Consider the following 134,168-nt stretch of genomic DNA (forward strand, 5'->3'; position numbering starts at 1 on the left):
TTTGCCATCAAAATGGGTGTTTGTTCTTTCCGTCTTCAGATGGCACATTTTCTCAGTTTAAATATTTTATGTTTTCTATATTCTATTGTGAATAAACTATGGTTTTATGAGATTTGCCATTAAAAAATGGGTTATTCTGAGTCAATATCTGTGCCAATACTCTGTGTCAACTTTTGAGCACCACAGTAGGTCTCCTTTAACTAACCCCCTGTTTATATGGTCAAGTCAGTATATTCAAACATAAGACCTTCCATATGTCAGAGCATATTTTCCAGATCTCACATACATGACTCATTCTATAAACTCTCATTCTATTTCTAGTTTGCAAAATAAATAAATATGACTAAAATGAATTAATGAGGTCAATTACACAGTGAATCTGTCACAGACTAGAAAAGAAGATTAATTCCTACAACACAAGAGTACACAAATCAACAACAGAGATACTATTTTTTAAAGTGTCTTTTATTGTTGTCCACAGGTTGTAATTACAAAGGTAAAGGCATGCACACGTTTTAACCCCAATCAAACCTCAGCCCAGTATGAATCCAAGAATTCAAAAGTTTGATGCCATGTATGGACTGTGTGTAAATCTCTATATTGTCTTACTAACTCAACAGAAAAAGTGAAATATCAATGTGATTCATATCAGAAGAGTGAAAACATTCATTTGTCCAACATTACTCAAGTCTGTTCTCACTTTTTTTTTTGCCATGTATTAGTTCACTGACACCCTTTAAACATCAAACTAAATCTTTCAGAGCCCAGAAGTAATCAGTCACCTTCAAAAAGCACTCCTGACGAAAATCCACATAAAAATAGTCTAGCCGTGTGTCACTGTTTGTGCACCATGAGCTTGTTTTTTTTCACACTACAATTCCTTATTAAAGCTAGAACCAAAACACTGCCAACATGCATCTGAGCTGAGTCTTTCAAACTTAACAGAGTGATAAAGAAGATGAACTGCCTTTTTTTTTCTTATGGTAACTAGCTCCAAAGCTGCACACAGCATACCACACCGGACTGGTATACCCTCCCTCACACCCATCCACCTTTCCCACCTTCCCTCCATCCACCTGCAGGCTGCTGACCTCAGCAGTTGAGAGAACAGGGTAACTAGTGGCATCAGATGTTTGCAAAGCCAAAAATGTCTTATTGCACTGTGCTCAGTTTTTACTTCTCTTGCTCAACAACCTTCGACTCGGTCATATACTTGTCAATCAGATGTAGGGGCACTCCACGTTGCATGAGTTCATAGAAGGTGAAGCCTCCTAAAGGACAGGGAGAAAAACTCGCTTAGAATATTGCTGAGGCACAGAGACATATGTGGAGAGTGAAAAACAGAGAGGGGAAGATGAAGGAGAAAAGCTGAAGGGCAATAGGGTGAGCAGAGAAAAGCAAATAAAACTCAATGGAGAGAACCACAAGCTCTAAAGAGGGAAAGAGGGTGGTCAGGATGGCTTCTGTATGCAATGCCGACCCAGTTTGTCCCAGTTCCATAGTATATACTAACTGTCTTTGTATGTCTTTCTGCACAGTATACAAGAGTTTAAAGGCATGCTATCATTACAGTAGCTAACAGGCTAGCAATAAAAGCATACTGCATTCTAATAATGATCACTAAACACAAAATACAGGTGATTGGAATTTCATCCATTTATTTGGTAATTTGTAGTGAAGCAAATTATTAATTAGAGCAAATATGGACTATGCAGGACTTTTAGTACATGCATTTTTAAATGAAGGGATCTGTGGCACAAGATGCAAAGTCACTGACTTCACCTAGGTGTACAAAATTTGATCTAAAAGTTTCTCCCAAATGCTCAATACCACTTGAAAAATATTACATGAAAGTCTGGCTCCTTGGAAGCAAAATATAAAGAAAATACAGGTGGCTCAAGACTTTTGCACAGCACTGTATGTGACATAAAATAGGGACAAGCACAATAGTTCTGCTTTGATATTACTAAAGCAATCAACTAATAACACACTTAAATACAGCACTGAAAATTGAGACGAGTATTTTGTCACTTTCACCACGTGAACGCAGTGTAAACCCTGCATATTTGCTCAGTATTAGTGCATAGTATGGAACTGGGCCACAGCATACAAGCACAAGCACAGCTGATTCCACAACATGTTTCGATTCAGGTCTGCAATCTTTGCCAAAAAATTAATAAATAATGTCTCCAGTCATCTGCAACAAGCAAAAACCTACAAAATACAGTATATATAATTTCTGCTGCTTTTATGCATACACCACTCGTCAGGCAGGTCCAAACATAAAATATAGTTTAGTATGTTTTCTTTGGTGTTTGATGTTGTTCAGCCACAGTCAATGCCTTCATAGCATAGAGCTTCTCAGTCCCTTCAGATAATGCACTTGATATCTCAGCAAAGGTTAGAAGATTTGCAAACCTTTTACTCACTTAATTTCTGCTACGGGTTACAATAAAGAGAGTCTCACAATATCACGCCAACAATCAATTCAAATATTCAAAACTGAGCTATTAAAAATCAGCCAGGTACAGCAATCCAGGTTAAAAAAAAAAACCTGGCAAAAGCCGTCATGCAAATGTGACATGTTCTGTTGGTTCTTCTCTCAAGGGGAAGAACAACTGCTAGAGACCCACAAGCTGAGAAAAGCGAGGTTGCACAGGCTTGAAGATGCATAATGAATGACATAAGCTTCATATGCCAAAACCATATGAAAGCTTACCTTATATGAGAACATACATTCACAATTCTTGAGTTTGGACTAGGAGGGAGAAGAGAAGAGAAGAGAAGAGGGGTTAAAATGTTTACATGGAGTTATATGTGCACCAGGGAAAACAGCTGAGTTATTACTGAACTCTTTTATATGAGGAGTTAACCGTGGAGCATAAAGAAGACACTGGAATCTGTGGAGCATATTTTAAGATGGAGACATTGAATAATACAAACACAAAAACATCACATGTTACATATGTTATTGCCTCCTGTGGTGTGACTGGTGCTGAGGTGGTGTGCTGTGATGATGAAGAGGATGGCTGGATGGACTGGACTGAATAGAGAGAGGTGTGACAACACAAGGGATAAATGTCTGCATGTTGTGGTGATGGAAAAGTGTCACCAGATATTATGTACACTGGACACACATGAAATGATTATTATTTATATATTCTCTCAAAATGGAATCCATAGACCAGTTGCACCAGGTGTTCGTAAGTTTAAGTGTAGTTAGTCAATAAGTGCAGATTTACACGTCACTTTATCAAAGTGGATTGCACAAAACAAAATAAATCTTATGCAGACAAAACTGATAAAGCTGACGTCTGACATGACACCTAAACTTTAAAATGTTATACCAATAATGGTAAATGACCCAGTTGCTTGGCTTGCAAAGTGTTGGCAAGCTAGATGTGTTCATAAATTAGCAGTTACTGGCAAATAGCACATTTGCCTACAAAGTTCCTTGGTTCAGCCCCATGCACAGAAGGAGACATAATGCACTTTGGGGTTGTATCAGGAAAAGCAATTCATGTATAATATCTGCCAAATTAAACATACTGTGGATAGCCTTTGTGGATAAGGGAGCAGCTGAAAGTATCTATTTGGAAAAGTTCACCAATCTGTGACTGTTTGGAAACAGGTGTTGGGAAAAGGCCTCCAGTCCTTATAAAGTCAATGGGAAATTGACCTGTGAAAACACTTTCCTGTTTGAAATGAACCATTAAGTCTCAGCGATTCATTTTAATCATATTAAATGAATGAATGAAAAATTATTTCAAGTTTGTAAGTTTTGGTCATACAGTGTTTATCCAGGTTATGCTCATTGACTAAAAAACTTGTGACTGACCAGTTTTTAGGTCAAGCTTGTGTCGTTTCACAGTCAGATCCACCCCACCTCATCACATCTGGTTTCTAAACACTGAGATTGTGACTCTGAAAACAAGAGGCTTCAAAACAGGACTTAAGAAACCAGTGGGTGATGTCACATTCATCTTTTATATCGTCTGTGGTATTTATATTACTATGTGTCTTCAATACTTATAAGGTGCCTTTCTATTTACGTGAGCATTTAAAGAACTTCGAGTTTGACTGCAAGTGTCATTCACCCAAAAATGACCCGCTCGACCTCCTGAGCCACATGCTGCCCTAAAACAGCAACTACCATCCACATGGAACAGGGGAATAGGATTAACATGACACAAGGGAAGACAGGAGGACAAGATGGGTGAATATACAGTAGATAGATATAAAGAGAGACAAGACTGACACAAACTGGGAACAGAAAATGGAATTGACTAAATAAACCTAAGGTCATTTGGAACTAAACCTAAGAACTGACTGTATGAATAAGAAACCAATAAAGATCCTAATAAAAGCATTAGAAGAGAAAAAAATCTTGTAAGAATCCAAAGTGATTTCCCTTTTTCAGGCACTGCGACCATGTAGTTTGTCTTTTACAGCATCGAGCTCTCCCAGACACCATGCATGACCAACTTACACATTACTCAAGTCTAACACATTTGATAAGTTTTAATTGTGCAACCCATCTTTGTAAATCACCAGGAACTAGTTGCTAGGAGCCTGATGAAGACTTTACCATGAATTTACGAATAGCTGGTGCAACACAGTACAGATACTTACATGTCCACCGCCTATATCGTCCCTTTGCTGAACTGCACACACAGTTCAAACACTAGCGTACCCAGGTCGAGTTGGTTTCCCAAAGTCTCTCTGCCTCTGTACGTTCAGTGATGATTGTGATCATAAATTCGTTAATAGCTTCTGTTTGCATTAAAGAAGCACATATCTTAAAAGAACATTAAAAAATACAACAAAAACATTTGGGAAACCAGACTCAGATGAACACAGGCACCCAAGGAGGAGGCCGGGGGTCATATCAAGGTCCGCACTGACCTTTGACCTCCAGTTTGCAGTCCACTTGAGCCTCTCCTAGTTCATTGATGGCCTTGCAGGTGTACATTCCACCATCATAGGGGCTGGGCTTCCTGATCTCCAGAGTGCAGACTCCTTGGCTGCTAAACATACGGTAGCGCGGATCGTCAATGATGGTTATCTTATTCTTCATCCAGATCACTTTGGGCTGCACATAGATACAGAAACATCAGCAAAGGACTCTACTGATAGGACCACTTTTACTTTTAGTTCTTCCACTTACCCTTGGGTTGGCACGCACGCTGCAGTTAAGAGTAGTGTTGTAGCCGGCCACGGCGAAAGTGTTGATAAGTGGCTGTGTGAACTTCGGCGCCTCCTTGAAGTCGTGGTCATTGTACTCTTGTGTTTTCATCTGCAAGCCTGTGGGGGTAAGGGTAAAGGAATGGGGTTGTGCATGATACTGGCTCTGAGCGGTATCATGTGGGGTATTCCCTATGTGATGAGGGAAAGACAGTATTTTTTTATTTATCATCAGCTGAGACTGAGACACCATTGAAGGGCCTGTCAGTCATACACCGAACCCTTGGAGTTTCACAAGTGAGGCTGTGAATCAGGCTCACTTTAGGGTGGAAAACATCACTGACAGTACCTTTCGGATAAGAGCTGTAAAAAAACCCAAAACAGTAACAACAACTTTATATCGGCATGTAAGTAAAACATGATTTCTTCCAGAGTTTCAGCTTTGGAAGCTTTTTCCTCCATCTGAAATTAGAAGATTTGGTTTTTCACAGTAAATATTTTGATCTTACTCTCAGCTACACTCTCATAAACACACAGTCAGCTGTACCTTCTTTGACGATGAGAGCACTCTTTTTGGTTTGGGTGGCGGTTTCACTCAGGCCACACATATTCTCAGAGAAGATCCTGAAGAAGTACTCGTTCCCAACTACCAGTTCTGTGATGGTAATACAGTTGCGATGGTAGTGCTCAATGCACGTGAACCATTCCTAAAAAGAGTAAAGCATGTGAGCTGAACACTCTGGAGATATAGCGTATCTAGAATGGTTTTCGCAGTATGAGACTATCTTCTACCATTGTCTTTTTGTCTGCTTTTTGAATGGTGTAGCCTGTTATTGGGGCGTTCCCATTGTCCTTTGGAGGAGTCCAGACCAGAGCTACATTTCCACCCCAAACATCTTCAATATTCACACACTGAGGAGGTCCAGGTAGATCTAAAAATAGGAGAAAAAGGAATATAATCTCATAATATAGACATTCCTTATAAAGCTCCACTCTGATGTCGATGAGCACTTCTATCTTTCGTATGATCTTATAGTGATTTTGCTCACTCACCTACAATCTGTATGTCAAGTATGGCTGTGTCCACATGGTTTTCAACCTGCACTGTCATGTCATACTTCCCAGAGTGGCTGCGCTCTGCTTTGCGGATGAAGATGATGCTGTCACAGTCTGTGTTACGGATGCTAACTTGCGAAGGCTCTATAGGGATGCCATCCTTCAGCCAGGTGACCTTCGGTCGGGGTTTGCCCTGCACACAAATAGCAATATGAGCTCAGTATTTTGTTGAAGAGATGTGCAACATCAGTATAACTGGCATATTTACCATAAATGGCACCACGAGGTTGACTGTTTCTCCAACTTTGCGAGTGTAAGTCTGCTTCAAGTGCCGTGGGACGCGGATCTTGGGTGGTTCTGAGGAGCAGTTGCACCAAAACGTGTGTTATAAAGGAACGTTTTATGATATCTTTTATGTCAGTATTAATTTAATTTGTTGCAGTGTTACAGCAGAACATATATAATGAACTTTAAAGAGCTCACCAACAACCTCTTTAACCAGGATAGCATGCTGCAGGGTACGTGGAGCGCTAGCTCCAGCTGCATTGACGGCTTTGACACGAACTAAAATTTTACACCCTGGACTCAGACCGGTGATGGTGTACCTGGTTTTCTCTGTCAGCTCCTTGTTGGATATTACCCAATCATTAGCTGTAAGGAAAAAAAATACAGTCATGGTGAAAAATACAATTTAAACTGGTTTCATGTCTGACTGCTTGTGTGTATGTTTTGTGAGTTAGAAGAAACAAGCTAAAAAACTTGAAGAAGTGCTTAATAAAACTGGTTTTACAGATTGGTTACATGCTACAGCGGGTCTAATTTTTTTTCTCAGCCACATCCAGTGCACTATTGTAAGTCTGGTGAATTATACTTTATACTACTTTATTATGTATTTATTATGTATTTAAAAACTACTGGCTGTTATCCTTCGGCTTCAGATTTCACTTTTACAATATTAACAGTATAGTTTCTTCTAAAGCTATTAAATAATGGTGTTTGGAATCTTAGAGATGATTGTGCACGAAAATCCCAGTAGATCAGCAGTTTCTGAAAAACTCAGACCAGCCAGTCAGGTACCAACAACCATCCTACCTTCAAAGTTACTTAAATCACCTTTCTTCTCCATTTTGATGCTCAGTTTGAACTTCAGCAGGTCATATTGACCATGCCTACATGCCTAAATGCATTGCATTGCTGTCATGTGATTGGCTCATTAGATATTCTAGTGCAGGAACAATTATACCTAATGAAGTGGCCGAGCATGCATACACAGTAACTTGGGATTTACTCTTTGTGTATATTTTCTGTATGTGTATAAATTGTAGGGTCTTACTATCATGTAGTTCGTTAGTCAAGTGGAATCTAACTCACTTCCTTCTACGCAATACTCCACTAAGTATCCGTCCAGCCCAGCAGCTCCAATGGTTTCAGGTGGACGCCACTTTACGGTCACAGTGGTGTCAGTAACATCATCCACGACCAGCATGGTGGGTTCACTGGTAACAGCTGTGTGGAGATAAAGGTTTTCATCACTTGGGTTTAAACAGTGAATGTGAACAAGATGAGAAAACATCCATTTTGGCAAGTCATAAACACGTGACCAAGGCGCCTCTCACTTTAGCTGGTATGCCATCAGTCTCCCTGTCAGATCTCATTAGCCCCTGCTCTTGCTATCTATTCTTGTATTCTGAATCACATTTAACTCCTGCTGAACCCTCTAACAGACCTGAGCTCCTAAACCTCTAATCCACAGACGATTTGGCAGCCATTATAAAGACATATTTAATATCCTCTAAAGCTCTTGCGTGTCCAGTGGAGGTCACAGTCAAAATGCTTGGGATAGTGGGTATGAGGGGGAACAGCTGTGTCGCTGGGGTACCAAGGGCAGATCAGACACGTGCTATCACAGGACCCCACTTTAAAATTTTCCCATTATAATAAAGCCTTATGTAAGAGTGTATTATTCTTCCTTAAATAGAATTTTTGTAGATCATAGGTCATAGGTCAGGGTTTGTGGTGCTAAGAAATGTTTGGGGGACTCACCGAGAGGAGTAAAGGCTTTGGAAGGTTCACTGGGTTTGGACACACCGATGGCGTTGACTGCAAAGATCCGCACTTCATACGGCACTCCTTCAATCATCTTCTTGGGTTCAAATGTAGTCTCCTTGATCAGGTCAAAGTTCAGTCTCATCCATCTGGAGCTCTGCTTCTTTTTTCTCTCAACGTAATAGCCTTTAGAGGGCAGGCAGAAAGTTTGTTATTTAACACCAACACATGCATGTAAAGCTTGGTAACAAGTGTGCTGCAAGGTTTACCTAATATTGGCGAGCCTCCATCGTATTTTGGAGGTTCCCATGTCATAGAACACCAATCACCACCCACCTCTGGAACCAAGGGAGCTTCAGGAGGGTCGGGGATATCTGAAGACAACACATGATTCAAAAATGATTCAAAAAGCAAGTTAAGAATTGTGTATTTTATATTTTGTTTGAAAGGTGCTGCACTGTCTTACCAACAACCTTGATTTTGACACTTGCTGTGGCTTCACCAGCCTCGTTCTGCAGGACTATCTTGTAGTTTCCTGTGTCCTCCCGCTCAGTGACCTCAATTGTCAGACTCGTATGGTCGCTGTATGTCTCAGCGTGGACGCGGTGACCTGACTCGAGAATCACCTGAAGTAAAAGAGATTAAAGGCAAAAGAGACAGAAGATCTCGTGAGTACCGTATGAGGACACAAAAACAGATTTTTTTGTTCACAAATTAGTCTTTCTATGAAAAAAATTAAATTTACATAATAACTCTAAATGTGATATTCACTCACATGGTACTAACTAGCTACCAAGCAGGTTAGAACAAACGTTAAAAGCTCAATCACAAGAAGGTGAAAATAAGATGGTAACCTGCTTGCAGCTAGAAAAAAAGAAAATCGGTGGTTGCACTGAATTTTTTCACATTTAGTGACAGATTGCAAGTAGCTGCAGTGACTGCTTTCGCAAAGGTCAATTCTGGGAGGCAACCTGTCTCCAAATAATTACAGTCCAACAAAGTCAGCAATCACGCTTGGATAGATTAGAGGTGTGTAAATAACCAAAAATAACCAAAATAAACCAAAATTATAAATGTGGAGAGATTGACAGCACTTTGCAATCAGTCTGACTCAGTCTGCACCAACGACTCAAAGTGTCTTTGTAATAGGGGACTTGACTCAGCTGGCTGCCTTCTGGTTGTATTCCTATATAAAAGCAATGTTATCGAGTACCTCTGTCATTTGGCAGTTACATTTCTGTCCTGCAGCAACTATTTGTGGAGGTATTTCTGGTTCAGATCTCTGAGGTTCTGGCTGAACTCTGAATGCAAATAGTTAATGTGAATTTCTGCAGACAGCAAGAGATCTGAAGTTTTTTCATCACTGTTAATCCGTGTATGACCATAAATGGATTACATATAATTGTCAAGCTGACCCCATTCAATCTCAACCTGATAGCAGACTGACTCCATCATATTGCCATTTTATCACCATCTTGGCATGCCAATGTCACTTTCAGAAAGCCAGCTGACTACAAGTGGCTACAAGCATTTCAAACACAACAAGATTGCAAGTTCATTGCACATGGTGACAATAATTTGTCATGCCTCAGTGTCCAATGGCAGTTTTGCCTAGTGTTGCTCTAGCACAGTACACATGCATATAACCATAGATATATGCATATTTCATTCTTTATTAAAAAAATAATAATACGGTTATCATCGGTAATAGTGTATCACAACACCTATGTTCCTTTTAACAGACAAAATGTCCACTACAGTGTCAGTTCTGACCAAATAACATAAGGATGATACCTGAATATAATGAATGAAACAAATTAATATAGTCATGAGTAATATAGCCATTTTTTAATGATTCAAAGTGCATAAACAATACGGTTACTACAGACAGAGCAGTTTTGAGTTGGGCTAAGGCGCTGTTGTTTTTTGTGTTGGTAGTGGGGTGAGTACAGAATCAAAGGGCCTCACCCTTTCACCCTTCATCCACACCACTCTGGGTGCTGGTTCTCCACTGATTGGGATCTCTAAGCGGAGTTTATTTCCTGCCACGACAGTTACAGTGTTGTCTGGAAAGTTCAAGCTGTCCAAGTGTACCCTCGGAGGGTCTGCAGAAAATCAAATGAGGTCATTAGAAAGAGAGAAAGCATAAAGAAGGAGAAAAAGGAGAAAAAAAGCTCCAGTCCAGTGAAGCTAAGTTTTTGTACCAATGATGTGGATTTTGGCAGAAAGGCTCTGTGAATACCCCTCAGGTACGAAAGTGTAATCTCCTGCATCGTGAAGGGAGCTGGCTGCAATTTCAAGTCGATGGACTCTGAAAAAACAGAAATGTGTGAGACAAGCATTTAATAAAAACAGCTTTGATTGAATAGAGTTCCATAGCAAGGTCATACTTATTTCTGTGTATGATGTTGATGCGATCGCTGGGTTGGATCAGCTGTCCATTCCTGTACCAGCGGCCTGGGACGTTTCCTGGGTAAATCTCACAGTGCAACTTGATGGGCTGACCCAGCAGTACCGTCATGTCCTGCAGGTCCTGGTACACCTTCAGTGGTTTCACTAAGTAAAGTATAGAGGAAGGCCAGGATAGAAGCTGTTTCTTTAAGAAAGCGTGCAAGCAGTAGAAAGAATTTAAATACAGAGAAGATGCTTCATACAGTCAACTTGTATATGAGCCTCAGAGGTGCCACCAGAGGCCATGATGGAGTATGTCCCAGTATCGTCTCGTGAGGCGTCATCAATCACCAAAAAGTGTTTAGTTCCCTCACACTTAACTCGATATCTCGATCGCACCCCTGTTGGAACCTCAACACCATTCTTCAACCTGAAAGAGCATTTGAAATGGTCACACACCAACAAAGAAGCAAGTTCCCTTTACATCGCGCAAGTGGAAATGCTCTTACCTTCACTATTATAAGGAGCTGTGAGTGCTACAGTTGATGGATTACACCAAAAGTTTATATAATCTCTGATCATGATCATTTAATATCTTTTTCATGACTGCATTTCTTTCACAGAGATGATTCACCACTATCCTTCTGGGTGTTAATAATGGTTGGGCAGCTCTTCACACAGTTTTAGTAGTTTTATTAATTTCCATAGAGGTTTTCTTTTCTTGGTGCAGGGCAATAACCCGACACTTCTGAAATGGAAATTACTCACTGCATCAGCTGCCCTTCCTGACACACTCCCAAAGGGATTTGTGTCTTCCTCCAGGACTGAACCAGGGATCTCTTGTTTGTTAGCCAAAACCACTACATTAGGGAGCCACTTACTCAATGCATCAGTTAGGGTTAAATAACATGTTGCTAGCCATGGCCTATTTATGACTGCAGTAATTATCTCTAACTACCTTCTAATAAAATAATAGTTATGTCAGCTAAGTTAAGTCAGACAGTGACTTTTTTTTGGGGGCCAGACAGTATATCTGCACATTACCCCTCTGATTACTATTTTTTTTGTAATACAAACACTTTTTAGGTTCAAATCATATTTTACCATACACTTAGTTTGAGTCACAAAGGAGCTTTTAATTTAAACTTTTTAATGATTCTCTTGTTTGTTTATAGCATAAGTCGCAATCATGTGTTATTATGTTAGTCATAGCATGTTTAAATGCTTCATGTTTATTCTTACCATTTGACTTGAGCACCTTCCTCTGACACTTCACACTCCAGCTCAATCCTCTCGTTCACTGTGGTCTTCACAGGCTCAAGACCTTTAACTATCTTAACTGGTAACTCTGTTGGACAAGAGGGAAGAAAACTAAATGATTGGCTCCTTAAGCCAACAATTCTTCATGGCTGTTTTAAAAAGGTTAAAGGTTTAATCACGTTACCTTTGACAAAAAGCTCTGTGCTACATTTCTCATCTCCTGCGACTACCGAATAGGCTGCGTCATCATTGGCGGAGCAGTTGTTGATGACCATAATCCTTTGTGTGCCCTTATGCTCAAAAATATACCTAAACAGGAAGTGCATTAATTAGATTGCGCATCATACAGTGGTCCCAAGATAAGAATGTATATTATTTCAAATTGGTGATTACAGAAAATAAACACTATTAGGAAAATCAAATGTACAGTAGCTCTAAAATGTAATTGTGATCTTTCAGTCAACATGCTTTAAAAATGCTGCACAAACCCAGAAGTGAAAATACATACAGAAAGGTGAGGCTCACAACAAAACTGTGACATGGAGAAGGGAGAGTGGATGAATGGACTTACTTCCTTTGACTTAAGGTCACCAGTGGAGCCAGAATGGGGCCGGAGCACAGGAAGTGCAGAGCAAGTGATTATGGCAGACAGGAAGGAGCACCATGATATGACAGACAAACAACAAACACAAAGAGACATCATGCCTGGAGGGGTACAGCAACAATGTTACAAGAAAGAGGATCAAATGGGAGAAAGTCTTTGGAGAAGGGAGACCTGGAGACCAAACCCAGAAAACAGCAATATCCTCCCAGATGGCTTTAACTTTAGATGGCTTTGAACAGAATTAGCTTAATACTGCTCACCTATAAAGAATCTATAATCTCAAGAGGCCTTGTCTTTTGAAAAAAAAATATGCACGTCTTTATCCATTTACATGCCATTTGCAGGCTGATAACATGAAATAAAAGCTAAATTCAATCTCTTCTTCTGTCTCTTTGCTGTGCTTTGAAATCAAAAATATCTAGTGTGGCAAAAACATTGCTCTGACTCTGCTCTTAATGCACTGCTGCAAGATACGTTATATGATATAGACTGTTAAAAGAATGAAACCAGTACAAACATATTTTTGTGCACTGGAGGAAGCTGAAAAAACCCTCCTATCCTTTCAAAAACATTATAGTTAGAAAAACAAATGTATTCAGCCTTAATACGAAGATTCTTGTTGAAAAAGATGATTTTTGGTAATACTTTGTGATCCAGTATCTATTAAAACTGTTCCAAAACCAGACTTTGTTAAAGACCTGTGAAGGAGGTACCACCTTTTTCCTGTATAGAGGAGGACATATACAGCAATTAATGGCAATTACAGACAGCATATGAAATCATACTCTACATGTACACCCAAATGTAGCTCTGAATTCTTAAAAATGCTAAAACGTTTGTTTGATATTCGAGCCACATTAGAGTTGAGACTGTTACAGTGTGCTGGAGGTCAGCTGGCAATGGTTCACAGTGCAGTGGACTAAACTGGCTGCAGATATGTTGCATTGTTATATTTCAAGATGTCTTACTATGCTACTGTTGACTGTTGATGTATTTCTTTTGGGGTTATTTGTACCAGTGTTTGTGTGGAGTAATGTGCAATGAAACATGTGAACCATTGTGCTTTAGGCTGGTGACAGAATGAAAACATTTACCAGAGGACTGGTAAAGGAAGGAATCGGCACAAATAAAGTGCATTTCTTAATACATAAAATGCATTTTATTTGCGCAGTGCTCAACCCAAGAGGACAAAGAACTGAACAATAAGGAAAAAGGTCGTTACATACTTGGGCGAGGGCCTGATTTCCTGTCCGTTCTTGTACCACTTCAGTTCAACTGTGGGGTCAGCCAGGTCCACCACTAAGCGGATCTTTCCACCTTTATCCACCTGATATGCAGGTTCCAGCTTCTTTGCAAAAGCTTTGAAAAGACAAAACTTAAGTCAAAGCAGGATAAAAAAAAAAAAAAAAAAAAACACCACAAAGACCTTAATGTCTGAAAAGAAATAAATATTAATATGCACTGATTTATCTACCTTCCAGCTTCTTCTCCTCTTTAGGCATCTTTTTCAGCCTCTTCAGCAGACCCCTCAGGTCTGTGATGCCGTACATAAAGGCAATCTTTTCATACTGATCTGGCCGGGCGTTCTTCAGGATCTCCCACACATCCACCTCTGGAGTGTCATCCTGCTGTTTGTGCTCCCTAGCGGTGCCGAATATGAAGGAACGATGTGAGGGCAGGATTTATTGGCTGGTGTTTGCAACATGTCCTGAGGAATCACTCAATGACCTCATACTGATGTAGTCAGGAGATTTAATTAAATATAGCAGTCACTGGGAAGTTTTCCTCTGTTTCTGGTTTAAGCATGCTACAATATTTCTCTGCAGAGCATTCTTCAGGACATGTCACACAAAGGGATGGGCGTGGTGAGCTGTCTAGTTGTGTGCTCACATTGGCTCTGAAGTTACTTGTTAACAGGGTAGCAGCGCAGTTAATACAAAACACAGAGGTGTTCTTTAACTTGTGGAAGGTTAACTGCGTCTGTGTGTTTTTCATGTGTTTAACCACTTTAGAATTACTTAGATAGAATCTTGAAACACAAATACAGATCACAGATAACTACAGCTACAGCTACAACTACAGATAACTATTTAGATCATAATGATAATCCTAATATCAGGATGGCCTGCCTTAAGAGCTGGGACACAGACCAGTAGCTCCAACACTCCTGGCTTGAGCCTAGCTGGGGGCCTCTGTTGCACGTCTCTTTCTCTTGTTTTAGTAGTTATACTCAGTTTATATATTTGTCTTCATTTTTTTCATCTATATATTGTTTTATTTGGCCAGTTTGGGGGGTAGAAGCAATGGCGACGTCTGCTTTATTTTGAATATAGTTCTCAAACCACTAAAAACTGTGCAACATCTGTTTATAGCAATTGTGACACAGAAACCCACAAACCTAGTTGTGAGCAATTTAATGCAGAGACTTTTTGTCTTTCTACTGTCTGCATCTGCAGACGAAAGGCTAAACAGGATTGTAGCTCAGCTGGACGGGACTCCATTGTCGTTTATATCTATTCATTAAAAAGCCTTTTGTTGATGGACACCTTCCTCATGCAAAGGGATTTGGTTGAATTGTTCCTGGATGAAACAGTGTACATTTGTTTCTGAGTCTCTAGTAATTTTCTGCAGTCATTAAATCATCATTAGATCACTAACTTTAATGACTGAGGGTTGTTTCATGGTGCAAAAAAAGGATATTTACATAGTGTATTTATCAGTTAATTACATTAATATCCAGGTACATTATTTTATGCCTAAGCTAGCTAAGACTTGAAAAGAGCTCCTTGTTGCGAGCCATCTTGCCCCAAAAAGTTTTAACTGTCTTGATTGCGAATAAATAAATAATAAGACTTTCTAACTTGCTTTCATAGTTTATAGCATGCTTTGAAGGATGAAGATTAACAATTAAATAAGGATTAAAGAGGAGGCTTCTTTAAAGAGTAAGGGGAGAAGCTTTTTTTTATCAGGATTAAAACACAAGAGCAGTTATAGATCAATTAGAAGGGTTGTTTTTTTCTTTGACAGATGCTTGCTCATTGAATGCTTAACAGCTTTGTGCAATTTGTTGATATGAAGGATGCATGCATTTAGGGGAAACCTGCAACAAAGATTGTCATATAGCTCTTGATATGGCCCATCCCTTTGTTTGCTGGTCGGTTGGTTTGATCACATCACAGATGCTCCGACAATGTTAGATGATGCATAGAGACAAACTGTCTCTATGCAGAAGGAGTGTTAGAGTTATGGGATTAAGGTTAATAAACATGTCGTTCTGGACATGAGTGTATTCATTAGTGTTAAATAGAGAACATTCAATCAGCCTTTTCTTTCATTGACATTTTTCCCAAATGTCTGAAAGCTTGGAGCTGAGTTGAGTAAGATACAATCATATTCTCTACATGTGTTTCACATTCGTTTATTTTCAAGCAATTATGAAGACGCCGAAATAAACATGGTGGTGCTTGCCTTATATTTCTAGACTGAAATAAATGACAATGTAGTGATAACACTATTTTACAGCTTCATTTCTCCATGGCCCACTAGCACTTCATTAATGATCCAAAATGGCGCTCTTTGCCTCATAAAGATGCGACTTGATTTCACAGCTTGATGAAGACAAGTCACCTCAGTGTCAATGCTGCAAGACCCATTTCCATCATTGCTGAGTGCTGGTGGGGCATTTAGGAATGCTGCCTTCAAATGAAGTGTTACCGTACTACAGGAGGCCAACACTCTTGCTCGTCCAATACCTAGAGCTACATGTCATGCTGGGGACTCTACAGGATTACAGTACTCACCCGCAGTAAGGTCTAATCGTTTTAATACCTATGGTTTTCGTTCTACTAACCTCTGATTTCTGAATGTATAGGGGAGAAGAAGAGACAGGCCCAAAATAAATATATAATTTTGTCAGTGAGCAGTGTCACTGACTAGGTCTTGTACTCACACTCTGCAATGTATTTCAAATATGCATCATGGTGTTTATTTTGAACCACTGGAGTAGCTTTGCTATTGCACAGAGGTTTTCAAGCTGTAAGGCACACCTCCCACTGGAGGAGGTTACTGTGACTAAACTCTAAGTGTTATACAGGGTGGGCCATTTATATGGATACACCGTATTGGCATTTGTTATGGGTCTGTAATGGTCAATCCACTAATATATGCAAACTCTTAATTTGAAATATTTTTAACACTGATATATGAATATTGTTTTTATTCATAATTTTCCAAATTTACAGTTTTATATATAAGGCAATAAGCAAATAAATTTATATTAAAACACAATATTATTTGTCATTAAGATGCCAAAGTACAGTTACATTTACTTGCATTTCTGAACATAAAATTAATTTTGAACATTAATTTCTGAAGTCCAGCTCAAATCTGGGTAGAAAAACATAAATTCCTAGTTAAAAGTTTGTTATTTGTCTAAAAAATAACATAATTTTAAATTTTAAAAGAAGTTTTTGAAAGAATTCTAAAATACTTGTGGTCTATGTGGCCTTTTTTAAGGACTGTATGTAGCTATCTGTCACCCATTTAAATATGTTTGCATTTGCATTTTTAGCATTTTACTGCATTTTACTGATAAGAAACATTTTGCTCACTGGTTAAATCTTACTAACTGTGTTAATAACTGCCAAAAGATATGCTTCAGTTCTTTTAGTTAAATTCTTAATTAATTTGTCTGTATATTGATTAGCATCCACACAGTCTGCAGACACACTTTGGTGAATAAACTTGCTACTGTTTGCTACTGTTAGTTATAACTAAGCTAATCTTTCCGACCAAATATGATAATTTTTAGGTGCAAAAAGCAAGACTGCAAGCTTCATGATGCTAAACTGACAGCGACGATGCCCATCTTTTATTATATTTTATACAATATTGAAAATATTGTAGTGTTTTAGTATGAAGATGAAAAGTGGGCACAGCTAAAATTGTCTAGGAGAGGGGCCCGCGGATTTTGAAAACCCCTGTTATAGCTTCTTTGATGATCTGAAGAAATGTGCTTTCCACTCATACAGTAACTGTGTACAAATTAAATTTACAAATGATGTGAAAGAAGAAGAGAAAAGAAGCAAATCCAGAGAAGGGGCTTAAAAATACTAAAAAAAAAACCCAAAATCCACTCAGTATTAGGTTGTGACTCTCACCTATGTTTTAGAAGACCACTAAAGTCAAGCTCTCCTGCATCTTCTTGTCCTTCACTGCTGTTGTTAACAAGAAGAGATTAATAGAGATTTAATCAGTGCTGAAAAAGCTAGAAGCACTAAAAACAACGGTAAAAGAGCATCACAAAGCAAAAGCTCTGATCTCAATCGATACATTAGCTCCAAGCTAACTCACGATTGGTGCTTACACAGAGACCTTTTTGTGTCTTTTTCCAGATAAAAGCTTGAAACAAGGTGATTTGTGTAAAACACATCCAGAGCTGTCCCGGGCAACATTGCCACAATGTTAAAGTACCGTTATTGAAGTACAACATTGTGATTATGCAATGCAAGAGGGATGCTTTGAGTTGCTTTCCAGTCACATTGTTTGGAGGGAGAATCAATGTGCAAGAGTTGGCCTTTAATTGCACAGTGAGTGAGCTGGTTGATTTGTAATTACCTTGCAGAAAGGTAAATGACATTATTACAACCATCTTGTCACACTTACATCTCATACAGAGACATTACTTGATGGAGCGGTGTTCAGTGTGCCTAAATGAATGGCACTTTTTCTTATCTTCATTTTTTCAGGTGTCTTTATTAGTATGTATAGAATATTAGAGATCCTATAATAGAAAAATGCCTTGTTTTGAAAAGAAAACATAGAAATTCTGTTAAATTCTGAGTCCATAAGGGTTCCTGCTGACTCATTCATAAAGGTCTTTTTATTACCTTCTCTTGAAAGCGGATCGAATGTCAATATTCTGTGAGCCCGTTTCAGCTTCTGTAAAACAGTATCAGCACATAGTATGCAGGATTTTTGTTTGTGCCTGGGTTTTTTTTTGTTCTAAAGTATTTTAACGGTGTGACAAACCTTTAACTTCCAAGTCAAAAGAACAGCTATCAAACTTGTCCTTGTAGTTGACCTCGCACCTGTAGTTCCCAGCATAGTTATCTTTGGCCTTGATGATGTGCATCTCAAATGTGTGGACCTGATAAAAGTTTGTATAAGAGTATTGTTATCACAAAATGTGCTTCCATACCTTCTAAAGAAGGTGAGGGTACATGGGTACCTTTGTGACTCGGTCAAAGGTCTCTTTTAGCTGTAGATGTTTTCCTGTCTTGCTGGCCAGATCCATCCATTTCCCTTTAAACCACTTGACAGTTGGTTTGCGCAGAAGATCTTTGGCCTCCACTTTGGCAACAAAGGTGATGTCACCACCTTCGGACAGAAAAGTTCGATATGATTACAGAGAAAGCGTAATTGGGTACCAGCGAATACTAACATAAAAAAGCATTCAGTCACAGAAACACAAATATATTGTATACGAGTACAGATGCAGAGACTGTTTTAACTTAGATATCAGTGTCGCAGTGAGTGTTGCAGTGGTCTCTCTGCTCTCTATGTGTGAGTACACTTTTTTCGTTAATGGATGCATTTAAAAAAAAAAAGTGTACTGGCACTACTGGTGTAACACTAAAATGACAAACTAAAAATTAATTAACATATCTGTTAACACTCTGTGGGAGGCGCTGGTTGCTGGGTGTGTGCATTTTCAAGTCACTGCTGCAATCTGCTAGCAATCACAAGGACATTTTTGGTGCACCACCCTCTTTGCAGCCAGTTTCACCCAGCAACCACTCGCCATACATAAGTTTTTCATGTCAGACCGGAAGTTGCACCCAGTTTCAGGCCTGAGCAACTGAGGGATAAGAACATTTCCAACTTAGTGGTGTCTCTACTTATGCTTATTCAGCAAAAGCATTTAACATTATAAGTCAAAGTTAGCATTACCCAAAGAGCCACAACAGTGATCTGAAATAAGGCTGAAATAAAGAAAGATATCTTGGCTCTTCTAAATCCTTTGCCTACTGCATCTGTCAGATGGATACAGTTTTCCTTTTTGCAGGTTTCCCTGTGAAGTCCCTCCTCAGATCTTCTTTCTTCTTCATTCTATTACTCACCCACAGTGACAGTACCACTTTGGGGGCTCTCGATCAGCAGGGTGGAGAGCGGTGGGTTGTCAACTGGCTTTTCCAGTTCGTCTGGTGCCTGACCCTCTCCCAGAGACCACACTGGTCAGTGAGAAAAAGAATCACATACGTGAAACACAGCTCTCCTCTGCCACAGGCTACAAATAGTACAGTAAGGAGTCTTAGCACCCACCTTTTACTTCTCATCTGAAATTTTTACTTTTACCAGTCCAGAGGTACAAAGACAGACAGAAAGACTAACAGACACACATCACTTCCAGCACTCACGCCTCACACAGCAGCAGGATCTCAGCTTGCAACATGGAAAGCATGAAAGATATGCAAATAGAACAAGCAGCACCTAACGTTTTATTATTATCATTATTATTATTAAAGAAAAACTGGGTTTATAAATTCTTCATTGTCTGGATACTGCAGTCTTCTTTGGATCCTGGAGGTACGAATGAAGATAATGCTGTTGCCATATGATTGTGATTCACCTCTGTTGGGCACTGTGTTAATACTTTACGAAACTTCACCTTGGACAAAATCTTGTTAGCTTTTCTCTGAAAATCTTAAACCTTCTGAATGAAAATGAAAAAGATATAATTCTCTGAAGCCCACTTCATGCCCTTTATGGTTATGGAGGACACAAAGAGTTGGGGAGGCTTCAAGAAAGCATCTTTTTCATGTTTCGCGCAATATTCTTGAAACAAATGAAACCGAACGAAGGTTCTCTTGAAGTGTAAGGCTACCACTTTATTACCTGAGTCCTTTCTCCCCATGGCTGGCACAGGGACGCTATCATCTAAACAAAGACAGAGAGAAATTTACAGCATATTGTAAGAAATAGTACTGTAAAGTCCACTGAAGCAAGCACACACTCAGAAAACGATGACAAGCAGTTAAAGGTATGCAAGCAGTGAGGAATTCTGAATCAAAGGTCAGAGTTTAAAGAATATGCGTGCAGTGCTTCTTTTTGGTTTTTTGTATCAAACTATATTGTGAACGCTGTTCAAAAGTTATGTTAGCAAGGGGGGTTTGAATATTTTGACTTTCTTCTGCTAAAAGGCTAACTTCTAAACACACAAAATGCCTAGAGATAAACATGTCTCCAACATGTTTTCCACACTCAGCCACTGAATGATTCTGATTTAAAATAAGCTACTTGGTCAAAGATCTAAAATGGTGGGATCTTACTAGGCAGCTCAACTGAGAGTTTCTTGGTTGAACTGGAATCCTCTGTGGAAAAAAAAACAGAGTTATATTCGAAATTAATCACTATAAATATAACTACTGCCGGTGGTTTGATGACTGTTGTGGCTACAACAGTGTGGGCTGGACATTTAAAGATTTAGGGAAGCTGCTTTGCTTTTTTATTCAGAAGTTGCATTTGTGTCCTGCTGCTTCCAGCAAAAACAGACTCCAAACATACACTATATTGCCAAAAGTATTTCCTCACCTATCCAAGTCATTGAATTCAGGTGTTCCAATCAATTTTATGGCCACAGGTCTATAAAATCAAGCACCTAGGCACGCAGACTACTTCTACAAACATGTGAACTCTCCGGAGCTCAGTGAATTCCAGCGTGGTGCCATGATAGGATGCCACCTGTGCAGCAAGCCCGGTTGTGAAATTTCCTCACTACTAAATATATCACAGTCAACTGTTAGTGGTAGGTCGCCAACTCTCTGCAGAGCCAGTTGCAACAGATCTCCTAACATAATATGGCCTTCAGATTTAGGTCATGATGAGTGCCTAGAGAGCTTCATGAGATGGGTTTCCACGGCGAGCAGCTGCACGAAAGCCGTTCATCACAAAGTGCAATGTAAAGCGTCAGATGCAGCGGTGTAAATGCACAAATGCACTTCAGAAATTCCCATAAACACACTCCTAAACCAAATGTATATATAATATATATTAAACCCTATGGATTAAGAATTGGATCTCACTCAAGTTCATATGCTTGTGAAGGAAAAAGAACAAATACTTTTCGCAATAAAGTGAAGCAGGAGAACTGGAAGAGGTGTCGAGGAAAAAAAGGGAAAAGCAGCAATTTTAACATTTTGCTCATTAGGGGTAGAACTCTTTGATTGCACCTTTTATAACTAATATGTTGTTAACCGAGATGACTTACTGCCTGGGGGAATTTATCTCATTCATTTGACATAGAAATACTAAATATGCTTTTTTAGTACAGCAGAAATCGCAGGTTGAGTGTTTGCACAGCTCCTTTTAACCCAAATCGTATGTTCACATAAATAAAACTGATATCAGGATCATAACTAACTGAAAACATAATAAAGAAAAATTAAGAAAAAAACAACAACAACAAAAACAAAAACAAGGAGCCTATACACATCTGTATATGTGGTATAATGTATGACAGCTGAATTAACACTTGAAGGCATAAGTGGCATGCACATTTGCATTACAATAGTGATTTATTTGGTGTATATTTTGCATGATACGTGCATATAAAATATCATTACGACATCCATCTTTAGTTATCTTAGAGAAATAAAGGTTGAAGTGCAGGTAGAAATTATGCAATGCAAGTTTGCAAGTAGAAATCACACATTTTCTACATGTATGTCAACAAGCATAGACATACATCTGAAGTTTACAGATGTGACACATCAGTATTAAATATTTATATCATTTAGATTGTAAAGGGTACCTTTGTCAATGCCTAAACCAGACTTAAAAACATGTACTTATAAAGCTGTAAAGCACATTAGACACCAGAGAATTACAGTTTTGGTCAAACACCCATCATAGGCAAGAACATCCTGGTAATTTAGGATATTTAATGGTTTCTCTGAACATTTTTTTCAGGGGTGGGATGATTATACAGCATACATCTTTGTTGAATTAAAAAGAGAAGAACAGGGTGCACAAGTTTAAATTTACTTTTGAATTTCTCTAGTACACATGGGGTCGTTTGCAGAGCCACAACTCAAGTTGGGATCATAAACAACTGCAGATTCCAAGATCACCATTTCAAGCTATTGTACATAAGTACAAGTAGCTGATTGAGCTACTTGGCCACAAAAACAAGAGGTATGTTTGACAGAGTAAATGAGAAGCTTTCAAACCTAAGCATACTGTACAACCTTTCAAGCATGGTGGTGGTAGCATCATGCTCTGGGGCTGCCAGTCGTACTCATGTATTGCAAAAAGTCAGTGATATAATGAAGAAAGACTACTTCCAAATTCTTCAACTTCACTTCACTTGATCACAATTGGCTATTGCAATGGGGCAACAATCCCAAACACACATAAAAACTGGTTTTGAAATGGATAAAGTTAGCTAGCTATAAGCTTCCGGAATGGCCTTACCAAAGCCTTTGTGACCTATGCTTAAAAACAATCAACTAGCAATTCTGCCAAGAAAAGTAGTCAAATATCCAAATTGAATTAAGCCAGAAGGGGACGTATGTATATATTTTAGCTTGGTTTTTTGTTGTTGTTTTTTTTTTTTTTACCCTGTGAGAATACGATGAAATCAAAATTAAATTCAACCTTTTGTAACTAATTATTGTTTTTTAAAGTCATTAAAGATTCCACCCTGGAAAAAAAATCAAAACATTAAAATCCCCAAATTACCAAGATATTCATGCCCATGATGAGTGTATGTAAACTTCTGACCACCACTGTAGGAAGATTTTATTATTTCACTTTGTAGTTCTTAAATTCCTTCCTGTACAGGAGCAATAATTAAACTCCACAATTTTCTACCTAACACTGCTATTCCTTCAACCATCTTGCTAAAGTGCTTGAAATATTTTGGGAGCACTTGTTATGATTAATTCGATTGCTTTATGGCAACCATAAGGAACTTGAAAAGGTCTGTTATTGGTACCAACCTGGATGAGGTGTTGGGGATGGGGTAGTGGCTGCAGGTTTAGCATCATCTGGAATAAAGGTTGTCATTGACAAATAGACCCACTTATCAAAAGACTCAAGGTCAATCACTGGCAGGTCAACTTTGACATAAAAGCACCAGGCCAAGAAGGCCAATGACCACATGCGAGACAACTGTGTCATGCAATTCTTGGACAGAATGAATGAAAAAGTTGTTTGATGAATTGGTTTGTGCAAAACAAAACCCTCTAACTGCTGTACTGTAGAGTGAAACAGTGTGAGGTCATAGCTGTGTGGGCAATCAAGAGTTTGTGTGTATTGCCGTATGATTCTTAGTCTGGCGTAACAAAAGCACAAGCAGACTAGCGTCAAAGTGCGTGTACACACACACACACAAACTGGTATATCAGATAAAATTCAGCCTCGAAGCAGCACATAGTGGTAAAAAAAGCTCATGGCTAAGCCAAGTAGCTCCATCTTTCCTCTACATAAAGAAAAATAATCCAAGGAAAGCGGCCTGTTTGTCAGTGCTTTAATGTTCGTATGTTTTTGCCTTGTTGTTTATGGATTATAAAGAACTAAGTTTGATGATTCACCTTGCAAATAAACTGCATCACTTTCATTTTGCCATTTCTCAACCTAATCAGTACTTTATCTTTTTATATAACTCTTTGGATCTGAAAACTCATAAATTTTGTTGTTGTTTTTTCTTTGAAGTTTTCATGCAATCAAAGTTAGGGTTGCACTGTTTAGGAAACAAGTGAGAAGTCAGTGCATGATGCCAATCAATCAGAGTGAAGTCCAATGTTGACTTAGCAAAGTAATCTATTATCTTTTTATTGATAGTAAAAATATTTTTAAAGTTATGTTAAAAAAAAAAAAAGTTGCCTTAAAGGTTGCTTTTGCCATGCTGCAGTGCAGTTGTAATGTGCAACTGAAAAGACTATTTCAGTGCTCAGTGCGTTTGCTTTGATCAGCTGGAGGGGTAAAACATGCACTTTCACTGAGAGACATGGGATTGTTTCACATTAAGGAAGCATACTTACCAGGTGGTGGGGGAGAGCAAGTGCCCTCTTCCTTTAAAGTAGAGTTAGCGGACTCTGCTTGCTCTTTTACCCCAACCCCACCAGGCTGTGGTTGGATTGAGCCATTCACGGCGGGACACGGCTCCTGAGCCACCACAGCCTGTACTGGCTCAGGCTCTGTGGATTCTGGTTTCTTCCCATCAGTCTCTACTGGTTCTTTCCCCTCTGCTACTGCCTCTGTACAGCAGACAAAGCGCCAGGCTGGAGCAGCAAGCATTGAGCACAAACACACGAAGCCTCACAAGACAATGCTTGCTCAAATGAGGTGAGTATAAATAGCTAATGACCAGATAGACTGAAATTGGCGATATTTGAGGCAGGAAGATGAGTCTAAAGCTTAAGTAATATGTATGATGTAAGACCTCAGCAAACACTTTCACTTTTAAATATTGGTTAGCATAGCAAGATGTTTATTTTGTAAACTGTGGCTCAATTTAGGATGAAATAGATGACAAAGCAGGGTATGCTTTAGGGTTAGCAGGTCCTTCTCAGTCATCCCTCACTTACTTGTTCAGTGTTTAGTTTTTCCTGCTGAGTAGATTTTGTTTTATCCCACTTTTTCCTCAATTAATATAGGATACTCTATGGACTGGTATTGTTAGCTCTGTTAGCTTAGTTTTATTGCATAGTCTGGGTAAAATCCAAAACTGCATTAGGTGGTGCTTCATTTTTATAGTATTTGAAGATGAACAAGAGAACCAAATGACAGCAAAGATCACCAAAGCAGTTGCATTTTTCTTGAGGATCACTGAAATACTTGCATCTAATATCCATCCATCTAATAGTGTTCAGGTCATATTATTACAAAGGACAAGTGTCAGCCTCATACTGGTGCTTTAACAGAAATCACCAGAATCAATAGGATTGTCCTTTTAGCAGAATGAATGTGGCAAGTAATTCAATGCATCACTGAAATATTTCATCTGGAGCTAAAGAAGTGACCTGACAGACTGAAAGAAAACCACCAGTAATAGAGCAGTGCTTTAAAGTCCAAAAATTCATCTCCTATTAAAGGAGTCTAGTGGTAGTCTGGCGTTTTATCAAAAATCTCAGTGAAGAAGCTATCTGGTCATTGCATATCTATACTGTAAAGTGATCAAGGAGGCAGGGATTTACTAACTCAGTAAATCGGGACAGTTGGCCGTTGACTGGAGCCAACAGAGTCAGTAAAGCCCAGGATCTGTAATCCCTCATAGACCTCCTGTTTGATAACATATACAGTTGAGTACAAAAACAGCCACAGCATGACTTAGTAACAGCTCCATGAATCAAGGCACGTGCATCTAGAGCAGTGCAGGCATGTGGATGTGTGCACGGTGAGTGGGGTGGTTTGCTGCAGCTAAACTAACTTCTTGTGTGAACATTGTGTGCTGAGTGATCATACCTCCACAAGAACAGTGCAGTTTCAGGCCTCGCACAGTGAATTAAAAAAAATAAAATCGTGATGGCACACACCAAACGAACACGTGATGTGAGTGTGACCAACAAAGAGTGCGAAACATTCTGGGGCAAGTGAAGAGGGAGGCATCAGGGTTATACCCACCTGGGGGTGGAGATACCTCCAGGGAAATCTCAGGTGGGGGTGGGGCACCGCTACTTTCTGGGGCAACACTTTCTGAGCATGTGACAAATATAGTTGTGGATGGAACAGCTGCTTTTGATAAGCAATAAAGCTTCAGCATCTGCAGTGCCTCTCTCGCTTTCACACACACACACACACACACACACACACACACACACACACACACACACACACACACACACACACACACACACACACAAACAAACAGACACACACTCACACGGACAGAGACACACAGCTATATCCACCCACCTGCCTGCAAGTATGCATACTTTATCACAAAACATCATAATTTTCCAGAACATCCTCCTAGACTCATCAGTAAGCTCTCTGACTGAAAATGTGCTGTTAATATGTCAACACTTGAGGCTGTGTAAAGGTCGTTCATGTTGAAATGCACATTAATACACATTAATAAACACACCGGTTGGAAGTGTCGTGCTTCGTCAGGCAATGTCGTGCATTCATTATATTCCTCAGTAACTGTTAGATCCTCTCATTTCAGAGAATGCGTGCTCGAAGGGATTACACAGTAAACTGACAGGAATGCACGTTACTGTTACAGCTATAAAACTACTGGTACTCTAGCTTTGCCCTGTGTAGCTTCCACATCTGAACACTAGGATGAGTGTTGGGCACTGAGACACTATTTTATATTGTGCTACAATAATGGGATTATAACGACTTAATGATATTCATCGTTAACAACTACTATATAAAAAAATTAATTTAATAATGTCTGTTTTGTTTTTTCACTGCGTAATAGTCAGAGTTCTCAACCCAGAGTGTGAAATACTGCCACATAATCAGAAGCCACTGGTGTCTGGGCTTTGGATGGCAATTTGAATTTGGACAGCAGCTGAATGAAGGTTCACAGTGGCAGAAAGCACAAGTTAGTCGACCACTTAAGGGCTCTCATGTTCGCCTTATTTGATGTGACACAAACACTGGTTGCTAGAGAAATATGTGTATTCCCTGACTGGTTGGCAAGTGGTTTCTGTCGGTTGCTGGCTGTCACCGTCACTGAGAGAATTGTGACGCCAAATGGAAATGGAGACGGTTCATAGTAAACGTTGTGGCTCAGCACTGCAGCCGGCATGTTTCAAAAGGCTCAACTTTTACTCTGAAAGGGAACCTTCTTCATTTCCAGTTACCATCACACATACAGCTCAGAGTGTTTGTAGACAAGTCCATCATTTCCATTCAAATTACGACCACAATAATATGTTAGCAACCATGGCAAGTGTTACCATGGCAGCAAGCAATAGCAAAATCATACAAATGAAAAACTATGACATGTATGACTCAAATTTAAGTGTTTCACTTTAAATTCAAGTCGACTTCTTTAAATACCAAATGTGGACTTTTTGATGTCCTTTCAGAAGGCACGAGATAAAACAGATGAAAAGTGGTGTTTAGGGACACTAAATAATGCTGGGAAATTTGTGTTGTGAGACAGGATTGTATAACTCAGTCTTTTTATGGATTTTTAAAATTAGACCCCTCTGTTTTTTAGCTAAATGATGACAGTAATCATAACCCTTACTTGGTACAGTGCACTTAATCCTCATAGGAGTAGGTCTGACTATTCTGGGGATGCCTGCAGGGGTCAGGCCAGGTGGATACTGTTAAAGTGGGATGACCTGGATCTTCTGTTTTTTTATTGATTCTTTTGTGTTGCCTCTATAGAGGACTTCAAGGACAGCCTGACAGAAAGTTGGTAGTGAAGAAGCTCAATGTGTATCCTTATTAGTAGAATAAGTGGTTGCAAAACTTTAGAGTACAGGATGACCAATGTCACACAATTGACCTGTTTTGCCAATAATCATTATTGAAACAACACCTTGTGCATTTAACTTCTGTGAAAGTGGGCAGTATTTGACATCCTGGAAATCAGAACACGCCAAATGACAAAAAGAGCAGACTCCTTGTATTTTCATCTTATTTACATATTATAAGTCTCCTTATGTCATATGAAGTGCTGCTATACGTTTTCAGTAATGCTGATGTTGACCTGGTTGTGATGTAGTCTTTTTACTTCTACATGTGTTAAATACAGAAAATTTCTGGGAATAATATTTTACTTGGACCCTAAAAAGCTGAGCTCTCCCGCCCTCCGACTGAGCTGGAGCATTAAGATGTTGAAGCTCCAAGGTCGCCGGCAAAAAGCCAATAACACGCCAGCAGCTTGCTCACATGGGATGGCAGAGGCGTCAGCTGAATCAACAGTGAGGGATCAGCTGGCTGACGAGAGGAATGTCAGAGATGCTGACAGCCTGGTCATTGCTACAGATCTCTCTGAAGCACAGCAGCATATCCATACTGCCGACTATTGGCTCCACATTTACACTCCTATGCGGCAGTGTTTGCACATTCACGCCAGGTTCAGGACTGTGATCATTATATTACATGTGTAGACCTGTTCAGCTTTGTGGCTGTACAACAAGTGAAAACAAGGGTTGCTGTTTGATGTCAGCAGAGGTATTTTCAGAAATTGCATATTTGTGCAAATTTTGAGCGACTTTAAAAAAAATTTGTGTATTGTGGAACTCTAATCTGCTGTGAGGTGATAGGAAGATAAGATGTGCACTCACCCTCTGGCTGACCATTTGGTGTTTCATCTGCAGGAAGAAAAAGAAAACACACAACTATGAAACATGACAACAGAATTACTTCCACTATTACTTGTTTTTTTAGTTTGAGCACACTGATTTTACATATTACATATGTACATATTTCCGATCATTCAAGCAAATTTTAATATTAGGCAAAAAGATATCATGAGTAAATACAAAATGCATGTTTTTAAATGATGTTCCCCTCTCATTAAATCATGAATCAACTTTGAGAAACCGCATTTTTTGGAAAGCTTAGTTCAATTTCTTTAGCTACACCCAAATCTGATAGCTATTGAATCAAGAAATCACTTAAATAAAACCTATTTGACAAAGTGAAGTAGGTTAAAAGAAAAAGCAACACATCATCCTGGGATCTAAAGAACCTCAAGAACATATGCAAAAGAAGTCATTGACATCCATGAGTCTGAAAAGGGATACAAAGCCATTTCTAAGGCTTTAGGACTATAGTGAACCACAGTGACAGCTGTTATCCACACTGAAAAAACTCGAAACAGCAGGGAACCTTCCCAGAAGTGGCCAGCTGACCAAAATTACTCTAAGAGTGCATCAGTGGCTCATTCAGGAGGTCACAAAAGACCCCAGAACAACATCCAAAGAACTGCTGACCTCACTTGCCTCAATTAAGGTCAGAGTTCATGATCCAGCAGTAAGACAAAGACTGGGCAAGGAGATAACCACTGGGGAACAAAAGATCAGGCTCATCTCACATTTGCCAAAAAACACCTCAATAATCCCAAAGACTTTGGGAAAAGTCCTGTTATACCTTTAATAAAACTAACGTCATACCAACAGTCAAACAAATCTACCACTTCTTAATGACTCAAACAAAAAGAAGGTTTTGAAGTGGACTAGTCAAATTCCTGCTTTAAATCATATTGAGATCCTTTGATATTAGTTTAAATAGGCTGTTCATGGTGGAAAATCCTCAGGTGTGGCTGAATTAAAACAATTCCGCAAGATGAGTGGGGAAAAATTCTTCCAGTGATGTGAAAGACTCACTTCCAGTGATCACAAATACCTATTTGGTTTGAATATCCTTTAAAAGAAGAATTTAAAAACGGATTTTGTAATTGCTCAGGTTATCTTAGTACAATATTACAATTTGTTTGATTATCTGAAACGTATGTGTGAGAAAGAAAAAAAACAACAGTGTCCAAAAATCTTAGAAATCACAAAAGGGACAAATACTTTTTCACAGCACTGTAGCCAATTTGCACCTCCACAAAACTGTATCCACAAATAGAGGCTATAAAAATCAAATGTGGAACCTGCAGGAACTGTTTGTGAGAAAAAAAGATAACATGGAGATATTTGAACAAAGACTTGGTAATCTTCTCTCTTCCAATGACACACACCAGTTGTTTCAACTGTCTTCTGCTCACATTGATCATCACTATTTATGAAAACATAAACAGAGCAGTAGCATGGAGCACTCTGTAGGCTAACCCCTGCTGCCCTCTTCTGCAGGTCCTTTCAGGGTCACAGGCATCTATCTCATTTATCATGTTTGACGGGTGGTCTTATCACCGGGAACTGAGGGCTGCTGTCTGCAAATAGGCAGCAAGGGAAACCTCCAAAGCTTAAACATGAAGCCAGTGCAAAGTAAGTAAGTAAGTGTAGAAATAACAAAAACTGTGGTTCCTCTAGGATCCACGTGAGGGAGGATCCATATGGGAGGCAGTCCCCATACACTCCTGTGTCAAAATGTCCAACTTTACAGCATTAAAAGGCATTTTTAAAGACTGGTACTAAAATATTTTTGGCTTTTGTGGATAAAGTCCTCCTTTAAAACAAATCTGAGAGGGGTGAATTTAATTTTATAACTCAACCACATTGAAAATTGAGTAATGGGTGTGCTCATAGTCTGCAAGGCCTCATCCACTATTCCAGCATTTAAATGGACTTAATCAGTGCTTGTGTGATGTTGGTGCCTCTTGGAGCATTTACCTGGATTATCTGATTGAGACTATGGTAGGCTGTTAACAACAGACCATCTGTGAAGTTTGAGCTTCGGTTTTGGTGAGTATTTTATTTGTCTGTTTCTGAGCACTAATTAGCTAATATCACTCCAAGCGTTGCAAACACACAGTTTATAGGTAGCTAATAAATTAGCACTCCACGCTTTCATCCAAGAAAATGGCTACTAAAAAAATGCTAACCTTTAAACTTCAACATGCTGAGTCCAAAACATGTGAGTGATGCCATGCTGGTTAAAGCTATCTTTTATACAGTCTATGCTAGCCAGTAGCATCTGAATGAAGGCAATGAATGCTAAAAACAGACCGAAGTTAGCAAAACAAAGCACATTTAAGTGCAGCATATTGTCATATCTGTGGCTCGAAATGTCATCAGTTATGCTGTAGAGTTAAGAATATCGTCGGCGCTTGGATGAAGTTGACAGTTAGGGTACATAATGCCCAACATTTCATAGTCTTGTATAGGAACTGGTCCACTGCTGTTATGTGTCCATACATTTGTGTATGCTTTTTAACATTATAGGTTTACAAAATTTACATTTTTTCAGCTAAGTACATTGAAATTTACTCCTGCAGAAATCTTGGGCAGATACTTAATGCCCCAAATAATTGAAAACAACAGTTAAATACATGGTAACATTTTACAATATCTACACACATAAAGGTAAACCATGTAAGAATTCTAAATGTAAATATATATATATATATATATATATATATATATATATATAAAAGTTTATTAGAGGGTTTTTTGGTACTAAAACACCTTGGATTCAAGAAAAATGTGAGATGTGGAGATTGTTTAAACCTGTTATTACAGCCATAAAAATGTATATTTAAAAAAGTGAACTTAGTACTTCATATTCATGACATTAAATGTCAGTGGGTGAACATATGGGAATCCCAAGGGTGGAATATTGTTGAAATGTCTGTATCCCTGTAAGAAAACTTTCCTTCCTCCGTGTATTGTCCCATCTTGTCACTGCCACCTGTTTGAAGCCCATCAGTGAAAACTGTAACCCTAATTCCTTGTGCAGCATGTCTACTGACATATATACATTTTCTTGCGTTGCCACTTAGCTTCTGATATCCCTCCATTTGTAATGATTCCCTCTTAGCATTCCTTGTCAAAATTAGCCACAGTCCTGTCTCACTCCAAAACAATGTGTTGCTGGCCCGTGTGCCAGAATCCTGCAGGGTCACATCATGTACCCAAGAGCGAGCCTTGCTCTCTGTCTCATCACCGTAGAGATAATGAGAGTGGAGAAAGGTTTTGTTTTACCTCTGAGGACTCTCAGTGCAGCTGACGGAGCTGCAGGTATTTTCAGCTGTCGCCGCTGCTGGCGTGCAGACAGAAGGGCTCATATGTGTATGGAAGCCAAACGGCCAGAGGCTTCATTTTTCCTAATATAGACCCCGATTGCTCTGATAAGACACTAAAGCTAAAGCTAATATAACCAGACCCTTTCTGGTGCTTTAGTTTTTCTATTCACTTTGACTTGTTTCTAGTGTGCTTTGATAACAACTACACTGAAGGACCCTTTAGGAATCAGCACTTGAGTGGCAGTTAGTTGCTGACAGGTTTCCCCTGTGTATTTCATCATGGGCTTGATTTGCTAGGTGGTATTCAGTAACACAAGTATTTGAGGATAAAGCCCAGGGGAGTGTTGGACCTTAGTGACAATAAATATCACGAGGTAAAAACGTGGCCTTTACTACCTCTGAAATTTTGTGACAGTTCATGAGGATCGCTGGGCACAGATTTGGAGATTTAATAGGGAGCTGCCTGACCTCTGAGTGATCCATCCTGAGCACAGGGTGGCAGGGAGGTGTCTGTTTTGGCGTGGAGGAGGGGCAGTGAAAGGAGATGGCAGTGAACAAGGGATGGGGATTAAAAGTGTGCTCATTCTGAACTATTCCAGGGACAAGAATCCTGCTCCCTAGAGATCCAGGGACAACTCAACCACTCCGTCATCTCTGGTTGGGACTTTTTAAAGGCTTGAGAGCCGGGTGTCTAAAACAACAGCCCCTACCCTCCTCCTCTTCAGCTGTTCAGACTCATTTAAAGAACAATACTTTTCCGCCCTTATTTATCTGCTGCTTGGGGCTGTGCAGCTATTTATGGGTAGTGTTTGTAGCAGACAGGAATCTGCTGCCTTTAATTCACCACAGCCTTGATTCCCGAGGGATCATGGATGGTCATGGCACCAGATGAACTCTGTAAGGACAGGTATTGATTGTCACATCACTTCGCACATCACACTCTCTTAACCGCAAACGACGCAAATAGAAAGGGAGCTAAATTTGTACTGTAAGGTACTGTTAGGGTTTTGTAGCTTGCAGATTGTCAAGTTAATCCTTTAATCCAGTATTTATAATGCTTTACGATCTAAAAGGCAAAGCTTGCTTGATGTACGACAACCCTCAGTCCTTTCAAACACCTAAGACAAATTTTAATGGAAGGTAAATCAAATACAGAGATGTATTTGTTTACAAAGAGATGTGCAAACAATGCACAGCAGTCCAAGAGCTGGTATGGTCACACCAATCCTCTTCTAGAGAATCACAGATTTTGAAAGTTCGATTATCTGTAATTCGGAAGCCATCCAAAAGCTGAATAAAACATTTGATTTCCTCTACATGGGCATGTCTGGGTCAACAACAGATGCTACCCAGAGAGCTGAGCTAATGGGTAGAGTGGGAGTAATTCCATAAGGTAATGACAGACACAAGTGGATTAAAAGGGAATGTTGATGGACATGATGGTACAGATGAGTGACAATCAAGTGTGAAAGAAAGATCCAACATGAGGGCGCGACAGGGGATGGTGAAGCTGCAGTTGAACAAAAACTCAATTGGAAGATATCTACAATCAAGATGTTATTTATCCTTACACGGTTCAACCCTCGCACTTTTTATCCAGCTTGCATCATCCCTCAGGGGTAGTTTTTTCCTGTGCCTTAGCACTCATCATTCCTTTCCTCTCCTGTGCTTCACCATCGTGTCTTTCGCCAGTCAAATCAATCTAAACCGATCCAGTATGCCAAGCTTTGCAATAATACTATCTGTTTGTACGCCTCAAATCTTCTCTTGTACCAAGGATGGTAGAAACACGCACGCATCAGTAATACAATACCACTTTCAAAGTCACTTTGAGGATTCCTATGAACAAGCTGGCAGGCAAGCCAGAGTGATGGAGCTCCTCACAGCCAGTAACAACAAACTGTGCTGCCCTCAATCAAACAAATAAAAAAAGCAGAACCACATTGTAAACCTTTAACTGTTGCAAATTCTCAGCATTTGTACTTTTTAAAACAATTAAAACATAAACTGCAACAGGTGGTTGGACCCCAGCTGCATGCTGGCAACATACTGTTAAAACTCCTACCTTTCTTTGTTGGCTCTGGCATCTTGAGCTGCGTCCCAAAGAAGCTACCAAGGAGTCAAAAGATGCAGGTAGGATTCTTGTGTGAGGCGTGGGAGCCTCCTCAGTCCAGGAGGGACAGATAGGTGCTGATGGTGAGCAGGACAATAGTGAATAAAAACCCTCAGAGACCCCTTGCAGCAGAGTGATGGGAGATAAAGAGGGCACAGGGATACGGTTTGGAAAAGTCAGTGGGGAGAAGAGGGGGACCGATAACAGATCAAGGAGGGACAGGCTTTTAGGCCTTATATAGAGATGTGGCATGCTCCTCCTCTCTGTAGTTGACAATGCAGCTCCATCCTATACCTACTGTAACATTATTGTCCCCTAGCCCCATGCGATGCCATGAATTACAAGTGCATCAGGATGTTAAATTCACAACACTTTTAACTTGACTGATTCTCAAAGTTTGCATCAGTGTTTACAGCATATTTTGGGTGGTGTTTTAGAGTAGTAACATTATAAAAAATCATTGTTTGAGCATTTAAACACACAGATGGATTGTTTAAGATTTGTTTGTTTTTGTAGAAAGCTGTGCTTACAAAGGCTTAAACTTTGTATTTAGTGGAGAGTATTTTCAGTAGCAGATATTGTTTACTAGCTCGTATTTAAAGCTGCAGCGTGATATATGTGGGATCGACCTAAAAATAGACCGCACACATAGATTGTGATCAAATAAATATGTCGCTGTGGTGCTGTACAGTACATTCAGCTACATGTGGAATTATGGAAATTCCAGATTTTGGATTTTTCCAAAATATCAACATTAGATTGACTAATTAGTCTTGAAATTATTTACTGTAGCCTTTATTATTTATCTTACTTTGCAATATCATTACTACTAAGATTGCTTCCGCGGTAGATCACTGGCAAAACAGGGGGTGGGATATAAAAGGAAAAGGTGTCGTCATTGTTAACAGGCCCGAGGCTGATGTAATACTCTCCGACAATCCTGGGTTATGCTCACATGATATACGACATATTCAGAGAATGTATGGATTCGTTATTCAAAAAAAAGAAAAAGCTTAGAGTTGACAAGCAGGGGCTCAATGCCAGGTGCCAGATATCAGCTTAATCCAAGGGGAATGCTGTCCAAGAACAGCAGGCTTTCCGACCTGGCAAATAAATAGTGGGGAGATGCCTGGGCACTGGTTATACGGCCTATACTTAGAAAGCTGTCATAAACCTTGACATTTGACATGTGTATCTGACATGAAAAGAGGGTTTCATTGAGATTTATGTAACTGAAAGGGTTGCTTTGGTCCTAATTAATCTTTTTAGCACGTCAAACTCAAGTGATAAATCAAACGTAGTCTTTAATAAGGTCGTGAAGACTAAATAACAAGGTTGAAAGCTGATGGATTTACGAGCGCCAACACACTGAAGCGTCTTCACATGTACAGTGTCACTCTCCTGCTACTAACAAATATCACGAGCATGTTGGGGATCTCTCTCGTATGGAAATGGATGGCCCAACTGCACAGTCAAGGCAAGGCTGAGCTCTATTTTGGGGCTGTGGAGCAGGAATGCAGCTTAAAGCATTATGAAGAAAATGTGGCATCACTGCCCAGACAGTCACAGCTTATAGCAAAGCTCTTTTTAAATGAGCAGCAACAAAATTAGACCCATACTGCAAACCAAAGCAAATTATCATCCTGTGATTAGGAAGCATTCAATTTATCATACACTCCTGCCTTAAATGCCTATTTTCATAGTTCACTTTGTGGCCTTTCTTGGTAACAGACAACCATAGCTCAGTTAGCCCATTTATAACTGAAAGTGGGCTCCAGCAGTAAATACTAGGCTTAGGGAAGTATCATGTGGGCTACAAAGAGAACAAAACCATTTGGAGTTGCCTGTGAGGGACGAGACTTCTCATCACAGAGGAGGGTAAGCCGTGAGGTCACATCACACAAATGAAGTTTAATGGAAGCTGGAGGCGTTGAAAAGGGCTACACTGACACCCTCTGGCTTCTAGCAGCCATCAAATCCATCACATGAGGAAAAACACAAGTGCAAATGCACATTTCTGTAGATTGAGAAAGACAAAGGCAACTTTGTTTCCAGGAGAACGTGTGACTAAAAACTACAGTTTTTCCTGTAAAATACTCACAACCAAAAGTGTATTTTGGATAGATGTATTTTTAGGACATATGCAGACATGCTTGCAGAAGAAATTATATTTAGTAAGGAATAATTACAAACTATCTGCTTATGTAAAGACCTTACCCACACGTGGATTTGAAATTTCAGGACTTCAGTGGTCAACGAACGGGACTTAATTCACATTTCTCTCCCTCTGTTGGTTATTTTGTATTCTAGATCGTATACAGATATTGAGGAGTGGGGATTCACCTGAAACCTGAGCAGAGTTAATTAACTGCACCTGTGTGCATATGCTCCGGGCTTGAACTGTGATACTCAATTACATTGTTAGATTACAGACAGTTAGGATAACAGTGCGTTTTCCATGCTAAATCAATGCTGTAGCTGGGCATCAAGTATAATGTCCAGTTATGAAATATATAGCTGTCTTGCAAAGTGGGGCATTTACACGCTGAATAAATAACATAAAAAAATAAACATCAAATAGCCCACCTCTGTGTGGCTTTTTTACCACATCACATAGTTTAAAATCTCAAGTGTGAAAACTTATAAAAGGTTTTTACCGCATTTTTATTAAATACCGTACTGTGCAAAAGTTTCAAGACACCCCTCCTTTCTTTGTATTTTGCTTCCATGCAGCCAGACTTTCTTGTGTTTTTTAAGTGGTCTTAAGTATCATTTCTCCAGGCTTTCTGAAAGTTTTTCACTCATTTTTAGTCCAGTCCTTGTACCTGACCACTTTCAGAGTAACATTTTTGTTTGTTAAGCTACTTAAGACTACTAAAAAAGGCCTTAAACCTAACACCTAACTCAAGGGATGAACCAGTATTGGGTCTACACATAACAGAAAATTAACAATGGGTCAATTTTAAGTTCTGTCTTTATGAACTTTGTGACTCGCAGTTGCATGTGCATTGCAAAAACACATAATTTCTTTAGTTCAACCTACAAAAAGTGCTAAAGGTAACAGTGAAGGTAAAAGTGCTAAAGGTTTGACAGGCATAAAAGGTGATTCCCAGATAGCTTTCAGCCAAAAACTTGGCATGTCTCAGCATGCTATGTAGCATGTTCTTAAAAAACTGAGGAAACTGGATAAGTGGACTGCAAAAAAGAAGAAATGGCAGGCCTTAAAAAAAATAACAGGTGAAAATTATCTCAAAGTTATTTCCTTAAGAAATAGGAAAAAATCCAGAAATACCCTGACACAGGACCTGAGAGATATATCTAGTCTTTCAGCTGATTCATTCAATACTTCCTGAAGCCGCATCAGAAACATGCAAATATTATGTGGACCTGTTCTTTATAAAATCTTCAAATGAGCTTCAAATGTGTAATTAGGTGTACGGTGAGTGATTTCAGCTGTTTGTGGCACACGGATTGGAAAACTTCGATGTTTATGTAAAAGTTTTCCAAAAAATATTTTTTTAAATGGAGGTAGTCCGGCAGAAAGTCAAAAGCGAAAACATTATTTGTATGTATGCATTTTATCTCAGCCCTGATAAAGTCTCTGGAAATTTGCATTAAAAAACATTAATAAGCACATCTTTGTTTGAACACTTGCACCGTTCTTGCCTCCATAAACCAGAATAACCAGATTTTGAATAAATTCATTTCTGCATTGAAGCCTTTGACTGTCCATCAATTATATTCTACCTCACAGATGCAAAAAAAAAAGCTCCACAGCAGTTCGATTGGGACATTTACTAATAAAAAAGTTTAAAAGTCAAACTCCATAAAGATAGAAACAGTAACAGTAAAATATTTCTTTATTCTTTTGATATTTACACCACAAGCCATCAATAGTACAATATCTAAGTAATAATGGAAAAATGTAGGAAATGAAAGTTGAGATTAACAGACTTTATAAACAGGAAAAAAAGAGCACAGTTCACTTCACATGATATGAGCTACAGAAAATTGAGCCTGCATTACAAATCTCGATGACATTTCTGCAGCAACATCAGGGTGTCTCGGCTAAACTGATAGGTGAGCTTCTTCTTCACCTTGAAGATCTCTCCAGACCGGGCGTAGTTTCTAAGCGCCCTGGACATCTTCTGGTAGGTCATGGGTCTCTTGTTGCCTTTTCTCTGTCCCCACAGTGCAGCCACCTGGTCCTTATTCCTGGAGGAAAAGCGGAAAACACCGGCGGCAGCTGGCACCCAGGACAAACAGTGGGCCATGTTTGGATTCTCCAGCATCTCAAAAAGGAAGTGAAAGAGTCGCACCCTTTTACCTGCAGCCATTATGCAAACAGTAAGTGGCCTGTATGATGAAGGTGGATTTAAAGAAAGACTTATCGAAAATCATGGCAGCTGTGCCAAAACAGTTACTACAGATTACAGTTAATCGTTTCCTCAATTGTCGCATATTCCCAGAAAATCTCTTCAGTGATGGGATGCCATTTAGTGGAGAGGCTAAAGCTGTAAACAGTATGATTATCTGATAGATATGTAAAAACAGCTATTGTGGTAAGCGATGCACAGCTCCATTGTTTTTTACGGTAAAGGGAAGGTCTCTTATTTGCTCTCTTGGTATTATTTCCCTCATGCTGATAGCAACAGAGACAATAACAGTATCCAGTGACCAAAAAAAGCAGAACTCACCACTCCTCCCTACTGCGGCCGGGTGTTTGGTTGATTTTCTTGTTGTCGCGAAGCTTGGCACTGACCCACGCTCAGACAGTGTTGCTGTTGTGTTTTGGCCGAGTCCTGCTGGAGCATCTTGTGCAAGAAAGGGCTGGAGTGCAGGTTTGATGTTCTTCAATTAGGGAAAAAAGATGAAGAAAAGAAAAGAAGAGAAACAGAATTTCCAATTGCAGAGTGCTTACCAGCCTTTAAATAAGTGAGAGAAAACAAGTGCTAAAATACAAAATATTGATGCATACAGGTGGCTCATAGTATGCCCAGAGTTGCTTGCATGTTTCGTCTGCAGGTACATTTCTTTCCTCCATAGCCGTCCAACGCACCTTGTCTGTCAGAAAAAGCAGAAAATTACTTAGAAGCTGTAGTCAAATAAAATCTGAGAATAATTAGTAGATTTCCATTTTCTGCTTACCATTTTCTGCATTGTTTTGTCTGTGATACTCCTCGAGGAACTCTAATATAACCTCCAAATCAGACTGAGTCTCCTGGAAAAAATTCTGATAGATGTAAATAATATAAAACCAGCCTTGAATATGTCAGAATTGAAAAGATGTTGCAAGAAATTCTGAAGACTTCTCTTTACCATCACTGATAAGGTTGATTCGAATGCAGTACAGTCCTTGCAGAATGGGAGAATTACACACAACTGACACTGAGACACTCAAGTTCGGGGACTCTTATTATACCCCCCACGGGAGCGGGCTTTCTGCATACATAAAACCAAACGTTTTCTAACCTGGGCTCGCAGGAACAATGACCACCATCCCACAAAGCCCCCGACACAAGCACCAGTCAACCCATCAACAAAGCCTCCCAGCACTGACCACATCCTCCCCGCTGAACCAGATAAGACCTGGCCTGGAGGCAGCTTCTACACAATGCTCTCGATTCAGGAAAACACACACTTGCTGACACATTTTTCCTCACAGGATGTGTCTTAATTTCATATTTTGTGTGCCTGTTGTAATATTTCACTGCATTGCAGACGGTGCCAAATCTTTCAACATGTTTTTTAAAAATATATTTTTGCATGATAATAGCAGCGTGTAGCTTTATTTTATTTTTTTTTATTTTTTTTTTGGACAGATGTTGAATCATTGAAAGATGATGATATTTTCAACTCAGCAAAACTGAACAATACTGAGAAAATTATTTAATCCTTACCAATTAAATTATTATATCTTAGTATTTATGGATAAAGAGTAGTGCAACCATGTAAAATATTTTCCACTTAATATTTACATGTCATGTAAAAATGATCATTAGAATTTTAAACATTATTACCTCTTTTTATTAGTATATCAAACATGCTACAGTATAATTTATATGTTTGGTGGTAAATCTTGAATAATCTAGTGGTGATATGATGGTAATTATGAAGGCTGTAAACTAATCAAATTAAAATATAGTTTGAAAACATTTAACTAAATTCCACGTTTTCATTTTTTGCTATATTAGAATTTTAAAATAAGATTTTATATTTTCTTGTTTTATTCTGTGACTTTATGTCTGTAAAAAAAAGTTTAAAGTTTTTACTTATTTACTTCAGGCTCTATAAAGAGCTACAGTCAATCTTTCTTTTTAAAGAAACATTAGCCAGCTACAGGTTCCTGTCAACATTAATTGAACTGAATTTGATTTAATTTTGATTTATTTGGACATTTAAAAATGTATACAACAGTGTTGTTGAATGATTACAGTGACATAAAAACAATCCAAACGGCAAAAAGAAAACTGGAGCATATTAAAGTAAAACAATATGCTAAATGCATGAGCTCCACATAGGTTTAAAAAAAAAAAGAGAGTAAAAGAGGCACTACAGATGCTAACAGATTTGTAATCATGAATTTCAGTTCACTGATTGCTAATACGATTTTTTTAGATATTAGCAATAAAAGAAATACAAGTATACAAATTAAAATTTCTAGTTACATCCGTGATTTTAACTGATGGCTTTGGATCATCTATCATTTTAGCTTTACCCCGTCTTTAAAAGTACGTGCCTGTATCATCGAACTAAAGTGTTGCTAAAGCAATACAGTTGAAGTTTATTTTGTTATAAATTACAAAATGAGAATATTAAAGTCTTAAAGTATTTACAAGTAATATACAGTGAAATCTCCTTCATATACTACTAAAAACAACTAAAATAAAGTACACAAACACTTCTAAATAACAGCATACAGAATAAATTTACAAAGTCTGTTACTTTTTCTCACCCAAATTCTCAAATAATGACATGCTTTGAATAAATAGGGATCCAGAGAGAAAACCTCTAAGGAAAACCACATTATATTTTGGTTCTGTGAGGTTAATTTTACTCTCAACTTTTGTTTGTGAAATGCAGACGTGCTGCCTTGAAGTCAATCTGGTAAACAAACAGTATGTTAAATAATCCACACAGTACTGGTTACAACTGCCAGAAAATGTGTATGTTGTTCAGTAAAGGTATTGAAATAAAAAAAAATTAAAAAAATGTATATGTTTTTTGTAAATGAATACATTTTACAACCAGGATCCAGAATGTAACGAAAATATGTGAGTCTTTGAAAACCTTGACATCCTGAGAGCTCTCCGCCACCTCAGAGTTTGGTGTGTGAGGTGAAGCTTGCGGCCAGGTCGTAGTCTTCATGTGGCTGATAGTGAGCGTACCAGCTGTGCCAGTCCGCCGCCGCAGAGCCGCAGTAGCTCTGCTCGGACGGATTGTGCTGCTGGGTGTGGGCCTCCTCCTGTGGAGGGTGACGGGGCAGGTGCATGGGCACGTGTGCAGAGCCGAGCCTGTGCAGGATGTCTGGGTTAAACTGGTAGGTGAGTTTGCGGCGGACTTTGATGATCTCCCCAGTACGGCTGTAGTTTCTCAGAGCTCTTGCCATTTTCTGATAGGTCATAGTCTTGCGGTTGCCCTTACGCTGGCCCCAGCACTCGGCCAGCTTCTCCTTGTTTTTGGAGATGAAGTGGAAGGTGCCGCTGCCGCTGTCTGTCCACTGGATTGAGTCGCCCATGTTGGGGTCATTCAGAGCCTCATGCAGGTATTCATAAAGTCTGAGCTTCTTCCGACCTGAGGAGACGGACAACAGTGTCGTTTCAGTTTTGATTGCACAAAAAAGTGTGACAACAACTAATTTTCAGGTGTTTTTAAAACACTGATCACCTTTGCCATTCCTTTGTGGTGGTAAGATGGAGTAAAAATGTGGGGATTCATTTTGCACTGAGTGACTCAACGAGACATCGGGGATGACCTGAGGCCAAGACTGCTGCTGTAATAGACACATTTCATATAAATATCCAGATTTCTATATTCTCGGTTCTCAAACTTATCAATGCTTTGCACTTACAGCCATGTCATTCCAGTCATAAACAGGAGTTGGGACTTCAGACTGGTGTGTGACGAGGCAACAGGAGATCTGACACTGCAGTGATTGGTGATGACTTCCCAGATTCTCGTAATATGAATAATCTGAAAAGACAATTTCAACTTTAGTACATCAAAAATCATGTAAAACTGTAAGAATAAAGACTAATTGTGTTTTTACCTCACCACAAAGAAAAACCCCAAATAAAAACAATTCAATCAATCTAACAGATACGTAAAGTTCACCTGAATCGTAGTATGAATTGTTCGAATGCTGCTGAATCACATCGATTGCATCCTGAAAGTGCTGATTGATGTCACTGTCCAAAGATGTCTGAAATACAAATCCGCCTCATTTTATACAAAATAATATAAAGAAGCTAAATAATAATAAAGCATGAAATGCATTTAATATTTATTTAAAAATCGAAACAGTTAGCATTTATTCTAACTCACCAATTTGTATGTGTTTCCCTCACTTGAGGCCATTTCTGTCCCTACCAGTGAGCGCTGCTACACTAGTGCAGGTGCACACTTTGGACAGGTATATATATGTAGGAGACCTCCAATACCCGTTTGCCGTTCAGCCACATAATAGAAAGAGAGGCCGGTCAATTTAAATGTTTTAATGTACCGCACTTCTTCTTTTTTGGAAGCACAGACCAGATAGACTTCTGAGCATCACTTTCTCTCTCTCTCTAATCACGCAGATCACAATCTACCAAGAACAAAAACCTCTTTTATTGCGCGCTCCAACCAGGGATAACACCAATTCTCAGCCTTACCTAAGAATTTGCATACTGGGCGAGATGTTACTAACATATCTATAATCTGGGCTGTCCAGTTATTCGCTTTTTGGAAGAATGAAATATGAGTCAGTGGAGCTGCAGGAAATTTTCCATTGTGGCTTTCGTCTTCTGCAGATAAACGAATTAAAATTTTCCTAAAAAGTTAGAAGATATTACAATAAATTCACAGAACGCTTAAAGAACAAAAAAGTGGATTTTAACATCTTCCACTTTAACTTTCACATCCACTGTAGCGTCATTTTTCGATCATTTATTTAGCCAATTTAAAGTTTACTAATGCAACTTTAATCTGAAATTCTATCGCTATGCTGCACAAAAAGTGCAATCCTAGAATTTCTGATGCATTAAACAAAAAACATTAAGTTAAAATCAGAAAGAAAAGCACTAAAAACAGTCATTATTATTTCTGTACAATAAACATGATCATTAAAGAGAAACAGCTGGCACAGTTTACAGTTATGTACTCATTAATAGAAGAAAACAAGCTTCATATTCAGGTGTACAGGGACTCGCTGTGGAGCTGAAGCCAAATAAAAAAGCCACAAGCATATAAATTTCCAATCGAGCAGAATGCTTTTAATGCAGCTTCAGATAAACGTGACTGTAAAGGTTAATGGTTAATAATGCGATCAGTGTTGAAGTAAGCCTGAGTCTTTTTCTTTCTTCTTTTTTTCCGCTCCACAGAGCTAACCCCCCTGTTCAAATAAACATTGGCTTTTTGAGAAGTTCTTTTTCACAGGCGTGGAGTTTTAAATATCAACTGACTAGTTCCTGAAGTTCCCCTTTCAGCTCAGTTAAAGTTTGCTGGCAGTCAGGCCTGAGTGCACAGCTGGAGACGTCATGGAAACAAAGATGTGGACATGCAGAGATTATAACTTATGTTAGCTTCACTCAGATGATGTGATTTGCATTTTAATTCTAAGATGTTTTTACTCTTTAACGCATTTTTCCCCCAGTAAAAAAACACCACCCTATTACAGTTAATTATCCGTGTGTGTGTGTGTGTGTGTGTGTGTGTGTGTGTGTGTGTGTGTGTGTGAACAAGCATGCAAATGTCAGTGTGAGTGCGTGGCACATGTGTGTGTTTCCTGCCTGTGCAACAGGCTGATAAAAACAAAGAACCACAAACCTTGTCCCCGCTCCCACTTTGTCTTTCCCTGCTTCCATTCAGGGTGAAACTCCATAAATTAAAGACCACAACCTGTCGGGGTGCAGCCGAGGCCTGACAGCTGTGTGCTGGTTGTGGCACTGTGTGGGATGAGGAGCTTGCTCCATTAAGTTGCTCGTCTAGCTTTTTCATCACTGGTATAGCCTGTATTATTATATCAACACTGGTAATTGGTCTTTCTTTATCTCTAAAGAGGTCAGTTACTGCACTCACTAACAACAGGGAAGTAGCATGGGCTGCTTTTTGAAACCATGGTGGCTATTGTGTTACTCTCATTTTACCCTAGCCTGATTAGGGTTATTAGCACCAGGGTTGCTAATAACTGCAGTAGTAGATGGTCTGGACTAAAATTGCTCAACACATTCCCCAGAGAACAATGTGGAACAATTTTGTTTGTCCCTTGATTTTTTTTTAATCGTCTAATCATAAGATCAAAACTGTCCGGTCTATTATTATGCTTAAATACATGCAAATAATGCTGGCATGTTATCACGCTGAACCATAAACAGTTTAAACAATAGATGTACCTACAGCACTGTGCGAATCTCTTCAGCTAACTCTCATTTCTCTGTATATTTTTTCCAAGCAGTCAGACTTTCTTTTAAGGTTTTTACACCTAACTGAAAAAACCTTAGCAAAGAACCAATTTTAAAATGTATCTTTAGGCACTTTGTTACCAGCAGCTTGCTGTGAATCTATGAAGAATTCCAGATGCAACACAGTTTGACAGGCTTAAAATATTATCTTTGTGTCAATAGAGCCATTAGCTAAACACTTGCCCTATCTCATCATCATGTATCATCATCATGAAAAAACAGCACTTGTATCCGCACTGTAACATTTGTATTTGTATTTGAAGAACAGAGCTGACACAGGGAGAGAGATGGATCTGACCTTTCAGCTGATACATCTACAAAATAAGATCTGTAAAACAAGGTGGAAGCTCTGTCATGGTTTGGGATTGCAACATAATCTGGAAAGCCTCTGTTTAGCAACAGCTTCATATTTCAAAATGACAATGATCCCAAATATGCTGCCATTACAGTAAAGTCTCATTCATGGATTGGCCTCCTCAGTCTAGATCTCAATATTATTAAAGCAGTGTGGGATCATCTTGACAGAGAATGGAACAAAAAGCATCCAACATCCAAAGAAGAGCTTCGAATAACCTTCAAGAAGCCTGGAGAACAGTTCCTGAAAGCTACTTAAAGAAATCAGAAGAAAGCTGACTAAGAGAGTTAAAGCTGTGTTGAACTCTGTTAGGCAAAGGCGGTCGCACCTTATATTAATTTTCCAGCTGGTTAGAATTGTAAAAATTCTGTTATTCGACATATGACTGCACGCTTCATTAAATCACTGCAGAGTACTGCAAACACCAGTGTTAGAAGTAAGTTCTCCAGACTGTCCATTAAGCCAAAACACAGCACCTTCTCTATATAGTCATCTGCCAGGTATCATCATTATCATTATTATTATTATTATTATTATTATTATTATTATTACTTAGTCTATATTCTGCCTGTATTCTTTTATATAGTTTTCTTGTGTTCTTTATCAACTAGTCTATTATATCCATATATAGCATTTTTTCTTGTTTTATACCTGTGCATATATGCCGTTATGCTCTGTTCCATACATTTGTATATTTAGATCGTTATTCATGAGAATTGTGAGATACTAATATGGTGCTAATGACACAATAATACTGTAAATAACTAATTAAATAATTGTTCTTCTTTTACTTTTTACAGATTAATCTGTGTGCATTTTTAATGTTCCCTTTATATATTGTGAATTCTTCTAGCTACAATAATCCTGAAAATTTGCAACAGTTTAAATATTTATGCCACTACTCTCTGTTCTTTCTCAAATAGCTAAAAGCACTCCACCACAATCTGTTCTATTCTGTTCTACAGAACAAAATCACTCCACAGTGACAGTGTAAGCAACAGCTTACCTGTGTAAATGAAAGAAAGAAAAAATATTTATTACATACTAAACTGAATGAAATTTTTCAGTTTTATGATGCAAACCTTTTTCTTAATGTGACGCCGGTTTTATAGATATTTTGCTCCCATTTTAGGATATTCAGAAATCATCTATCTGATCAAACTGTTTTACCATATATTTATCGTTGTGCAGTTGCAGTTAACGGTGGATTTTATTGTTGTGTTGGGTGTGTTTTTGGATGGAAGAGTGTGAAAGACATACAAAGGCAGGGAGAGGGAGATGGAGGTTTGATTGTGAAGGTGTTGCAGTATGTTTTCAGGCAGAGCAGAGCTAGGCTGCAGCTGTATCTCTCCAAACAAAGAAGCACTTTCCTTCCCCTTCTCAATTCAATAGCTGCGTGCATGTTTGCACCAGTGTGGGAACGGCAGGTTAACCACAACACAGTCAGTACCATTGTTCTTCTTTATTTACTGGCACTCGATGAAAATCAAGAAGTGGTAAAGCCAGGCATGCATAATTATACTATTAGACTGAAAGCTGCTGTGACCGCAGAGTTGTAATTATTATCTATGCACTGCGATCATGTTTGTATAATGGGTGACACATTAGCAGACAGACAAAGCTCGTTCTGAGACTTTTAGTCTTTTAGTGTTAAAGTTTAAACAGGGTTCATGTTTTTTTTTGTTTCTTGTTTTTTGACAGGCACCTTTACCTTTTCGCTCATTATGGTTTAGATAAAACTCTTTAAGACTTAATATCATGTCGATTTTACATGTCTAAGCACAAAACATCACACCTCTATGCTACTGACAGTCTGTTCTTTGAATTAATGTGGAATAAAATGTCATGAATAAACATCAATATCTCCTCACATGAGGCTGGTAGTTGTGTCGTGGCTTATTTTCTAAAGGTCTGCATCGGTGCGAACAGGCCAGCAGACGGCAGAATAGAGCATTAAATTAAATACATAAGGAGAACTGGAAAACTTCTAACTCTCTTTTTGTTTGTTGATCCAGCACTTAAGAGGTTTAACGTTTTAAACGTCATAGATATTTTCTTTGAGGGTCAAAAGATCAAAACTGGGATAAAATTATAAATATTATATTATATTTTATTGCTGTACATACATACATACAAACATACATACATACGCTCTTCTCTGAGCCCTTGGTATTTCTCAAGCTTCTCGTGTTCCTTCTTGCTGTCATTCGGAACTGCTACCTCTATCACTACGGCCGTCTTCTTCTGTTTGTCTACCACCACTTTGTCCGGCCACCACCATTTTGTCCGTCTGAAGTCTTAGCTCGGTCATTCTCCGCCACCCTTGGGGGCGTCTCCCATTTTGACCTCGGGACTTCCAGGCCAGCCACTTCCTCTATTTGCCGTTGGTACATTCTCCTGCCTGTACTTCTTCAAGCAGCTGGCCAAGGCTGTGAGTTCTTGCTTGGCTGTTTCCAAGGCCTCAGGTATGGACAGCTTGCTGTACTTCATAGGGACTTTCTTTGTCGCACCTTTCTGCAGCTCTGATAGGTGGCTAACCTCCCTGCGTGCTACCTTGATCTTGGCCTCTAGCCTCCTTCTCCATGGAGGGTGCTGCTCCTTGTGGCTATTCAACTTGTAGCTAAGCAATTCACTGATCACTGCTGCTATGGTGTAAATCAGCTTGTTAGTCTTGGTAATGGTGGCGGTAGGTATCGTCCATAGCACTGCATTCATATCATCTAGTAGACCTTCTGATGGTACTTCATGTAGTCTTGGTAACCAGCTATGCTTGGTACCCTAACTCGGGTCATGACATCTCCCCCCCTTACCTGTCGTCCTGCCTCCCCCGAGCCGTAGCATGTGTGTTGTGATATATATATAAAAACACCCAGCACGCCCCTGCGGGCGGTCTATCCTTCAAGCTCGGGTCCTCTACCAGAGGCCTGGGAGCTTGAGGGTCCTGCGCAGTATCTTAGCTGTTCCCAGGACTGCGCTCTTCTGGACAGAGATCTCCGATGTTGTTCCCGGGATCTGCTGGAGCCACTCGCCTAGCTTGGGAGTCACCGCACCTAGTGCTCCGATTACCACGGGGACCACCGTTACCTTCACCCTCCACATCCTCTCGAGCTCTTCTCTGAGCCCTTGGTATTTCTCCAGCTTCTCGTGTTCCTTCTTCCTGATATTGCTGTCATTCGAACCGCTATATCGATCACTACAGCCGCCTCTTCTTCTGTTTGTCTACCACCACTATGTCCGGTTGGTTAGCCACCACCATTTTGTCCGTCTGCATCTGGAAGTCCCACAGGATCTTAGCTCGGTCATTCTCCACCACCCTTGGGGGCATCTCCCATTTTGACCTCGGGACTTCCAGGTTATACTCGGCACAGATGTTCCTGTACACTATGCCGGCCACTTGGTTATGGCGTTCCATGTATGCCCTGCCTGCTAGCATCTTGTACCCTGCTGTTATGTGCTGGATTGTCTCAGGGGCATCTTTACACAGCCTGCACCTGGGGTCTTGCCTGGTGTGATAGACCCCAGCCTCTATGGATCTTGTACTCAGAGCTTGTTCTTGTGCTGCCATGATTAGTGCCTCTGTGCTGTCTTTCAGTCCAGCTTTGTCCAGCCACTGGTAGGATTTCTGGATATCAGCCACCTCCTCTATCTGCCGGTGGTACATACCGTGCAGGGGCCTGTCCTTCCATGATGGTTCCTCGCCTTCCTCCTCTTTCTTGGGTTTCTGCTGCCTGAGGTATTCACTGAGCACGCTGTCAGTTGGGGCCATCTTCGTGATGTATTCGTGGATGTTTCTTGTCTCATCCTGGACTGTGGTGCTGACACTCACCAGTCCCCGGCCCCTTCCTTCCGCTTAGCGTACAGCCTCAGGGTGCTGGACTTGGGGTGAAACCCTCCATGCATGGTCAGGAGCTTTCTTGTCTTGATGTCAGTGGCTTCTATCTCCTCCTTTGGCCAGCCTATTACCCCAGCAGGGTACCTGATCACGGGCAGGGCGTAGGTGTTGATGGCCCGGATCTTGTTCTTACCGTTCAGCTGACTCCTCAGGACTTGCCTGACCCTCTGCAGGTACTTGGTGGTTGCAGCTTTCCTAGCGGCCTCTTCATGGTTCCCATTCGCTTGCGGGATCCCCAGGTACTTGTAACTGTCCTCTATGTCTGCAATGTTGCCTTCTGGTAGTTCAATCCCCTCAGTTCTGACTACCTTCCCTCTCTTTGTTACCATCCGACTACACTTCTCCAGTCCGAACGACATTCCAATGTTATTGCTGTATATCCTGGTAGTGTGTATCAGTGAATCGATGTCTCGTTCACTCTTGGCATACAGCTTGATGTCATCCATGTACAGGATATATAAAAAAAATATATATATGTATATATATATATATATATATGTATATATATATATATATATATATGATGTATAATATATATGCCTTTAAAGTTTTTGCATTGCCTCTGTGTGCACAGATTATAACAAACCTTCATGACTCCAAAGGCCAGTTCGACTTTGCAGCAACAGTTGAAGGGATGCTCTCTCATCCTCTCTGTTTCCTTTAACTCTGTTTATCTAGTTATCGACAAACACACAGAAACACCTGGTGCCGAACAAAGGTTTAACCTTGCATGTTAGCTATTCGTTAGCTATTCGTTTGTGAAAGTGTAAAGGTTATGATGCATCTCAAATACCTTAATAGTATACAAGTCACAGGGCTGTGCAAAAGTATTGAGGACCCCCGCTTTTCTTTATAGTTTATTTCCATCTAACTTATATTTTTTAAGTGGTCTTGAGTTCTTCAGGTTTTCTGAAAATCTTTGGACACTGGTTGTTTTCTCATTCATTCATTTTCCGTCCAGTCCTTGTACGTGACTATTTTCAGACATTGTTTTTTGTTTGTTAAGCGACTTAACACTAACATATAAATCTAACTAAAGGGATGAACCAGTGGTGTGTCTACACATAACAGACAACTTTGCAAAGAACTAATTTTAAATTGTAGCTTTAGGCATTTTGTTAGAAACAGTTTGTCACAGAAACACAGAATCTGTTTCCAGTTTTTTAGTTGAATCTTATGAAAAAATTCCAATTATATCGTCTATTTGTGCACTAACAAGGTGATTCTTGTTATACTTGGTATATCTCAGCACGGTGTGCAGTTTCTCCTTAAAACATTTAAGGAAACTGGACAAGTGGAGGACCAAAAAACAAGTGGCAGGTATAAAAAAACCTCCAAATCTACGTAAATGAACTTTATGACTAAATTGTCACAATTCAAGAAGCCTGGGGAACCATCCTGAGGACAACTTAAAGAAATTACAAAAATAGGATTCAAGATGTACTGAAGAATAAAGGTGGTCATGCCAAATATAGACTTTGAAGCTGGTTAGCGTTGTGCAAACTGTTAGAATTGCTGTATATCCTGTATTTCTGTGTGTGCCTGCGCATGTTTCAGTTAATCGTAAGCATCATATAAAGTAAATTTGTGGTGGCAAACTTTTCCCAGCGCTTTAGAGAATCAAAAACTGTTTAAAATACCTGAAGTGAACATGATGAAGTCTGTGAAGGTTCTCAGTCATCCAGGTTATCGTAGTCTAAGGCGCTTGGAAAGAAAAGCGGCTGGACCGGAAGAGTCCAGACGCTTCAATACAGCTTGAATGGCACTCATATACATTATACATTATATTATTGGACCAGTGCATTACTTACACATTACTAGTTAGTATATTAGTAGCTAAAGCTTTAAAATAAATAATACGGAGTCCAAATGCAATATTTGCACACAAAATTATCAGAGTAACAGCCGGAAATAGTGATATTTAGACACAACGAATCTGTTTTCCTAATGGTCGTATCCATGCTCTCGTTCAGTGGTGTTGGGGATTAAAATATTATCAGTACTCTACATGGACTGTTCTGGTGGGGAGTACTGGTGGTGTGGGTGTGATCATAACCTGCCTTCAATCTAGACATATGCCTGGACAGAGCGATACATGGCGTGCAGGCACATGCAGAAACATAAGTAAGAGGACTTTGACTGCAGGTTTTCCAGATGTTGTGCAGAAAAACTTTTATGGCAAAAAAGTTTGTGAGATGCTGATGCAGTTTTGGGCTTTTAGTCCAATCGCTGCTGCCCCTGTACTCTGAAACTTTCCATTTAGTGTGTAATGTTTATGATAATGTGCTTTTCAGTGTTGCTAAAACACTGACAGTGTTGCTAAAGCACTGACAGTACCATTTACAGAGGAAGTGGCATTTCGTCTAATATGGTGAAGTAATGACACACACGCACAAAGAAACCCTTCAAGTATGGGGAAGTTTAAAATTGCACTTAAAGTGATTTGTGTATTTCAGGTTACATTTTATTGGATACATTTCCTCGGAGATCAAACAGAAAAACAAAGGCCACAAGCTCTGCTGTGAGCTGAGGTAGCACAAAACGAATTAAAAAACATCAAATCAGTGTGTCTAATTAGCAAACAGCGTTAGAGAGTAAAATCCATTGCTTGGATAGTGATGTGGTGGAATATTTAGTTTGGAATAGATTTAAAAACAAGAGAAAAAATGTGCTGAAAGGTGGTTTGGGGGATTCAGAGAGAGGTTTTCTACTTTCTACAGTACACCACTGCACTATATGCCACCACTCCCACAATTGCTACTAATGCAGCGCCTCCATAAAGCAGCTCGGTGGAGCTCAGAGGTTTGGTCTTGGGAGCAGTTGGCCGTGGCTGCAGCTTCTCTGCAGGCTCCTTAACTGAATGTTTATCCACGTCTGTGAGGGGGATCTGTGAAAACTGTTGTTGCTCGACACTTGCTGCTGGAGGCTCCGGTGCCATCGGTGCTAGAATAGAAGGAGGGTGGAGGCCCTGAATGGAATACAGCTCCTCTACTTCAGATGTCGTGGTTGAAGGGACTGGGGTGGATGTTGTGGAGGGGGGGTCGAGCTTAACAATAGGCAGAGGAGGCAGGGCCATCGGGGGAACCACGTGCCTGAACTCTCCTGGCTCACGCTCCACATAAGGCTCCTCTGCTGACACCAGGAGCTCCTGAGTTTCTGGGGCCTGGAGGTCCTGCTCCTCTTCCCTGAGTGCCACCAGCTCCCTCTCCCCACCCAACACGCTTAACATACTTGTTTGCATTTCCTCATCTTCTTCCTCCTCTTCCTCCGCTCGCTTCCCTTTCTTCTCTGCCTCCTCAAGCATCTCAGCCTCGTCCTGCTCCAGGTGGACCATGTCAGAGTTGGAGGAGTGGTTCTCCTCCCCTGTCAGAAGTGCCCCATCACTGCTGTCGAGGCTCTTGGTGTCCTCTGGGTCTACATCGCCCATTGTGGACCAGGACTCTGCCAGCAGGCTCTCACTCTGCCACCGTGCAGGAGTTTCTACCTGAGTCAGCAGTGCAGCAGAAGCAGGGCTGAGGGTCTCTCTGCCTCCGCCATCCCCCCTGGTGGGCTCGAGTGGGGCCTTTCCCTCCAGAATGAAGGCTGGCTGCAGAAGGGACAGAGAAGATCGCAGGTGGGACAAAGTTTCAGGTGGACTCACCAAAATATCACACCAGGGTCAAAATTTTGTATAAACATGGAAAGAGGGATATTTTGTATCTTTTATATTATTTATATATATACATTCTATATATATAAAGTATATATATACTTTGGGCCCCAAAGTACCAACTGAGAATCATTTATAATAACAGCCTGAGTATTGATGGTAATCATGTCCAACCCATTACACCCGCAGTATACCCATCTTCTGATGGGTGCTTCCAGCAGGCTTAGATACCATGTTACAAGGTTCAAATGATCTCAAGCAGGTTTCTGGATCATCCAATCACAAGATCTCAATCCAATCGAGCACTGCTGGGATGTGGTGGAACAGGAGATCCACGTCATGGAGGTGCAGCCAACAAATCTGCAGCAACTGTGCGATGCTATCATGTTAATATGGAGCAGATTTGGTGAGGAGTGTTTACAGCACTTAGTTAAATCTGTGCCACAAAGAATTAAGTTAGCTCTGAAAACAGGCTCCCACAAGGTGTACCTAATAAAGTGGATGGTGAGTATATGATGCATTGAAAATAAAACCAGACTTAAAAGAAGTGCATTGAAATCACATGTTAATCACTGATAGGGTCTCTTCTTCAGAAGTGTATTTACCTTCAAGTACATTTTGCTTAAGAAACTTTTGTGTTTTAATAAAACCGTAAATCCAGCACAACCTTTGTGTCTACACTATTTGTCTTAAGTTGTAATTCCTACGTTTATTCAGCTCTACTTGTTCTGAATATGCCAAAGTCATACTCGAGATCAAGACAGTAATTTTTTCTTTTTGAGTTGTAAACAAGTCATGAAGGTACTAATGTTAGACATAACTTTATTTTCTTCACTTCAAAGGACAAAAATACCTCCACTTCTAGGTCTGTGATGCAAAATGTTACCAAGTGGACTGTGCTGATTACATGTTACCTCAGTTATTTTCAGATTAGCACCTCGTGTCTCAGCTTAAATCATAAAATTTGTGCTCACTCTTCTGGATGCCTTTATTTAGAATTTAGAATCACAATTCCTCCACTGTGTGCACCCTTGAAAGTCAGTGTGGTGGTAGTATGATAAAGGACACCTACAGAGACTACAGTGCATGCTGCTACAGGCCAGAAAAGCACAGACTGCTCCAAGTGGGTCCCACTTTTTTGAAAACACAGCCTCATGCCTTCACAAAGACACGTAGTTACTGATACCCTGCAGCACAGCCACAGAATCCCCTCATGACAGCTACTGTTACAGATTTTACATGTCTGTGCTCTCATTGACATGAGTGAGGGTTGTGATTGGAAAAAGTTGCTCACTAGCTTGTCGTTATTACAGCAGTCTGTGGCTATCTATAGCCTCGACCTGCATATCTTACTATGTTTAGAAACTGTATACATCTCCATCTGTCACCCGAGAGTGGCAGCTCTTTTAGTGATTTCACATGGCATGAGAATAGGGCGAGAGTAGTGACACGAAATGGAAATGATTATGTCACAGTTTCAGCAGTCTACCTCTAAATTTAAAGGAAATGTTAATATATAATCATATGAAATCTGAATTTTGGAGAAAATATTCATTTTTGATGATGGTTAGCACTGTTGTGTATGCATGCATTCAGCCCAAATGTGCCTCATAGTCTGAAGGTGACCCTCCCGTTCCCAGCTCAGCTTCGGCTGCACAGATTTGTCACCCTCATGCCAGTCCCAGAATAGATATTTTCAGCACTTCTGTCTGATGTTGTATCACGTTTACAACATGTGGCCTGTCTGCGTGTCTCTCTGATTTCAGAACATACCTCTTAATGAGCCTCTAACAGTCTCTCTACACCTGGAAAATTTGTTACATTAGTACTTAACTCAATATTACATGTTGCGGATCGCTGTAGAGAAAAACAAATAGAGGTAATTAGCGATGCAGAAGTTAAAATTAGATTTAGTTTTTGTGGAAAAGCTGAGGAATTTCCTTCAGTTGATATCTTTACAAAGGAGGCCTACCAAATGTCATGTTTATTATACCGTAATATGTCTTCAATAAGGAAATTGTCTAGTGGTTCAGCTGAGTGATATTTGGTGTTGTTGTCTCATTGTTTTTCTCAGTCATGAGCTGGTAAAACGTATCTCCCACAGTACAAGAAATAAAATTATAAGATAAGATAAGATAAGATAAGATAAGATAAGGAATGTATCAATCCTGAGGGAAATTCTTGTGCATTTTACAAGCTTAGTTCAATAACAATAGAACTAAGAGCAGAAACACAAACAGTGTGAAGTCACAGAGAGTAAAAATAAACATAAATGCAAGTATGATCATTATTAATAAGGTTAAAACTACTTGCAAATGCAAACAGTGATATTGTAGTAATAATCCTCCTATCTGGTAAAGATCATTTGTTGTATTTAAAGATTTGCATTGCTTCACTGTTGCTGCTTTAAACACACATACCTGCAGTTCAAAAACAAGACACTGTTTCTTTCGTGTTGCCTCACAGAGGAAAGGCCTTCCTGTCTGTTATGCAACAGCTTGTAACTTTTTTGTGCAATAAAACCTCTGAATGGGTAAAAACAATAGAAGCCTTTTAGGGTATGGACAAACTTTTCCATTTCAGAGTAGTAGCCTCACTGTTGATGTATTTCTTGAAAGCATTTATTAGGTTTTGGGGACTAAAATCCTTTATGTTGGGCTGGACTGTCTTTGTTGTTCTCATGGGCAATCTGCTTAATTCCATAAAATGAATTAAAAAAATAAAATTCATTACACACATTGGTTTTAATCATAACAAAAGCTACAGTGAGCTTTAAAAGCATTAGAAGCCAACCGGTTTATTGTTAAAGTGTGTCTTTGTAATAACAAGACCAGCAGCTTGTTTTGTAAAAAAACACCCCAGCAGCTCTCAAATATCTATTTGACTTGGCTCTCCTCTGGAAACAACACCTCTTCTTCGCTAGATGGGGTCAAAAGTCTGTAGAAGGAAGGTTGTGAAGGGCTCGTCGGAATGGCCTTTGTTCCTTCGTTTGGTCCAACTTGATAAACGTGGGCAAAATCATTCAAGCTGGTGCCAATGGCAAAGCTTACCAGTCTTTTTTATTAACCATGCTGAGGCTGCCAAAACCAACAAAACACTGCAAAAGTTAGAGTCAGAACTAAAGAACAAAAAAAAGAATAAAAAGTTCCAAGAGTGAGCTTTCAAACCCTCAACTCCACCCCTTCCTTAGAGAGCAAACGCCATCCAGACGTCCTAGTTGCCATATTTCCTCAAACAGACATTGTGGCTCTGTGGGCCTGTGCAGCCTTAGAGTTGACCACACAAAAATTTTAAGCCCTACATGCACACAAACAGACAGCAAGGCTCATTTGTGTCCTTACTTGCTGCTGTGTGCTCCACCTTTCCTTACTGTCCTACTTAAGTAATTGGATTCCCATTGATCCTATCCTAACTCTAACAGACTTGTGATAAAGCAAATGCTCAGGGAGATTTAGAGCACTCTTTCTGTGCTAATGCGCAATGGGGGCAGAGTGATATTGCATATTCACAAAAGGTCAGCTTTCAATGTCAAAGTTGAAGAGTGAGCCGATAAGACACACCTCCTGTCCATTTCTCGGTCTTGTATTTGTCCTTCCTGCAATCATCCTTCTAACGCTCACAGCATTAAAAGACGCACTCGGCCCCCGAAATCAAATCACAGTCTTAATTCATAGCACAGTACTCCTTCACGTTTGATCCTGTAGAGGAGTCCAAGATTTATTTTCTGCAAGTTTAAAAAAACAAGAGAGAGAGAGAAAGATCCAAGCATACCTGTGTCCTCTCGATGAGCTGCTAGATGAGAGATCAAAGTGTGATGTGCATTCAGACACAAAGCCACAAATCAACAGATAGGCAGACATGCATGCTGGAACTGGCACAGGAATAACAAGGTAGGCAAGCTGTGCAAAAGTCTCTCTCCCCCTCCCTCTCCTTGTCTAGCTCTCTCTCTCTTTTTTCTCTCTCTCTCTGAGCCACCCTACTTCCCAAATCCATCACATAAGAGCTGGCTGGAGAGGAGTCAGCAGTGACTTCACTGTGAAGCAGGATAAATGTTGTAAGTCAGCTGACTCTGAATTAATCAAAGTGTGAATCTTCGTGTTTGCGGTCTCTAAAGGTTGGCAGATGTTAGCGTGAGTAGCATGTCGCTTAGGTCAACAGTCTGTGGACTTTTTATGTTCACTGTCCAAACAGCAGATTATCAGACAGCTCACAGTGTGCACAGCAGGAGCACAGAATGGAAAATGCACGTCAGATGGGGAGAAGAGCCATTTTTAAACCAGAACTTTCCAACTTCTAGTTCCCCCTGCTGGCAAGACACTTCATAAAAGAAGGAGCAACTGCACCACCATGTTTTATTTATTTATCTGCCTTGCGCTTATTCTTTTTAACTGTATATGCCACTCTGCACTCTCAATTACCCCATGGGGATAAATACAGTTATCTAAATCTAAAAACTATAGTTTTACATTTTAAAATGGCACTCAAGCTTTGTATTTATAATTATCTTGTTTCATCCTCTCATTTCTTCTGCTTTCTCTCTGCTGTTAAACATTTATTATAAAACTTGTCACAAGGCTCTATACAAAGAAAGCAAAATGCCACAATAAAGTCTTAATTTTATTCTACAGAGGTATGGTTGAGTTGGTTTGGAAATACGATGTTAAAGTTGGAAGTGCCAGGCAGGGAGAAAAGAGAATCCAGTGAAAGAGTAAACAAAGCGGGTTGGTATGGCACGGGATAATGCCAACAAAGAAGACCACAATTAAATCCTAATACGTACACACTACCAGTCAAAAGTATGCCAACTCTTGGAATTCTCTTAATGAGCTTCATGAGATAGTCACCTGAGATGGTTTTCCAACAGTCTTGAAGGAGTTCCCAGAGATGCTGAGCACTTGGTGGCACTTTTGCCTTCCCTCTGCGGTCCATCTCACCCCAAACCATCTCGACTGGGTTTAAGTCAGTTGACTGTGGAGGCCAGGTCATCTGGTGCAGCACTCCATCACTCTCCTTCTTGGTCAAATAGCCCTTATGTCACACAGTGGGAATTTGTATTTGTCTTTTATAATTGGTTTTATTCTGATTTTAGTGTTTATTTATGAGTGTAGTTTTTATTTGCATGATTTTATTCTGTTTGTTTTCCATGTTTTTATATGACATTGTTTTAATCCACTGTGGACTGGCTGGGCATGGGGCAAATTGGCTGATAGCGATCACCTGCTGAGGCATGGGTGTGTCCCGAGGTGGCCTATCAACTGTTTAAAGGACCTATTAAAAGTGAGCTGGCTGAGCACTAATGGAGAGAGGCCCCACATATGAAGAAGAATGCGTGAAGGCCAGTGTGGAAAAGTGGGATGGCTCATTTGGAGATGGACCGGTCCCAACAGCAGGAACATTGACAGTAGGGCAGTGGTACACCTCTGCCTGCATTTGTGAGTAGTGTCTCCACTGTTGTTCACCAGGTGCAGCCGTGTTGGGAGAGGGTCACCATGGCCAGCTTCCGGGACGATGGTTCTGGCCAGTATTTGTTTACTTAAAGGGTGAACCCACGAGGTGAGCCGCGGTAGCATCGAGCGACAAACTCCAGTGCAGAGTGTGAGCTGGGCTGGGATGTGACGAGCTAACTTGGGGGACAAGACGGGGATAGGAGGCTTCTCCTTGTCTGCCTGGGGCGAGGCTGGCGTGGTCCCCGCTCCGGAAGAGGAATTTGTCCTGCTCATGAACACATAAGGAACATTCATCCTGGGTTGTGGGTCAGTTGCATCATGGGACTGGGTGGGATTTTAATGCATGAAGAAAATTGTTGTCATATTAGGCAGTTTTGTTGCAACACGTGATGGTTTTTGGGACTGCACTTGGGGACAGATTCAAAGTTTTAGCAGTTTTCCAAACTGACTGACCTCCAGTTCTTAAAGTAACAATGGACTGTCATTTGTTTTCTGTTTTTAACTTTGATTCTTGCCATAATATGAACTCAATCAACTAACAGTTTTCAAATAGTGTTGCCAGCTGTGTGCCAACCTGACTTCTGTCCCAACCCCATTAAAAAGGCAAGAAATTCCACAAATGAACCCTGACAAGGCACACCTGTGAAGTAAAAACCATTTCAGGTGACTATATCGTGAATTTATTGAGAAGGCCAAGGGTTTGCAGCACTGTCAACAAAGCAAATGGTGGCTACTTAGAGGAATCTCTACAAAGCATATTTAGCGTTATTTATCTTTTTTTCTTTGCTACATTGTTCCATATATCTTGCTTTATAGATTTGATGTCTTTGGTATGTATCTACAGTGTAGAAAGTAGTAAAAATAAAGAAATGAGAAGGTTTGTCCAAACTTTTGACTGGTAGTGTATATTAGAAAACATAACTCCTATTTTGGGATATTGAAGATGCCATATTGTGATTATAGATACAAATAGAGCTCATATAAAGACTATATGATTTGTGTTTTCTTACATGCCTCAAGGAATATAAAGGCATTTACTTTTTCTCATTTCAGCATAGACAAATACAGTTATAGTAATCCAGTAATATTGTAGAAATAAACAACTCTAAATAACCTTTTCATATAATTTAAAATAGCTGTAGTAGCAGGCTAGTAAAATTAAAAACAAAAGCAACCCGAATACAGATAAGAACTTTATCCCGAGAAAATCGTAAGGGAAACTACTATTAACACAGTAAATGTAGTAAAACAACTACAAAAAAATTATGAAATACATAAACATTATTATATGAATAAAATATAACAAATATAACATTTTAATTGTTACATCAACTCAACCTTAAAAAAATACTTCAAAACATGTTTTCTGTTTTTAAAAAAAAAAAAAAAACTGCAGCAATAGATTATTATTAAGAGATAATGTACAAATATAAATATATTTATACTTTCTAATTTAAAAACTAATTTAAGTTATAGTTACGTTTATACTTCACTGTGTCCGTGACACGTTGAAAACTGAGTAAACAGCCACTTGTTTTCACTCGTCTCGCTCCTTCCTCGCACTTGACGGCCTCTTCCGCCGGAAGTAAACATCACGTGACTCTGAAAATCAGCTGATCCTCCGTAGACATCTTTACGAGTCACGACTGCGGCGATTAATTCAAACAGTCTCCTCTGTGATTCTCGGGTACATAAATGCTGCTTTAAAGCTTAAATGTTGGGGTTAATTTTATTTTCTGAGTAATTGCGGTCTCTGTTTTCATTTAGCGGTTTTTATTATTCGTGATTTTTTAATTCTTACTTTCTCCGGCAGGCCCAGGCGGATCTTTGACAACTGCAGCCATGGCGCTGAGCGATGCCGACGTACAGAAGCAGGTAATGAACCGTTTTCACCTACATAAAGACACCATTTTACCGCTTGTTTTCATTTGTTAAAGAAGCGGCTCGTTAGCCTGTTACAAACCTGAGAAATGCGTTCAGTCGCTGTAGGATTTACAGGAAGTCGGTGTGTCAAAGGAGAATGACATTGAGAGAGCTGCAGTAGGGTTAGCACTGAATTAAACACAAACGGCACCTAGAGGCAAATATTTGGGGTTCTTTAAGGGGTGCTTTTTTACATAAGATTGACACTTGGACCCAAATAAGCAGCTGTTTCTGCAGCTGGGACTTAAGGATGTGATACTGAGGGTCATGCATCTCTGCATGATCACATGATGAACACATGCCAGGACCTAAGGAGGAACTTGGAGTGAGTGAGCCACCGTGTTCTCACTGGAAATCTCCTCAAATATGGAAAATAAGTCTAATAAAAAGTTCCCACTGTACACTGTCATGACCAGGTATTTCTATATTAGTTGGCTGTTTGACACACATTAATAATATATTTAATTTTCAACAAATCTCAATATTAGCTACTTTTGCTGTTGTTTAAATAGTTTTGAAACGGCAATTAAAGTGGCAATAGAGCAGTTTATACACAAAACAATATTTATTGTTTATTTTTAAATCAATGTAATGACGGGTTAACAAATAAGTTTTTCTATGTGATACTCATGATACTCATTTTATTTGGTGTCAAGAAATATGATAACACATTCTCAAGGCCAACGTTTTCCCGTGCATCATGGGGCACCAAGTCATGAAGCAAAAGTGATAATTATGTGGCTCAGCGGTCATCATAGTAACATGTTGGATCTTGTGGCAGGGAAATTCCCCAGTTCTTAATCCCATCGAGGAATAATTCCTAAAAGGCAGGAGGACGAGCGGGACTTTGAGCTCTGATAAGGCAAGAATGGCTCATTGTCAATCAGAAGGGTCAACACTGTAAATACTGACACTGTCCAATATGAAATGCTCATGAGTGTCCCTCACTTCCTGCTTTCAGGTTACATCGAATAATACATGAAGTTCATTATCTGAATTAATAGAGTTGCTGAACAGTGAGCCAGTGGTTTAAAATTATAGTTCTAATTTCCTCATTCAGATCCATCCCTCGCTCATCACCAGTTTCTTTGCACAGTTGGTAAAATGACGATATGAAACAAAATGCACAGAAACATTTCTCACTGAGGTGATGGAAACAGCCCTGCTTAATCTCATCTTTACTACCTCAGTAAAGATTTTAAGACTTCCTCTCTACCCTTAATGATGAATTTTGATACCTCAGTACATATCTGTAAGGATGTGATTTGAAAACCATTAGAATAGTTTCTGGGTTTATCTAAGAGTAACTGCATAGGAAGAGACCACCCTCACTAACTCCTGATGCACACCCAGTCATTTTGTATGTAAGGAGGCCCGAAATAAGACAGAAACCACTCAGGTCAGGAAAGAGAAACGAGGTATCCCTAACAGGATTCAAAGGAGGAAAATATAAGAAATTGCTGACATTTTGCTTCATATACATTGAAAAATAACAAAACTCACTGCTATCCTGAACTATTTGTTAGACTTTTTTTTTTTTTTTTTTGAAGGTGTCTTTTTCCTATCTCAAACCAGAGATGACACACCTCACACAGTAAAATGTACTTATTTTTATGGGATATCTTGATGTTTACCAGACTAATGCTTTGCTATCGTTTTACCAAAAGTTCAAGGACGAGTTTCATTTCCAGTGTATTGCATTAGAAAGGAACGTCACGTCGTCAACGTTTAATGTGAAATAAGCTAAGCATATTTGTCATGAGGGTCTGTGAAGGCTCTGAAAATATCTTCAGATCAACAAAGATCAGATCTAATGTTGTTTAAAGATTAACGTGTATTAGATTTTCCAAAAATCGGATTTGGAGCGAAGTGCAAATAAAAATCAAAGAAGCTGTTGCTATGGGATCTAAATTTTATGTTTTTTAAAACAGCACAGGCTTGTTTTTAGTCATGTTTTGTTCCCATCCACAGATTAAGCACATGATGGCCTTCATCGAGCAGGAGGCAAACGAGAAGGCGGAGGAAATTGATGCAAAGGTATGAAAACACATACACATCACCACACAGTGCTGTACACAGATATCAGGCTGGATAGATTTTGTCATTATTAGTGAGTCAAAGCTGAGGAAAGAAAGGGAATGGGAACATGTGGACAGACATTAAAGGTTACCTGTAACTTCAAGTTCATTAATGACATGAAGATAATGTTTAGAAGCATCAGGCCTCCCGGCCCCCATCAGACTGTGTGTCATTACATAGATTTATTTAATTGTTTTGTCTTAAGAGGGGCACAAGAAAAGCAACATACCAGCTAATATATGCAATCAATTATTTTTAAAAACGCAACGTCCATCAGCAGACAGTGCATATAGAGCGACTGGGGGCGAGTTTGATTTGTGACAGAAAGATAGCAGCGAGAGTGAAATGTGGTAGAGCTGCTGTGATGTGTGATTTGGAGACAAATCCTTTAGCACAACAAAGGACAGTTTGGAGGTGGCAGAGATGAACATGCTAAGAGACTGATATTTTAAGAGTGACAACAAGGCGCAAGATTAGAACTCAGTACATCAGAAGGACAGCTCAGGGTGAGTGTTTTGGAGACAAGGTTAGAGAGGCAAGGCTGAGATGGTTTGAATGTGACAAAGGAGGATGGTGGAAAAGGGCGGATGATGGGAGAAGTCCAAAGTAGAAGAATGTCCATCCATCCATGTTCTGCTGCTTTCCAGGCCCATAGATGCTCTCCTCAGCCACGCTTTCTTCCAGCCCACATTACTTGTGGTGTTGGTTTGGGTTTTTCCCCCCCCCTCAACCCATCTGTAAGGGAGAACTGAGAGACCCATTGGAAGAAGCTCATTTCCACAGTTTGTAACTGCGAACTTGTATTTTCAGTCGCTACCAGAGCTCATGACCATACAGGCCACTAGCTGAGGGTAGAAACGTGAACAGAATGGGAAATCGACAGCATTGTCACAACAGTCATCTTTACTGTGACATTCTTCCAACTCCTCCACCGACCCTGAGTGGGTTCTCCACCTTTTTCCGGATGAGAGCTATGACCCCAGGCTAGGAGGTTCCTGCTGTAAACCACTTCAGTGCAAGCTGGGGGTCACCTCAGGGGTGATCAGTGCAGCCCTTGTAGACTCCAACACCAGTCAATCACCATTAGGTGGTGCTGATGCTGCATGCTTGCATTATAAGATGATATGAATTGCTGTCATTGTGTCGCATATGATGGTCCACAAGTTCCAGCAGCCTCAGGCACTATTTTACCACAGCAAGGAAAGCTGGGTGTGTGTGTGGGGGGGTGGGGGGTGGTAACCTTCGTTGTTTAGTGAGGTTCCCAAAATATTTTCATGTTGTTCTTACATTATTAGGCAAGGCAAGTTTATTTATATAGCACAATTCAACAGCAAGGTGATTCAAAGTGCTTTACAGAGACATTAAAAAACAAAAACGAATAAAAAGCATGATTTAAAATGGAAAAAAAGAAAAGAAAGGAACAGTAGATAAAATCACTAGTTACAATGTAAGTTTTGAAATTTAAGCTTAAAAGTAAAACAGTGCGGATTTGGTGCTTTATTCAAATACAGGTGAGTCTTCAACCTGGATTTAAATAAACTGAGTGTTTCAGCTGATCTGAGGCTTTCTGGGAGTTTGTTCTAGATTTATGGAGCATAAAAGCTGAATGCAGTTTCTCCATGTCTGGTTCTGACTCTGGGAACTAATAAAAAACAGGATCCAGATGACCTGAGGGATCTGGAAGGTTCATACTGGGTCAGGAGGTCACTGATGTATTTTGGTCCTAAACCATTCAGAGCTTTATAGACCAGCATCAGAACTTTTAGAATTAGAGTAAAATATTCTTTTTAAATGTCATTCTTTATGTGAAAAAGATTTGTTTGGCATGAATTCCTCTGAGTTGTGCGTGTCTCCTCCTGCAGGCAGAAGAAGAGTTCAACATTGAGAAGGGCCGCCTGGTCCAGACCCAGAGGCTGAAGATAATGGAGTACTATGAGAAGAAAGAGAAGCAGATTGAGCAACAGAAGAAAATGTGAGTCGTGGCGAGACATCACAGGACACATCATGCCCATCCCTTCTTTCCTTCCTCCTTTTAATCTGCCTTTTTAAGAACAAAGAAACGGCTGTAATGTGACAGAGTTTCTGTAATTTTATTTAGCCACTTCACCCGACAGTACCTCCTCTGTGACCTGCCTCAAACAGTGTGCAGGGTTAAGAAAAGAGCAAACACAGTCTCACTTTGGGATATAAGCAGGACCAATGTGTGTGTTATTTGTCTGCTTAACAGTCAGATGTCTAACCTGATGAACCAGGCTCGACTGAAGGTGCTGAAGGCCCGTGATGATATGATCTCGGTAAGTCTCTGTCATCAGTTTTTATATATACGAAAGATGGGCTGGTTAAATATCACAGCTGAGGGTGCAAACAGAAGAGATCAGGTGTTTTTTGTACCCTCAGGAAATGCTGAATGAAGCTCGCCAGCGGCTCGCTAACATTGCAAAAGACCCGGCCAGGTATTCAACTCTGATCGATGGACTGATCTTACAGGTTGGTTTATACTCCGAGGCCTGCCCGGTAACATCCCACTGACCAATGAAATTTACTCTGTAAAACAAGTTCCCTCTGTACTAAAAGGTTTTAGCTATTTTAGAGCAGCAGGATCCCCATGTGTGTCCCAGAATGTGAGAGGGGGGCTCTGACCCTACCATAATAACTCCACTACACAGGGATACAGACACTCTCAGTATAAAGTCCAAATGTTTTTTCCCTCTGGAGAGAAAAATAAAACTTTTAATGACATATTAAGTTGATTTCACAGAGTATTCAGCTTTTTGTTGTTGGTGGTGTTGTTGTTGTTGTTTTTTGTTTGCTTAAATTCAATAATATCAGCAGTTATTAAATAAAAACGGGCCTAACACAGCTACTTAGTTACTGTATATCTCGTAGTTGCATCAGTTATTTTTGGACAGATTGCCTGCCACTGCAATGCATGTGGATCCTTTTAATTATTGTCCTTGTGACTTCATATTTATGTAATGAGTCACTTCAGCTAATTTATCATAAAATAAATAGATAAATAAAAGACAATGATTTAGCATCTCCTTCCTCTGATTCCAGCAGTGCAGAAAGCTGAGATGATACCTGAAGAGGTGATCTTGTAGAGAAGACCAGCCAGACTTTATGATCATATCAATCTTGTCTGGCCAATTAGATAAGCGAATTATATTCCGTTTAGTAAATATGCGGTGGTATTTCACTAATACAATGGATGTGGATGCAATTAGGTTGTGTTCCTCTGGATAACCTCCTGAGAACGCTCCTCCAGTTTAATTTGTTCTGTAAAAACAGCCCAAACTCACTGGACCTTCCCCTCTTGTTAAATCCCATTGTGAGCTACCATACCAGTTTATTAGGTACACTGTCTAAACACAGAACTATTTATAAAGCATTCATGTAGCCTCTAGGTATTAATAAGCCAGTGTGGAAGTGCCTTAAATCTACTTTCTTTCTGAAGACCACCAGGGGGCGACTCTTCTGGTTGCAAAAAGAAGTCTGATTGTATAGATGTTTATGGGAAAATGAACCTATTTACTTAAATTACGAGCTTAGTAATCCTGTTTCTAGTGAAGTTCTGGACCAAATTGATGAATTTAAGTCTTACAGCATGGTGGTTACAGCCATCTTGAATATCAGTCTCTGGGTTAGATAAAAGTGTAATCAAACAGTTTTGCAGTAAATCGAGCTTTGTGAATGTAATAATACTCTTTGCTAAAACAGTTTTAGACTGATATAGATTCAACTGTCTGGTAATTCTGAGGATTTACATTGTGTTGATCGTAAACTGTATTGTATGATGCTGAAAGGTTTTTATGATATAAAAAAATGTTTGACAAATATTTAACTGTCATTCTGTGCAGATATTTAAAAGCTAAAATAACATAATAACCGTCTCTCATCAGGGGTTTTACCAGCTGCTGGAGCCCAAAGTGACCATTCGCTGTCGTAAACAGGACATACCGCTGGTGCAGGTGAGTAAAACAGAAGGTGTATCTTTACCCTTTTTACCCTGCAGTGCAGTATCATGTGACCTGCTGTGGGCAGTGTGTGGGGAAAACCCAGTTTCAAAGTTATCATGTTTAATGATACATGTTCAGTGACTGAAAGGAAATTTTGTGCTGACCCAGTTGTTTGTATCAGATGAAATCTCATCCCAAACTTCCTTGTACCCTTCAGGCATCCATCCAGAAGAACATTCCCATATATAAAGCAGCCGTGAAGAACAACCTTGAGGTCCGCATTGACCAGGATAACTTCCTCTCCCCTGACGTGTAAGCAGAATCACATTTGAAAGACAAACCAGTGATCACTAAGGGGAAGTTCTCTTGAAAATTTAGCCACTTCTTAATTTGAGATCAAAATTTCCAAATTTTTCTGCATGCAGGTCTGGAGGTATTGAGATCTATAATGGAGACGGGAAGATCAAGGTGTCCAACACTCTGGAGAGCAGACTGGACCTCATGGCTCAGCAGGTAGGAAATGCACATCTTATCATTTTATCTTTCTTGTTTCACACATTGTAAATACACTAGTCTACTCTAACTGCAAATTATTCTGTTTACATATAACAAACTTACATTTTAAATCAGTCACACTGGTGGGATGGTGTTAAATTCTTAAAATGTACACAACATAGAAAAAGTAAAAAAGTATTCTTAACATGCATTTGAAAAAAATGACTTTGCTTTAATACCAGACTTCATTTTTCACTGCAATATTTTTTTTCTGTTTATGTTTTAAACTTTAAAAAGACAGACAATGCTTGTGTTTGAAGAAATTTATGAGGCTTTTAATAAATAAGCATTACCTACTTTGAGACATGTCACTATATTTACCAATATAAAGATAAGATAAGATAGATAATTCTTTATTGTCATTGCACAGTCATACATAGTACAGTAGTACAATGAAATTGGAAAAACTGTCCTACGTTGGCACTACATATAACACAACACGACACGATATGACACATCACAACGCAACACAAACAACACAACACAGTATATTAACTTAGAAATAAAAAAGAAGAATAAGTGTTATGTGTATTGCACACTGTTATTATTGCACATTAATTATTATTGCACCTTGTTATAAATATAAATATTATTATTGTTATTGTTTTAAACATTGTTACCTCCCCCTAAAAAAAAAGTCCAGGCAGGTAGCCAATCAGGTCAGCTATTTGCATTGATTAGGGCTATTGCCCTGTTGTAAAAGCTGTCCTTGAGTCTGTTTGTTCGGGACCTCAGCAGCCTGAACCTCCTGCCAGACGGCAGCAGCTTAAACACCCGATGTCCTGGGTGTGTACAGTCTCGTGGGATGCTGCGTGCCCTCTTGAGACAGCGAGTGCTGTACAGGTCCTTCAGGGAGGGAAGAGGATGTCCAATGATTTTTGGGCCATATTGATGACCCTCTGGAGTGCCTTTCTGTGTGCTGTGGTGCAGCTGGAGAACCATACACCGATGCAATATGTCAGCACACTTTCAATGGAGCAGCGGTAGAAGACGGTCAGCAGCTCCTTCTTCAGGTCCATTTTTCTGAGGATTCTCAGAAAGTGGAGACGCTGTTGGGCCTTCTTTAAAACCGCAGAGGTGTTAGAGCTCCATTGGAGGTCTGTGTCTATGTGCACACCCAGAAACTTGAAACTGGAGACCCTTTCCACGCACTCCCCGTTGATGCTGACAGGCTGCAGCTCAGACTTCCTCCTTCTGAAGTCAATTACCAGTTCTTTTGTCTTGGTGGTATTGAGGTCCAGGTTGTTATCTACACACCAATCTGACAGCCTCTGAACTTCAGCTCTGTACGCCGTCTCATCTCCCCCTGAGATGAGCCCCACCACGGTGGTATCATCTGCAAACTTGATGACTGCGTTGTCTGGGTGGGTACTAACACAGTCATGTGTGTACAGAGTGTACAGTAGGGGACTCAGTACACAGCCTTGTGGAGAGCCGGTGTTGAGGCTGAGGGCTGAGGAAAGATGAGGCCCCACTCTAACTCTCTGTACACGGTCTGACAGGAAGTCTCTGATCCAGCGGCAGGTGGTAGAAGGAAGTCCGATTTCCAGCAGTTTAACTATTAGTCTGTCCGGGAGTATCGTATTGAAAGCAGAGCTAAAGTCAACAAAGAGCAGCCTGGCGTAACAGCCCTGCACTTCCAGGTGAGAGATGGTGGTGTGGAGCGTTGTAGCAATGGCATCTTCAGTTGATCTGTTAGCTCTGTATGCGAACTGGAGTGGGTCGAGTGTGGGTGGCAGGCAGGACATGATGTGACGTCGGACCAGTTTCTCAAAGCACTTCATTATAACAGGTGTTAGAGCAACTGGTTGGTAGTCATTGAGGCTGCTAATGTTAGTACGCTTTGGCAGTGGGACAATTGTGGCTGACTTTAGGCACGGCGGGATGCAGGACTGGGACAGTGAAGTGTTGAAGATCTTAGTGCAGACCCCAGCCAGCTGGTCTGCACACTCTTTTAGGACCTTTGCAGTTACCCCATCTGGTCCGGCGGCCTTCCTGGGGTTCACTGCCCTCAGTGTGCGCCTCACCTCATATTCCTGCACTATGAGGCTTGGGCTGCTGCTGCTGTCCGATGTTTTTGCTGCTGCTGCCTCTGGTCCCTTCACCTCAAAGCGTGCGAAGAAGTGGTTCAGCTCCTCCGCAAGCTCCGCATTGCCCTCAGTCAATGTGGTATTGCAAGGTTTGTAGTTGGTTAAGTGCTGAACTCCTTGCCATACCTGTCGTGAGTTGTTGGTGCTGAAGTGGTCTTCGATCCTTCTCTTGTACGCTGCCTTGGCTTCTCTGATGCCTCTTTTCAACTCAGATCTGGCTGCACTGTACTGCACACCATCACCGGATCTAAAAGCGGCATCACGTTGCTTCAGCAGGACCTGGACCTCTTTAGTCATCCAGGGTTTCTAGTTGGAATACACCCGGAGACGTTTGTCCACAGTAACACTGTTGACACAGAAGTTAATATATGAGAGCACTGATGTTGTGTGCTCTTCGAGGTCCTGATGTTCAAACACGCTCCAGTCCGTGTTTTCAAAACAGTCCTGCAGGGTATGAAAAGGGTATGAAGATGGTCACCATCTTGTTGTAGGCTAATTTTTCATTTTAAAGTTAATATCAGTGTGTTTAAAAGAGGTGAGCGTTTTTGGTTTTTTTTCTTTTTTCTAAAAATCAGTGAAACTACACTGTAGTCACAGGAAATGGTCATGCACTTCATCCAGTAATATGCTAAATAAAAACAGAGTAAAAAGAAGTGACTTTATGCTATTAACTGTAAATAAAACGGGAAAACGATACGTTTTGTAGTATTTCTTTTTCATTAGTATTCCACATTTACAGAGGTGGAAGAGAACAGAGTCATGGCAGATGGTGTATTAGCAGAATATTCCATATATTCTATATTCAGTTTTAGTGATTTGCCTAATCAGCTTGTTAGGTGACAGAAAATTTTAGGATTGTGCAAAAGTCTTGAGCCACCCATTTTTCTTTAGCTCCTTGAAAGCAAAATATAAAGTTCTCCAGGCTTTCTGAAGTTCTGTCAAAGCTTTTCTTTGGACATTGGAAGCTTTTTCACTCATTTTCAGTCCTGCACCTGACAATTTCTTTCTTTCTTTCTTTCTGTATATATTTTTTTTTTTTTTTTTTTTTTTTTTTTTTTTTTTTTTTTGTTAAGCCACTTAACAAGAACCTATGAATCACACATAAAAAGGATGCCTAACCCAAGGGAAGAACCAGTGTTGTCTGCATATAACAGATAAACTATATAGTCCCAAATAACAGTTGTCTCAAGGTGCTTATTATTAAGAAAGGAAAACTGAGAAGAGGTTGAGTTATGCCAAATTACTCAAGAGCTGGACTGAAAGTCCAGTGGCAACAGGTCTTATGGATGTGAATCCAAATTTAAAATTTTTGGTTTAAACTGTATCGAATATGTCTGGAGGAGGTCGGGAGAGAAGTACAACAGTGAGTGTCTACAGCCATCTGTAAAGCACAATGGAAGGTTCTGTCAGTGGTGTTGGAGTTCTATTTAAAATTGATGCAATTATGAATGCAGAAAAATAGAATCAGATTTTGATCCACCATCCAGTACCATCTGAAAGCATCTGACTGACAACAGCTTCATTTTTCTGCGTGACACTGATCCTAAACACACACAGCAAAAACAAACCTGGATAGAGAAGCACACAGTGGAACACTTTCAGTCATGGATCAGACTCCACAGAGTCCAGACCTCGACATTATTAAAGCAGTGTGGGATCATCTTAACAGCCAACATCCAGAAAAGAGCTTTAAATGTCCTTTAAGAGGCCTGGAGAACTGTTCCTGAAGACTGCTTTAAAGAGTTCAGGCTGTGAAGAAGAATAAAGGTTGTCACACCAAATACTTACTTGCAAGTTTATTGTACAAACTCTGTTCCTTATTTACTGTATTTCCACCTATTTTTCCATTTTTCTGGTCAATATGAAGAAATTAGGAGGGACTCAAGATTTTTGCATAGTACTGTAGTTACTTCTAGCTTTACTTTCTCAAATATGTGAGGAGTAAACTGAACATCTTCTCATTAGATGTTTGGTCATTCAATAAAAATGTAAATATCTCCTCTCGGGTTTTTGGTTTTATAAAGAAAGTTACTCTGAGATGATGGTTGATGGCTTATCCTGTCACTCTGTTTGCAGATGATGCCTGAAATCCGAGTGGCTCTCTTCGGTGCCAACCCAAACCGCAAGTTTATGGACTGAGAACCTCTGCTGTACGAGAGAGAGAGAGGAACACTCCTTTTAATTTTTTATTTTGTCATATAAAAGACGTCATTCCTTTATGTCTGTGAAATTTCTGACGCAAAAAAGATGTTGTTGTGTGATGTATTGCTGTATTTTTTCCGTGCATTAAGGGACATGATAGATGCTGCAACTCAACATTACAGATGTGTACAGCTGTAAGCACTGGTTTGCTCTGCTGCTCCCATTCATGGGCCTCAGTTTACACTGATCAGTCAGGGAAGACGGGATGGGGTGACTGGCTGGATGTTAAACAAGTTGTCCTCTAACTGGATTAGTTTCATGACAAACATAGCATCTGTGTCACGGTTTTCCCAGTTTCATTACCCTCTGCACCACATTATGGGTTGCATGGAGCATTGTGTTGCTAATGGGTGTCTGCTCCAGCCAATCACACACATATATATACATATATATATACATATATATATACATATACATATATAGGCGCACGCGCACACACAAATGGAATCCATAGAAACAAAACTGAAGGTTGGATATGATCTTAGAGTTAATTTATTCATGTTACATCAACTGTACCATATCCTCCTGTCATGAATTAAAGGAGTGGCTGATATCCTTCCAGAGGGTGCCCTGTATGTATATGAGGTTTCCAGATTAAATTATATGTATGTGTGTGTGTGGTGGTTGTTTGTTTTGATTTCTCATCCTTTTTCTTTTTGTTTTTTGATTGTCTCAAATTCAAAATGTTTTATTGTGGGAATATATATAAAGTATAAAATCTGAACCATTAGTATTTCCTCTCTTCTTTTTGACTCGCACATTGTTCTCGCAGCTGAATGATCTCCAGTCTTTCCCATTTATTTTGCAACACTGGCCATTCATGCTTCATTCATTAGTTTATCACATGGTATTAGTCAGACAAAAATGTCCCAATTATCCGGTCGCTCCGAGTATTTTTCCTGACATTCAAGAGTTTCTTGTGGAAAACAAGCCGAGCATTTAAGGAGACTGTGGAGAGAGACACAAGACGCTGCTTCTTGCTGTTCCTGTAAGTATGTTCTTTTTAAAAAGGAGTTAGATTTGCTTTTTATGATTTTTCTTCATTTGTCACTTCCTGAGAGCTGTGTTCTACTTTCGTTACCTCTTAAGCGTAATAAATTTGATCCAGAAAGTAAAACGGTTACGTTAAAATGTCGAATTTGTTCTTCTGGATACAGCGTTCTCGGCTTCGGGATTAAAAGAATAAATTTTCTGGGATTTCCTTACCTGGATTATTAAGGATGTCTCAAAATAAATCAGTTGAGTGCGGCTACAGCCTAGAATCTGTCAGCACTGTGTCAGCATGTTATAATCCTAAAGACCCTGTAACAAGCTTTAAATTTATTCAGTTACTATTAAAGCTACAAAACCTTCTCCTTCAATGCCAGTATTCGTGTCTTTCATGGACTATCTTCTCATTTCCAGGACCAAATACAGCCTGCTCCTTTCAAGAGTGAGAACATGTTGTTCTAGTAGGGACACAGCACCCTCCGGTGGCACACAAGGACATGGTGATCTCATTCCTCTGGGCTGTGGTCACTTATGTGCCCCTTCTGTGGTTTGTGAGGGTAACTGAAGGGATGCCTGACCCCGCTCAGAGGGACCTGCTGATGCGTCAGGAGGCATCCAGGCAAACGGGTGGACGAGTGGTGCTGACAGCGGCCGAGCAGAAGCTGGACGCTTACCTCCACCGATTGAAGGAGCAAGAGATGTCTGCCACACCTTTTCCTCCCGCTTTGCATTTCTTCAAAGCAAAACCTCTTATTGAGAAGAGCCCGGTCTTCAAACTGCTGCAAAAGATGCCCAAAGGTGATGTTAAAGCTTTGGTTGGCCTACTGCATCAGTCCACCAGAAACAGATGCAGGAGCTTAGAAGGTCAAGGGGACCCGACCAAATCTAATGCTGTTATTGTTTATTTTGGCAGTTAAAGGTCATGGTCATTGTGACCTCAGGTTAATCCTAAATGTGGCCTGAAGGATAAAGTGATTAGATTTTGGCAGACAAAGAATAAAAGGTAAAGCTACAGGAACTTCAGAAAATGAGTAAAAACAATAAGTCATTATGTGATTAAACTTTGGTGGAGGCTGTCTCAGCACAAATTTCATTATTTCAGCACTGCAGCAATTCTCAAAAGTCATATTTCTGGTCTCCTTTACGTCACAGCTGCGCAGCACGCCCAGGCTGGATTTTACCTAGGCTTTCTTTAATAGCTTTCTCTGATATTTCATATACTGTAGTGTGCTGTAAAAGCTGTGTGTATTAGCAACGGAAAGAACAAAATATGATTTGGGGAAAAAATTAATAAGAGGAATGCAGATGTGGTGCTTGATGTCTAATCCACTAGATGTTTTCAGAAAAGCAAAGATGAGCAGACTGACAAATATCAAACAAAATCACTAGAAACTGTGAGGTTGTTTAGTTTTTCTTAGATTTATCAGGTGTGGAAGGCCTTTTAATATTCCTGCACCCTGGGGCCTGTCTTACAAGTCATTCATGATTACTTTCAGTGTTTGTCTTTGAGGTTATATCTGGCTGTTTGGGTGACAGGCGCAGCCCTCCACATCCACAGCTCCTCTCTGGTCAGTGTTGAGTGGCTGGTGAAGAACATCACCTACAGACCTAACTGCTACATCTGCTTCACTTGGGACAACTCGGTCCGCTTCCAGTTCTCAGCTCGCCAGCCCTTCCCACGCTGGGACTGCTTCTACTGGCAGCTGCTCGAGACCTTGAGAGCCAAAATAGGAGATCCTACTGGCTTTGATAACAGGTTAGGTAACATCTAACTCTCACCTGAACATGTAAAGTCAAGCTGTAGTGGGAAACCTTAACACTGAAAGGTCGTTTTTGGGTGGTTTACAGTTTAATGCAGCACCTCACTCTGTTCACCGAGGATCCAGATGGTCAATACCCAAGCCAAGACGTTGTGTGGGGGAAATTTGAGAAAGCCTTCATCGCATCTGCGGGCTTAGTCACCCATGCTCCAGTCCTGAAGGATTATTTTTATAAAGGCCTAGAGGAGCTTCACCGCGACAACATCCTGTATCTGGAACTGAGGAGCGGCCTCTCAAGGGTTTGTTTGTTTGTTTACACCTGATCCTTGTAGCGTCAGCCTGTGCTAAACAGCTACATCAGTGGCAGCGGTATATCTGACATTTCTACATTTCTAACTGAAACCTTTCTGTGTTGCAGACATACGAGCTCGATGGAACTATTCACGATAAGTTCTGGACTCTGAAAACATTTCAAGAAGTTACAAAGAAATTTATAGGAGACCATCCAGACTTTCTCGGGGCTCGTATCATAATTTCTGTCCACAGGTAAAATATGTCAAAGAGAGGGCTTCTCTAAAATTACGCTCCATTTTAAGTGACGACTGAGGCTCTCTAAGCACTGCACAAATTATTAGCTTCATTATTATAATACTGTGGAAAAGTTCACTGTGTGTGCCTTTTCTGTGTCCTGTTTTCCTTCCTTCACCCCCAATCTGGGCGGCCCGTCCCTGAGCCTGGTCCTGCCAGAGGTATCTTCCTGTTAAAGAGTTTTTCCTTCCTATTGTCACCAAGTTTTTGCTCATAGAGGCTCATTTGATTGTTGGGGGTTTCGCTGTATTATTTTAGGGTCTTTATCTTACAAAATAAAGCACCTTGAGGCAGGCTGTTGTCATTTGGTGCTAGATAAATAAAAGTGAATTGAACTGAATAAAGGGATAAACCTCTGCTGACTGTAATATTATGTTCAGTATTGTAAAACCTTTATCCTGCTAGAACTGTTGAAGCTGGGTTAAGAAAAGAGGTGACGATCAGTGAGCAGCAGTATGACTTCATCCTGAGAAAGAGCACTACGGACGCTTTGAGTGTTGATGCAGAAAAGCAGGCTGAAGGTCAGACGGCGCTTTACTGTTTCTTTGTGCGTTTAGAGAAAGCAGATGATGAGTGCCAAGCGAGGAACTGTGACACTGTATGAGGAACTCAAGAGTGACAGATATTCAAGGTTGGGGTGTGATTGCATTGGGGATGTGCTCTGAACCCCTTCTTGTTTGCAGTGGTGAAGGACAGGTTGATGTGAGGTCAGGCATGTTTCCAGATGGCATTGTGGTCTGTTTTGATAGTAGGGAACAGTTTGAAGAGACCCTGGAGAGGTGCAGGTATGCACTGCAAAGAAGAAGAATGAAAATCAGTGAGACGGATGGAAGATGAACAAGGCACAGAGGTAGTGATGGCGAGGCTGTGATGGCTTGGACATGTGCAGAGGAGGGGCAGTGGATATATTAGACAAAGGATGTTGAACTTGGAGTTGCCAGGCCAGTAGCTGGTGTGAAAAAAGAAGATGCTAAGGCAAATTTACAGACCTGGACTCTTAAACTGTAGTGGCATGCTGTTGGATTACATGCAAAAAATTATCAAAAGTGCAGGGTTTTTAGGTCCACAGTGATGTAGTTGGATGGCTCATTTCTTCTTTAGCCCAGAGGATGCCGCATTTGTGATTTTCAAAAAAAGCTCAGATTATTCAGACTGCAGGACAGTTTTTACACCCCTTCACTCCATCTAAAAGGCATGGGCTCAAAGAAGGCAGCAGTGTTTATGGATGTTGTTCATAAATGTTTTCTTTTTGTTGTATCATAGACTTTTGGATCAGTGGAAGCAGTGATGAGTTTTGTTGGTACACTACCCCCAGAGAGACGAGGATAGGCTTCAAGTCTTATCCGTTGTATACAGAGATTTCTCTGGATTCTCTGAATCTTATAATAATATTTACACAATTTTGATTTTTTTTTTTCAACTGGAATATTTCATCATTTAGTCTTTCACAAAGTGGTGAACACCTCCCCTTCCCTTTTTAACTTGTGAGAAAAGGAGCTATGAGTATTTTTAGAGACAGTTATGCTACTAATTACTCTCATGAGTTGTGAGACAGCACACTAGCTTTTTATGTGTATATATTTTACTATTATGTAACTTGTCCAGGGTTTTTTTTCTGACCGTGTCTCAATTTAAAAAAAAAAACATGTGGAATGAAGTTCCAAACGAGCTTTTATTTTGCAACATATTGTTTTTGTTTTGTTTTGTTTTGTTTTTTCTTAACACTATGTGTTTTTATTTTTACCTGTCTTCAGTTAAATGTAAAGAATTCAGTGATTTTCAAGTAACTCCACTGGAAATGTAGTTTTACTTAAGTAGTTTCATTTTCAAAAGTATCAGAAGTACTTATTAGATAATAGCCTTGTAACCAATGTATGTGCCTCCAACCACTTCCAACCGCTGGCAGCACATTTTCACAGATCTTCTTTTCAGTCACCAAACTCATGTTAAATAAAAAGGGGACAAGATGTCGGATCTTCAACATCTACTTTAAGTCTAACTGTGTTCCAGTTTGGAAAATAATTAAATGATAATTCAATATATTATCTCAAATCATTCGGCTTCCTGTTTTCTTGCAAAGGAAGCAGCCGCAAAGTCCAGTTATTAACAGGACAGTCCATTCATTTGATAAATCAAAACACATGAAAAAGGGGCGTATAATGATTTCTGCAGCTGTGATGGAGTTCTGTTAAATCCTGATGTCGTGTTACTCCGACAGAAAGCACGTTACAATTTGGGGATGTAAAGTTTGGGAGCAATCTGAAGTCACTGAGACAAGTTTGATAGCATGACTGATATCCTAACATCTGTGAAGTTCATTTTGAGTTTATTTTTTTTAGCTTTGCAGGCAGCAGACTGAAATATACATATTAAACTTTGTACAGATACTCAGGGGCTCCAAAAGGATTAAACCTGATGCCTGATTTGGTGATACCCTGACTTTTTTTTTTTCAATATAGCACCAACTGCCACAAAATTTGATTAAGACATTCATTTTTAGGTCAGGTTTTACTGTAAAGTAACCATTTAATTCAATCTTAAAATGTGCATGTGTCTTAATTTTACTGGTTTAGATTCAGCATGTGCCTCAAAGTACCACTAGAGTAAGTGGCTATGACCCTCTACTTGTAAGTTCCCCATTTATTTCCCAAACAGTTCTGTTAGGAAAACCTGCGCTTAAATGCTAATAAGGTTTATCACCTGTTTTCAACATTGGAGACTGATTTTTCTCAGGCAGGCATCTTGACTACTAAATCTTGATGTAAAATTAAACATTTTGTTGTTTGTGAGTCTTAGAAAGTACTGTCATCTATGTCTGTTGTTCCTTTCTTCAGAGCTTTGAGTATATCTGAGGTCAAAGCTGCTGTAAAAGAGGCCATTCAGCTGCAAAAGGACTTCCCAGATGTCGTTGCAGGATTTGACATGGTAAGAAGTGACCCGTGGACTTCAGCCTCAACTGCTTATAAGCTCTGAGTCTGCAGATCATTTATCTGCTTATTGGGGACCATGTGGTGTGGCGTTTACATGTCTGTGTGACTTTTCTGCTCTTCTTGTGTTGTGCCTACAATCCTAAGAAACGCAAGTTAACTCCTAATTCACCTTAGATGTGAGCATGAATGGCTTTCTGTCTCTCTTCATATGACTGACTGTCAGCTCGTACAGGGTGTACCCTAGTGTCGCATTACTAGTTAACCTTATGGTTTGCAGGTTGGACGGGAGGACAGTGGGAAGAGTCTTTGGTTCTTCAGAGAGGCCCTCTCTCTGCCAGCTGAACTTGGTGTCAGATTGCCGTACTTCTTTCATGCAGGGGAGACAGGTGGGTGGATCAAAAAGCATAAAGCTCATTATACCATGAGTAATTCTCAGAAGATTTGAAAAACTCTTTTAAAATTTAATGTATGCTGTATTTGTGTGCATGTGTATAGATGACGAAGGCACAGACACGGATCAAAATATTCTTGATGCCCTTCTATTCAACACCACGCGCATTGGGCACGGCTACGCTTTAGCGCACCATCCGCTTGCCAAAGAACTTTCTAGGAAAAGAAATGTGGCTGTGGAGCTTTGTCCCATCTCAAACCAGGTAAGATCATTTACTACTATTTAGTATAGATGACACGACCTCCGACCCACATCTTGACTGTGTTGCGCTGAATACCTTTAAAGTCATCAGAGCAGAAGACGTTGCTGTGATGTGTAGCTTCTTCATGATGTAGGATTAACACTCTATAAAACAATCTAACTTTAAGAAGAGAGCACCTTTAATGTTATGGGCAATGCAAGGTGATATACCTGTAGAGTGCTGTGAAAAAGTATTTACCCCCTTTTTGCATATTTGTCACACTTTTAAATATTAGGCAAAAATAACCTAAGTAAATACTAAATATCTTTTCAATGATGATTTCATTCATTAAGAGAAAAGTTATCCAATTGCCCTGAAACATAATAACTTGTTGTGTCTCCTTTGGCAGCAAGAACTGCAATCAAGTGTTTGCGATAACTGACAATAAGTGTTTTTACATGGCTGTGGAGGAATGTTGGCCCACTCTTCTTTGCAGAATTGCTTTAATTCAGCCACACTGGAGGGTTTATGATCATGCCAAAGCCCCTCAATCGTATTAAGTCCGGACTTTGACTAGGCCACTCCAAATCCTTCACATTGTTTTTTTTTTTTTTTTTGTCTTTGTTGACATTTAGACGTGGACTTGCTGGTTTTCTCCTTGGAAGTCTCCCATGGATGCACAGTCTCTTTATTAGTGTGACCTGACCTTAAATGAGGAGAGTGAGGCCTGCAGTTCTTTAGATGTTGCTCTGGGTTCTTTTGTGGCCTCCAGGATGAGTCATCAGTGTGGTCTTTGGTAGTAGTTTTGTAGCACTTTCTTAAATATCGTTAAAAACAACTCAACTCATACGTAGGTTGATAAACTTTTCAAGTCAAGAACAAATGTAAAACTAAGAAAAATGTTAACTTGTCATAAAAATGTTTAATTTAGAAATGATATCTTGCTACCAAAGACAAAAGTTAATACCGGTGTCAAACGTTAAGCCTGATTAAATTGAAATTTAAACTGCAACCACTAAAAGTCAGCTGGTACAATAGCAAGAAATGTTGATTAAATCAATATAATTTAAAATTGTAAGATTATCTAAATCTAGCAGGTGTTTTAGAAGAAGCTTAAAGATTGAATGCCTAAAAGTCAGGAATTGATGACTCATTTTAAATAAAAGTGAAACAGAAATATACACGTCACGTTAATGACCTGTTAGCACTGCCATCATAAAATACACACAGTATGTACATGTGTTTATGCATAACTTACCTGAGTTTGTTTCACCTCTGACGTGCAGGTGCTGAAGCTGGTTTCAGACCTCAGGAACCACCCTGCCACTGTGCTGATGTCAGAGGGTCACCCGATGGTCATCAGTGCCGATGACCCGTCCCTGTTTGGCACCACAGGCCTCTCCTATGACTTCTATCAAGCATTCGTGGGCATCGGAGGGCTGAAAGCAAACCTGGGCACGCTCAAAGAACTGGCTGCAAACTCCATCACGTCAGAATAATTTCACTTTATTTCTTTCATTCATGTTTTAGCATTAAGCCTTCAAAGAAAACAAGATGGCCTCAAAATGAGGTGGCCAACAGCTGATGCCAGTTTTTATCACACTATCTTTGAATGAACATGAATTAAATTATACAAATCAATAAATTTCAGCCCAACATACACTCAATATTTCTTACCCTTCAATAAACATGAAGCAACAGTTCTCGGGAATGCAATGGAAATATATCAAGTCAAAGGTTTATTTATTTTAATAAAGTAAATTAGATTCCATTAAATTTAACATTTTCCTTAGAAAATGTAGCTATAATTAGTTAAAGTCAGCATTACGAGCATACCTGTTTATGAGTGCTCGAGGATGACTAAACTCATGCTCATGTCTCCGGCTATCAGAAACAGTATCCTGTAATATGATGTTCGGCACAATGCTAATACATAGAGTCACTGATGTTTAGTAAAATGAGAGCCAAGTGTTCAGACAATGTCCTTGTTTATTTGTCAGTACAACAAATAATGTTCATGTTCGTGTTGGAATTGCATTTTTGAAGCAACTTTTAAATCTCTCCAAGCTGATTCTCACATTAAAAAAAAACATGAACATTTGTATTAATATTAAGAAAGCCTTTGATTTTAAGCTTTTAAGCCCAGTTGCAATATGTTTCTTCTCATCAAATGTTTCTTCTTTTTCCTACAGGTACAGCTCACTCCCAGCTCATCTGAAGGATTCAGGTCGTGCCATGTGGCAGAAAAAGTGGGACGCCTTCATCTCTGCCAATTTATAACTGCCAAGTGATATTAGATCCTGACTGACTTGAATGACTGAATGTTTGTAGTATCACTAAGGTAAATATTCATAGGCCTTTAGCAGACTTTATTTAAAAAAAGATCAAGGCTATTGGAGTCTCTGTTAACAGTAAGACTAAGTGTTTGACGGCATTGGCAGGTTGGTACTGTAAGTGTCTTAGTAGCTTTTTCGGCCCTGGAGCAATCACAAAGAAGCTTTACAAGAGACCAGCTCACAGGGAGGTTTGGTCAAGTTTGTCATGCACAGCTAGTCTTTTGGCTTCATAATACCAAACATGCACAGAGCAACTGTTCACAAGGAAATTTCTGTATTCAAAACAAACAAGAAAAATGATTCTTTGTAGTTCACGCACATACATACGTACAGACATATATACATCTAATGTAACTACAAAAAATAGAAGAAAAAATGTTTCACTTTCCTTTTCAGTGACTCTCTTCAGAAACCTCGTTTATTTTTTAAATAATGATGTAACGAAAGACAACTCTAGATCTTTCTTTGACACGAGGTTCACTTTTTGTGCAATAACAGCTCATTATCTTCTGAGACCTGCCCAGCAGTCTCTTAGTGGTCTTTGATGAGATTTTGTATATTCCAGCTCTGACCGGTGCACTGCTGGACAATGAGTTTGTAAAAGCCATCGTCATCCTTCGCAATTTCTAGACATCGCTTTGTTTTTCTGTTCTGGATGGGTCCTCCCTGCAAATAAACACATTTTATTGTCTCCTTTTCTTCTCCAGACATTAGTGACTGGCTTCCATGTGACCTCAGATTTAGCTGATTTTTTTCTTTTTTAATTTATACAATAACATCACCATATTTAGCGAGGCTGTAGCTCAGCAGGGTGGTGGTTCGAGCAATGGTTGCTCCAGTCTGCATGCCAAAGTATCCTTAGGGAAGGTACAGAACCAACCCCTAGTTGCTCTCGGATACATCCATCAGTGTGAATGTTAGATAGAAAGCACTTAAGCATAGAAAAGGTGCTGTGTGACTGGGTGAATGAGGGATGTTGTATAAAGTATTTTGAGTGCTCAGGTAGAGTAGAAAAGTGCTACATAAACACAAGGATATTTGCCTTGTAAATTTACCTTCATGCTTTGAAAGTTGTCTGCAGTACAGGCCCTCAAAGTATAATACTTGGTTGAAATTAGGGTTTTTTTCCCCCAACATTTATGAGCTTTCGTAAGTATATCCGATAGCCAACTAAGATTTTCAGGACTGAAAAACACATTTAAGATAAGTTAACAGACTACCATCAAATTAATTTTATATCCACTCCAAAAACTTCTCTATTGATCATCAGTATCATTGAATATGATGATCCATACATCCACCTGACTGGATGTATGGATGTGTCTGCTCCGAGACACCCAGACCTCTCTGCCCTGAGGCCTCCTCCATTTAATCTACTATAATCTCGTGATATTTAGTTTGAACCCAACAAAGAATTTAGATGCCTCACAGCAATGTAGGCATTCTTAATCAATATTTCATAGACTTGTTTTATTTCTCAGAGAGTGAATGTTTTTTTTGTTTGTTTGTTTGTTTGTTTTTTAAATGTGTTTGGGTGCAGCTGAGCACCATAATGAACAGGATTAATAAAGTTTCATGAAATGAAAATGAATGTAATATTGAAGAAAAAAAGTCAACGAGTTTGAAGCTTTTCTGGCTCAAGATTCATCATGATTCACAGGTGAATGTGTTAAAAAAAAACAAAAAAAAACTGCAAACCATCACCTACTAGGTGATCAAGTTTCATTAGTTGAGCTTATGCCTCAGGGTGGCATAAGCTCAACAGTCCTTTGTCTGGATGAGCTTAAAGGACAAAAAAATCAGCTGATTCAGAGTGGGTTGGGTGACAACTTCCCTCAGGTTTGACTGATTCTATATTTAAAAACTGAAATATTTACCTGTTTAAAATCCCACAGCATGTGAAAGTCTTTCTGTTTGGCTATTTTGCAGTCATACAGCACCGGGTAGACTCCACTGAAAGGGTCCACCAGACAGCGGTTGCTGTTGTACTTATGAGATTTGATCCCGCCAATGTAGAGTTGTCCATCAGAGCGATAAAAACAGTGCTAAACCAAAGAACAACAATTACCTACAAAAACAAAATCACCACCTGTTTGCAAACATTGAATCTCTAAACATACTTGAGGTGAATAGAAGTGGCATCCATACAAGATGGGTGTGTTTCCTGGCATCGGGCCTTGGTCAACACAGAGTTCTGGCTTCAGATCATTTATCATCTGCCAACAAAAGCATAAATAAACTGGAGCAGCTTTCATTAGAAAGAACACAACGTATCCAGCAGACAAATCCGGACACTAGTATAGGCAAAAGTTAAAGAAACCAGGTGCAGAAACACATTTTAGTTAACTGATATAAAAATAAAAAAGATGCAAACTGAAACGACATTATGAGTTTGCAAAACTAACAAAAAGTATTTGTCAGTGAGGCCAAATTCACCAACCAAACAAGGATTAAGAAGCAAATTATAACATGAAGTATTGTGTTTGTATTGTAATACCTTTTCCAAACTACAATAAAATAAAAATACTCCCAACACTGTATTTTTTAAGTAAATGAGTAAAACGACTCTGGAACAAAAACAAAACTAACTTTAAATTAATTTTCAATTAGAAAAAGGTGGGAAAGGGGAGTTTTGTAATACTGCGATGCCACTGTGCCAAGATTCAGTGCAATTAAATATTGGCAGAAGCACCACCAAGAGGGAGTTCCTTGAGAGCATTCATGGAAAGTTTGCTTTACAGATGCTCTCACTATGAAACACACCCTGCATAAAAACAAAGTAAGAGTACATAATATTCTCCAGTGAATGAATCTATTGTAACTGTGAGACATCTTGATGTATCCCCATGAAAGTCTTCAAATAAAAAAATAATATGATAAGCGTAAAAAAAACAAAAGTTGCTTAAAGGTTCTTTGCTGCTGGTGACGGCTGCCCATGTTGTGTGCTGATCTTCATCGTGTAATAGGGACTAACATGTGTGAATTTTAACTTGCTGCATCATCTTGTAAGCATTTTATGCCACATATGACTCCTTAGAGGCCAGCGCATAAGCCTCAGTCATTTTATAAAGCCAACAAAGCTGACCTGACAAGGCAGAGAAGCTTACCTTGCATCATCCTCAATTAAATATTAACTAAACATTAACTTTGTACTGTTAAATAATTTATTTATGGCTAAAAATACCACCATAGATCATAATTACTAGTGTGCTGGAACTATTTTAGACTATCCATGTAGCATTTTCATTGCTATGAAATTAGTATTATTAGCAAGCGACCTCAATCACAGACTGTATAAAAAAAAGATGGATTTAGCTTCTGAGTCTGAAAACTGGCTCCTTCACTCTGTGACCTCAGTAAACACGTTTATGGTCTCAGTCACAAGTTTCAAGTCCTGTTTACTTTACTGTTACCACCCTAACACAAAGATGGCGATAACAAAACTGCTCACATCGAGGTTTTATAACAGAACCTCGCAACCATCACAATAACTACATCCATTTTTTATATACAGTCTAGGGAAATAAACGTAAAGGTATGACAAAGAGTTTGTATTTTAACTACTTTTGACTTCTATTGTCAAATTTGGCCACATATTTGATGGACTCCATAATACAACCCTGGAGAGGACATGTCTCTCCAGCTGAGACAAACCAGCGAAAACAAATGTGTTAACCACTACACTATTGGAGGCCCAGCTAACCTCAACCACTCACGACAGTATGTTGAACAGTCTATCACTAGCAAAATAGCTAAAAGAAGACAGTCGAGGTCAGTTCTTTTGCTACAATCCAACATAGCAAGTAAGTGGCTAAATTTGACTCACAAATATTGTTATCTGTTTTTTTTTTTGTCAATATGGCAAGTTTTTGTTGGAGTATCTAAGCTAACTTTAGCCATTTTGGTAACAAATGATGTTATAGGGCAGCCTTGAAGCCTGTGATTTATGAGAATAAATATCACATAAATCACACCAATTTGTTTTTGCAGAGAATCCATCATACAACCTTTACATTTTAAAAAAAAAAAAAAAAAAGTCCACATGTAGGACATTGGAGGCAACCTCAGAACTTGGGGAAGATCACATTTTGAAATTTTTAAAGCTGTAATACAATTATCGTCAAAAAAAAAAAAAACCCCTTAAAAAGCATCAAAACATTCTACAGAGAGGCCCTTTAAATATAATTAATGAGAATTTAAGAGTTAAAAAGACTTTATGGTCACACTTTAATATCTAACCTCTCATATGTATTCAGACAAAACAGTTATTTTTGACTTACAGCTCCATAACTGAGCAAGTTATCCAGGGGGTCCAGCATCGGGTAAACATTATCTAAATACCACTTAAAGGGCTTACAATTAAGCCTCTCCCTGAGCTTCTTTCTCTCCGACACATCCCCGATGTCTATCCCATGGTTCTGTAGGAAAAACAATAGGACCACAGAGACATGTTTGAGTGTTTGCACTATTACTCAACCTGCAGAGCACATATCTGTGCAATTTGAATCTTAAATCTAACTCGGGAGGTGCCTTCTCTTCTAACCTCAAGGGGAAGGTTCCAAGCAATGTTGACATTGTATTTGTATTCATCCAGCCACACCTCTGCTACCCTCAGTGCATTACGCTTCATCATGACACTCAAGTCTGGGAGGTAAGGCTTTACTGCTCGTTCAATGTGGGCAATTTTAGAGCAAGGCACAACTTCAATGCTTCCTCCACACAGCCACACCTGTGAAAACATATAAAAGTAGGTTTGGAGGCTTTTAATGCAACCAATATAAAAAGATTACCCATTAAACCAGATCACAAATGTAACCAAATAAAGTCTGTTTAGTCACAAATTTCAAACATGGAGTCAATAATAAATTTATTTGTATAAGACTTTAGATCCAAGTGGTATTATTGCAAAGTGGAAGCATTTAGGAACCATAACGTTGCACACCACATGAAGCCACAGAGCGTGGTTGCAAAAAGGAGCGTGTAAAGACACGTATGGTGGGTCTAAATAAAAGATAGGTAGACTAACATATTTCAAATCAAACCATTGCACATCGTCTTCAGCAGGACTTGATCAGTCAGTTTACTTACCCGGATGCCCAGCTCCACATTTTCCCCACCGTATATTTTCATTCCACCATCAAGGCTTCCAATCTCTCCGAAGAACTGGCGATCAGCTACAAGTATCCCCATGACTGAGGGGCTCCTGGTGACACCGTTTAACAAAGGAAAAATTGAACAAGCAAAAAAATCTTACCACACCGCACTCTAACTAAGACAGCAAAGCAAACCTAATTATAAAGAATTATGACCGCAATGCCTGAAACACCAAAGCAACCAAGGATTTAAAAAACAACAACAAAAAACAAAAAAACAAATGGGTCAACAATGTGTCATCAAGGCTGCTTTCATTCTAGCAGCAAAAACCTTAAATCTGATTTTTGTGCAACCTATAGACACCCACATGGGTGCTGTGTTACACTCCGCAGATTGCTTAATGTGAAAGATTTTGTCTGCAACTATCCTTGATATTTGTTTTGGCAACACTGGCTCCATGTGTACAGTCTTCATAGCTTTCTAAGCCGTGGTTCAGCGGAGAGTCTGAAACGTCCACACTGTGTTGTCCTGACATGCTGGGAGTTCATGCGTAAAATGTGATGTCTTTAAATGTGACTCTTACTTGCCAGGCAGCGTCTCATCATTCAGGGCATACCACTCAGGTCTGAAGGACTCATACATGCACCACAGTGCCCAGTCAAAGCCATGAGATGCACTATTGTAGGGACTCAGTGTCAGGTCATCGTATTTGACTTTGTCAAAAACAGGCGTCAGTATCACAGTCCGGTCCTCCTTAATCCGAGCTAGTAAAGGCTCTGCCCTAGACACACGCAAACAGTTTTAAAAGAAACATGAGGGCCAATTACAGGATTATCACAACAGCTCTGAAAAGAGTCACTCAGATCTTAAACCAACCATTGGACGTGGACTTCTATGTGAGCGTCCAAGATGGCAATCACCTCTCCCTCAGCCACCTTCCAGCCCGACAGTCTGGCCTGGGTGAGGCCGAGCTGCTCAGAGTGCCGCACTTTCTTCACCAGGCCTGGACGCTCCTCGTGGATAAAGCTGATGTATTCATCCAGCTTCTCCATTAAGTCCTCTGCAGAAAATAAAGAACCGTTTCAGCAATCTGAGCTGCAGATTAAATCTACTCATACCTCTAACAATCAATCTTTTTTTCTGATCGTTAATAAAAACGATTCAAAGGACTGTTTCACAAATCAGCTGATAGATCTGACACTTTTTCTCTCCCTTGAATTTAAAACAAGAATTTAATTTGCCATACTCATAGTAATTCAAAAATAACATACAGAGTACTATCCCTGTAAAAGTCACTCTGCCACTCTGAGTACTCTACACACGTGGTCGTGTTTATTTAGGATTACAAGTTCTTTTGTCAGTGGACAGCGACATCGCAATTACACATTACACTCCCTGATATATGTTTTCAGTTCCAACCCATAAACGCAAGCAACTGTTTCCCATTTCAGTGCAAGTTTTGCTACTCAAACCTCATCTCATATTTTATACTGCTGTCTTTTATTGCCTGTAATAAAAGGATGTAGTTTCTGCCATCATTTGCAGTATAAACTAAAGCTGCTGTGAGCGCCTTCCTTTCACGCTTGGTTTCAGATTTGTCAGATATCTGAGTACCGTCCCTGTGTACATAGGATATCCACCACAGTCTGAAAATGATATGAAAATTATTTGGAAGCAGGCTGACTCACCATTGCTGCTGTGATCGTCCACCAGGATGATTTCTTGCAGCAGCCGAGCTGGTGTCTTGTCCACGATGCTGCATATGGCTCTTTTAATGACTGAAAGAGCTTCATCCAAATAGATTAACACAACACTGATGGTCGGCAGATCCTTCGGATAATTTTTCACAGCACACCTGTGAGCAGAAAAATAGCAGGCAGCCTGAAGAAGTAATAAATTAAATGTTTTTGAGTTGAAATTGTATCCTTTAGTGCCCACTCCACATCCCAAAGTTCTCTACTGGATTGACATCTGGCGACTGTGGAGGCCATTTCAGTACAGTGAACTTATTTTCATGTTCAAGAAACCAGCATACATGATCTGAGCTTTCCGGGATGGTGTGTTATGCTGCTGGAAGCAGCCATCAGAAGATGGGTATGCTGTGATCATGGAGAGATGGACAAGGTCAGCATCAATAATGAAGTTGCCTCTGTTGTTTAAATTTTAATAATGTTGATGCAAGGCATACTTTCTTGCTCTTGATGCCAAATTCATTCAAATATTGTCTTCTGGTGTTGTAGCCCATCTGTCTCAAGGTTCAACATGCTCTGCTTTCAAAGATGCTCTTATCTTATTTATCATATTAGATACTTTGGTTGTAGCAAGCTGTTATTTGAGTTACGGTTTCCTTCCTTTCCACTCAAAATAGCCTCACCTTTTACCCAAACAAGGGATTTTCTCCCAGATAATTGGCGCTCACTGGGTATTTTCTCTTTTTCTGACCATTCTCTGAAAACCCAAGAGCTTTCTTCCTCGGGGTCAAGATTAATTTCAGAAGATCATCTTGACCGTGTATACATGCCTTAATGACTGACCAATTACATATCTGCGTTAGCAATCATGTACCTAACAATGTTGCCATTAAGTGTGTCTATGTACTAAATTCACATGCATTCATGCTAAGACAATAAAGACAATAAAATGTAATTGTCACTGATCGACCTCAGAAACACACAAGCAGCTCGGTGTGTGTTTTTTGATTTCCTTTCGGATTCGTGTGTTGCACTCACCTTGGAGGCCTGGTGTCGGGAATCTCTCTGTTGAGGGGCAGCCTGTCACTGAGGAAGGCGTTGTATCCATATCTCTGAAACAACTGCTCGGCTTCCTTCTGCTCCTCCTCTGACAGATCGTCACCCCAATTCTTGAACAGATCAGAGTTGGGGTACAGCTTCCTCACCCTCTTCCTCTTGTCCTTCACCTCTTCCTTCCTGCCAGGTGCCGTTTCCCTCTTTTCAAGTTTATTCATCAAACTCACTGCGGACAGAAATGACCACATAGTGTTTGCATTGTCCATCTCATTTGTTTATTGTCTGTGAAAACCGAGTCAGGAACAGTCAGGTAAGAGCAATTTGGTACTTTTAGCAATGTTAACTTGAAAAGCTCCAATAAGTGAGTAGTGAAGCAGGCGGGTCTTTTTAATGTTCAAGCATAAAAACCAAATGTATCCAATGGGAGTTGTGGTTTTACACTTTAAACAAAAAATCTTAAGGGCCCCTACATAAAAAACAAAACAGCTGACATTTTATTTAAAAAATAATTGTTACTTTAATTGTTTCGTTTTGGAAATTTTCATGTGTAGCAGATGAGAAACACCTCAGATGAACAGATCTAGCCTTCATTGTTTCTTCACTGAACTCTAAATACAGACTTTACACATAAGCAGCTGCCAAACTGAGACTTTAACTCACGCAGCCTGTTGATGTCTGTTTCCATCTTTTCCATCCTCTTGACGATTCCCTGGCCCCTAATGGAGTCATTGTAATGGGCCCTCTGCAATCTCTCAGAATGAGTGTGGACCTCCTTCTTAATAGAGCTGAGGTATAACAATGCGAAGGCCACAATGAGGACCATAAGCAAAGCTTTCATCCAGCTGGATCTCATCCTGGTGCTCCTGTGTATGCTAGGTACACTCCTCTACTTCACAGTGAAAAGAGGTGGAGAAAACATTTCCTCTGCCTTTTACTTCAGGTGTGCTCTCCCTTCTGTGACTCCCCACCCCTTGCTCAAAGCATGAGAATAGCTGTAATCTGATATCCTGAAATTTACATCATATTCAAAGAGTGTGCTGGAGACATGCATTATTTTCCACTCTGCTGTCTCTTCTTTACATTACACCTGAGGTGCAGGTGTGTACTATTAACTGCACTTACCTAGGAGGGTAGAAAAAGAGGAGGAGTCTGCAGGTGAGGGGAACAGGACTGAAAGAGTAGTACTGAATTGCTTGTGGCACTGCAACACTATAGTCCAGCCTGTTTAGTAAAAACACATCGAAAAGGTCAGTATTTAGTCTGTTTGGCAGCCCATTTTCACCACTGAAAGGAAAACACACAAACACTTTTTGCCATCAATAATTAGAAATTTCAGGTTATTATAGCAAAAACATTCAACTTACTAATTAAAATTTCAGAAAAAATAACTCAAAATTGAGAAATTTTGACACATCAATGGCAAAAAAGATCCCATGTTTATCCTTTTTCTCCAGTGGTGAAAACAAGCTTCCACAGGTCTGGGTCAGATTTTGGAGGGGGGGGTAGGATTTGAGTAATCCGTGTCGTGTTTCACCTGTATCCTGTTATGCCTCTGGCTTGCCGCTGCAAGTTATATGGAAGAAAATACCAAAAAGCCAACTAATAAATGAATAAAAAAAATCAAAAGAGCAAGTTAGGAATCTAAGGAGTTACAATTTCTTTATGTGTGACTATGATTTATCCAACAATGTCAAAAAATATCACATCCAATAAGAAAAAAAGGGGATATTTTCTTATGTGTCATTAAAACAGGCTGACTGTGAGAGGAAGCCACGTGTGCTTGCAGATAACCCATGAAAACACAGGGAGAAGATGTAGTCTCCACACAAAGACCGCAGACTGGATTCAAACCCAGGACCTTCTTGTTGTGAGATAACCACCTATCAAATAACTATTAGCATGATTAAAAAAATACACATTGCAATCACAAGTGGTGTCTTGTGTTATGATGACTGGAGGCAAACAAGATTCAGTTTGAGCTTTAATTTAAATCAAGGCTCATTTTCTTAAAATTCATAGTAGCGTATTGTACTTTCATTTCTTTACTTCTTTGTGTATTAACATTGGTTCACAAGCTACTGTCCAGAAACATCTCCTATCCATCAACTGTCAAACTAATTATACTACTGTGCAAACATCTTGAGCCACCTCTCATTTCTGTATATTTTGCCTCCAAGGAGCCAGACCTTCTTGTAATTTTTTTACAGTGGTCTTGAGCAGTAGTTCTCAAGGCTTTCTGAAAGCATGCTACATTTCTTTCTTTGGACATTGGCTGCTTTTTCATTCATTTTAACTGCGTTGCAGATTTTGTTCATACACTTGTGCACCTGACTTGCTTCATCTCCACATACTGCTTCTTTTTATTTTTGGTTTAGTTTCCATCGTCAAAACTGCCACACACAAGAGAAGACAAATTATTGTTGTCACAATATTACAACTGTGCCTTTGAATTCCTGGTATTCAAACTTAAGCCAATACTGCTTCTGTTTGGTTGATATCCTGTATGTCAAAGACTTCTTAATATATTTGGTAAACATTGAACAAGGAAGGTCAGGACAATCATCCTGTGCATAGACTATTGAGGTGTTAAGTTTATCCACCTTTGTGTATTCACTTTTCAGCCATAATTCTCAGAGTTCCAGAGGCACTGACACGTGACTGTTTGTTATGGCCTTTGCAGGCCTGCACATTGCATGAGTGTGTGTTGCCTCGCTGTTGAGCTCAGCTGCCAGTCATTTTCCCGAAGGAGCCAGTGTTCACCTGGCCCCACTCGGGAATCAGCCACCAAAGTATAAGGGTTGGGTCAATTAGTAGAGCTATAGTGTTGTGCTTTGTTTCAGGGTTAAACCTTGAGATAAGTGTTGTTTTTTATGCTTTTTAGTTTGCTGGCAGCAAAATAGTTATCCTCTTTCTGTGGGGACATTTGTAACAATGATGCATGTGTACAGACAATTATCAACCAGCACATTTGTGAGTGGATGGCAGAGGATGAGGATAAAATACACAGTTTGGGATAAACAGTCATGTGAAAACATACAGTAGTACAATCTTATTTATTCCAAAGTAAGTAAGAGGGAAAGTAGAAGCCAGGAGCTGCTAATCAAATGCACTTAAGTCATCATTCTCAAATGTAAGCACCTCTATAAAAGATGAGGTTTTGGAAGTTTGCTGATCCAGCAGCCTGTAAAGCAATAAAGTACTTTCTTTTTATGCATCTAGTGAAACAAAATAACCACGAATGGAATTAAGGAATTACAAACAACACTTCAATCATAATGCAGGCAGTGTCTGTCGTAAATATATGACATCAATTTTCAAAAGATATTCCAGCTTGATGTAACCATAAATAATACAGTGGCACTAACTTGTAATGATGCATGACTGATGCACTGGCTTTGTTAGAGGACTATGTAAAAGGTTATGAGGCGCTCTGTCAGCCATTTTTGGCTAAATGTGTTTTTATTATGGTTCCTGTGCAGTTTTAGAAAAAAAGTTAACAAGTGTGGAAAGGTAGCACACCCAGGTAACCAGTTTTTCTATGTTTATTTAAATGTATGTACAAGATTTACAGTGTTCACACACTAGAGCAAAAATGTGTTTTGAGTGGAGGTAACATGACACAATTCAGGACCAAAAAAAAATGACACAACTCAGACATGAACTCACACTTTCAGAATTTAACCTCAAATAGCATCCAGGGGTAAGAGGGTGAAGACCCTCTCAGTAACGCGCATTTTGTATCACACTAATAGAAATTAATATTTAGAAGTCTTTGCCTAAAAATAACTGAAAACTTTAAAAACACAACATGACCTGACCTCTGACAGCAGGTCAGTTCAGTCAGTGGCTTGCAACACTAGGGTGCAAAGGTTTGACTCGAACGAGGCGGGAGAGCCCGAGCCGCAGACCCTGACCCGGAGACTTCACTGCTGGAGTCTGGGACGTGGAGGGACTTTTTCCAATTTGAGCTGGGAGGAAAAAACACAAATAAATTGATAAATATGTTAAATTGAGTTAATTTTACAGGAACATGTTCCAGCTGTGCTGCTGTTCAGTCATTCAGTACCTGGTGGGTTCCACTTGGGCATTTTTCCCGCTGCTGGGCTCAGAGAGGCTGCAGGCTTCGATGTGCAGACTGTGGAGGATGACGCGGGTCTTTTAGAGGCAGGTTTGGCTGTTGGAGGTGTTGTCACTGGGGTAGAAGCTGCTGTGAGAGGGAACAGCGCTCATTCAAATGTGAAATTATGACTTGCAGACAAAAGCTGATGATCCTCATGGGCGTACCTGCTGCTTGCGATTTAGGCTTTGATGGTTTCGATGGTTGCTTTTCTTTTTTAGAAGCAAGAGTCTGTTTGGTTTTTTCACTCTTTGTTGCTTTTTCTTTCTTTTTAGTCTTGCTTGCTTTCTTTATTGTGAACTCCTCATCTTCGCTCTCAGATGGTTCACTGAAATCTTCATCGCTTTCTGAATCTGCAAAAGCATTATTTTTACTTTAAAGACACAAAAACAAAGAGTAAAAAATGCTCAATAGCTACTTAAAAAGCTATGGCAGAGTAACCTGGTGTCAGTTTGGGTTGATAGTCATCATCATCATCACCATCCTTGTTTTTCAGCTCCTCAGTAGCTTTGGAGGCAGCCTTTCTCTGCCTGGCAGGAGCAGGCGACCCTTTCTCTGATGTGATTTTGTCCAAACCTGAAGAAAACCCATAATGATATTAAACAGAGGGAAGGAAATTAAATCTCCAACTACATAAATGAATAAACCTGCTGGACTTTACCCATAACTGCACCATCCACACTGCAGTTGGACAGGAGCAGAAAAGCTGGATCTGTGTTTTCATCTACTGGAAATTTGACATCTCCTGGATAAATTTATGAGGAAATTAAGCCAACAGCCTTTTAATCACATGAAATTTAATGATCCTTTTAAAGAACAAATCATACCTTTACTGACAGGAGACTGGTCCTTCACTTCCTCTACATTATTGAGCATGGAAAGCGTGATGGCTGCTTCGAGATCCCTCTCATACAGCTTTTCGTCCAGTGGCTTTCTGCACAAATGAATCAAGATTCAATCCATGTTAGAGATTTTCACCTATGAGCATTTCTAATGAATAAAACTGATAAAAATGTAAAAGAAAAGACTACTTTTCGGTGACATTTTTTTAAATTTAACTCAGCATAATCAACATTTTGTTTTGATTTAGCGATTATCCCCACTGATTAGCCAGTCATCATTTTATCAATGACTTTGAATGGCTTTACTATTCAACCACCTTGATGAGTTAAAGCATCACAGCGAGGCTTTAACCCAAACATTTATCCGCAGTCTGCAGTATATTCTTTAAAAGTGACTGCTTACCTTCAAGCTGACTGCACACCCAGTGCAGCTCTCGCTCTACACTAACAGTGATGAAATCAAAGTTATAATTTCCACTGCTTATCTCCTAAGCTTAGCTACTCATCTCAACAAAATATGAACTCATTTTGAAAATCTATTAATGCACTGGTGCTAGACCCAAGTATTACTTTTGGACTGGTATTTCTTTACATATCATATCTATACCTACAACAAAAGACCAAAAATCTGTGAGTTTAATCCTTTTAATCATCATGTGGTGCAATATTGTCATCACTAGGGCCACAATGACTGAGATTAAAATAAGAAAATGTTCAAATTCATTAGTGAATGTGGACAGTCACCTCAAATCGCCTTGAGGTGACTGTTGTTGTGATTTGGCGCTATATAAATAAAACTGAATTGAATTGAATTTCAAACCACAAGACCAGTGTTTCCCAAAGTGTGGCCTGCAGCCCCCTGGTGGGCCTTGAAGGTAGTGCAGGTGAGCCACAAGAATCTGACCTAAATACTACGTTATTCTTAAATGTTGGGCCCATTTTGGATCTTGGATGCATCTTATAGTTCATTGGTAGTGAGCAAAAACTATACTAGTGTCAGCAGCTGTAACTTCAGAGGATCAACTAAAAGGAAACACTGCACTGCACACATTTACAGTACTGTGCGTGTGTCTATTTGTTAAGATATTTGCCTACTGACAGTAACCAATGCAAATGAACTCCTATACATGACCACTTCATGCTGCTCAAGGTGGATGACACTGTGCATCAACCAAATGCTGACGAGTTGAGAAGTGTGCCAAAACAGGGAAAGGAGCGACAAAGGAACACAAAAAAAGAAAAGCAAAGGTACAAGATGAAAAGTAAAGACAGTGGCTGCAGTGGACACTTGATTATTTTTAATGCTCGGCTTCACTTCAGCTCTTTTGTGCTTTAGAACTACATTCTTAGCGGATGGCGGATGAACCTAGGGCAGCACAAGCAAGAGTAACCCACAGAGTGGTGGCACCACTGCCCCCTGCAGGTAGATAGGTAACCTGTAGCTGCCTATGGATAGCTAACGGACTGAAACATAACTTCCCCACATTGCAGGACATACACAAGTGGTGCGCCCTCTGCTGGAAACAAACTAAACAGCAGTAAAACTGGTAACATTTATTCACAGCAGGTTTCATGAGCCCTCTAGCCTGATTGTCACAGCCAGTGTCAGATTAACTCGCCACCTACCTGTTCTTCTGGCTCGATTGTGAGGTGGCCTCTTGACTGGAGGACTTGCTTAATGATTTCTTCTGTTCTTGTTTCACATCCTCCCTGACCTTTTTGCTGGGTGGGGCCTTCACACAGGCAAAATCCTCATCTGTCACAAAATGAGGACAAATGACAAAGATACCACTGTTAAGACTGGAAAGTGAGTCCTTTGGATTACACATGTGCACCCTATTGTACTACAGGTTTTCCTGGAATTTAAGAGTCTTCTGCAAAGCAACAGTATCTAATAGCACGTTTTTTGTTGCAATGTCCTTTTCCTGATCACACCACTTTGTTTTGCACGAAGTGACACCACTGCAGTGAGTGCGATTTATCAATTTAACACAAGACATCTAAAGTAAATAAAATGTAAAGATCACTGTAAAATTTCCAACAGATCCGTCATAAAGATGTTAATATTTCTGTGCTCATCAATACACCCACTGGCACAGCGTGTGGATGTCTCACCTTTTCAAAATAAAACAAAAAAAACAAAAAACAGAAAGAAAGATGGTCTTCCGTGTGGAAAAACCTCATTCTGAATACTTAAGATCAACCTGTTATTATAACATTTAAATACTTCACTTAAGGTGGGGCCCACCCCCTTTTCACTCTGTTGCCCACAACATACATACATACATGCATACATTTCTTTGTGTATTTTACCTTCCTTCCTTCCTTACCTTATATATATACACACACACACACACACATTTAGCCTTTATCATAAAGCAAGTCAGTAGAACTTGCATAAAGTTTTTAATTTATTTATTTAAATTTGTATGCAGTTCTACTTTCAGTTGCTCCCTTTAGGCGTCTCCACAGCAGATCTGCCCCATCTCACACTATTCCCAGCATCCTCCTCTGTCACACCAACCCTATGCATGTCAGCCTTCACTACATCCACGCATCGCCTCTGTAAGACTATAAAATCATGACATGACATGCTATGCTATGCTATTTCTTCATCACACTGTGGATCAAATGGGCCAGGATAACAGATTTTTAATTTAACTCACCATCATCGAAGTCCTTGCTCTCACAGTAATTCACAGTCTTTGTCTTCCTGTGTGTCAACAATTAAAAAAAACAAAAAAAATAAATTTAAAAACATTTTTTTAGCATCACCACAGATCTAGTTTACCAGGCATAGACAAAAGCAGTAGCTCACCTAGATGGTCGGTCCATAGCTCGCTTTTTAGTCAGCTAACAATAACCGCATTGACACGGCTAATCAGCACTACTCCCTCCAGCTGAGTGAAGTCGACCAAACTTTGACTTTCGATCTCCACACGATTACAAAAAAGTTAAGGTGTCACTTATCGTGAATGAGATCCGTAAACTATATAACTTTAGTTACACAAGCTTAACGTGAGGTACGTCGGTCCCCCAAGCTCTCAAACAGCCCGCCTGAACAGACCAGAAGTGACGTCAGTTGTTTACCAATCTGACGGAAACTGCAAGCAGATTCGTTTATTTCTAAACAAAGCAAAAGAATACAGAAGAAGAGTCCGTTTGTGGCAGCCCGTTTTAATCTTTAAAATCAGAAATAATCAGAGAGCAATAGATAATTTTCTGTTTTTCTTTTTAATTCGTTTTTTAAGGTGTCGAATCTGCTTCTCTCAAATAGCTTGGCGCAGCTTTGCTAAGTTCGCCCGGCTAACAATAATAAATGGCTTGGTACTGTGCAAAAATCTTGTGCCGCCCCATTTTTTATCTATAGTTTGATATGAAAATGTGAATGGATACAGCAGTTTATTAAAACGTGTGCAAACACGTGTGTAAATGCCGTATATAAGGCAAAAACAGAGTTTGAAAGTCAATATTTGGTATGAGCACCTTTATTCAACATAGCCTGAACTTTCTTGGACAACCTTTCTTGTTTATTCTTCGGGAATAGTTCTCCAGGCTTTGTGAAGGACATTCAGACCTCTTCTTTGGATGTTGGCTGTCTTTCGTTGGTCCCACTCTGTTTCAGTAATGTTTCAGTCCGAGCTCTGGGATATGGAAAGCCAGGACCTATCTATCTAGGTAAGATCGGGATTATTGCCATACTGCAACATTAAGCTGTTGCCAATCAGATGCATTTCAGATGATATTGCAAAATCTGACGGTACTTTTCTGCAGTTATAAGTACATCAATTTTGACAAGATCCCCAACAGGTTGAAATGCAGCCCTAAAACCATTACAGCCTCCACTGTGTTTTATGGATGGTTGTAGAGGCTCACTGTTGGACACTCTCTTAACCTCCTGACAACAGCTCCAAAAATTTGAGCCAAAAATTTCAAATTGTATTCATCACTCAGTCAGACCTGTTGTCACTGATTTTTACACCTTTTGAGGAGTGGAATTATGGATATATTAATTTACATTTTTTACTTTAAATGACCAAAGACTTGTCTTTTTTTCATATTTTGCTCTTCTAGATAATCTTTGTTTTTTGTATGTTTTTTCTTACAGGTGTGGCAGAAGTGATCCATTGCATTTTTCTGTTTGAGCTCTACCCTTTTTGTCACGGTTCTGGGTCGGTTCGACCCAGCATTCTGAGTTTATTATGTTTTGGTTTATTCTTGAATGATCGTTTTGCTACCTTTGTGATTTGTTGGTTATTATTTGAATTCTATGTTTCTGTTTATTCATGTTTAAGGATTTGTTCTTCGGTTGTGTCTCACGTTTAGTATAGTTCAGGTTCCATGTGCTATATTCTGTCTGCCTCTCAGTGTCGAGCCTACGTCCTTGTGTAGTGTTTTCTTGTTCCCTGTTTTATTGTGAAGGTCTGCGTCTCATGTGAGTGTGTTCAGTTTACCTCCCTTGTCTCCTCTCGTTAATTACTCCCACCTGTGTGTAATCTCCCTGTGTTTCTCTGAGTGTATTTAAGTCGTGTCTTCTGTTGTAGTAGTCGCAGGTCCGTCTGTGTATCTACCATGTTCCATTCGTGTGTTCTCCCTGCTGTCACCATCATATACCATCGTCTATCTTCCTTCATGTTCAGGTTCGTGTTCAGTAGTTAGTTGTTCCCAGTGTAGTTTAGTTCATTCTCCGTTTGCCTATTTTTATTTTGTGTTCAATAAACCACCTTCACACCTTTACAAGTGCCTGCGTTTGCATCCTCCTTTATTATTTCCACACGGCTCATCTCACTCGCCGTGACAGTTTTATCATATTTTCTCCCCCTTTCTTTTTTTCTTTGCCTTTTTTCTCCTGCCTGTCAGCTTTGGCATTGTCATATTACTGTATATATGTTCTGTGATACCAGAAATAATAATAATAAGAAACAAATAAACAGATAAAAGAAATAAACAAAAGGAGCTATAGAGAAATTATAGAATTCATCTTAGGAAAGTGAACGTGTTTAGAACAACATCGCATTCAGGTCAAGACAAGCTTTTAAAAAAAGAAAAAAAATAAGACAAGTGCAAAAACAACTAGTCACTGCTAACATGCTCAAATGTATACACAAAAATTAGTCGTGAAAGACACCAGGACCCGGTGTTACTGTTTTCTTTAAAGAAAAACAAGCCCACAGTAGTACATAGAAGCTAACAGAGTAGAATCACTATCACCACATTATTGTGTGAGGGGCTCTTTATGCTGGTTTTTGCCAATTTCTTCATTGGCTGTTGCTGTTTGTCATAATTCTTAAATGATAAAAGAAGGATTTTGTGTATTTCCTTCTTTTTACAAGGTGGATCTTTGCTCTTGCATGTACATGACAGCTGATGCTGGGGAGTAACTCAAACGACAGTGAGTAAGTAATATAACAAATTACTTTCTACACAGAGTAAATAAAGAATCTAATCATATCTTTGGGAATGATTAATAGAAAGGAACTCAGAGACTGCAGTTGTGGTTCTATTGTGTAGTTGTTTACATATTTGCCTGACAAGTGAAAGATTGCAGGAGGAGACACAAATCCTTTGGGGATTGTTTCAGAAATAATATCTGGTTTAAAAGAAAAAGCCAAAATTCAATATGCGGGAACTAATCAAAGATTGTAGTTGTCCTCTAAGCCCAAGACTAAATGACCCAGGTTTACAGTAAATATAGTGACCTGGACTTTTCCATCAGTTTGTGTGAATTTTATAATCCAGTAGACAAACAGGCAAACAAAAGCCATATTTTCACCCAGAAAAAGAAGTCTTAGGTTAACCTTTTTCTTTTTCAGTGCACTTGCAACAATTTGGAGAATTCACTGACAGAGAGCTGACAAACGTCTTTTTTTTTTTTTTTTTTTTACAAATCATTTAGACAAGAAACTGCTTCAGTCTAGTCCGGGGTTAATGCAGAAGATCAGCTCTTAGTTAAGCACAAGTTTTAGGATCTGAAACTTTAGCTTTTGAGACTTTGGGATGTAACATATGCTACCTGCCACCTCATGTCTTACTTCCTTTAATATGCCAAATTAGTCTAAAGTAGTTATTCATTCCACACCTACAGTACCAGGCTGCCAAACCTAAGTTTGCACAAGTGCAGATGTAGGTGTGTGCGGGGGACTAGAATGAAGAAACAAACATCACTTACTTAAAAATATATGTGGGTAATATCTTTAAAATGGTCTAAAAAAGTGTTTTTAAACTGTCAACTGTGCTAAATATATTTCAGATCATAAACATCTCTCTGGAAACTTGTGGTTTCTGGACTGCATCTTAGCCATCATCTTGTATGAAAGTTAACTTTGAGGAGGCATTTCTGCTTCTTTATTTGCAGGCAGTGACAGTATCAGTCGTGTCAGACAAGTTACCAGCAGGTGGCAGCATAATGCCTTCTGGTTCACAGAGGTACAGACTCTGACTGGCTGATTGACATGAACCTGACACGTCCTCAGCTACTCAGTCGCCCACACTCAGGGCGGAAGCAATCACGGCTCCCTCTAAAGTGCAGTGAAAGTAAAATCCCTCCATTTTTACTGCACTTTCAAGAGAAGAGCAGCTGCCCCGAGGGTTGTCATTTTCTAGTTTGTGAGTGGGTGGCTGTCGGCTGCGGTTTGTCACACAGTGGACCTTGAGGAACAACCAGGGATGTGATGGTCCACTCCTTTGGACCCAGACAAGGGAGGAGAACATGCATCCACGGGGCCAAAAGGCCCTGTGGTCACGCATTCCTAAACTCCTCCAGCACTGCCTACAGCCACGACTAAAATATCAGATCCAGTCATGCAAACACTGCGGTCACAACATAACGCTTCCATTCACACATATATACATGCTTATATTGTATTTATTCCAGCGCTACAAATGACAGGTTGAGCACACCCCTGCATTCTCTTAAAATGCCGAAGTTAATCTTGAAACGACAGTCGCGTTTCTCTGGCACTTCTCCACATATACATCCGTTTATAACTGTAGGAAATGTTTAGAATATATGCTGCTACAGTTAAAATTACCATGTCTCCAATCCTATATGTTCCCAAACAAAGTCACATGACCACTAAAGAGGGAAAGACTGTTACATAAACTAAAGTAAAAGTAGAAATATCCTGTTAGTGAGTTTAGTGGCAGTTACATGGGTTTATATTGTTAAGCTGTGTGATGATAATTTGTCTTTAAAAAAGGTAATACTGCACATTTCTGCATGTTTTAGTGGTGTACAGTCTGTGAATTAATCTCAAGGTTAAAATGTCAAAAATGTAAAACATAAAGATAATTATTTTGCATTTTAGACTGCAGTTATAGTCGCTCTAGTTCATAACAAACCCTGTAACAAAGCCCAAACTGAGTAACTGTTTTACAGCCGTTGGCTCTATGCATGAAAGACATGAGTAAAGAGGTCCAGAGGGACAAGGGAAATTTGGAGTAACTGTTTCTCTAATTTCCTTATGCAAATTAATCCTTGTTAGATTTAATTTGTGGATTATGTAACATATTTAACAAATACATAATGATTGTTTTTTTCTTTCTCTGGCAACACTAGGCAGCATTACTAGGCTATTTTGGAACAAGGCATCCAGTTGGGTTTACTAGGCTAGTTGGCATCTGTGAGGTCATCAGTGGTCTTAATTTCAGCTTGTTAGTTGGAAGTGGTCAGGAGGCAGTTTCCCCCCCCTCAACCACTGATGTGAATGCCATCATTATGCGCTCTATAGCATCTCAGAGTGGTAGTTTGTGTGGGGCTCTCTGAGTCCTGCACCCATCCCCCTGTATGGTTGTTCCGCAGGCGGAGACTACAATGTTGTTATTTACATTCCTCACAGGGCAAAGAGAAACTAGACTGCTTCTGCACTATTAAGATATTTTAGGAACATTGAAAAAATATAGTGTTGTGCACGAATATGATTGAGTACTGCTGTTAATGTAACAGAAGTACTCCATAAGAGGTTATTTGTCCCTCCAAGCTGTGTTATTATGCTGCAAGCCGGGCATATTTTTAGCTACTCGTGGGGACAAAATGCTCTGTCTGAGAGAACATTCATAGGTCGGGGGCACCAATTATTTACAAGCCTCAAACTAAATTTGTCTTGATGGGCTCTTAGTGTTTCGGATATCCGGCGTTGCAGTTGTGTTAGAGTGCTGTTTGTTATTGTAACCTAGAAATGGCCTTGCATCTTCAGACGTGGAGCGGCGGTGACCACAGCATTGCCACAACGGCCACAGCTTTAGCCAGGGGATCAGAGTGGGCAGACAGATCTGTCAATCAGTGGCTTCCGGAGTTTGTTGTCTTAGACCTCGTCTTCTTAACTGCATGCTTTCGCAGAATTTTCTCTTTTTTTTAGTGTACACATGCGGCGGCCACAAAACTAATTGCAAGGGAGATGAGAGGCCGCAGAGGAACAATCGTGAAGAGATTTTAGGACATGTAGGCTGCGTACACTGACACGGCAAACTGACATGTCAGTGTGTCCAGTTAAAAGTTATGATTGTTTAAAGCATTGCAGGATTAAAAGATCAGACAGTGTTGGTTAGAGGATGTTAAAGGCTTATAAACATTTAAAAAATAAAGCCAAAATAAATCCTTTGTAATCTACAGAAAGGTTATGGCTTTTATGATGCTTTATTTTCATACTATCCGGTCACAAATTGACATCATATCTTTTATATTTCAGTGCATTTGTGTTTGTAAGTCTATTTCTCATTACTCTGGAATCGTCACTAGTCCAGCACAGGGCCAAAAAAGAAACTGGTCACACTCACATCCACACCTATATGTCCAGTTTAGAATCACCAATTAACCTAACATGCATGTGAGTCTGTTCTTTGGGCTCTTCTTGGAAAACTACTTATAGTGGTAATTATGACTTGGATATTGACGGGAACACTTATTATAAGTTGGACAGTTTAGAAACTTGTAATTACAACGCCGAGATGACATGATCGCAGACAGTGTGGCTTTTTTTTTTTTTTTTAGATTTGTCTACTTGAGGGTTAGAAAATGGTGAAATATTTTTGAAAGATCGGTCACTTGGCAGATGTAGCTGACTGTAGCAGAAAGAAATGAGCTTGGAGAAAGAAAAGCAAACCAGGCTTTTTCTTATTTCTGCTTATTAGCCATTACTACTACTGCTCAAATCTCCAACCCGTGGGTAATCATGGTTAATTCGGGTTCCAGGTTATTGCAAGGAAGGTGAATTTATGAAATGCGTAAGATAAAGTTATTTCCATGGGCGTTTTCCTTAGGGTGGTACCAGGTCAGTGTATGATGCTGTCATGTCAATATGGAACAAAATCTCTGAGGAATGGTTCCAGCTTCTTGTTACCACCAATGTGTACCTAATAAAGTGTCCAGTGAGTAATATAATGTTAAATAATCTCAAAAATTCTTGTAATCATTGCAAATGTAAAACAGTTTTTAAGTTTTGAAAAGTGAACTGCATTTCACATGCCTCAAACTATTTGACTTTGCAAAGGTTAACTTAAAAGATGTGTGAGACATTGTTCTTTATTTCCACCTCTTAAGACAATAAATCATTTTAATGACTGTAAATTGATTACATTTTCTTAGCTCCATTACCTCCATTACCAAAACGCTTGAAAATAGGTTAAACTATTTTCAAGCGTTTTGGTATTTATTTGTGCCCCCCTCCCCCTTTTCCCTGATAGCACCTCATTTAAAAACTCCTAGGAACGCCCCTGTCCAGCCCGCTTAATTTTTTTTACCTTCTAAAAAGCTCATGTCATGAGTCCAGCTCTGTTAATACTGAGTATCGAATCACTGCTGCAGGGTGCTTGCAAGAGAGAAGAAAAGAAAAGGAGTGTTTTTTCTTTTTAGAAAAAGAAGTTTTTTACAAGTTCTTATGTGCTGAATCACTGTGACAAGACGTTTTTGCTTATGTTTTTGGGGCAGCGTTACTGACGATATCAGGCCCCAGAGGGGGAATCTGCAGTATGATTACATGTGCTGACAAGATGGTGGGGATAAAAACAGCATCAAAGGGCCGGCAATAATTCAACGCTGCCAGTTTTACACCGTGACACCATTCAAAATAGCATCTGTAACACAGCATTGTTTCCTGCACTCTGGCGTGGCACTTGAAGGGCACCGGGGGAGCAGTCTCATTAGGGCGACCTTTCAACAGGCGGGTCACAGGCAAAAGGAGACAAGCACATGAGACCTCAGTGACTTATGTGTCGTCGTGCCTGGGATGCAGCGCTCTCACTCCCGTCTCATTGTTGAAAGACTGATAGATCGACTATCTCAGATTCTCTGTTATGCATTTCCTACAAAGTGCACTGCTCCTTGTGTGCCAACCAAAACACACGGCTATCTTTAAGAGCCAGTAAGTGTCCACAAACTTCTGGAAGCAGCCAGCTGCCTCTGGAAAGGCATACTGGCTTGCTCACAAGGAAGTTTTTTTTTAAAGATTTTGTCAGTTACAAAACTTTTTAGTGATCAATTATGACCTGAAGCACAGTGGAAAAAACTTCACTGCACTCTGTAGTTTATAGCCTGACTATTTTGATGTCCCACTGAGGTACACAACCTGCAATGCAGGGGATGGCACAGTTTCCTTTTTACTATGTTTAGCTGAGCACCTGAAGTGCACATTATGCATTTTGAGATACTCATTTTCTTTTTGTGAACACCCACACTGTCGATCTGTGCTCACATGAAATGCAGAGAATTAATATTGCAAACGGTTGAGCTCACAGAAGTTTATTCAAGTGTCAGTGATCCCAGTCAGACCTCTTGCCAGCGTCCTAATGCTGCAATGCAGAGAGTTATCGTGCCTGACGGGGGAGGAGGTTCTCCCCCGTGCATTCAGAGATCTGTCGGACACCAGAGGGCGATGTCCACATGTGAGAGGGGAGGGTGCAGCTGGAGCATTTTTTCCACACAGAAAGGAAATTTTTAAGAGGTTGTTCACCTCTATTCATTAGCACACAATGTTTTATTAACTATATATCTTTCTTTAATGTGTCTTTGTTGGGCTTTGCGCTGAGGCGGTGTCAGCTATGGAGGACCAAAAGAGCCAAAATAAAAAAAATAATTAATGACTCTGATTAAATAGGGTATTAAATAGCCCAAATATAATAAAATTAAATATGATTGTTGGCATTGATAAATGCCACATAAAGTAATAGTTGTAAATGTAAAAATAAATGTAAAATTACAAATTTTACATTTATTATTTTTATTAGAAGTAGTAGTAGTATTGTATTTCTATGTGTTTTAAAATTTATATATTTATTTATCTTTTGGCAGTTTTGGTTCTCCATAATTCAGGTTTTGTTGTATACTTTTTTTTTTTTAACTTATACTGGGGGTTCAAATCCAGGTTTGGACCTTTCCGTGTAGAGGGTGCATGTTCTCTCTGGTACTCCTGCTTCCTTCCACAGTCCAAAGACATGCATGAGGTTGGGTTAGTTGGTCATCCTAAACACATAAGTGATTCTGGTCAGAGACACAAATTCCTTGGGTTTTGCATCAGGAAGGTTATCTGGTGTAAGACTGAATATGCAGCACTACCTGCTGTGGCAGCCCTGTCAGAAGTATCTTTATTTACATTAATCTACAGTTAAGATAGTTAAAGTGTTTACTTAATAAATATTTACAGGAGAGAAATAAATCATTCTAAAGATACGCTATGAAATTTTACACCCATCTTTTCCTGTCAGGACTTCCTTGTTGTGCTTATTATTCCACACCTGCCCACCAGACGTCACCATTACCACCTGACCTCCTCACCTGCTTATACAGTTGCTCCTTTTCCCTCTGCGTGAGGTCATCTGTGGTGCTTTACCTCCTCATCCTGTTCTGATTGCTGCTTTTAATTGCCAGCAACTTATCTTTGGAACTAGAAAAGACTAGTAATCAGTGGTCTGCTACTTTGCTTCCAAGTTTTACTCAATAACTTAAATTTGTTTGTGATTTGTTTTTGTTTTTTTAAAGAAAGAAAAACTGGTTGGCTACTCATTTTTCTGGATCTTTCTCAAGTGCCATTTGTTATTAGTTGCTCTCCAGGACTGGCAGCATGCCAGAAGCTTTGATCAATTCCTTATGGGTTTAGATTTCATCCAGTGGGGGCCGTGACAAAAATAAATGATCTGATCTTTGTTGTGCTGGCAGGATGACAGCAGCTCCATCCAGGATGACTCACTCTCTCAGCAGTGTGCCATTCCTGACGCTCTCCTCTACCCATCAGCAAAATTGCCTTGATCCTCCGCTCGTTGCCGCCCTGTCGCCCAACCTCGAGCTCGCTCACGACGGGGCAAGGCGGTCGCATCCTCGGGGCTGGCGGCGTGGTTTTCATCCCGCATGGGTGAGAACGTGCAAAGCAGTGAGCAAATGTGCTGAGAGAATTCCTTGCATTCTCCTGCTCGGTCCCGGTGGCCTGGTTTGGTGTTGGGTTCCTGGGAGAGAGGGAAGAGGAGCCAGGGGAATCGGCAGCCGACTCAGCAGCTGACACCTCCTCTGATCTCTATCTCTTCCTACAGCCATAAACCAAACTGTCTGACTTTTCAGCATGGTAGCCACGTAAACATAGCCTTCCTCGTGGTCTTCTTTAAGACTGCCAACTTTTGCATCGAAGGATCAGTTGGTTACGGCGAAGATTTGACAGTGACCAAATTTCAACCTCAGGTATTTTGTACGGAGCTGAGAAGAGACAAGATTAATGTTGAGGTTAAAAGAAACCACCACAGATAGATTGATCCTTTAATGGATCAGATACTCAGTCATGCTAGTAAAAATTACACTTTTTGCTCAACTTATCCATGCACTTTTATTTGATATATTGTCTTTTTCAGCAGGTGTTATTGTATTTAAAATGTAGTCAGTAGGTATTGAAAGACAGAAATTGAGATACATGCCACATTAACTGCTCTGTAAAACATTCTTAGTGCTACATGCTAAAGATTTTATGAGTCATGAGCCATGCTGAGCTTGCACTTTTCAGGTTAACACTACTCCAGTGTAATGCTTGCAAAACTGTCTGAACATAGCACGCTTGTTGGGCGGATTTTTACACATCTTTGAGCTCAGTGGGATAAGATCACAATTACTGAGCTGAAAGGGAGATCAATGATCATGATGTGAGCCAATCACTATTCCCAGTGCACAAGCAATTCTACAGTATCCTGGGGCCTTTGTAGATAAGATGGAGTTCTCACAGTTTTTGCTTGATAAAATACTCCAATTAAAATTCACCTGTCCCACAATGGATGTGTAACACTGAAAATCCTACTATATTAAATTTATCCTTACATGTGACAAAGGAGCGCAACAAATCCTCACCTTTATAAAGTTGGAGGCAGTAAAAGGTTAGATTTTTGCTTAGAAAATTTACAGAAATAACTGTTAAACAGTCCAAAGTTGTAATGTTACAAAGGGTGTGAGAACTGTACTCACCAGCCACTGCAATAGGTACATCTTACTTGTGGCAGATTGGGCCACCATTTTCTTCAGAACTGCCATAGTTCTTCATGTCATACATTCAACTTGGTGTTGGAAACATTCCCCAGACGTTTTGGTCCACATTGACATGGTAGCATCACACATTGGTGGAGATAAATCTTCTGTTCGGTCTGTGCTTTCATGCTGTTTACACCAAATTCTGATCTTACCATCTGAATCTCAAAATAGAAATCAGCCCAGGCAATATTTTTCCAATCATGTTGTCCAGTTTTAGTGATGTGTCAATTGTAGTCTCAATTTCCTGTTCTTATCTGAAAAGAGTGGCATCTGACGTGGTCTTCTGCTGCTGTAGCTCATCTGCTTCAAGGTTTGATGCACTGTGCATTCAGCGATGCTCTTCTGCATACCTGTAACAAGTGACTGTTGCTTTACCATCAGTTGGAAGCCATACTCCTCCGACCTCTGACATCAACAAGGCATTTTCTACCCGCTTACTGGGTATTTTCTCTTTTTCTGACGATTCTCTGCAAACCCAAGAGATGGTTGTGTGGGAAAACCTCAGCTGATCAGCAGTTTCTGAAATACTCACCAGCAACCATGTCACATTCAAAGTCAATGAAATCATCTTTCCTCACCATTCTGATGCTGAGTTTAAACTTCAGCAGGTTGTCTTGACCCTGCCTACATCCAGTTGCTGTGGATGGCTAATTAGATATTTGTATTAATAAGCAGTTGAACACATGTACTTAACAACTGTGTGCTGTGTATGTCTTCCTGGCATGAAAATAAAAATTGCTGTGTCATTTCTTTGGGATTTAAACCAGCTGAAAAGTCACCTCTGCCTGGCTTCTTTTTCCCTTAGTCACTGTACGCCTAATTTAGCAGCAGGCACATCTTTCTCTGCAAGGTGCACAAGCTGTACCCTTGAAAAGATATTTTTACTGGGAACCCTCCATCCTGACAGGCTGCTCTTTGTTTCCCCTGTGGAGCTTTAAGCTTGACAAAGTAATAGTGAAAGAACCAGATTTATTCCATAGTTTAAAGCCACTGCATACATTTTATGTCAGTTAGCAAGGTTTTCACAGTATTTCCAGCTTCTCTCTGTGTCATAAATAGGCAAAGCTGTAAAAGACAAAAGCATGACCCAGCTACTGAATTATACATTAGCTGGTTCAGCAAAAAGCTGAACCCCCATGCTCCTTTAGGGTGCTACCATTGCATTCAAGCCAGTAGTTTTAGATTGAGCACCAGTTTGCTTTTCTTCCCTGAGCAAAGAAAATTATAACTTTTAAGTGTAGAGTTGGAGACTTATGGATCTTAATGACAGTTTACCCATAACTCGTTTATATAGTCCCACCAACAGTTTAAGGCTCATATTTAACCAGACAAAATACTGCAACAAGCACTGGCACAAAGGTTTTTGCCAGCATTCGGGATCCTAATGACTTTGTTTCCTCAGTGACTTTTCACCATGCGTTATCATCCACTCACTGTTTTAATATGTCCTTGGTTTATGAGTAAATACATGTAAATCTAGTGACATTAACTGCTGCAACTGTGATGTTGTATTCCTGTGAAGGCCTCTTTAGCTTTGTCAGTCCTCACACAGTTGGACTGAGTATTATTTCCCAGCCCTGCCAGTGACTCTGATGTCATGCCAGAGAAATCCCCTCTCCGTCTCAGGGTCTCCCAGCTGTTGTTTCAATATCATCATTTAAACCCCCTGTTAATAAAAAAGTGATTGAAAGAGCTTTGCGTCCTCCTGTATCCAGTTACTTACACTTTGGTAATATGCACAAAAGCTGTTTCGAAAGCTCTTTCCTATGCTCCTTTCTGGTTTTCCGACTAAGCTCTGTGTATCCGTGTGTGTGTGTGGGTGTGAGCACTAAATAGATCCTATAATTGCAGAAAAGACAGCTGACATGATGACGGTAAAATGCAGATACTTTCTCTTGTTTGAGTCTCCAGTTTCTTTGTCATCTACTTCAGCTCTAATTTATTCAGTCAAGCCGAGTCTACAAGGAGAAATCAATTTGCTCCATTATGTGTGCAAGTTTCTGTCTTACTGTTGCCCCACAGTTTGGTGAGTATTCTTCAACTCTCTCACTAGCCAGCCAACATAGTAGACAACATGCTTGTAACAACAGTGGCATCTTCATGTCTTTTATGGCCCTGGAGGTAGTTTCCCAAACTTAAGAAGAATAATCTTAAAGACAGCATGAACAAAAGTAATCGGTGTGTATGCATTATAGGAAATTAAGGCTGCTGCACGTGTCACTCGTCTTACACAGGCTTGATGTCATTTTTTCGTTTTAGCGGCCCAAAACTTCAATAACAAATCGCTGCAGCATGACTTTACATTATTGATGAATAAGTGCTTTTTAAAGATGATAATCAGCTACTTTTCTTAATAAAAATGTCAATTTTTTTCTCTACACTTAAAGATATTTTAATGTTAAATGACTGTGAAGTAGGTAGGATTAAACTATGTTTACTACCCTTACCCACTCTGTCTGTTGTAATCTTCTGCTGTGCAAAAACGTGGTATGAAGCATAGTTTGCTCAAAACTGCATCTGCTCGTAAGTTTTCAGGATTTCAGAGAGGTGTCTTCACTAAAGAGCAGGCTCAGCGTCACACCAGTTTAACAGCATTAGCTGAATTAATCTCAGGAGCTCAGCACCGTCTCATTAAAGGTGGCCACTCTCCATTGATTAAAGTTCCACACTGTCAATAGTTTTGTCTATTCAGGGTATTGGTTGCCTTGGTTTGCATAGTCATGTGCTTACAAAGCAAATCAAGAGCCTCTCTCATTAATTTGTTATTCAGCCTGGTTCAGTATTTCTGTCCCACTGGGACTAAAAATTCCTAGTTCTCTGCTTTACTTCAATTCATCAAGGGAGTTTTCATGGAAGGTTATCCCAGTTCCAAATTTTCTGCCCACAGCTCTAATTTTTTCAGCGAATTAAGTATATCCAAAAACGCTCCAGGATATTTTCAAGTGCAGTTTCTTGTTATTTTCTTCTTATAATATGATTGTGTTTTTATTGCTCCCTAGAATTACCATGATCATGATAATTTGGGGCTTTCAAAGATTTCTTTGAACTGTTCTTATTCTGTGATGAAACAATTCACACATGCAAGCATCTTTAATCACTTTAAAAATAAGATTTGGGTGCACAAATTTCAATATATGTTTTTTCTAATTCACACAGGGTCAAAAGTGTAAATATAAGGTCAAATATACACATATGTGCTCTTAACGCTTTTAATAAGCGTTTTTTGACTTGACAAGGCCGAGGCCCACTGACTTCTAGTTATTGATCATGATTGGCCTAAATAAATATTAAATGCATTTAATTTAATTCATTAAATACACATTTCTAAATATCTGTAGATTCCAAGATCATCAGTTCAAACAAATGCATCTGAGTACTGTTATTCAGATGCATCACCACTTTGGGTCTTCTTTGGAAGAAGGCCCAAACTGTCACCGCCTGATTGGAGGAGATTTTTTAGGATGTTCCGGAACAACCTAGGAACCACAAAGGCTCAAGCCTGCCATGAATTAGAAACTGCTGGAACATTACTGTCCACAGAAAAGAGTTTTACATCTCTATCGACTGAGAATGAAGAAAGAAGCCCCTGGTCCAAAAGCAACACCTTCAAGCCTGACAGACATTTGCAGCTGTCCACATGGACAAGCTGAATGCTTGACCAAAGTTTTATGGCCACATGAGACAGAGATTGAGTTATTTGACAACAGTGACAAAGGGAATATTTAGAGGAGTAAAACAGAGACTTTCAAGCCTAAGAACACTGTACTAGCTGTCAAGCATGGTGGTGGTGGTATCATGCTCTGGGGCTGTTTTGTTGACAGTGGTACTGGTACATTGCGCAAAGTGAATGGAATAATGGCAGAGGAGGACTACCTCCAAATTCTTCAACTTCAGCTTAAATAGACTGCTAGATGATTGAAACCTGGACAAAGTTGTGTGTTCCAACAAGGCAATGATCCCAAACATCACCATCAAAACTGGTTTTGAAATGGGTGAAGCAGGATAACAGCTTCTGGAATGGCCTTCCCAAATCTTTCACTTACAACCAACTAGAAATTTCAGGACTATGCTTAAATGAACTCTATCAATTCTGCCAAGAGTGGTTAAATATCCAGAATTATCCCAGAAGCTTGTTGGTGGTCAAGGTGCAACTTGCTAAGGCACAGTTGACCAAATATTACTTGGGGTTCGTGTATATATTTGAGCCTGTATGTTTACTTTTGCCCCTTTGTGGATTAGAGACAATCCTAAATAAAGTCAAACTTGTGCACCCAGTTCTTGCCTTTTAGAGTCTGTAAAGATTCACACTGTGCAACTCATGCAACCATTGAAGAAGAACAGCTACAGACAGAGACAGAAGTTCTTTTCACTGCCTCCCAGGTGATCGATAAGCTGGTTTAACTAGTACCAAAAGTAAATGTATTTCTAGAGCTCCACAGAAAATTTCTCCCAGCACCTGCTTTGACTACATGATATTGCATGTTTGGATCTTTAAACTATGACAGTGTAGACTATTTTTATGCTGTTGTGTTCATAACATACATGCATTTCCTGCTTAGCGTTGATTGTGTTTTTAAGTGTGTCGGTATGTCTAAATGCAGCTCGGCTGTGGGCCATTTTCGAATGTATCCTCCCAGTTTAGAATCTAAATTAAAACGGTTTGTTTATTTGTTGTCTTTTTTTTCCATCGTGGCTTCTCTTGGTAGTGCTGTTTATCTGCACTGAGGCCTCCACAGTTGCTAAGGTGGGTCTGAGGCTCCCTGGCAGCAGATAGCACCTCGGGGCCTCAGAGGTCTGTGGCAATCTGGGAATTCCCCTGAGCCTTCATCTCCTACCAGCACCCTGCAGAGCAGGATGCAAACATGGATGTAAAGGGGGGTGGAGGGGGTGAACCCAGTGCACTCAGAATTATTTTTATTTTCACAGTGTTATAACCAACATTTAATCAAATCAAAGGTAGTTGTGCACAGATATAAACCTTTTTATTGACTGTGAATAATCCGGGGACAGTGTTTGTTTTTTTATTATATACATTCGCCCACAAGGGAAATTGTAGTAAATGTTGTAAATGCTTAGAATGGCGTTATAGTATGCTCTAAATCATTCACTAGAATGATTTTATTTACTGCTAAGAAGCAGAAAATAAGAATTATTTCATTGCTAAAATAGTTTCCATTGAACAAACCATGTCAGTTTGTTGAAATGAAGTCTTTTAAATGATGATAGAGCAAAATGTGGATATTTATCTAAAGTAAAATGATTATTTTTGCCTAATAATTTCCATCAGCAGTACAACTTTATTTCTGGGTCTGAATTTAATGGGTTACCCAAAACAATGCCAAGTATTTGATATATGCCAGTTATATTTTTATGTTAGTTGCAGGGTGTGTTACTTACAATAATAACGCGCAATCTGACCAGGCAGAATATTTGGTTGTGTAAACTTCCTGGACAAACAGCTAAGGAAGTGTCAGACATGATTGCCATTTGCTCTGCTGTGACTGGCTGGGACTGTTTTTACACCTTCCTTCTAAATAAGGCAGCAGGCTGCCAGGACATATGACCACCGTCCCGATTTGGGCCCTGGACACAGTATCCATCCATCCATCCCATGGTTGCTTAAAGCCAATGAAAGTCAAACACACTCACACACACACACACCCTCCCCTCCCACAGGTCTCCCATGTGAGCAAGAGCCGGGTCAAGTCAGCCCCATTATTTAGAGGAAGACTGAAAAATAGGTTAGCTTGCCTTCAAAATAAAATCAGACAATGTCACAGCTTGGAAACTATTAAAAAATACTTAAATGATTTTGCCAGCATTTAACTATTAACTGTTTTAATTTTATACTGTAATGTAGAACAGTTTTTTTTATGTAAAAACAAATAGTAATGTCCTGCATTTACACTGTAATATGGCCACATGTATGTTTCCCATTATACTATTATAACTCCTCGTGTAAAGTACAACAGTAGTATTCGACTGTAAAAAGTATTACATTTCCCTGCTATAGGACATATAAATTTTGAAGTATAATACTGTCATCTATATGTATGCTGTTATACATTTGAAGATCCTACTGTAATTTTCCATATAAACTTTTTTTTTTTTTTTGGGGGGATGTTGTACTGTACAGTAAGCACTGTCATCTACATTTACAACTATTAAATTGTTATTTTACAGTGTACCTACTGTAATCTACAACAACCGTATGTCTAAAAACATTACATTTCTCGGCTATATAGAGTATAATTTTTACAGTATAATACTGTCAGCTGTTTGGTTGCCATTGTTCTTCAATTTTAGTATTCCTACTTTAAGTACTATAAGTAGTTTATTACTATAAAAGTATGTCTTCAATACAATAGCCAGAATCACTCAGGATTACTATTGCAACAATGCCCATAATCCTTGCATTGCACAGTAAAGGGCCACACAAACAGGAAACTACATTAGAGATCCACATCAAGCAAAAAATCTAAACACAAAATAACCGCTAATAACATTTACACTATCATAAGTGTTTGTGCTTGCTGCAGTTAAAGCATGTTTTTGTTTTGTTTTTTAATGTCAAACAAGTTCTAGGAAATGTTTTTTATTTATTTATTTACCATTTTCTGGTGATTCCTTATGTAAACAAGTATTCAGTTAGTTGAAAAATGATCAATTTATAAATCAAAGTTGTCTTCATGCATTTAAAAACTCAATCACTGAACTTTTAAGTACAATTGTGTTTGAAATCATATCCAAAGTCATCCAAAAACAGAAGTAACACTGAACATCTCTGTTCACATATTTCTTTCAACTCCATTGTTTTATGGGTGACAATTTAAAGGAAAAATGTCTTTTTCATTCATAATCCCTAAATGCATAAACTCAAAATTAATGCATTGATTGTGTTTTTATTTGCCTTTTATTAAGCGTCTATCACCTTAAAGACAATAAAGACGAGATGATGACAAACATGGCGAATCCACCCCTGTTCTTGTGACCTTGTATTTTCGCTGCGATTCATTATTAAACTCATTTTAGTGATAACTGGTAATAATTTTAGTTTCTCAAAGTTTGACTTTAGTAATAAAAATCCGTGTGTTTTCATCTAGACTGCGTTTTTGTAAAGGCCACAGCATATAACTGTGCAGCTTTTTTAACCAAGTCTGGGAGAGAAGCTGATGCAGGGAAGTTTTTTTAATTATTATTTTGAAATGCACCACAGGATGCTCTTCTTCTCAATCTGTCTCGCTTATTTGACGCTGATTTGAAGGTGCAGCACCCCCCATTACTCCTATCAGAGCTGCCGCTCCTGCCAGAGTCCTGTAACTCTCCTCCTCCTCCCATCTCCTACTTTTTGATGGGGGGGGTGCAGCGGTGAAGTCACAGTGATGTCATTTTAGGATGTGAGAGTTGGGGGCAAGGTGAGCTGGTTTTGCGGTGAGTGGTGTCCCCCTCCACGGCCAGCGTTGCCTGATCAGAGGCGCGGAGCGGCGAAAGATGATCATCGCCACCGGCACCAATTCAAGCTCCGACGCGCTCTGTCCCAATCCTCCTGCTCAGATCTCGGGCTATGGGGCCTTGATCTACCTTGATCCCAAAATAAGCCTTTACCACCACCATGCCAAAGGACAGAAATCAAGAAGAGTTGCATTTTTAGGGCAGGTAACTTTGACCACGTGCCCCAAAGGTAAACTGGATGGCCATTGCGCAAAGGTGCCATTACAGTATGTCCAGCGGGGCCAGGACGCACTGGACGCTACCGGCAGTTATTGTACTGTGGACTTCTCTCTGGGGAATCGTTTCATCTTATCCGATTCCGAGTAGGACTAATGCGACTTTACTGGAAAAGAAGTGGGAGACCCTCTTCTCCCGCTCCTACTTGGGTATAACTGGGGGGAAATCGGAGCTGAACTGGGAGAGTGACTATTTGCAGGGCATCAAAAGAGTGCGACGACTGTACTGCAACGTGGGCATTGGGTTTCACCTGCAGGTGCTCCCGGATGGCAGGATAAGCGGTGAACACAATGAGAACCAATACAGTGAGTTGCATCCGGCAAAGCACTGGACCCAGAAAAAGAGTGTAACAGTATGCGCAGGGCTGTGTAAAAGTTAGAGCCGCTCACTTATCCTGCATGATATTTAATAAGACGTGTCGGCATGGTTGAAAGTTCCCGAAAGCAAAACCAGTGTACTGAGCTTTGCATCCGTGCAGTGCGAAATATCCTCCCAAACCAAAAACATGACATGAATGCTTGAGCCAGTTTAGACGCTAACTTATTTTTACCCTCCGTCCCCTACAGCAGGGCACCCTCCCGTCCCTCTCAGCACGCTCTCGACTACACTTGCAGAGTCGAACATGCAAATAGCTGATAACTGCACAGGGCTAATTGAGCAGGGAGAGCATCATCCAGTCGCAATGCACCTGCAAGGTTACACCCATCCCTGCTGCATAGGCCAGTTACTCGACTTTATCCCCAGTCGCAGTGTGACTTGTGTCTTTGCTTCCCTAACAGTATGTTTCGTTCAGGTCTGATAGAGATCTCCACCGTGGACCGAGGAGTGATCAGCCTATTCGGAGTGAGGAGTGGGCTGTTTGTCGCAATGAACAGCAGGGGAAGGTTATACGGAACGGTACGTTTGTGCGCAACTTCAGAGGCTCACCCCCACCCCCCTTTTTTTCTCTCTCTCTCTCGTTGTCACACGCACACATACACACATATCCTGTTCAGTGTAAGACGAGTTCATATAGCTGCTGCATCCACGACTTTATGAGCGCTGTTGTGTTATTAATATGCCGTGATGATAGGGGGGCTTCCCAGCAGGGTCCAAGAAAGCTTCAATGTTCAAATCTTTTGCTGTGTCAGAATCTGTCGGTGGTTTAAGTATCCTGTTCTCAAGTAAAAGAAGCAGTGGTGCCACGTAAAAGTACTCCATTACAAGTAAAAATGCCACACTCACAGTTGTATTTCAGTAAAAGTAACTGTTGTCGGAAACAGTGATTTATGAAGTTGTTGTGCAGCAGAACGGCCCACTCAGTGATAATATTTCAGCTTAATCTGCAAAGCAGCTAGAGCTAAAGGTGCATTATTTCCATTTAAAGTGCCCCAGTACCCCAGTGCAATACTTGAGTAAATGTACTTAGTTACATTCCACGTGTAAAAGAGTCTCTTTCTCATTTCTCCTGAAACTGCTATGCACAATCAAATGATCTTCAGTGAAATCATGACAGGGGAATTTTAGCCAGTCTGTAAAAGTAGGTCAGTTATGACATGCTGTTTAATGCCTTAGATGCCAAATAAAAGGCAAGTGTGTGTGTGTGTGTGTGTGTGTGTGTGTGTGTGTGTGTGTGTGTGTGTGTGTGTGTGTGTGTGTGTGTGTGTGTGTGTGTGTGTGTGTGTGTGTGTGTGTCTGTGTGTGTGTAATTTCTGTATTTTTAGCTACAGTTGATGTCAAATATCACAGCAGGTCTCTCTTCTTACACTAAAATCTGATTCTACAATATTGTTCTCAGCTGTTTATGTCTCATAAAAATCCTTGAAACATGGGCATTTTATAAATCTGAGTCCCATCCAACTTTACGACTTAGTGCTGAAGCCTAATAGTGTGTATCTGCAATGACTCTGCAAGCTCAGACTGGCGTGTATCTCACAGTGAAAATGGAAATGATAGATTTTAATTTACAATTTGCTGTGTTGGGCTTTGGGCTGAATATGAAAATCAAACTTATCACTTGTGGACATAATTTTGCCCTGTTTAGATTGTTAAGTCCGTATTCAAGGTTTTTGAGAAGTTTGGTTTCTTCTGTTAATTTAAAATAAATTAATAATATAGAAAAACATGTCTGTAATTGTCAAAGCCAGTAAAAATATTGTAGTAGTCTTTTTTGCTCCATGGTATGACAGCTTCTAACTACTAGTTGCTGAAAGGTACAAAAGTAAAGACAGTCAGAATTAGCACCACTGCTTCTACTTGTCGTACTTTGACTGTGTCTTAATGTTAATTCTTTAACCAAGCAGGATATTTACATGTAACAGAGTATTTCTACATATATATATATATATATATATATGTACAACAGATCTGCACTTGTAGTAAAGGAGGGTTTTTTATGCTAATACAATGTGTCCTAGTAAACACTGTAATCTGTTCCTGTGTTATTCAGCCTTTGATTGCAGCTCGTTCACTTCTCCTTTTGATTAGTGTTAGGATGTGAACCCAGTCGGGAGACTTTTTTTATGAGTTCAGCAGTAAAAGCAGGAGGCCGGTGTCTGCATTTGAAAAGGGCATTTCTTTTGCAACAGCATGCCTGCTCCTCCTGTTTCCCTCAAAGCATGCTGTCTAAGGCAGGCTGTTTTCCAAAGCAGAGGTCACGTGGAAACCATGCATATGTTGTGATGTTCGTACTGCGTCTGTCGTGATTTACTGACACCCCTCACCCCCACCCTGCCCCCACTCCTCTGTCCTTCTCTCTTTTTCTAGAGAGTCTTCAAGGACGAGTGCAAGTTCAAGGAGACTTTGCTGCCCAACAACTACAATGCCTATGAGTCTTTTGTTTACAAGGGCTTCTACATCGCCCTCAGCAAGCATGGCCGTGTAAAGAGAGGCAACAAGGCCACCACCGCCATGACTGTCACACATTTCCTCCCACGACTATGAGAGAAACTGGCAATAACTTAACAATTTGCACATGTGGATGTTCCTCCAGGTAATATAGAAATGCATAGTAATGATATACACACCCATGGACTGCAAAAGAAAAAACAAATATTTATTCTGATATATATATATATGTATATTTGGATAGTTATCTTTGTATATGTATGCCATACTGTGCTGCTTATTGTTTTTATGGACAGGGGAGAGTTGAAGACTTTGCCTGTCCCACTTTACCTTGGTGCTTGCTGCAACTAAACTAAATGTCACTTCCTTTTGTTTTTTGTTGAGATGGAGGATGAGCTGTATTCTGTGCTTTTGGAGAGTGAAATGAATACTTTTTATTACCTCAAAGAACCACTTTACTCGATTAAGGGATGCATGGAGTTCTGCTCAAATATCTGCTAAGTTTGTTATTTATTTTTTCTGCAAACCTTTAAGCGCTTGATTATCGATAGCTGGCAGTGGGGGGCTTAAATTCACTACCTTTGCTGCACGATTTAAAGGTGCCTTGGTGTTCCCACTCGTGGCCCCCTTAAAGTTGCATGTAAGAGACACCCGCTGGAGTCAGAAATAGGGCTGACACACCGAACAGGGCCTCAGAAGGGGGAGGGGGAGGGGGAGGGGGTTGACTATCTCTGGTTTATTTTCTTTTCTGTAATTAGATCGATTAAGTAATAAACAATCTGTGGTTGAGACCAGAGAGCCGTCAGCCATGTAGACTGGCACAAGGCCACGAGCTTGACTTTGTGGGATTGCCGGAATATAAACAGGGTGGAATATGTATTTATCCCAGCATGGAGAAAATTTTTATTTGAGCAGATAGAGCGCACAGTAGAAATGTTACAGCACATAGTCTTGGACAGAGCTCCCACGGTAAACTGGGATGCGGTTTTTATTTATTTTTATTTTTTTTTCTGAATGGCAAAGATATAGCTGCTATTGAAAATGATGTCTACTGTCCATGAAACCAATGAAAAAAAACTTTGTAAATAGTTGGCAAATGTAAAAGAAGAAGAATTCAGGAGCTTTTTTTCTTTCTTCTTTTTTTAAAAACAAACAAAAAAAACATACAATGCTGCTTTGTTACAGTTGCCTGAAAGAGGCATTAAGAGTTCAGGCTGCACAGTCGACCATCGATGATGGTGCCTCAATGTTCTCTTTGCTTCCACATTTGGTTTTTTTCCTCACATCAGTGAGTTTGGTGGAGGATGTGCATGCCCTGGGGCATTTCCCCTGCTTGAATCTGCTTTCTGCAGCAGCAGCACTGCAGTGGCAGTGAGGTGTTGGAGGTAAATGTTTTGAAATGCAATTATGCATGACTTTAAGGACTAAAGTGCGGTTCAGCTCGAGGACTGGATCCACATTCTTAGATTTCTTAACTCTGCATCTGTATTTCTGTTGACTTTGAGCTTAGTTTGCTACAGCTGAATGGCTGAGCTAGTCAAAAAATTATTATTTAATAAGGAAAGTTTATTAGAGGTGTATTAAGCTTTGCAGACCCACTGTTAGTGTGTGCAAATATCTTGTTATATATTCCAAAGATGTTTCTCTTGCCTCATTCTGAGAATTCCTGAGAGTTTTCCCAAGTACGTTCACCCCTGTACTTTCTGCAGCTGTTTACTTTAAAAAAACAGAACTGACGAATGCTTCATCATCTGCCTTCGTCTGTGCCCGTGACAGAGGAAACAGGACTATTTAAATCCAGGAAAGACGTATGTGACGGAGCTGGCCTGCTGTCTTTGTTGTTCTTCAAACCCGCTGCAGGAATGTGGATCTGCCAGGATGACAGGCAGCTTTCCACATACCTGAGCTCTATCCCACCCTCCCACCTCTGCCTGTCCCTCACCCCACAGCTTACTTGCTGTAGCAAGAGACCTTGGGATTCCAGCTGTAACCCAGGAGCTTCCTCCTCTCCTTTCAGCCTTTTTTAGTTCAAGGTCAGAGTTACGGACCCCGACCCCAATGACCAGGGTGGTCTTCTATATGGGTCGGACTGTCTTAAGGCCTCAAAAACATATTTCTAATAGTTCCTTTTACCTGCAGTATTTTCTGAAACAGCACTACATCCTATGAAACTAGAGCCCCACCTCTTTAAAAAACAGCCCTGCAACTTGCTGTCAACTCCCCTTTCTAAATAGTCATGTAGGGATATTTCTGTGGAGGGGACATCTGCAGAGTTAATGCAGTGTGTGGGGAGCAGAGTCACGCAAAGCCTCACCTCACCTCTCCTGCTGCACTCCAGTCCTTTAGGACAGCTCCCCAGCCATCCTCAGGGCGTGCCCTCTGCTGCTGTTGCTGCTGCTGCTGCTGAGCTCCATCTGCACCCCAACCTTTGATCACGCCACAATATCACACGCTGCTCATTGAATCATAACAGTGTTCTTCTCCAATCTTAAATGGCTTGTTTCTGCTCTGAGGGCATTTTTTGCAAATGCCAAGGCTATATACTGCAAAGCAAATGTAGCTCAAAATGTCAGCAAAACAAACAAAAAAAAGGCTCATTGTTGTCATTGATGAGGCTGCGTGTCATATCACTGATCTCCTCGGGAGTAAACCATTGTGAATCTGTATTTTCAGCTTAGCAAGACATGAAAGCAAAGAGCCCTTCTCTCACCCAGCCTCCTAATCAAGATGTCCGATGTCTCTGGCAGCCCCTTATCAAGGACATCTTGATTAGAAACAAGTGTAAGGAAGCGACTTTTCAAACAATATCGGTCATGAAAAACAATCTCTAAAAGAGGGAAAGATTGTGTCTAAAACAAAACGCTCACCTATCAGCTTTGACCAAAAAAAAAAGAAAAAAGAAATGTATCCAGATTTATCTGTTTTCTTTTCTTCCATTTTCTTATCATAGGTCAAATTTAATTAAGTCAAGGTGAGGAATTTCTTTTTTTTTTTTAAATAATGATTAACGTACTTTAGCATGCCTGAGCTCTGAATCTGATTAAGGGTGTGTGCTTTTTCTCTGTTTTTCTGTTTTGTTTTTAAATCCTTCTCTATTCCTCTCCTCTGTTCTCATATACCTCACCTTCTGCCTTAGTTTTGGTTTGCTGATGACTGTAAATTAAAAGAAACAAACTTCAGTTATTTGTTTCTGAAACAGACAATGCTAAGTAAGGATATTAAAGTTTTTTCCTTTTATTTTTGTACGTATGTGCTGTGCACAGCAGTCTACTGTATTCCTGAGATACCAATAAAAGTTTGTTTGGGGTTTTTTTAAACTGCCTGAAAAGGTGTGATTCTTTGTGTATCACTGGTTAAACTCTTTATCTCTTTAAACTCCTTTACCTGACAAACTGGAGGTGAATCTGACTAAGAAAATCAATTGTCACTGCTCACTTTTCACAAGGTAGAGCAAACTCTCCCTAATCCTCCTTTGTGACTCTAAGTTGGACCATAAAAAAAACCATTATAGTGAATTCAGCAAAACAAAACTTAAAAGTGAAGTGAACAGAAGTGAAATATATATATATAATGACTTGACCTGACCAGGGGGCGTGTTGATGAATATTTTTTTCCTACAATTCTGACTTTTTTACTGGTTATGAGGGAAAAAATATTTTCGCATTGACTTTTTCCCTCAGTATTCTGATTTAATCAGAATTCAGACTTTATTGTTGTCAGAATTAGTTGTCACAATTTCTTCCAGAATTCGTACTTTTTTATAATAATCACAAAATGTTAATTAAAAATACTACTATAAAAATGCGCTAATCCTCTTTCATGCAAGTGAGCAGTATTTTCTAGATGACTTCCACATAACCTTTTTGCAGTCTAAAGAGTCGCCCCCTGCTGGCCATTGGAAACAATGCATATTTGAGGCAGTCCAACTTTAATACACTTTTCAACCCCAGACAAACATAGACGTCTGAGTGTAGTAATTCAGTACAGCAGGTCCAAGTGTAGGGGTCATGCCTCCTCTGAAGGTCATATGTTAAATCTAAAGGCTTGTTGGCAGTGCAGAATAACTAAACTCACTTTCCACCACTGGTATTTAACATTTCTGTTAATTTTTTAACTATTTGGCTGCACTTAATTGTACTGATTTTCACAAAACTGGAGCGTGAGTTTACTTTAAAATGTGATGTTCCGGGGAAACTATTCTGTCACAGTCTTGCCATCAGGCTTCCATTTCTCTGCTCTATATATGGAAGTGTCTCCCTCTGCTGGTCAAACACAGGGACTGTTGAGCTCTGCAGGTGCGCAAAGGCAAACTGAACCAGCACATAAGTCTAGTCCACCGTGGTTAACCGAATCTGTTAAATATATAAAAAGTTATTTAATTTAAAATGTACGTCTTAATTATAATCAGCTAAATGATACTATGACCCGTGTCCGGTTTGATTAAAAATAAAATGTAAGTTCCGTAACCGTTTTTTTTTTCTTTTAATTTACAGTTTACACCAAACTAAAGCAGGAATTATTTGGTAACAGGCCTAATTTAAGGTGGATGAGTCAAGACTAACCAAAAATAAGAGTTCTGTTGTTTGACCAGCAGCATCGGTGTAAACAGACAGAGGTGGAAGTGGCCCTTCCGCGGCAGCAAACCCGCACATCTGCTTTGGGGGCGAGTTGCTTTTTTTTTTTTACCCAAAGGATGTGAGCAGGAGTGGCGCTCGGGGGGCTTTAAATAGGAACTCTCTCCAAACTTTGCGACAACAGAGCATCTGAAAACTTCCAGGAGCTCGAAGTTTGAACCAGAATGGACGTCAACAGGCGAATGGGGATGAGAGACACCGTGCTGGCGCTCTTTCTCGCTGTCTTGCAGGGATTTCCTCTCGGGGATACGGTCCCAAACCCATCACCTCTGGCTGGATCCAACTGGGGGAACCCAAGGAGATACGTCCACCTGCAGACATCCACAGACCTCAATAACTTCTACTTGGAGATCAGATTAGATGGGAGTGTGCGCAAAACTACGTCCAGGAGCACCTATAGTAAGATAACTCTAATATTTATGCTGTAGTATAATGAAAGTCTGTATTCTCGTATGATTATTATTCCTTTCTCCTCCTGCAGGTGTGATTCTACTGAAATCTGAAGCAAGAGATCGCGTCGCCATCCTCGGCGTCAAAAGCAGCCGTTACCTATGCATGGACCTGGAGGGCAACCCGTTCAGCTCTGTAAGCAAATAATTAATTTGAATTCAGTCAGTGTTTATTTCTGATTTAATCGACACCTTGTCGTCGGCACCTTGTGCCACTTAGTTTTTACAAACAAGTGTGTCTAAAATAAATTTGAATATTAATTCATCGGCCTAAATAAACTCAGACCTCAAACCTTCAGTGACCTTTTTTCTGCACAAAATATTGCAGATTAGACCATATTTCTTTTTCAACGTTTCTTTGACAGACCAGCGAGTTATTTGTATTTCTCTGAGCTATGAAGTAATTAATGTGACAGTTTTTTGTGTTTGTGTAATTTGTTTTTCGTGTATTTTATATGAAATAATCTCGCAAAACACTTTTCTTTTCCATGCGCAAAAACTAGATTGCTATCCAATTTATTTCTAAATGTGGGTTTTCAATTTTTAATTTGTTTATTTATTTATTTTTAAACAAACAGTATTTGTTTCAGGGCATGCATCAAACAAAGATTTGGTTGTTTATTTCCGTATGTTTCATGCCCCTCTCACCTCTCTCTTTTCCAGCCTGTCTGCCTTCGGGATGACTGTCTGTTCAACCACAAGCTCCTGGAGAACAACCGGGACGTGTACTACTCCAGCCGGACAGGCATCTTGTTCAACCTGGAGGGCTCCCGACAGGTGTACTCGGTGGGCCAGAACCTGCCGCAGACCTCCCTCTTCTTGCCCAGGAAAAACACCGTACCACTGGAGCGCCTCCTGCTGCACAGGGAGAAGAGAAACCGGGGGCAGACAGAAGAGGGTTCGGACTCCCGGGCCGTGCCGGAGGAGCTGGAGGAAAGGGAGGTGGAAATGGAGACGGAAATAGAAACAGAGGTCGGGGACGACGGACGCAACTTGTCCCGGGAGAAACTCGCGGCTCCATCCAGCCACGACCCCTGGAACGTGCACTTCTCCAACCCGGCCAGCCCCCGGAGCACCGGGACAGTGGGCTGAGAAAGACCACGGTAGCCTTCAATTAGTCTACGTGAGTCTATAGTTTAAAATTTTAGTTTAGATCATACAAGAGAGAAAATATTAACATGAGACTTCGTGGAAAAATGAAAGCAGAACAATAAGGTTGTTCCCTCTTTTTCACACTGACTTAAAAACCTTTTTAGTCACGAATCATTCAGCAAGGCAGTGTGTTTATACACTGAATGTACAAACTTGACTTGCAACTCTTTTTGCACAATTTATATTGTCTTTAAACTCACCTGCGCCTGCAGCCTTCTCTTTCCTTTTAATTTAGTTTTCACGCAGTTGTAAATATAGATTTTAAGTCGAGGGACGTGTGTTTTAACCTGTATTCACGACTTTTAAAATAATATCTTAGGTGTCCAAATGTTCCAGCTGGCATGCTCTCACACTGAGCATTGATCGGGATTTCTTTGTGAATATTATTTGGTTGCTCTCACAAAATCACCAGAGCCATTCAAATTAATTACCCCAAATCAGTGTACACGTGTGGTTTTGTGGTTTCTTCTCATTGAGGTTTTTACTGCTGGTCTGAGAAACCCACATTTCAAAAGTGACACTGATGTTTTTCCCATGACAGAAGCTCAACTTGCCTCAACTTGCCTGCATCTGGAATACTGAAGGCATCATTTAATGGTTTAAAACAAAAAGAAAACAATATATATGATGAACATACTATAAGGTTTTTATTTGGTAGGTTAAGAGTAAATATTTGAAAGTCCTGTGTGGTTTTTAACTTCTTAAACTGAAACCAAACAGGGAAATCCCACAACTTTTCACTGCCATCACTCATTTGTGTATCCTCCACCAGTCTCTAATACATGACTTGAAGGAATATATGTACAGGGTAAATAACCTTTACAGATATCAACTCCTAACTCCAGTTATGTGACTTTTACAGGTGCTGGGCGCCACCAGCAAACACAAAAAACAGTCCCAAAGAGTATTTATTTATTTAAATCCATTCCTTCGTTGTTATTTATTTGTAAGACAGTTCAAATGTACATAAAGGGAAACTTGCTTTGTCTTTGAATGTATGAGCTGGGGTTTTGGATGGAGTGTTGCTTGAATTTGGGACAAAATAAAGTAATAAAAGAAAATACTTTCTGTGTTTGTGAGTTGTTTTTGTGCGCTCTCTTTTTGTTAAATCGGTTAATGTTTTACTGTAAAAGTAAATTTGGAAATGCACAAGCAGGTTTATGCACAAAGGCCAAGTCGTATCATTCTAAAGACACTCTCAGATTTTCAGAAATACATCAATCTCAGTCATTGGTACATAAACCAACCCATACACGTATTTTTCATACAATCTGCAGGCTTTCAGCACAAGTTCATGAACTTTAGATAACAGCAAACAACAGTTTAACTCTTTTATAATCTTTGAAATAAAGCTGCAAATGTAATATGTAAGACTGATGATCTAATCAAAAAGAAATTATCCAAATATGTTAATTTTATTTATAAAACTAGTCCCTTTTCTTTCATGTGAAGCACTACTGACCATCGACCGGTCTTTGTTTATGCCTCACTTAAGGTATAGCAATGTTAGATGGTACAGTGCTTATCCCACATATCTTGAGAGATTATAGATCGTCTTTTCAAACTTCTGAAGGTAACTGAATGTGACATTTTTCATGATGCTTGTAGTATTTAGACTCAACATAAGACTTTGTGAGCTCTACCAAGAAAAAAAAACTTCTCAGGGGAAAGAAAGCTTAAATGTACATGTGTTAGTGTGACCTCAAGAGGTCCACAATTTTGGGAGGAGCTTCAAAGCACTTTAAACGTGTCTTTTTCTTCCTTCACACAGACTTTAATCCAACAGTGGCTACTAAATTATGTTTGATTTTGAACGCTGACTGGCAAAGAGCTTTTAAAAAAATGCAATAGCTCTCTATATGAGATTCATACTATAGATTGGATGTAATTTATATGTTAGGATCCCTGTAGTGATTTAGGTTAGTATGATCACATATGTTAAGAATGTGCATGTTGTATTTGGTGTGTAATCTGACATTTGGACTACTTTTTATAAGACATGAACAGTTTTTGGGGAGTTCCATTTCACAAATACCTATTTTATATATCATTATGTTGGAATTTGCATTTTAATTGATTTGTGAATAAACTGAAACTGCATGAGAGTGGTATCCATGACGCCCTGTCAGAGTTTGCAAGTTGTTGTTTTTTTTTAAGTATATCTGTTACTTTGATCTATCGAGAGACTCACAACAGGATATTAAATATAGGTGGAAGCAGCAAAACTCTCCCATCAGCACTTAAAGACATCCAACATGGATTCAAAAGAAATTGAAAATGCTGACTTAGCACCGTAACCTTTGCAGAGGAAGTAGCACCAGTAATGCCAACAAATCCTTCAATGCAAACAACAACAGCAGCCGTTTGTGTCTGATCTCAAATATGATACGTTTCCCAAAAACATACCCCCCCCCCCCTTATTTATTATTCTAACATTATAAAATCCAGTGCACTAGCACTGGATTTTAGCATTAGCATTGGATTGAGTCATATCTCTAAACATGGTTAAATGTATCCGTGCTTCCTTTACCTTTCCCTCAGAATTAAGAAAAGCGGAAATCTAAAACACTAAAGAACAGTATGCATCTCTATTTTGTATTGAGGTTCAGTCTTTTAGTAAAATAACCTTTAACCTTTGTGGGAACCATTTCAGTCCCATTTTACAAATACATGGAGATCATTTCAGTTCAGTGAACTCATTGCCTTGTTCAAGAAACCAGTTTGAGATGATTTGACCTTTGTGACATCCTACGTTTTCCTGCTGGAAGCAGCCATCAGTAGATGCCGTGTTCATAAACGGAGGATCAGCAACAATTCTCATGTAGGGTGACTATTAACCCTACATCAGCCTGAATTGTTGATAGAAGCCAAGATGGGTTCATGCTTTCATGCCATTCTCATCAAATTCTGATCCCACCATCTGAATGTGGCGGCAGAAATTGACTCATCAGACCAGACGATACTTTTCCAATCTTCTCTGGTCTCATTTTGGTGAACTGTGAAAATCGTAGCCTCAGTATCCTGTTCTGAACTGGAGTGTGGTCTTCTACTGCTGTAGCCCATTAAGAGATGCTCTTCTGCTCTATACATAACACACGCCTGTGTGTTAAATTGGTTTTCAACAGTTTTTCAGTTATACACAACTATTGGGAATAAATCAGACCATGGTTTGTTTATTGAGTGAGGTCATCATGAGCTGCATCAGTCATTTATTGGAGATAAAACAAGGTCAAACAACATAAACAGATCTTATGAATATGTAGCACCCAGAAAAAAAAAAAAAAAAAACACAATACATCCACAAATGTCTTGCAAGTAATTTCACAGCATTCTGTGATTTGTGCAACTTGTTTTTTTTCCCTGTTTACTTGTGATTGTATAAAATGTTAAACACAAACTCAAAGTATCAGTGCTCTCACAACATATTGCACACAATAAAATGAGCAGCAGCATAACTGCAACACAGGAAATGCCATTATACATTAAATACTTCAAACTTTGGTGTAACACGATAAAAGAGGCAATTTAATGACCAGTTTTTAAACAATTTAAATATGAAAGGTTACCTTACTGGCCTACAGCTGGACAGAAATGGTTTCATGATGAAAAAGAACTGTACACTGAGTCTGAACGTTGAGCCACAGTGAAACACAGCGACTGAGAAAACATGAATTACCCTGTGCAACGTAGCCTTCAGTTACCTGTGCTATTAGTGCTTATAATAGTTCCATCATCCATCACATAGTGTGTACATATACACACAAGCAGAAAACATCTACCCCTTTATTTTCTTTTGTGCTATTGACCATCTGTGAGGTTCTCCAGGTGGTCCTTCCTGTTGGTAAAAACACAGCGAGCAGCAGAGAGCACCGGCCCAGACTCAGACTCACTCAGAGTGAGAATGAAGCGGCTGATGCCCGTGTTTGGACAGGGTGAAAACACCTGCTGCATCTTCGCCCCTGCAGGTAGAGCGCAATTTAAGTCCTCCACAAGGTGCCAGATGGCTACACGAATGTAAGCGCCATGGCTCACCACCAGAGTGTGGACAAGCACGCCCTGAAGGCCGTCATCAGCTGAGCAGCGGGGAGGGATGTCGGAGGCAACGGCCGCGGTCCCCTGAGCGACATCTCCAGATGCTGAAGCTCCTGAAGAGGCAGCTGGTCCTGATGAGAGGTGCTCATCCAGCATTTGTTTGAAAAGAGCTTTGAGGAATTTTTTGAATCGCAGCTTCACCTGAAAGCAACATGACAGGGAAGCTCAGAGAGCCATTCGTTTTTCCATGTAGTTTTCAGTCCTCGTACGTACTGTATATTAAAACATCAGAGCTGCTGTGAATACTAGATTAAAAAAATAAAACCTTCAAGCAAAAGGCCAAAAAAAAATTTGTTCACTGAAGCATTTCCACTGGAGAGATTTGCTTTTTTTTTTTTTCCATCTTTGATTTAAAAAGTCAGACTTTGATTTATCCAACCAAAAGTCTGAGTTTACGCAGAAATCTAATATATTTATCTACTGATTTATCGATCAATCTAAAAGAAAAAAAGCAAAGAGTCCAACTTTGTTTGTGGAAGTTCTTAAATTCAACTCAATATAAAGCATGAACAACTCAGGGTTCTTTTTGATGAATTCATTCATTCATCTTTTCTATTCTGCCCTCAAACATATTTATTTCTTGTTCAGCCATTCCCTATAAATCTGGCCACGCTCAAACAGAAGTCCAAAACTTGACCCATTATATAGTTGAAATGACGCCTCCCTCATTTTCATGCTGAAGCAGAAACGCATAAGAATAGAAGGAGAAAATAAACAACTCTGTGAGAATGAAGAAACAGAAATAAATGCATCCACCACATTCACAGCACCACAACAAATGTGACCTCGACCTTATGGACAGTTTTGCTGAAGATCAATTAGGTGATTCCACATCACAGATGTGGGATAAGCTCATCAGTTCTGCAATTGGATGAGCTAAAAATAACAGAATAATAATAATAATAATAATGATAATAACAATAATAACAACAATAATAAATAATAATAACTGGACAATTAAATAAAAAGTAAATAAATGAGGGAATTAAGACAAAGGTAGATAAATAGAACAAAAAAAACATAGTAACACCGTTATTACTAACTCAGTTTCTTTACTATTACCATTGATGTTGCCATTTTGGTCCTCTATAAATTTTAGGCTAATGTATGAAAACAGCCCCTGAAAAGCTCTAGACTGCTCCTCAGAGAAAATACAAGCATTTCACTTATTTTATTCATTTTAATATGAATAAGAACTGATTGCTCAAGAAATCTTTTAAACCTCAAAAAAGGGAAACTTTGAGAGAAATTAGAGGATAAATTTGTGTGTTGATAAGTTTACCTTTAAAGTGTAGGAGAAAATTTAAGTGTCCACTAGTTTAAGTTGAGTGAGGGATGTTCATTAAACTCTCTACCCTCCCATCCTGTGAGCACTTAAACTAACAAAGGTATAAAATAACCGCCCCAAAAAAGTGAATTAGGGTAGTGTGTGAATTTGAGTGAAGGAAGACACAGCAATAGAAAAACCACAGATGTTGCTTAACACTGGTCCCTTTTATACCCCAGTAAGAGTCCCAGTATAGCCTCTGACCCAACACCCACAACACTGAGGCTTAAATAAAGGTAGTTAAATGGAAATTCTGAATGTCAAAATGGTCTTTCTCCATTCTTTTCTACATTACCCTGGTCTCAAGAAGAAGCTTTATAAAACATCAGTTTGGAAACAGAAGGGATTACTTAACCTACAATGTCCTAAAATGACCACTGCATGGCACTGTTGTACAAGTAATGCTCTTTAGGCCAGCTGTTTGGACTAACCTGATCTAAAGTCTCTCCTCCCGGTGGTGTGTAGTCACGGCACGACTGGCCTGCAGCATTCGCCATGTTCTTCAAATACTCTTTGTGACGCCCTTCAGCGACACCAAAACCCTGTGCCAACACATAAAGCCCCAGTTTAGAGCTCCCGTACAGCTATGTGTAACACTTTAACATGTAGAAGCAGCAGAATGTAAACAGATCTTACTCGCTCTCTGAGTAGCGGCTCCAAAACCATTTCCATGCCAGAGCAATGAGTGTTGTTCCTCAGAATTATCTCTGCTGTCTGAAGAAGGAAACGCAATCAGTCACTCATACACTGTTAATGAAAAAGACATGAATCTCAGCATAGCCATTTCTACGGATCCTGTGTTGTATTTCTCCATAACCAGATGACATTTCATTAGTTAAACATTTGAGCCTGATGGGAAGTACGTGCGGCATCACTCAGTCATGTAACTGTTCACATCAGTTATTACAGCTTTGTAGTTACTTTAACTGTGAGGAAAACCGCTGAAGTGGCAGTTGGCCAGATGATAACCTATGACAGCCTCCACATGGAGGTCACTGCTGTCTGATCAGAGTGCTGTACTGAAGCATGTTTATGTGAAGTTGACTGGAGGAGAAAAGCGTGGTAGGAAAAGGTACAAAAGCAACAGACTACAAGACTATATTCATGAGTGGATTGTCAAGAAAACATCCATTTATGGACTTCACGAGAAGTGGACTGAGGCTAGTGTCAAAGCATTGAGAGCAAGCACACAGATGTTTTCAGGATAGGAGCTGCAACTGTCGCAGTCCTAATATCAAGCACTCCTGAACCAGATATGACATCATTGGAGTCTTAGTTGAGCTAAGAAGAAAGATAACGGGAACCTTTATGAACGTTGAGTAAATGTATTAATTTCATTTGGAAATCAGGATCCTAGAGTCTGGAGGAAGAGAGTAGAGGCTCAGAATCAAAGGTTTTTGAAGTCCGGTGTGAAGTTTCTGAACTTTGTGATGATTTGGGTTTACATGGCACCTGCTTTTCTTAGTGGTGGTTGGTCCGCTGCGTTTTATCAAATCCAAAGTCAATGCAGCGTCTACCAGGAGATTTCAGAGCACTTCGTGCTTGCGTCTGCTGACAAGCATTATGGAGACAATGGTTCATTTTCACAGTAGGACTTAGAACCTGCAAAAGATCCCAGTTATTTGGGAACGTGAATAGCTGCCTGTGTCAAGAAACCCGTCCATTGGCGTCTCCTGAATCTTGAGCAGTGCCAGTTGCAGTCATAAGAAAGACAATACACCCTAAAAACAACCTTACTGGTCCCACAGGAACTAACATGGTAAGTAGAAGCCAGCTTATATGATTCTATGCTTCTCCTGTACAAAAGTAGAAGTTTTGGCAGGTTCCTGGTCCGGCGATAATCTTCCCAGGAGTGGACGTCCCAGCAAAGTCACCCCAAAATCAGACCATGCAATGCTCAGAGAAACTGCAACCCCCCCCCCCCAAAAAAAAACAGGAGCTACATCTATGACTCTACGGGCCTCACTTAGCATGTTAAAGGTTAAAGTTCATGATGGTAAATTGAAAAAAGACTGAACAAGTATGGCTTGTTTGGAAGGGCTGTGAGGGGAAAGGCGCCTCTCTAAAAAGTTACATCGGAACAAACCAAAGATGACACCAATGTGGAGATTTTTGGCCATAATGCGCCAGTACAACCAACACAGCATATCACTATGCTGTGGGACTGTTTGCTTTGCAATAATTCTAGCAGCAATATTTTAAAGTACAGTGCAGGTGGCAGGAAAGCAGGTGCTGTAGTGAAATAGTAAAATTTGCCTAATAAGGTTTGTAAGTGTGTGAACTGACCTGGATATATCTGTTTGGCAACCTTAATAAAAGCTAAGCAAAGCTGCTGTAATAAAATCTGCTTCTTATCCATTTGATTCTTTGCATAAAGAATATAGGCTTATATTTTAAAAAGTGCTGTAAATAAATTCTGTGAGCCATGTTAAAATGATCAAAGTGGATTATAAGTTAATGGTAAATAGATCAGTAAAAGGAGCTACAGTGTTGGACTATTTTTCATTGATGTCATCTCTACAGCAAGATATGTGCCACCTCTGTCACAGTCATTTTTCCTCCCATGGTGCCCCAAAAAGTGCACCGGAGTGCCTCACCTGTACAGCTCGTTGCAGGTTACTGACAAACACTTTGGTAAACACAATGTCTTTGAGGTATTGTCCTGCTGCCTCAGCCTGCTGCACACCTGTCTCTGACAGCAGCGTGTCCACACCTTGACCTGAGATCACAAAGTACAGACAGTCCAAACACACAGGTGCAGTTAGATGTGAAAGATAAACACGTGATTACATCTGTTGCTATAACGGGAATCACCTTGCAGCAGCTTTTCCCTGTTGTACTGCGTTTCCCCACTGTGTAGAAACAGAACAATAAATCCGAGTTAAATGACTCATATAAACATCTCCTCAAAAACACCTAAAACAGAGCACAAACGTTAAAGGTGCCTAAGTCTCCTATTGCTCAAAGTCAGCCGCACAGGCACACATGTAGCCACACAGCATGCTGCAACACCTGACAGGACACGCAGGCTCTATAGGAGACACCAACATCAGCAAATCGCTCATCTTAAAGTCAGGTGAAAGTATGAAACCATAATTAAGCCGCTAAATTACCACTTACTGTCGTACGAACGTTAAACTGAACGTAAACATTTTCAGCAGTCGCTCTCGCACTACTTCCTGTTTGGTTCGGCTGCAGTTGTGCGTGACGTTGCCTCTCACGTCATGACGCATTGCAGTGCTGCGTAACCGTAAATAATTTGTTAAAAATCTCAGCAATCTCAGAGAGGGCATGGGTGTCACCGTTTCCCCTCTAAAAAGCGCGACACAAATAAAAATAAAATAAAATAAAATAAAATAAAATAAAATAAAATAAAATAAAATAAACGCTATCCAGTCGAAATTTTTCCCCACAGCACATAATTTAGCAGGATATTAAAGATGAGCTCTATGGAGGGCCACGAGTGACAAAATGGATTAAATATATTATTAAATAGTTAATTAAATGCGTCATTAATTAAATAAAATTTGAAATAAAAATAGACAATCTCTTAAATGTTTTAAATGAAATTAATTGATATGTAATAATTATTTACATATTAAACAAACTAATTATTCCCTATTTTAATAATTATCTACATATTTAATTAATTATTTCATGATATACTTGTTCAGTTTATTTTGGCCTGTGATTTTACTTTAAGCTAATCATTTTGTCAACGCCTTTCTTTATATCAGTACAGCATTAGCCGTGTTTTGACTAAAGATGATTTCCAGAATTTAACCACTTTAATCACAAATGCTTCAAACTAGTTTATGATGTGTGAACATGAGCCAAGGGGTTCACCTGGTGAACAAATACAGACATGACAACAAGAAAACTACAAGGAGCTGGAAGGACTTGCGTACAGGATTGTCATGCAGCATCCAACACTACCTCTAACAGGCCTTTATTTGCACTGAAGGAGATACAGTGGCTTGCAAAAGTATTCGGCCCCCTTGAACTTTCCCACATTTTGTCACATTACAGCCACAAACATGAATCAGTTTCATTGGAATTCCACGTGAAAGACCAATACAAAGTGGTGTACACGTGAGAAGTGGAACGAAAATCATACATGATTCCAAACATTTTTTACAAATAAATAACTGCAAAGTGGGGTGTGCGTAATTATTCAGCCCCCTTTGGTCTGAGTGCAGTCAGTTGCCCATAGACATTGCCTGATGAGTGCTAATGACTAAATAGAGTGCACCTGTGTGTAATCTAATGTCAGTACAAATACAGCTGCTCTGTGACGGCCTCAGAGGTTGTCTAAGAGAATATTGGGGGCAACAACACCATGAAGTTCAAAGAACACACCAGACAGGTCAGGGATAAAGTTATTGAGAAATTTAAAGCAGGCTTAGGCTACAAAAGGATTTCCCAAGCCTTGAACATCCCACGGAGCACTGTTCAAGCCATCATTCTGAAATGGAAGGAGTATGGCACAACTGTAAACCTACCAAGACAAGGCCGTCCCACCTAAACTCACAGGCCGAACAAGGAGAGCGCTGATCAGAAATGCAGCCAAGAGGCCCATGGTGACTCTGGACGAGCTGCAGAGATCTACAGCTCAGGTGGGGAATCTGTCCATAGGACAACTATTAGTCGTGCACTGCACAAAGTTGGCCTTTATGGAAGAGTGGCAAGAAGAAAGCCATTGTTAACAGAAAACCATAAGAAGTCCTGTTTGCAGTTTGCCACAAGCCATGTGGGGACACAGCAATCATGTGGAAGAAGGTGCTCTGGTCAGATGAGACCAAAATGGAACCTTTTGGCCAAAATGCAAAATACTATGTGTGGCAGAAAACTAACACTGCACATCACTCTGAACACACCATCCCCACTGTCAAATATGGTGGTGGCAGCATCATGCTCTGGGGTGCTTCTCTTCAGCAGGGACAGGGAAGCTGGTCAGAGTTGATGGGAAGATGGATGGAGCCAAATACAGGGCAATCTTGGAAGAAAACCTCTTGGAGTCTGCAAAAGACTTGAGACTGGGGCGGAGGTTCACCTTCCAGCAGGACAACGACCCTAAACATAAAGCCAGGGCAACAATGGAATGGTTTAAAACAAAACATATCCATGTGTTAGCATGGCCCAGTCAAAGTCCAGATCTAAATCCAATCGAGAATCTGTGGCAAGATCTGAAAACTGCTGTTCACAAACGCTGTCCATCTAATCTGACTGAGCTGGAGCTGTTTTGCAAAGAAGAATGGGCAAGAATTTCAGTCTGTAGATGTGCAAAGCTGGTAGACACATACCCTAAAAGACTGGCAGCTGGAATTGCAGCAAAAGGTGGTTCTACAAAGTATTGACTCAGGGGG

General features: G+C 39.8%; 11 protein-coding genes across 24 annotated transcripts; 4 read left to right on the plus strand and 7 right to left on the minus strand.

Moving 5' to 3' along the window:
* Positions 1 to 447: 447 nt before the first annotated feature.
* mybpc1 (myosin binding protein C1) lies at positions 448 to 36,553 on the minus strand. 8 transcript variants are annotated; one of them, XM_039601167.1, is made up of 36 exons: positions 36,475 to 36,553; positions 34,210 to 34,334; positions 28,801 to 28,827; positions 26,168 to 26,239; positions 24,586 to 24,801; positions 23,542 to 23,589; positions 20,872 to 20,913; positions 20,438 to 20,479; positions 19,663 to 19,773; positions 18,771 to 18,919; positions 18,572 to 18,689; positions 18,430 to 18,481; positions 17,701 to 17,757; positions 16,392 to 16,400; positions 14,016 to 14,182; positions 13,768 to 13,900; positions 12,509 to 12,517; positions 12,122 to 12,246; positions 11,920 to 12,025; positions 10,941 to 11,107; positions 10,677 to 10,842; positions 10,491 to 10,597; positions 10,255 to 10,391; positions 8,753 to 8,912; positions 8,556 to 8,660; positions 8,284 to 8,472; positions 7,612 to 7,746; positions 6,724 to 6,891; positions 6,509 to 6,597; positions 6,238 to 6,433; positions 5,977 to 6,116; positions 5,732 to 5,891; positions 5,168 to 5,304; positions 4,906 to 5,092; positions 2,720 to 2,758; positions 448 to 1,271 (listed from the first exon to the last, which is right to left on the minus strand). In XM_039601167.1, exons 2-35 carry the CDS (start codon positions 34,229 to 34,231, stop codon positions 2,739 to 2,741), a joined length of 3,768 nt encoding a protein of 1,255 aa, XP_039457101.1. In that variant the 5' UTR covers positions 34,232 to 34,334; positions 36,475 to 36,553; the 3' UTR covers positions 448 to 1,271; positions 2,720 to 2,738. The 8 variants fall into 8 exon arrangements, with proteins under 8 accessions (XP_039457101.1, XP_039457100.1, XP_039457103.1 ...); XM_039601166.1 differs by lacking the exon at positions 36,475 to 36,553 and having other exon boundaries at positions 34,210 to 34,446; XM_039601169.1 differs by lacking the exons at positions 26,168 to 26,239; positions 36,475 to 36,553 and having other exon boundaries at positions 34,210 to 34,446.
* Positions 36,554 to 38,105: 1,552 nt separating this feature from the next.
* Positions 38,106 to 39,820, minus strand: spi2 (Spi-2 proto-oncogene). 2 transcript variants are annotated; one of them, XM_039601179.1, is made up of 5 exons: positions 39,577 to 39,820; positions 39,406 to 39,478; positions 39,236 to 39,321; positions 38,955 to 39,108; positions 38,106 to 38,584 (listed from the first exon to the last, which is right to left on the minus strand). In XM_039601179.1, exons 1-5 carry the CDS (start codon positions 39,577 to 39,579, stop codon positions 38,280 to 38,282), a joined length of 621 nt encoding a protein of 206 aa, XP_039457113.1. In that variant the 5' UTR covers positions 39,580 to 39,820; the 3' UTR covers positions 38,106 to 38,279. The 2 variants fall into 2 exon arrangements, with proteins under 2 accessions (XP_039457113.1, XP_039457112.1); XM_039601178.1 differs by having other exon boundaries at positions 39,406 to 39,490.
* An 812-nt stretch (positions 39,821 to 40,632) lies between these two features.
* On the minus strand, positions 40,633 to 43,258 carry spic (Spi-C transcription factor (Spi-1/PU.1 related)). Of its 2 annotated transcripts, none has more exons than XM_031758375.2 (5): positions 42,802 to 43,258; positions 42,592 to 42,679; positions 42,329 to 42,450; positions 42,145 to 42,247; positions 40,633 to 42,051 (listed from the first exon to the last, which is right to left on the minus strand). In XM_031758375.2, exons 1-5 carry the CDS (start codon positions 42,832 to 42,834, stop codon positions 41,576 to 41,578), a joined length of 822 nt encoding a protein of 273 aa, XP_031614235.1. In that variant the 5' UTR covers positions 42,835 to 43,258; the 3' UTR covers positions 40,633 to 41,575. The 2 variants fall into 2 exon arrangements, with proteins under 2 accessions (XP_031614235.1, XP_031614228.1); XM_031758368.2 differs by having other exon boundaries at positions 42,145 to 42,250; positions 42,802 to 43,256.
* An 8,311-nt stretch (positions 43,259 to 51,569) lies between these two features.
* si:ch211-214j24.14 (uncharacterized protein LOC559160 homolog) lies at positions 51,570 to 59,802 on the minus strand. Of its 2 annotated transcripts, none has more exons than XM_039601176.1 (2): positions 59,742 to 59,802; positions 51,570 to 52,751 (listed from the first exon to the last, which is right to left on the minus strand). In XM_039601176.1, exon 2 carries the CDS (start codon positions 52,590 to 52,592, stop codon positions 51,873 to 51,875), a length of 720 nt encoding a protein of 239 aa, XP_039457110.1. In that variant the 5' UTR covers positions 52,593 to 52,751; positions 59,742 to 59,802; the 3' UTR covers positions 51,570 to 51,872. The 2 variants fall into 2 exon arrangements, with proteins under 2 accessions (XP_039457110.1, XP_031614264.1); XM_031758404.2 differs by lacking the exon at positions 59,742 to 59,802 and adding an exon at positions 56,586 to 56,724.
* atp6v1e1b (ATPase H+ transporting V1 subunit E1b) lies at positions 58,135 to 71,796 on the plus strand. Of its 2 annotated transcripts, none has more exons than XM_039601175.1 (10): positions 58,135 to 58,246; positions 60,075 to 60,136; positions 62,156 to 62,221; positions 64,126 to 64,235; positions 64,491 to 64,557; positions 64,661 to 64,750; positions 66,163 to 66,231; positions 66,437 to 66,531; positions 66,645 to 66,732; positions 70,941 to 71,796. In XM_039601175.1, the coding sequence occupies exons 2-10, from the start codon at positions 60,104 to 60,106 to the stop codon at positions 71,001 to 71,003; spliced, it is 681 nt and encodes a 226-aa protein (XP_039457109.1). In that variant the 5' UTR covers positions 58,135 to 58,246; positions 60,075 to 60,103; the 3' UTR covers positions 71,004 to 71,796. The 2 variants fall into 2 exon arrangements, with proteins under 2 accessions (XP_039457109.1, XP_031614281.1); XM_031758421.2 differs by lacking the exon at positions 58,135 to 58,246 and adding an exon at positions 59,814 to 59,948 and having other exon boundaries at positions 70,941 to 71,790.
* Positions 71,797 to 71,937: 141 nt separating this feature from the next.
* ada2b (adenosine deaminase 2b) lies at positions 71,938 to 80,825 on the plus strand. The gene is made up of 10 exons (XM_031759463.2): positions 71,938 to 72,054; positions 72,471 to 72,854; positions 73,593 to 73,812; positions 73,905 to 74,115; positions 74,235 to 74,362; positions 77,239 to 77,329; positions 77,612 to 77,720; positions 77,830 to 77,987; positions 79,253 to 79,455; positions 80,159 to 80,825. The coding sequence occupies exons 2-10, from the start codon at positions 72,554 to 72,556 to the stop codon at positions 80,244 to 80,246; spliced, it is 1,509 nt and encodes a 502-aa protein (XP_031615323.2). The 5' UTR covers positions 71,938 to 72,054; positions 72,471 to 72,553; the 3' UTR covers positions 80,247 to 80,825.
* LOC116334789 (probable polypeptide N-acetylgalactosaminyltransferase 8) lies at positions 80,806 to 89,215 on the minus strand. The gene is made up of 11 exons (XM_031758325.2): positions 88,804 to 89,215; positions 88,126 to 88,369; positions 87,085 to 87,251; positions 86,273 to 86,456; positions 85,980 to 86,177; positions 85,391 to 85,505; positions 84,846 to 85,031; positions 84,583 to 84,720; positions 82,423 to 82,518; positions 82,180 to 82,347; positions 80,806 to 80,968 (listed from the first exon to the last, which is right to left on the minus strand). Exons 1-11 carry the CDS (start codon positions 88,994 to 88,996, stop codon positions 80,834 to 80,836), a joined length of 1,824 nt encoding a protein of 607 aa, XP_031614185.2. The 5' UTR covers positions 88,997 to 89,215; the 3' UTR covers positions 80,806 to 80,833.
* Positions 89,216 to 91,669: 2,454 nt separating this feature from the next.
* On the minus strand, positions 91,670 to 96,178 carry rad51ap1 (RAD51 associated protein 1). Of its 2 annotated transcripts, none has more exons than XM_031758357.2 (9): positions 95,921 to 96,178; positions 95,769 to 95,815; positions 94,729 to 94,858; positions 93,088 to 93,194; positions 92,922 to 93,005; positions 92,702 to 92,836; positions 92,428 to 92,613; positions 92,210 to 92,347; positions 91,670 to 92,111 (listed from the first exon to the last, which is right to left on the minus strand). In XM_031758357.2, the coding sequence occupies exons 1-9, from the start codon at positions 95,935 to 95,937 to the stop codon at positions 91,984 to 91,986; spliced, it is 972 nt and encodes a 323-aa protein (XP_031614217.1). In that variant the 5' UTR covers positions 95,938 to 96,178; the 3' UTR covers positions 91,670 to 91,983. The 2 variants fall into 2 exon arrangements, with proteins under 2 accessions (XP_031614217.1, XP_031614209.1); XM_031758349.2 differs by having other exon boundaries at positions 92,210 to 92,350; positions 95,921 to 96,175.
* A 17,799-nt stretch (positions 96,179 to 113,977) lies between these two features.
* Positions 113,978 to 117,828, plus strand: fgf6b (fibroblast growth factor 6b). Its single transcript, XM_031758442.2, has 3 exons — positions 113,978 to 114,627; positions 115,116 to 115,219; positions 117,068 to 117,828. The coding sequence occupies exons 1-3, from the start codon at positions 114,285 to 114,287 to the stop codon at positions 117,242 to 117,244; spliced, it is 624 nt and encodes a 207-aa protein (XP_031614302.1). The 5' UTR covers positions 113,978 to 114,284; the 3' UTR covers positions 117,245 to 117,828.
* A 3,858-nt stretch (positions 117,829 to 121,686) lies between these two features.
* fgf23 (fibroblast growth factor 23) lies at positions 121,687 to 123,590 on the plus strand. Its single transcript, XM_031758395.2, has 3 exons — positions 121,687 to 122,181; positions 122,264 to 122,367; positions 122,895 to 123,590. Exons 1-3 carry the CDS (start codon positions 121,947 to 121,949, stop codon positions 123,321 to 123,323), a joined length of 768 nt encoding a protein of 255 aa, XP_031614255.1. The 5' UTR covers positions 121,687 to 121,946; the 3' UTR covers positions 123,324 to 123,590.
* A 2,974-nt stretch (positions 123,591 to 126,564) lies between these two features.
* On the minus strand, positions 126,565 to 132,037 carry tigarb (TP53 induced glycolysis regulatory phosphatase b). Of its 2 annotated transcripts, none has more exons than XM_031758384.2 (6): positions 131,923 to 132,037; positions 131,617 to 131,654; positions 131,400 to 131,521; positions 129,439 to 129,516; positions 129,234 to 129,344; positions 126,565 to 127,616 (listed from the first exon to the last, which is right to left on the minus strand). In XM_031758384.2, the coding sequence occupies exons 1-6, from the start codon at positions 132,033 to 132,035 to the stop codon at positions 127,182 to 127,184; spliced, it is 897 nt and encodes a 298-aa protein (XP_031614244.2). In that variant the 5' UTR covers positions 132,036 to 132,037; the 3' UTR covers positions 126,565 to 127,181. The 2 variants fall into 2 exon arrangements, with proteins under 2 accessions (XP_031614244.2, XP_039457108.1); XM_039601174.1 differs by lacking the exon at positions 131,923 to 132,037 and adding an exon at positions 131,815 to 131,905.
* Positions 132,038 to 134,168: the final 2,131 nt, after the last annotated feature.

This window comes from Oreochromis aureus, linkage group 17 (assembly GCF_013358895.1).
Source record: "Oreochromis aureus strain Israel breed Guangdong linkage group 17, ZZ_aureus, whole genome shotgun sequence".
Classification (NCBI taxonomy): domain Eukaryota; kingdom Metazoa; phylum Chordata; class Actinopteri; order Cichliformes; family Cichlidae; genus Oreochromis; species Oreochromis aureus.

Bases quoted from the DNA above. Each gene is read 5' to 3' on its own strand.
- mybpc1 (XM_039601167.1), bottom strand. From the start codon at position 34,231: ATGCCAGAGCCAACAAAGAAAG. The intron at 18,920-19,662 runs GTGAGTAATAGA...TTCTGTCCGAAG, and splicing joins AAGTGGTACTGTCACTGTGG to GTGGTGACATCACCTTTGTT. The intron at 11,108-11,919 runs GTAAGAATAAAC...ATGCTCTTTCAG, and splicing joins GAAGGTGCTCAAGTCAAATG to GTTGAAGAATGGTGTTGAGG.
- spi2 (XM_039601178.1), bottom strand. The intron at 39,109-39,235 runs GTATGCATCAAT...CCCTAATTGAAG, and splicing joins GGGCATACTATGAGCCACCT to AACATCAAACCTGCACTCCA. The intron at 38,585-38,954 runs GTGAGTTCTGCT...TAATGGCTGCAG, and splicing joins GGCCGCAGTAGGGAGGAGTG to GTAAAAGGGTGCGACTCTTT.
- spic (XM_031758368.2), bottom strand. From the start codon at position 42,834: ATGGCCTCAAGTGAGGGAAACACATACAAATTG. The intron at 42,680-42,801 runs GTGAGTTAGAAT...TTTGTATTTCAG, and splicing joins AGGGAAACACATACAAATTG to ACATCTTTGGACAGTGACAT. The intron at 42,451-42,591 runs GTGAACTTTACG...TTGTCTTTTCAG, and splicing joins CAATTCATACTACGATTCAG to ATTATTCATATTACGAGAAT.
- si:ch211-214j24.14 (XM_039601176.1), bottom strand. From the start codon at position 52,592: ATGGGCGATGTAGACCCAGAGGACACCAAGAGCCTCGACAGCAGTGAT.
- atp6v1e1b (XM_039601175.1), top strand. From the start codon at position 60,104: ATGGCGCTGAGCGATGCCGACGTACAGAAGCAG. The intron at 62,222-64,125 runs GTATGAAAACAC...CTCCTCCTGCAG, and splicing joins CGGAGGAAATTGATGCAAAG to GCAGAAGAAGAGTTCAACAT. The intron at 64,236-64,490 runs GTGAGTCGTGGC...TCTGCTTAACAG, and splicing joins ATTGAGCAACAGAAGAAAAT to TCAGATGTCTAACCTGATGA.
- ada2b (XM_031759463.2), top strand. From the start codon at position 72,554: ATGGTGATCTCATTCCTCTGGGCTGTGGTCACTTATGTGCCCCTTCTG. The intron at 72,855-73,592 runs GTGATGTTAAAG...TTTGGGTGACAG, and splicing joins GCTGCAAAAGATGCCCAAAG to GCGCAGCCCTCCACATCCAC. The intron at 79,456-80,158 runs GTCAGAATAATT...TTTTTCCTACAG, and splicing joins CTGGCTGCAAACTCCATCAC to GTACAGCTCACTCCCAGCTC.
- LOC116334789 (XM_031758325.2), bottom strand. From the start codon at position 88,996: ATGAGATCCAGCTGGATGAAAGCTTTGCTTATGGTCCTCATTGTGGCC. The intron at 84,721-84,845 runs GTTAGAAGAGAA...TTTTTCCTACAG, and splicing joins CTTGGAACCTTCCCCTTGAG to AACCATGGGATAGACATCGG. The intron at 82,348-82,422 runs GTATGTTTAGAG...TCTTTGGTTTAG, and splicing joins GCCACTTCTATTCACCTCAA to CACTGTTTTTATCGCTCTGA.
- rad51ap1 (XM_031758349.2), bottom strand. The intron at 94,859-95,768 runs GTGAGTTAAATT...ATTTTGTGACAG, and splicing joins GAGCAAGGACTTCGATGATG to ATGAGGATTTTGCCTGTGTG. The intron at 92,614-92,701 runs GTTACTCTGCCA...ATGCTTTTGCAG, and splicing joins TCAACCCAAACTGACACCAG to ATTCAGAAAGCGATGAAGAT.
- fgf6b (XM_031758442.2), top strand. From the start codon at position 114,285: ATGGCCATTGCGCAAAGGTGCCATTACAGTATGTCCAGCGGGGCCAGG. The intron at 114,628-115,115 runs GTGAGTTGCATC...TGTTTCGTTCAG, and splicing joins ACACAATGAGAACCAATACA to GTCTGATAGAGATCTCCACC. The intron at 115,220-117,067 runs GTACGTTTGTGC...CTCTTTTTCTAG, and splicing joins GGGGAAGGTTATACGGAACG to AGAGTCTTCAAGGACGAGTG.
- fgf23 (XM_031758395.2), top strand. From the start codon at position 121,947: ATGGACGTCAACAGGCGAATGGGGATGAGAGACACCGTGCTGGCGCTC. The intron at 122,182-122,263 runs GTAAGATAACTC...CTCCTCCTGCAG, and splicing joins TACGTCCAGGAGCACCTATA to GTGTGATTCTACTGAAATCT. The intron at 122,368-122,894 runs GTAAGCAAATAA...TCTCTTTTCCAG, and splicing joins AGGGCAACCCGTTCAGCTCT to CCTGTCTGCCTTCGGGATGA.
- tigarb (XM_031758384.2), bottom strand. From the start codon at position 132,035: ATGCGTCATGACGTGAGAGGCAACGTCACGCACAACTGCAGCCGAACC. The intron at 129,517-131,399 runs GTGAGGCACTCC...TTCCTTCTTCAG, and splicing joins ACCTGCAACGAGCTGTACAG to ACAGCAGAGATAATTCTGAG. The intron at 129,345-129,438 runs GTAAGATCTGTT...GTGTTGGCACAG, and splicing joins AGCCGCTACTCAGAGAGCGA to GGTTTTGGTGTCGCTGAAGG.